We start from the raw sequence: 144,179 nt of genomic DNA on the forward strand, positions 1-144,179 counted from the left end.
TCAGCTCTAACTGCTGCAGCAGATGTTCTTGGATCTACACCCAAAATACATCTCAGGTGCTGGGACTGTGTTTGTTCTAAAACTGTGGTTGAGTAAAGACCCCAAATTTCTGCTCCATACAAGAGCATTGTCGTAACCTTAGCCTTATAAACCTTGAGTAATGGAGCTAGGGACCCTGGGTAACTATGGTTCTTTACTTTGAGCAATAAATTCAAATGGGCTTTTGCTCTAAATGTACTTCGTTGATGATGGCAGGCCCAAGATCCAGTCTTGGAAAAAGTTACTCCCAAATATACAAAGGTATTAACCTGCTCAATTGGTTCACCATCTAATTGCCACTTATGTCTCTGATGGTTTCTTCCAAACACCATTATTTTTTATTTAGATTTGCTAATGATTAGGGAGTTATCCTGGCAATAAGAGCTGAATCTTCTTAATAGCCTACGTAATCCTACTTGTGAGTATGATAATAAAATCATATCATCAGCATAAAGCAAGCTGTTACAGTAAGTATTTAGGATCATCGGCATGTGTACCATGGAATCCTTCATTAACCCTGGCAAATCATTGATGTATAAATTAAATAATAATGGGGCCAGGATACACCCTTGCCTTATCCCTTTATTTGTGTGAATCCTGTTAGTCAGGGCCCCATTAACCCCATACCGCACCCTCAAACAGGTACTTGTATAAAGGGCTTTAATCAAAGCCAGGAGTCTGGGTTCTATTTTAAGAGATGTCAATTTACTCCATAGTATGTCTCTATTTACTATATCAAATGCTGCTGTAAGGTCTATAAAAGCAGCAAACAGGGGTCTCCTCTTATAGGCATATTTGGCAATTAGATGGTTGAAGACAAAGCAGTTATCAATAGTAGATCTGTTCTGTCTAAAACCTGCTTGTTCTTCTGTGAGGATGTTGTTTTCCTCTACCCAGGTTTCAATTCTGTTCAAAAGGTACCTAGCATATATTTTTGCTACAATGTCAATCAGGCTGATGGGCCTATAATTACTAGGATCCTTTTTATTCCCTTTTTTATATATGGGGACAACTATTGCCATCTTCCACCCATCTGGTATATGGCAGGTGTTATTTATGTGTGTAAAAATACCTGCTAATACAGGGCCCCACCAGTTGGGAAATTTCTTAAATAATTCTGCTGGTAAAATATCCTCGCCTGGGGCTTTATTGCTCTTTAAGCTTTTAATGATGGACTGTATCTCCTTTTCTGAGACTGGTGGCCAAGGGGGGAGAGTTGTAGGATTTACCAAATCACTGTTTAAAAATAATTTCTGTACCGGTTCGGTGGGGGCAAACAAGCACTGATAATAATTCTCCCAGTCCACAGCAGATATTGGTATGTCAAATGCAAATCTCCGTTCCTTCAGGATACCTGCTACAGAGTGCCAAAATAATACTGAATTATGACTTCTAGCAGCCAACTCAAGTTCTGACCAGATTGAAATGGCAAAACGTTTTTTCTTTAATGTTATAGTTTTTTTATATTCCCTTCTTGTGTGCAGCATCTTAGCTTGTATATGGGCAGTAGGATTCCTCTGGGCAAGCCTCATGACTGCCTTCAATTTCTTTTTCTGTCACTGGCAATCAGGATCAAACCAGCGAGGTCTATCCACTTGGGCTCTTTTTGTAATAGGTTTAGCTGTTAGGTGTTTCTTCAGTATGTTACAAAGATTGGAGAATGCATTGAAGGCTGACATCCAGTCAGTAGTAGATGACTGTATTGTTCTAGCCCATTTAGTAGCATTCTCTGTTTTAAGGCATTCTAATATTGCCTTAGTATCAACTTTGGCCCAAATTAACCTTTTATTTTGGGTCACCTCTACCTTTTTGGTGAGCCATCTGTCAGCCATGTTATATGGTCTTATATCTGAGAGGCCTTGCAATGTCACACTTACAGGCTGATGGTCGCTATTGTCGCTAAGGTGTACTGTGACCTCTGAGAAGAGGTCAGCCTTATCTCTAGACACACAAAAGAGATCCAGTACAGTACTTGAATTGGCTGAGTGGTATGTATAAGGGTATGTATAATTCTTGTCCTTACCTCCCAAAATTTGGAGATTACCCTTAAAAATTAAGGAAACTAGGAGCAGGCCAGCGGCATTACTTTTACAGTCTCTCGAGAGCCACTGAGGATGATTATCAAAGAACTCCCCTGGGATTCCCTTCTTCTGGGCAAGCTCATACAGAGAGGGACCCAGTCTAGCGTTCAGATCTCCTAATAATACCACTATGGACTGAGGGCACAGTATAGATATATCTTCTAAGATAACTTCCAAGCCCATCCAATATTCAGAATAATAGTGCTGGGATGTGCTTGGAGGAATGTACACATTTACCAATATTAACTCAAACTTCCCTGCCATTGCAACTCTTCCTTTATAAGAATGCATAGCCCACCAGAGGGTCTCCCTTTGTTCTTTGTTTTTAGGGCTGGGGAGGCCCATCCCTGAAAGCCTGGCAATTGTACTGGTTCATCCACTTCGGTTAGCCAGGTTTCTTGAACGGCTATTACGTCAAATCTAGACAGAAAGCTCATTAGTCCACTATCAACCATCCCTTTCCAGCCAGCTATGTTCCAGGTCATCAACTGTATGGGGTTCTCAGAGGCAAGGTGGTCTGACTTGGTTGATTGGCTAGATGGTAAAAATGCCAGATGTCAACTTGACATTGGAGCTGGGTCAATATTTATATTTATTTTATATTTTAATTCCATTTATATCCCGCCCTTCTCCGAAGACTGAGGGCGGCTTACAAGCTTAGCAGTAGCCTTCATTCTATGTATATGCCTGCTTATTAGGGCTTTCACACACACCCCAAATGGCATTATTACAAAGTCAGCTTAATTGCCCCCAACAATCTGGGTCCTCATTTTACCTATCTCGGAAGGATGGAAGGCTGAGTCAACCTTGAGCCTGGTGGGACGCAATATCATCTAAGCTTCCCATATAAACACACTTGTTGTGAGGTTCAATATTTCTCCTCATGAGTTGCAGAACTTGTTGTTGCTCCTCTATATCTCGGTTGCCAGTGTGCCTCTGCTCTTGCTCCAAGAATGATTTTTTTCCCAATGGACAGGTACTCTGGGTTGACTCTATAAATGTAGATTTATGTCCATTTTTGGAGGGGCATGGCTGAGGGTTCATCTTGTGGAAAGATGTTGTGGGAACTTCTAAATCAAATGAGAATGTAGGCTGGATTATGTCCTTAGTGTTTGTCAGCTTAGGGGGCACAGTGTGATGAAGCCCTTTGTCTTTCAGTTGTTTTTCAGAGGCTGGGTCAGTCAGTGCAGTTACCCCACTCTCAGCCTGTGTGACAACACCTTTTTTTCTGTTGAGGTAAAGGCAGATTGTTGATTAAATATCTTGTCACAAGGTTGTGTGGTTAGTGGAGCCAAATTAGATAGAGGCTTTGCTGTAGATTGAGTTGTCGTCAGTGCCTCTTTTAGGTCATCCAATCTTTGAATGATGTTAACTTGCTCAGGTTCAGGTAATGCACTGAATAAGTCAATCAACATTTCCTCTGGCACATCCTCAGCAGTTCCTGCAGCTGTGGGTAACACAGTTCGTATATTGCTTCTTTGCTTTCTCAGGGTCAGTTCAGTTGCAGCAGCCTCAGGCTTAGGAGTGTGAGGGCTGTTGCAGCCTAGATTTAAAGCGACAGTTTCCTCTTGGTGACTCTGTTTCAGGAGTGGGCACACTTTTTCTGAGCAAAAGACCCTTATTGGAAATATTGAGCAGATGCTCAGAAAGGGCTTCATTCTGAAGAGCATGGAGGGAATTGTGGGCTGCTTGAACGATAGGAGAATTCTCATACATTGCGTTCTTGCTGGCAGCCACTCTGCATGTAGTAGATCTATCAGAGTGAATTCACAGTGGAGCAGCTGGCTCAGAGACAGCCTAATAGCTTTTCTATTGCTCCAACGCCCTCTATTTACTCTCTTGTCATAAATTTGCAAAGTAACCTGGTTAGTTTGCAGACTGTAGTTATATTGGTCATCTCTTAGACCTTTGCCTGATTGAGTGTTTTCTCTGTAGGTGTTCAAATTTTTGGGAGGAGAACAAGGTCCTTCTCTACTTTCACCTTCTGAGTTAGCCATCCCATGTCTGTCCATGGTTATCCTCCCAAGTCCTTCCACAGTATTTGGGTGGCTCCTAACAAACTCTGCAAAAGACTCTTTCAGGCAGTCGACCTTATTTATGACAATTGACAAGAGATCATATATTGAGTTTACAGTTTGAGCTGTAAGCAAACATTGTCTAGAGAAGAAGTCTGTCACATTTTCCCCCTTCAAATTTGCTACATCTCCCTCCTGTGTAAAAGAGGCTGTTGCCAGATTCCAAGGAGGGGAGCCATTCTCCGAGAGGGAGGAGGACAACTCCACACGCTTTCTGCTCTCCAGTTCGGTTTGTAAGTCCCATTCCAATGAGTCACATAAATTAAATTTATCTGATAAGGTGCCTGCGAATGAGTTACTTACTGGAGCAGACTGTCTGTTTGCAATATAATCCTCCATTTCCTGCTGCTTCAAAGGCTTGGATATACTTTCTGCTGCAGAGTGCTGCCTCTTCCTTCTTTTCCCCATTCGGTTTGTTAAAACAGGTTTAAAAATAAGTTTAAAACTATGGTTTAAAAGGTTAAAATGGGTTAAAAATGGGTTTAAAAAGTTAAAAAGGTGTAGGTTAAAATACAATATTAAAAGAGGTTAAAAAGTTAAAATAAAAATAAAGTAAAATAAAATAAAACTTTTACTTTTGGAGGAGCTCTTTACAGCCTTTGCTGCCTCTCCACCATCTTGGCTCCTACTCCTTCATCTAAAATTGACCTATTCCTCACTTCAAAATCTTCTGCTTTCCAAACTGAGTCCAGTCTATACCTTGTATTGTTGCAGTTTATTAAGATACCTTCCAGCATCAACCATCTAAAATTTATGCCATTGGCAATCAATTTCATGGTCAAAAAATGGTACTGTCTTCATGTATCTCTAACTCTCTTAGGTATCTGCTTTAAGACCACAATTTCTTTATTTTTATATTGTATTGATTCATCTCTAACTTACCGTAGTACTTCATCTCTTCTTTGTCTTCTTTGTAAACCGTACAGGTACTTCTCTTGGCAGCTTATTTCTTCTTGCATAGCTTGAATTGAAGCGAAATATATCATCTAACTCAAGTTGACTTTCTCCTTGATCTGCCTTCAAAGTCTCCTCCAGGATGTCAATAATCAGCTCTGCTATGTTTTCTTCTCTATCCTCAGGAATGTTTTGAAATCTTAAATAATGTTCCGCTTTTTCCATCTCTAAAGTCTTGATTGCGTTCTCTAATTTTTCATTTTCTTTTTTTTTTATTGAAAAGTTTTAAAAATACAATTTTCCTTTAAGAGTCCCCCCTTCCCCCTCCCTCCTCCCCCCTCCCTACCTCCCCCCCTCCCCCCTAACCCCTTCCCCCCCTCCCCCCCGACTTCCCAGAGCTAAATACAAGGTATATGTATAAAAAGCAATCATAAACAATCATATACTAACAATTATAAACTCTAAAATCCATCACTCTCTAGCTTATATAGGATAAAACAAATAATAATAATATTAAATATGTATAAAAAGAAACTAAGATAAGAAAAGAAAAAAAAACGAAAGAAGACTTATTCAAATGCTACATAAAACTTCTTAACCCTATACTTGTTCTGGATAAAATCAATCCATTTTCTCCATTCCATAATATAGCGTTCTTGCGAATGATCTTTCAAATAGGCCGAAATCTTCGCCATCTCTGCCAGGTCGGAAACCTTTAAAGTCCACTCCTCTATGGTCGGCAATTCCTCTTTCTTCCAATATTGGCCTATCAAAAGTCTTGCCGCCGTAATTAAATTCAACATCAACTTGATGTCCACAACTGTAGCATCTGTAATTATTCCCAACAAAAAGAATTGCGGACAAAACTTTAACCTCTGTTTAAAAATCTTCTGCATGTTCCACCAGACTTTTATCCAAAAAGCCTTAACCTTTTTACAAGTCCACCATATGTGAAAATATGTTGCGTCTTCATCACCGCACCTCCAACATTTAGGCTGGTAATTCGGATACATACTTGCAAGCTTTTTAGGATCTAAATGCCATCTATAAAACATTTTGTAAAAATTCTCTCTAATTTTTCATTTTCTTGTAGTAACATTTCTATCTTTTTATCATTCTCATCTGTTTTTTCTTCAATTTTGTGTATCTTCTGTTGATTTTTTATTATCATTTGATTCTGAGTTTCAAATTTTCCCTTTATATCCAAAATTTCTTCATTTAATTTCTCCAGTTTACTTTGTGTACTTCTGTGATTTTCTTGCATTTTTAAATGGTTCCTCTCCAAAGTCTCTCGATTCTTTAACATAAGATCTTGAAGAAACTTTAATGAAGTCTGTGTTTCACTTTGAGCGGTACTTATCTTTTCACGTTGCAACATTGCTTCAATAGATCTCTGTGTTGTAGGACTGGATTGTCCTACTGAGGGTGCAGAAGAAGTTTTCTTCTTAAGTCTAGTAATATTCGATGAAGTCATTTTACAGCTTACAATCTAAAGCCAAAACAATGTCTATTTAAATTTAGCCAAATTCAATAGAAGTAGCTTTGAATCTCAATCTCACAACAAGGCAGTCTTATCATTTGCAGATTTCTTTTGTCAAGGTTAACTTCAGTCAACAACAGTATATCAGAAATTTCATTCTTTTTTCACCACTAGATGTCCTCCTTGGCTTATTTATCAATGTCCGATATTTTTAACAAAGAGTCTTTCCCCCCTTTATAATTACTCGCCACTCTTAAATCTTCTGGGGGTCTTTACTTTCCATCCCTTTCCCATCAGGGGCTCAACATTTATAATCCTCAAGGAGAAGGAAAGAGAAAATCTTGCTCACCCAGCTTCAACACGCAGTTGAAATTCCGCTGATTTATAGTCCTTTTTCTTCCTGTTGGAGACGGCTATGGCTGATAGATCTTAACAGCCTTTTCCTTTGTTTTTCCAGAGGGTCCTACAGTTCACTCCGATTGGTTGCCCCCTGATCTGAGCTCCTGAAGTATCCCTCTTCCTTCATTGCCCCTCCAGGGCAACTTCCTGACTCTTTAAGGGTCACTAGACGGAGAAAAACCAAGCTGGAAAGCTGAGCACTGGCTTTTCCCAGTTGTCCGTACAGCTGCCAAACAGGAAGTCTCCTGAAAGCACTTAAGTTTTATGAACATCAGGAAATATGAGTAGCAATCCAATGCTAAAGTCATGTAATAAAATCTTCTGCCAGTTATTATATTTAAAGGCGTTTCAGAAAGATCTGAACTAAAATAGCAGGGCAAAGTTCTATCATTTAATTATATTTCATATTAAAATAGCTCAGACAGACATTTGATTATTATGAACTATCTGGTCTTAAAATACTTGGACTTTTTTCCTTAGTGATCATTGTTGAGTGATCAAAATTGTAAGGCTGTTGAACAAAAAGACTTATCCAAACATAGGGCTGTTGCAGCATCCTTACAGTCATGTGATTGCAATCAGGTGCTTGGTAACCCATTTGTACTTATGATAGTTAGCAAGCACCCTGCAATAATGTAATCACCATTTGCAATCTTTCCTGATGGCTTCCCAGAAAATCAACAGGGAAGCGGGCAGGGAAAGTCACAAGCCACTTCCACCAAGCTGGTTCCTGGGGGCTGGCTGTAAGAGGTCTCCTGAAATCTAAGTTTGAATTTTAGGGCAACTCTTTTTCAGCCACCATTCTTAAGATCAAAAGTGCTGCTTGCCGGAGAAAATCTTCCCCATGTTGGGATGCAGTCTTTTTGACTGGCAGTACTTTTATTCAGTGTTTCATTTTTTTATTAGTTTAAGCTTGGAACATGGCTCAAGATTCCAAAACAAACAAACTCACTTGGAATTCCAGCAACAAAGTTTTATTCAAAATAAAGTGTTTGCAAAGACTTGGTGGACTGAAACCCCTGAATTGGAGGACCCCCACCTTTTCCTCCTGGGGCTAAGGGAAAGATTTGAAGACCCATCCGTCACCCTGAGAGCGGAAGAGCAAATCCATAAGATAAAGCAAGCTGGCCAGCCTGCCCTGGAGTACGTGCGAGAGTTTCAAAAGCTGGTCGGTCGGATAGAGAGATGGCCTGAGCAATCCATAATTCATCTTTTTAGAAAAGGGTTAGATGACTACCTTTCTCTGGCATGTATCTACCGAACTGTGCCTGACCAACTGCATGAATGGTACCAGGCAATGGTGAAATTAGATGTTCAGCTCTCCCGCTATAAGAAACCTCTCCTACCTGAACCTGAACCAAGGTCAGAACAACATGAATGGCAATCACCCCCATGAAGATCTCCAACTACTGTAATGGCTGAAAGACCCAAGCCACCTGTAGACCGGCAATTAAGTGTTTCTGATGTGGATAGCAGGGACATCAAGCAGCGAAATGCACAGTCTCCTTCCCCCAACAGCAGAACAGATCAGGACTAGCAGTGAGAAAGAGACCTGCACAGTGGCTAAAGGAAGAGAAATCCAACCAAATGACACAGGAACCTGTTGTCCAGATCACATCCCCCAGATGGGAGGATGCCGGAACTCAAACTGGATCCACCCCCGTTCTACCCTCTTTTGACAGTGACAATGAAGGGGAGAATGACCCAATGGTGAGTCGATGCATCCTACCCTTTTTATTGCCTACTAAACTCATAATCCCTAAGTCAGGGGCACAAGTAGACCTCAAAGTGCTAGTCGATACTGGCTGCTCCTGATGTATCATTAGCCTGTCATGTGCCTTCAGACTGGGCATACGGGCTAAGCTGCTCTCCAAACCTATGAGGTTTAAGCAAGCCAATGGCTCCCTAATGGGAGGGACTTTAGTCATGCAATTAACAGAGCCCTTACGCCTGAAAATAGGAGAGCACTGGGAGTTTATTCGCTTCCTGGTAGCTCCAAAGATGTCTGAGACTGTGATCCTAGGACTAGCCTGGTTAACCAAATGGAAGCCATTTAACTGGTCGGAAAAAGGAATGAGAACTGTGAGACTACCCATAGGGCCCAATCACCCCATTGATTCAACAGATGTTACAGGGGATTTTAGCCCACCCAATGAGCAAACGCATATGGCTGCCTTATGGCCACCTGGCAAGCCGCTCATCCCCAGTGAGTACCAGGACCTAATGGAGGTGTTTAATGAGAAAGAATGCAATACCTTGCCTCCTCACCGTCCCGATGATTGTTCCATTGAACTGTTACCAGGGGCCAAACTCCCCCGACCAAGAATGTACGCTATGTCCCCACTTGAAATGGAGGAGATGCAGCAGTATGTGGATACAAACCTAGTGAGGGGATTCATTGAATGGGCCAAGTCTACTGTGGGAGCCCCTGTGTTGTTGAAAGAGAAAAAGGATGGGATGAGATTGTGCAGGATATGATGAATTAAGGGGAGGAGAGGTCAGATTCTGGCATCCCTCCATGAGTGCCGATGTTTTGTTTCATTACTAAGACTTTTTAGATAAATAATATGCCTGCAATTTGTTTGAATTGTCTCATTTATCGGAATGATGATACCTTGCAGATCGCCTGGGGGATCCAGGCAACTTCCGGTCTACCAGCTTGCCTGCCAGGCTGGGTAGACCAGGACTCATGAGTTCATGAGAGTCAGATTGACTCAAGTCTCTTTGGCTGGCCATTCCAGGTTGGCCCAGATCAAAGTCCAATGAAGAAGCAGAGTTAGCACAGTGGCTGTCTTGATCAGGTTGACTTTCCCAGTCAGGGGACCCATGTTGCACTCCCAGGTTTCACCCATCTATGACCACTCTAGGAGTGGACCTGTCATGAGGTCCTCGCTTTGTGAGCATTCTGCAAACCGCTTCTGCAGCTGATCAATATGGTGGCGAATGACTCACCCCCCCATCCAGAGCCATCTCATACGAGAGAGGGCCTGAGACTTTTACAATTTTACCCAGCACCCACAAGTTCCCATGCCCATAGTTCCAGGCCCACACCCCATCACCCACTTGCAACCCCCTTGGAGGCTTTGGGTGAGAGGTGTCTGCTGCCACCTGGTCTGGATGCAATCTATTCAGTTTTGTGATGAGCCTTCTTCCCCAGCGAAGTTCTTCTGGGCTCTTGCCTGTTGCTGTGCAAGGCATAGTGTGCTGGCAAAGCAAGAAATCAGCCAGCCTATGGTACCAATCCCCAGTCACTTTTACCTCAAGTATATAGTTTATTCTGCCAACCTTGCCCTCAAATGAAGTAACTAAAACTACCTAACTGTGGGCAATAAGTTCCCTCATCTATTTGTTTTTGTCCCCAAATAAAATAACACTATTGAATCAACAGGTCTTTATCTAAATCTTTTACCATGATTCCATCCAGCCAGGATCTTCCCCAGGGGACTGTGAGAAGGGATGAAAACATTCTCTCCCTTTCTCTCATCTTTATTTCCTTTTCCCTGACCTTGGGAGTCCCCTTTTTGATCCTTTTGTGGCCTCTTGGAAGGTCTATTCCCCAACAGTGGCTACCTTCTGGTTCTCTTATCCTTACCAACCTAGTAAGACCACCTTATACTTCACCAAGTCACTTCCTCCTTTTCCGGCCAATCTCCTTGCAGAAGTATGGGAACTCATATTCAGAAGTCTGCACTCACTTCACCTTGCCAGTCCTTATGACTCTCAGGGCATCTCAGTCACACTCTCACAGGGCTCATATTCACACCAGCCTACCCACCCAGCCACCCAGGTAACTATGAAAATGCCCTGATTTTCTTACCTGAGTCTTTTGCACAGAGTTTCCCAGCAATTAGTACTTGACCCACCTCCTTGCCTTTCCAGTCCTTCAGACCCTCGGGACATTCACACCTAATGTATGTATGTCTTGCCAGTCTTCCGGGACTCTTGGGACATTCACAGCTCTGTGTATGTCTTGCCAGTCCTCAGGACCCTCGGGGCATCCAAAAAAATTGACCTGACTTCCTTTTGTTCCTGGAATCCACTATTTAGCATCCGGTTCTTCTCAGGTACCGGGCCGGGGGTGGTCACCTTTCAGGAAACCATCAAAATCAATGTGGCGCCTGTCACCTTAGTGGTGGCCACTCCCAGTGATCCACGGACCATTTGGATATCCCAGACAAGCCCCCAAGTTGTTTGGAATGTGGCTCAAGATCCCAAACCAAACAAGCTCACTTGGAATTCCATCAACAAAGTTTTATTCAAAATAAAGCGTTTTCAAAGGCTTGGTGAACTGAAACATACACAGGAGTTCAGCAACACCTTAAAAAGCTGTTTGACACATTTTTATATCCTACCCCCAATGCAGATTTTCCCGCTCCCCTGTCGCACTCAATGCTCCTTATGTAATCATCCGATACCTTCTTCGGACCGCCTAAAACCACTATACCTTCCTATGTTCCAGGAAACCCCTTGGTTTATATCCTATCTTTCACCATCTAATTTTCTGTTAGCACAGCTATAGTTATTTTGATATTTCCTCTGCTTGCAATTTCAGTTAGCTAACAACTTCTGCTTTTCACATTTGTACCTGTCAACACTTAGATAAGATATATATTATTATATCTGATCTTCAGTTGGCTTCTGCTTCAACCTTTAGACATTAGAAATTTCAGAATAATACTTTATTCGTTTCAGTTTATCAGAAGACAAAATACAAAGGAAAATGAAAATAATGGGAAACTAGCAGAAAAAAGGAAAGAAAAACTGTAGGATAAAAGTGGGGAGGAATGAAAAAAGTGTTGACTTCTGATTCTTTTTAGCACAGTAGAATAACATTACAGCCTCAACTTTTTAGTTTTACACAGTAATATACACTAGCCATTTGTATAACAAGGAATCTATCTAATCAGCAAAATCAAAATTTCATTTTTTTTTCTACCTCAAGTACAAAATCCAGAAATGGAAACAAAATTAAAATGTTCTTTGCTTTGAATAGAGCAATCAATGTAACCATCTTTACTTTTTTCCTTGTAATAGGCAGTAATGTATATTTCTATTTGCACTTTTTAAACCTTTATAGACTATCATTTATATTCACCATCTTTATAACTCTCATCATTTATATTCATAAAATTTATTAATTTCTTTCAGATTCTTTTACTTAAGGGGAAAAATCATTTTAACCTCCATTTTAAATTTAAACTTTTTAAAAAATATTTCTAAAATCAATAAATTTCTAGTATATCTTGTTAAAAACTTCATCTTAATATGCATGCTTTCAAATTCACTTTCAATAATATTTTACAAGCTTTATGAATTACTCAAGCATTATATATAAAGTGAAAAAAAACCGTATTCAAACCCATTTTATAAACACAAAACTACATTAAAGCATTCTTTCAATTACATATATCAGACTAGAAAAATCCATCCTAGCACCAATAAGCACATTAAATTTAAGTCACTCCCTCCAGTTTATCCTCATAGACTAAAATCTTTTTCTTCTCTGGAATGTCGATCAAGTAATTATAAACTTCTCTTTTTCTTAAGGGATTCTCAACCATGTTTGTATCTGTAATGTAATGGGCTTTTGGAATATCACCACGTGTGTTGCTGGAGAACTAACAGTTCTCCAGCAACCCAGACAGGATGTCTCTGGTCCTGCAATTGGTCAACTTTGGGTGGTAAACATGGGTTCAATCCGATTGGTTGCTACCAGAGGGTCTGGCTATATATTGAGGCAGGGAGACTCCAAATCCTCAGTACAATTTCTGCTTAAATAAAGAATGAGTTTCTCTGTACTCAACTGCGTGTCTTCATTCTTGCTCATTAGAGCCCACGACATAATAGTGGCAATGAGGATGGGATCCTGCTTCACTGCCTAATGTTGCCTGATGTTTTGGTTTCTGATAATGGGGCTCAGTTCACTTCTGCTGAGTTTCAGGCTTTTCTCAGAGCTAACCTCATCAGACATGCTACGTCTGCACCATTTCACCCCTCTACGAATGGACAAGCTGAACGCATGGTGAGGACAACAAAGGAGGCACTCAAGCACATCATCACAGGTGACTGGCATCATAGACTGGCAGATTTCTTGCTCTGTCAACACACTACACCCTGCACAGCTACAGGTAAATGTCCTGCTGAGCTTCGTTGGGGAAGGCGCTTAATTACTAAACTGGACAGGTTGCATCCAGACAGAGTGGCATCCAAAGCCTCTAAACCAAAACCCCTGAGGGGGCTGCAAATAGATGATTGGGTTTGGGCCAGGAACTATGGGCATGGAAACTTGTGGGTTCCTGGTCAGGTAATCAAAGAATCCGGACCCCTATCTTATAAGTGGGGTTGGAGGGAGGGTGACTGGTCAGAAGACATATTGACCAACTTAGGAAAAGGTTTCCAGAATGGTCACCAAGTGAGGACTATGACACAAGTCCCTCCTGAGGTCCTCAAGCTGGTGCCCAAGCCAGCTCACACCAGAACCACCAGGGTTTTCCTTTCTCAGTGGAACTTGATTCAGAAGAGGAACATGGCAGCTCAGAAGTGCAACATAGGACCCCTGACCAGGCAAACCAGCTGAATCTCAGTGACCGCTGTGCCTACTCTGCTAAACAGTCAGACTCTGGGGTGGGCCAACCTGGAGAGGCCAGCCAGAGCAATTCAACTCCCCTGGACACAGGAGCACAAGGAGACATGGGTCTACCCAGCCCACCGGGTAAGCTGGTAGACCACAAAGTGACTGGAACTCCAACTCCACACAAACCCCCAGCATATCTTACAGACTGTTAAGGATTTTGTTGTGCAGAGGTCTCCTTGTGCTACCAAAGAGTTGCACAGACAAGGAAGGGTACTGAGAGCAGTAAGAGTCACACACAGGAGTACACTGAGTTGTAAAAGCAAAAAGTAGTTTACTTAAAGGTGCTGTAAAAACAAAAATGCACAGTCAAAAATAAACAGTCCAAGTAGTAATCCAAAATACAAAGTCTTCTTACCGGTCCAGTTCAGGTAACAGAGCAAAAACAGTAATAGTAGAGAGCAGTGAATTCAGAGAGAGAGAGAAGCTACGTTACTAGCTCCCTCTTATGGCCATGAGAACACTTACACACCCATTTGCCAATTAACCTCTTAAAGACATAACATCATGGTTAATATATTTTCAACCCAACATTGTAGGCTAGCACCATATGCCTAACATTCTCCCCTTTGGGTAGATTAATATATAACTCTTACAATCTTATGCACATTCTTTCACAATTAGCATTGTGTTTCACAGCACTTTGTACCTTCGTAAAATGGTCTGCGATATTTACATCAGATGAACAATACTCTAGCTGTATTAATTTATCTTTGACATTGTCTGACATTTAAATAACGAAGATCACTATGTTTGGATCTTGTTCTTACTGCAGCATTATTAGCCATCTTTATCGCAGCTTGATTGTCCTCATATACAATGAATGGATCATTTACATTTAAACCCATATCTAACAATAATTGTTTGTACACTAGCAATTCTGTACATAACACTGATAGACATGAAAATTCAGCCTCCATTGTAGATAGGCTTATGTGTTTTTGCCTAATGGATTTCCATCCAATCAAAGAATCACCCAACATTACAGCCAACCCTGAAGTAGATTTACGAGTGCTTGTTTCAGAGGCAAAACTCGCATCTGCATATGCAGTGAGGATTAACTCACAATTAGGCTCTAAATATAACGAGTAGTGAATAGTCTGCTTCAAATACCTTAATACTCGTTTAGCTGCCTGCCAGTGTCTAACAGTTGGTTCGTTGTTGTACCTAGCTAATTGGTTTACACAGTAAGAAATATCAGGTCTAGTCCAATTGCTCAGATACATAAGACTTCCTATCAAAGATTGGTACATAGTCTTATCAAATACAGGACTCTCAACACTAGTGTCCTTAAAATCCATAGCCATCGGAGTTTTTGCTGGTTTACACATTTCCATATTGTATCTCTTTAATAACTGAGATATTTTACTGGCTTGTGACACCTTAAAACCCCTATTCGTTTTCACAATATCTAACCCCAAATAGTGGCTTATTTCCCCAAGATTTCTAATTGTGAATTTATTTTGCAATCTTGAAATGATAGTTTGTGCTTCTAACTCAGTTTTTGTTATTATTGCAATATCATCTGTGAATAATAAAAGAAAATATAATGCTCTGTTGTGTTCTCTTCTAAACAAACAAGAATCAGCATTACTGGCTACAAAACCTATTGCACTCAACTCATTAATTATACATTTATTCCACTCATAGCCTGATTGTTTCAATCCATAGAGGCTTTTCTTTAATTCCCAACAACCATGGTCTCTATCATTGGTCAATCCTGGTGGTATTCTTAAATAAATAATATGTTGCAATGGAGCATGTAGGTATGCAGTTTCAACATCTACATGGTTAACTATATATTGGTTTTTAGCCGCCCATACTAAAGCTGCTCTTAAAGTAGTTGCCAGACTCGTCATAATCCTCAGTAGTTTGGGCAAAACCTTGTGCAACCAAACGTGCCTTATGGGTTACAGTCCCATCTACACCCTTCTTTTTTTTTTTTTTTTTTATTGAAAAGTTTTAAAATACAATTTTCCCTTGAAAAACCCCCCTTCCCCCTCCCTCCTCCCCCCCTACCTCCCCTCCTCCCCCCTCCCTCCTCCCCCCCTACCTCCCCCCCTCCCCCCCCCTACTTCCCAGAGCTGAATACAAGGTATATATATATAAAAAAAAGCAAACCTAAGCAACCATATACTAACAACTATAAATTCTAAAATCCATCACTCTCTAGCTTATATAGGATAAAACAAACCTTAACAATATTAAATATATATATAAAAAAAACTAGAATAAGAAAAGGACACTCTCTAGCTTATATAGAATGGAACAAACCTTAATAGTATTAAACATATATTAAAAACAAAAAAAAGGAAAAAGAAAAAAAAAACCCTTCTCAACCCTATACTTATCCTAAATAAACTCCATCCATTTTATCCATTCCATGATATAACATTCTTACAAATAATTTTCCAAATTAACCAAGGATCCCAAATCAAAAAACTTTAAAGTCAACTCTTCTGTAATCGACCGTTCCTCTTCCCGTACCACATCTATAATTATTCCAAACACAACAAAAAAGAAAAAAAAAATTGCAAACAAAACTTGAACTTTAATCCAAAAAAGCTCACCCTTTCCACAAAACCACCAAATATAGAAATATATTGCGTCTACACCCAAATCTTTTCCCCCCTCCCCTACTTGACTACATGACTATATCGTAAAAGTTCCAAAGACTTCTGCGATTCCTGCTACTTTCTCTTCTTAGATCGTTTTGCAGCAGTTATACAAGCTGCTTATGATACTAAAGTTATGATTGCTAATCAAGAAGTTTTGGTCTTAAAAGAAATTCCTCCAAAGATTCTAAGGAGAAGGAAGGATTTTACATTTCTTGTGCAAGAGCTCAAGCAACGAGATATAAGGTTCAGATGGGAGATCCCAGTGGGGTTGATGGTGACGCACGAAGGTAAAAAGTACCGTTTGGTTACTGTGATGCAAGCGCGTGATTTCTACAATAATGTTTTAAATGCAACGCCATTAACACTTTTGGAAGCTGGAAAGGGATCTGGAGAAGGAGTGCATCAAGAGGCCGAAGATGGTCAGATAGAAGACAACGGTGTTGGAGGAGATCAAGATACAACCTCGTTGGATGAATCTATAAAACAGAGGGTGACGCGTGCTGCTGCAAAACGATCTAAGAAGAGAAAGTAGCAGGAATCGCAGAAGTCTTTGGATCTTTTACCATCTACACCCTTCTTAATTTACAGACTATGTTGTAAAATAAAGTGATGTGTAATGGATGACATTGTACCACTACCTACAGAAATGGGGAGTGGGTAAATTGTAACTGCTGGCAAGCATGTTCATTGAGATGTTGTTTTATCTCTTTGTAGTTATACTCCATTGACAAGCTATTCTTTAATCTCTTTGTAGTCCACTCTACAAGGCACGTCTGTAAAGGTCACGTAATGTCTTTCTAACTACCTTGGCTTAACAAAACATCACATTTATTATTGTTTAGTATTATTTTAGTATTTGGGGTGTTGGGAGTGATTGATAAGCCTTGACTATTGTCAAGGGTATTATAGCCTGATCTTAGGAGGGAGGGGTGTTAAGTGCTGGGCTTTTGGAATATCACCACGTGCGTTGCTGGAGAATTAACGGTTCTCCAGCAACCCAGACAGGACGTCTCCGGTCCTGCAATTGGTCAACTTTGGGCAGCAATCATGGGTTCAATCCAATTGGTTGCTACCAGAGGGACTGGCTATAATATTGAGGCAGGGTGACTCCAAATCCTCAGTACAGTTTCTGCTTAAATAAAGAATGAGTTTCTCTGTACTCAACTGTGTGTCTTCGTTCCTGCTCATCAGAGCCCACGACATAATAGTATCCATGAATAAAAAGTCCCAAACATGTCATCTTGAGAGGACTGGGCTAGACAAAAGAAACTCAGATCTTTGATTATATTTAAGTGGAATGTATTGAGGGTAAACAAGGATATTTAATGTTTTAGTGTTAACGTCAACCCTGCTAACATCGGATGTTCTTGCTTTGACAATATATGGAGATGCAACCATAATACTGGGGGGAGGGAGGAAGAATGTGTATGGGAACTAGTTAGACATAACAATATCATAGTAGTCTGTGATTCAAGGTTGTTTGAAATAAGAGATGATAAGAAATGTTGGGTTGGAGAACTGTAGGGAAGGTCTGCATTTCAAACTAATTGGAGAATATGATTTATGACTGTTAATTAGAGGAGGTAATTGTGCTTTGATACTATGTGTTCAGGGGAGGGGAATTCAGATTTTGGCTTTGACTATGTACGTGCCAACGCTATGCTACTCGAATAAAGATTCTTTAACGTAAACAATGCCTCGAAGTTCTTTGAAGAGTTTCATCTGTCAGAACCATGGCAGTTAACTAAGACCACAGTAACTGGACAGAGGCATTGCCAATTTTAATTATTTGCTGTTATCTAGAGTGTGTACACGGATTTGCACTCCAGATGTAGTAGATGGATTTCATCTTCTCAGGCTAAGCATGGTATAAAAACTTCACCAAAAACTTCCCATTGCCAATGAGTACTTGTTGCTTTCCAGAAGGAATAGAATAGAATAGAATAGAATAGAATAGAATAGAATAGAATAGAATAGAATAGAATAGAATAGAATAGAATAGAATAGAATAGAATAGAATAGAATAGAATAGAATAGAATATGTAAATGGAATAAACAGAATTAGAAGGGACCTTGGAAGTATTCTAGACCAACTCCCTGCATTTCAACAGTTGTCCAATCTCTTCTTAAAAACTTCCAGTGTTGGAGCAGTCACAACCTCTGGAGTCAAGCTGTTCCACTGATTAATTGTTCTGTCAGGAAATTGAGAAGTCATGGTAGACCTTGATCTGGATGAACTGAACCTCTATGCTCATGGCACTAACTATGACATGGACTTCACCCTGCTTGTGCCAGCCCTGAAGCTCCACAACCAAAACTAGCCTGTCACCCTGGACATGCGCCACTCCGCCTTATGTCATTCCTGGCTAAGCTTGTGAGTCTTTGACAAACCATAAGCAAGTGAAAGGACTGTTGCACTAACATGGAGCATCTCAACTTGATGATGGTTTCTTTGTCAACAGTGGAGCAGAACGGCACCCTCATCTCCATCATCCTGGGGTTGAGCAATTGTACAACATCATGCCTGTGGTGACATTCAAGGGCTGTCTGGTTGTGGCTGATGGAGAACCACTTCTGGGATGGGAAGATTACTGAGGACATCATCAGTGACTTCTACCTGGTCTCTGTTTGCTTGTACAAATGCTAGAAAGAAAAATGGCACCTGTCCTTTGTCTGCAGAGGGGTGCAGCTGAAGAAGTGCGTCTCCAGTAGCCTCATGCAAGCCTACTAGACCTGCAAGGCCATCATCATCAAGTTGCCCTCATGCCCAGTCTCTGTCACCTGTGCAGTATCCCAACTATCTGCTGCAGGATTACACTGCCCACTTTCTGCTGGTCCTGATCTGTCAAGGTATAAATCAGTATGGCTGTGCTCTGCTAGGTAGAGGGACTTGCATAGAAGCAATATTAACAGAAGCAATAGTAACTGGAATCCTAGCACCATCAGGGGCTGGAGCCTCAGATAACGGCAGAAATCTTGTATCTCTGAGCAAAGATTCCTCCTGCATGGACAATTGCGAGAGTGAGAGCTCCAATTCATGTCTTAATGCAGTAGATGGTGCTATAACATTTGCTTCAGGCATCACTGTGGCTCTGTATGGCCTTTGGCACAGCCCATAATCATGTGACATAGGAGCCTCCGGTTCCCATTCATCTGGCATGACACTCAATGATGGGTGTGACTTTGGCTTTGGGAAAGGAGGCAATATGGCTTCTTCTTGTGGGTGTGGCAATATGGCCGGTTCTTCCTCATAACTCCTCTCATATTGCTGAACCATTAACACATATTCCTTTGCCTGCTGCAAACGCTTTTCAAAAACCCCAATTTGTTCACAGTAGCCTTGCATAGCCCTATCTCGCATAGTTTGCTTGGGGCTTGAAGGAGCAGAAGGAATTCTCTTCGGCTTAACTTTAGGTTTCGCTCCAAGCCCTTGAAATTCATCTTGAGCCCCTGGAGTGTGAACATTTTCAAAAACAGCTGCCAGGGAGCTTGGAAAAGTAGAAAAAGGAGTGACTGACCTTGCATCGTCGACAGGAGCAGGTGCGTCTTCTCCAAGGCATGTGGCTGAAGTGATTGGAGTTTGTAAAGTTGAAGGGAGATGCCCCACAGACAGGCTCCTAGCCTCCCTTTTCATCCGTGGCTTCCTTCCTGACATGTTTCAGCAGTTAATCACCACTGCCTCACTAGCACTAACTAACTGATAACAGCCGCAGAAACATGCATCTCTAAAAACATAAATCAAACCATCCTCGATACCAAATGTCAAGGTATAAATCACCTTAGTAGAGGGCGAAGGACCGTGCTTCAGAGGATGCATGATGTGCATGAAGGAAGGAAATAAAACACAACGCATAATCTTACTAAATACCTTTTAATTACAAAAATATAAAAACTAAATATATATTATAAAGAGAGCTAGCTGACTACATCCTAACGTAACAGACAGTAACAGCAAAGTGAAAGACAATAAACAATAACTGTGAGAAACGTTTTCTAGACATGCGCACTAAACAGTCTGAAACCATAACATAACTGGTCATATGGGATCCACTATGGTTACCAGATAAATTATCACCACAGGGTGAAAAAGCAGGGGAAATGTACAGTTAGAAATGAACTTTTCTGAAGAACAAAAAAAAATGTGCAGTGACATGATCAATGACCTGGAGCACTGCCTGGCGAACAAGATCTTCCCCAACTACTTCATTCCCCAATGCAACATGCTGGAGCACCTCTCTGAGGAGACAGTCATGCTCCATGCCTGCAAGTTGTCCTCAGTGCACTCTGATCCCTCTGAGCACCTTCAGATGGCCATTGAGCATATCAAGGCTCCAACAGAGGGGCAATACCACCAGCATCCTTTTCCTTCAGTTTTACAGTGGGGACCCCAACCAGCCCAATAACCAGCTGGTGACTGAGAATCCTGACAAGTCCATTTCGGTCTTCATCAACCCTGACAAAATCATGCGCCCCAATTTAGACTGTAGGATCCCTTCATTCACCTGGGTGTACCTGGGTCTATTTCCTTTGTCAACATACTAGCCTGAGAAGGGGGCTGCAGGAGGGGGGCTCCTGTGCTTGGATTTGCTGCTACCCTGACTTGCAGATAGGCCTGCCCAGCATTCTCCCAGACCACCTTGACTGTATGCACATCTGGCCATCTCCTTCAGCAAAAATCCCCCTCTACCTTCAGCACATCCCTTCTCTGGTGAGGTGGGCTAGATCCTCTTGGTATAATTGGCTTCCTATTTCCCCTTTCCCTGCTTTCAGAGGATGACCATGCCTGGTGGAACAGTTAGCCGGTTCCTGATGCTTGGCCAGTTTGTCCGTCTGTCCCTGGGCTCACCCAGAGAGACCTGAACAAGGCTAGGAGCGATGATCCAACCGGTGTCTCCAAGTCAAGGGCATTTTCCTCCTCTGGTCTCCTGTTCTTGAATGTAATTGTTCCACATCAGGGCTGGGCAGAACCAGAAGGCTCTTTCTGCCAATGGTCCTGCAAGTAAGATCCTGAAACAGTCAGTCTTAGCATGTGTCCTTAGTCAAAGCCTTAGTTCCAAGTGATTAAAGAACAGGTCTTGAGAATGGTTCACGCACAACTTGCATCTGACCTTGCTTGCTGTGACTTTTGATCTGTCTGTCTGTCTGTCTGTCTCTCTCTCTATCATTGCTCTCCCCCCCCCTTTGTATTCTGCCTTTATTAACTTTCTTATTAACTCAAGCGGTGAGCATACACCACTCCTTCCTTTTTTCGTATTTTTCCCACAATCCTTTGGGGTATGTTGGATTGAGAGAGTGACTGGCTCAAAGTCATTCAGCTGTTTTTCATGCCTAAGGTGACACTAGAACTCACCATCTCCTGGTGATTGGCCCAAAGTCACCCAGCCGGCTTTCATGCCTAAGATAGGACTAGAGCTCACCGTCTCCAGCTTTCTAGCCTGATGCCTTAAACAGCAGACCAAACAGGATTTTGGGGGTTGGGGCCTCATTAGACATGCCCTGAATCTGCCCAAGCAGCTCTGCTCTCCCTGGCCTTGTGTAGATGAGCATGGCAGAGCCAATCCAGGTGATGCCTCTTTCCAGGCAGGGTTGTGGAGCTGACAAGCATCCCTCAAAGCAGCCCTGATATTGCCAAGGAGATGAAAGGTCAGGCAGAGAGCAAGAAACTCCAAGATCATTATGCTCCAAATCTGGGAAGGGGGGCTTCAGTTTTAAGTGTTTTTCCGGGCACAGAGGGTAGGTGCTTTCTTTCCTAGTGGGTCCCTCTGGACCTTCTCTTCATTACCTCCTGACCTTCTCCTCTTTCATCAGCTTATCCTCTGACTGCTTCTGATCTGATGGAATTCCAGGTATTTGGGCTGGGCTTGCTCCATTTCTGAGAGAAACCTGTGGGGTTTAGTAAGGCTGGCCCTGCCCCCTTGCACTGAGGCCCTGGGGAATCTGCCTGTTCATTTCAGTGGGCTGGTCATGCTCTGGGCAGTTGGCAGGAGCCATGGGAGCCCGGCCATGGTCTGAAATGGTCAGGTGAACCAGCCACCAGATTTGTGCTGAAGGGATTCTAGATGGACTAGATCAGGGGTCTCCAAGCTTTGGGATTTGTGAACTTCAACTTCCAGAATTTCTCAGTCACCTGACTGAGGAGTTCTGGCAATTGAGGTCCACAGGTCTTGAGGTTGCCAAGTTTGGAAAGCCCTGGTCTAGATGGTCTCAAAGCTCCTTCCTTTCTGTGATAGCTGTGATATAGGTGTCCTCAACGTATGACCACAATTGAGTCCAAAATTTCCTTTGCTAAGCAAGGCAATTGTTAAGTGAGTTTTGCTCCATTTTATGACATTTTTGCCAGAGATGCTAAACAAATCACTGCAGTTAAGTAAATCACAAGGTTATTAAGTGAATCTGGTTTCCCTCATTGACTTTGCTTTTCAGAAGCTGGCTGGAAAGATTACAAGTTATGATCACATGACCCCAGGAGATTGCTACTGTCGTAAATATGAGACAGCATCTGAATTTTGATCACGTAACCACAGCTACATTGTTTTCTTAACTCGGCTAATGCAATCAACCTGGGCCTCCTTGTCTTCGGCTGTTCCTGCAGTTCCAGAGCCAAGCTCCCAGTGTTAGGACTCCGACCCACAGTCTGACCTTCCCGAGGCCAAGCAGAGGCTCACACTCTCAAATCCTCTAAAACCCATGGGCAATAGAAGAGCAATAGGTCTGCTTAAGGTACTCAACCAGGGAGTCCAGAGGTGATGTTAGGGGCACGGAGAGCCCAGTTGGCCATTGGCAGACCTTGGTGGCCATGTGAAGTATACAAGAAGTGTACATGTTGCAATTTTCCATTTCTACTAAAGGAATAGGCATATAGGGGCACAGCTAAGGTATTTTTAGGAAAGGAGATATAATAAGCTGGAGGAATAGAGAGAAACTACATACACTGACTTATACTTTTAGAATAATACACACTATTGTAGAATAGCATATATCTTATGAATAACATTATTCAATTTATATAAGGCTTATTCTTTATAAAAAAAACTGTCTAGAGTTAGTATTTTAAAGTATAACTATCAACCAAGGTGCAGCCATGTTTAACCAAAGGATGAACTCTGTGTCAGAATCCATTTATATCACATTTCATAATTGTATAGGTAGAACAACGTGCTATTTCTGGGGATTCTGCCATCTCTCCGAGGGGGGGAGAGAACCACAGACGGGGGACCAGGATGAGGAGCAATACCGGCCACGGCGCAGACAACACTCCAGCCAAAGACTCCCGCCCCTGGAAGTCAAATTCAAGGGGGAGCCATCACGACTGGGATTTTTCCTAACCCAAGTCCTCAGCTACATGGAAGAGTACGGACGGGACATCCCCAGTGACAAAACACGCATCCGAATTGTGCAATCTGCCCTGGACGGGACGGCTGCAGACTGGGTGGTGAACTTGCATGACTCCAACGCCCCAGAACTCAATGACTTCAACCGATTCATGTCATCTTTGAGGCGACGGTTCGAGGATCCTTTGGCTGACCGTAAGGCACGGGAGAGAATCAAAACGGTGAGGCAGGGCAGGCGAGCAGTGGCTGATTATACCCAAGAATTCCGAGCCATTGCCAGCAAGCTGAACTGGCCAGAAGACATCCTCCTTAGCCACTTCAAAGACGGTCTGAACTACGACCTGTATGATGCTTGCCTGCCTCGAGGAGACCCACCCCACCTCGACGACTGGTACATCCTGGCGGAGGAAGTGGAAATAGACCTACTGAAGAGACACCGCAGAGGAAAACCATGGGGCCGCCTGCCACCCGAGCAAACACGCGAGGGGGAAAAACCACCAGCCACAGCCAAAAAATCAACAAGTTGCTTCAACTGCGGGAGAGAGGGCCACCGTGCTGCAGAATGTCGTTCAAAAGCCCCCCCCCCCGAAAACCAGAGGCATCATCCTCCAAGAAGCCGGGGAAGCCCCAAGGCAACACAAAAGAATCTTCCATGAAGGGGACAGAGGCTGTAGAGTCCACAATTCCTGCCAGGAACTGGGACTGGACTCCGGCCTGCACCGCAGGGATGGTGGACAACTCGGAAGACAGCTCAGAGGGAGAACCATTGGTAAGTGGACCCCTTCCACCCATACTTAAGACAGTGACTATATTAGCTTCCCCTATGCCTGAAGCAGCCAAAATAAAAGCTCTGATAGACTCTGGGTGCATCCGCTGCCTTATCAGCCCAACGCTGGTGGAGAGATTGAGCATCCCAGTGAGGAGGCTAAAACAACCAATCTCTTTTAGTCAATTAGATGGGACAATAGCAGGGGGAGGACCAGCCACCCTAGCCACTTTACCAATCCACCTATCACTGGGGCCCCATGAGGAGGACATAACGTTTATAGTGGCCCCAGGCATGGAATGCCCAATGATCCTAGGACTGGAATGGCTGAAGAAATGGAACCCCGGGATAAACTGGAGGACAGCAGAACTCAATTTCCCAAAGGGGGGGCAGAAGAACTTAGACTCCAAAAGCACCCCCCCAACCCAGAGGGAGGAGACAGCAGCAGTGGGGAAAGAGAAGGGATTACCAGAGATACCGGAGGAATACAGGGACCTGACTGAGGTTTTCAGTGAGGAAAGAGCAGATGAGCTTCCCCCCCACCGCCCCACAGACTGCACCATAGAATTCAAACCTGGGGCAAAACTCCCAAAACCCAGGATGTATGCCATGAGCCCAAGGGAAATGGCAGAAATGGAAAGATTCATAAAGAAAAACTTAGAAAGAGGATTTATTGAGCCTGCCAAACCCAAAGTGGCCGCCCCGGTTCTGTTCAGGGAGAAGAAGGATGGGTCCTTTTGTTTGGTTGTGGACTATAGAAATTTGAACACAATTAGTGAATGTAATCTGTACCCCCTTCCCCTAATGAAGGATATGTTATCCCACCTATCGAAAGGAAAGATTTTTACCAAACTAGACCTGAGGGAAGCATACTACCGTATTAGGATTAAGGAAGGAGACGAATGGAAGACTGCATTCAACTGCCCAATGGGGTGCTATCAATTCAAAGTATTGCCATTCGGACTGCAAGGGGCCCCCGCAGTCTTTATGCAATTAATTAATGACGTGCTGAGAGAGCACCTATATAAGGGGGTCCTGGTTTACCTCGATGACATCCTTATCTTCACAGAAACCAAAGAGGAACATATCAAACTAGTCAGAGCAGTCCTGAAGAAGTTGCGAGCTGCCCACTTATATGCTAAATTATCGAAGTGTGAATTCCATCAGGAAAAAATCGACTACCTGGGATATCGCATATCTCCAGAGGGCATCGAAATGGACCCATCGAAATGGACCCTGTAAAAACCTTACACTTAACTAAAAGGCAATTTTGGTGGCCATCTATGAAAAAGGACATAGAAAGCTATGTGGGTAGCTGTCAAATTTGCGCGATGGCCAAAAGACTGCAAGGGAAACCGCCAGGTCTGTTACAACCGGTGGCAAACCCCTCAGCCCCATGGAAAGAAATAGCCATGGATTTTATCGTAGAACTGCCAGAAAGTAATGGAAACACCGTAGTCTGGACTGTCACAGATCTGTTCTCTAAGCAAGTACATTTCATACCTTGCCAAAAAATCCCGACTGCAAAAGCATTAGCAAAACTTTTTGTACAGCATATTTACAGATTGCACGGGGTACCACAACGCATCATATCTGACAGAGGGGTGCAATTTACGTCGGCATTTTGGAAAGAATTTTTATCCCTCTTAGGAACCACCCAAGGACTGTCATCTAGTCACCATCCTCAGACAGACGGAGCTTCTGAAAGACTTAATATACTTGAACAATATCTGAGATGCTATATTAATTTTCAGCAGTCCGACTGGACGGACCTACTGCCTTTTGCAGAAGTAGCATATAATAATGCAGTCCACTCAAGCACAGGTTACACTCCTTTTCAAGTAGCTACAGGCCAGAGTTTCAACCCAATACCAGAACTAACCCCAAAAGAACCGGTTATCCCTGATCTGAAGGAATGGATTGCTCAATTACAAAATACATGGCCAATCGTTAGGAAAGCGTTGGAAGATGCCAGAAAAGCATACAAGACACAGGCAGACAAAAAAAGAACCGATCCCACACCATTTAGGGTAGGAGAGATGGTATATTTATCCACAAAATACCTGAAATCACTCCAACCCTGTAAAAAACTAGGACCAAAATATATTGGACCTTTTCCAATTAAAAGAATCATAAACCCAGTAACAGTTGAATTAGAACTACCCAAAAATCTTAGACGAATACACCCAACCTTCCACTGCAGTCTATTAAAGAGAGAACAACAATCACCACTACAAGAAAAAATCCCACCACCACCACCACCCATCATGGTGGAAGGAGAACAACATTTTGAAGTGAAAGAAATCTTAGATTCCAGAAAACACCATGGAACGATACAATATTTAGTGGCATGGAAACACCTCCCCTCCTCAGAAAATGAGTGGGTTAACAAACTCCATGTTAAAGCACCTAAGTTGCTTAAGAGGTTTCATACAGAATATTCAAACAAACCAGGCTAACATTTATATGTTTTCTTTCCCCACAGATGGACTCATCTTTTTTCTGAAAGGAGAGCCGAATGTCAGAATCCATTTATATCACATTTCATAATTGTATAGGTAGAACAACGTGCTATTTCTGGGGATTCTGCCATCTCTCCGAGGGGGGGGGAGAGGATGGTTACTAAAGCGATTTTCAAACAACAGGGGATGTTTTACTGGGGAAGGGAGGGGGGACAGACAGGTCTGGATTGTATCTTCATTTACAACTGAAAAGGAAAGCAATAACCATAAAACCAAGGAGAGTTCCCTTTCCCATGGAAGGACCTGACACCTAGCAACTGACGACAGCCTGACCAAATGGATGAGGGGAGGGGCTGGAATGGGAATGGTTTATATAGGATTGAAATGTAACTTTTCTCAGATTCCGTCTTGTATTCCCACAATCGATTCCATCCTAGTAAACATTTTCCTTTTGGACTAAACTTGCATCCAAGAGTTCTTATTTCCTAAGATGTGGATTGAGTTGGGTCCTGACACTCTGTTGCACACATAGCTTCTAGATGCAAAGCAGGCATTCTTATAGATAAACAAGGGAAGACATAAATCTTTTATAATTGCAATTATCCAGTTTGGGTAACAGTTCACCTTGTAGATAAGGCTATACCCGAGTTAGCAGGATGTTACAAATCACAGAAAAGGGAGTGAAGATAGGAACAAAAGGGGCATTTGATCTAATAGTTGGAGGGTCTGGTAATTTTAATGGTTGCTAGGCAGTCGGAAAGCATGTGACCAGGTGGGCCTATCAACTGGGCTCACTTTGGAAGGATGTGGCATGATGCACGGGACAGGGTATAAAAAATCTATGCAAAAATTGATTCAAGTGTGGACTCTGGGATTTGCCATTACCAAGAATTCCACTGCTTTTGCAAAGCTTTAATAAAACTTGTTTCGTTTTCCAACACCCTTGGAGTTGAATTTTTATTCCTCACAGCCAGGAGCCTCTGGAGTTCAGCTGCCTCCTCCCTGTCCTTTTGGCAGCTCAGAGGCTGAATTCCCAGCTCGAATGGAGTGCGATTCTCTGGGAGAAAAACCACATGCACAGACCAGCTGTGTGGACACAACATGCTAGCTTTGATTAGTGTGAACCTGGGTTAGATGATTCTTTGCCTAGTGTAGGCAAAGTGGTGTTCCAATATCTAAGAGGCTGCCACAAGAGCAAGTCAAACTATTCTCCAAAGCACCTGAAGGCAAGACAAGAAGTGAAGGATGGAAACTAATCAAGGAGAAAAGCAACCTGGAACTAAGGAGAAATTTCCCAAGATTTATTTATTTATTTATTTATTTATTTATTTATTTATTTATTTATTTATTTATTTATTTATTTATTTATTTATTTGACTTATATACCGCCCTATTCCCGTCGGACTCAGGGCGGTTTACAGGGCAATTAAAATCATAATTAGAATAATTAACCAGTGGAATGTGTCATGGCCCCATCGGAACCCAGGCCCAAGGAGGAGAAGGAGATGGAGCCAGGGCTGATGGACGGGGATGGTGCAGCCCCTATGGAATGACCTGAGAATGAGGATGCAGCAGTCCCAGGTCCCTCAGGCTTTGGAAGAGTAGGCAGGGAAGAAGAGAGGGTGCAGGCAACTGAGGAAGTGGGGAGGAGATAGCGCAGGCAGCAGAGCAGAGGAGCACCAAAGATGAGCAAATGCATTACCCATCCAATCCCTGCGAAGAATGAAGAGAAGGCAGGGCAAGGTGCCCCATCTACTCAGGATGTTAGAAATGCATTTAAAACACTAACAAAATTGGATTGGTAAGAAAAGAGTTTATTCTGCAGAATATAGAAAAAGCAGTTTGCAAAATGCAGTGAATCTCAGAGATGCTTCAACAGGAAGCATCTAAAAACAGAGACCACACTCAAATGTTCAAATCCATAGCATTATATACATCCCTATCGTGACGCCTTCCCATTCCCCTCCCTTTCAGTCCATTTGAAAGACTTCAAAGGTTACATTCTTGTCCGGATCGCCTAATCTGAGTGTTGTTGTTGTTAGCTGCGAAGTCATGTCCGACCCATCGCGAACCTATGAACAATGTTCCTCCAGGCCTTCCTGTCCTCTACCATCTTCTGGAGTCCATTTAAGCTCACGCCTACTGCTTCAGTGACTCCATCCAGCCACCTCATTCTCTGTCGTCCCCTTCTTCTATTGCCCTCAATCTTTCCCAGCATTAGGCTCTTCTCCAGTGAGTCCTTCCTTCTCATTAGGTGGTCAAAGTATTTGAGTTTTAGCTTCAGGATCTGGCCTTCTAAAGAGCAGTCAGGGTTGATCTCCTCTAGGACTGACCAGTTTGATCGCCTTGCAGTCCAAGGGATTCGCAGGAGTCTTCTCCAGCACCATAATTCAAAGGCCTCAATTCTTTGGCGCTCAGCCTTTTTTAGGGTCCAACTTTCACTGCCATACATTGCAACTGGGAAGACCATAGCCTTGACTATACGCACTTTTGTTGACAGGGTGTCTCTGCTTTTTAGTGTGCTGTCTAGATTTGCCACGGCTTTCCTCCCGAGGAGCAAGCATCTTTTAATTTCTTGGCTACAGTCCCCATCTGCAGCGATCTTGGAGCCCAGGAAAATAAAATCTGTCACTACCTCCATTTCTTCCCCATCTATTTGCCAGGAATTGAGAGGGCCGGATGCCATGATCTTGGTTTTCTTAATGTTTAGTTTCAACCCAACTTTTGCACTCTCCTTCTTCACTCGCAACAAGAGACTCTTCAGTTCCTCTTCACTTTCTGCCATTTGAGTGGTATCATCTGCATATCTTAGGTTGTTGATATTTCTTCCGGCAATCTTAATTCCAACATTTGATTCATCTAGCCCTCCCTTTCTCATGATGTGCTCTGCATATAAGTTATATAGGCAGGGCGACAGTATACAGCCTTGCCGGACTCCTTTCCCAATTTTGAAGCAATCAGTGGTTCTGTGTCCAGTTCTCACTGTTGCTTCTTGGCCCACATATAGGTTTCTCAGGAGACAAATAAGATGTTCTGGTACTCCCATCTCTTTAAGGACTTGCCAGAGTTTGTTATGATCCACACAATCAAAGGCTTTAGCATAGTCAATGAAGCAGAAGTAGATGTTTTTCTGGAACTCTCTAGCTTTCTCCATGATCCAGCGTATGTTGGCAATTTGATCTCTAGTTCCTCTGCCTCTTCGAAATACTGCCTGTACTTCTGGTAGTTTTCGATCCACATACTGCTGGAGTCTAGCTTGTAGGATTTTAAGCATAAAATGTACTAGCATGAGAAATGAGTGCAATGGTGAGATAGTTTGAACATTCTTTGGCACTGTCTTTCTTTGGAATTGGAATGTAAACTGATCTTTTCTAATCCTGTGGCCACTGTTGAGTTTTCCAAATTTGCTGGCAAATTGCGTGTAGCACTTTTACTGCATTGTCTTTTAAGATTTTGAATAGCTCAGCTGGAATACTGTCACCTCCACTAGCTTTGTTGTTGCTCAGCTTTTCTAAGGCCCACTTCACTTCACATTCTACGATGTCTGGCTTGAGGTCAGTGACCACCTCATTGTGATTATCATGGACGTTATGACAAGCATGTATAGTATTTCTGTGTAATTTTGCCATCTCTTCTTAATCTCTTCTGCCTCTGTTAGGTCCCTGCCATTTTGGTCCTTTATCATGCCAATTTTTGCATTAAATGTTCCCTTCATCTCTCCAATTTTCTTGAAAAGATCTCTGGTTCTCCCTATTCTATTGTTTTCTTCTATTTCTTTGCACTGTTCATTTAAGAAGGCATTCTTATCTCTTCTAGCTATTCTCTGGAATTCTGCATTCAATTGGGCGTATCTTTCTTTTTCTCCCTTGCCTTTCACATCCCTCCTTTCCTCAACTATTTGCAAAGCCATTTTGCTTTCTTGCATTTCTTTTTCTTTGGGATGGTTTTGGTTGCTACCTCTTGTACAATGTTGCGAACCTCTGTCCATAGTTCTTCAGGCACCCTGTCTATGAGATCTAATTCTTCAATCTATTTGTCACCTCTACTGTATATTCAACAGGGATATGATTTAATTCATACCTGAGTGGCCTAGTACTTTTCCCTACTTTCTTCAGTTTAAGCCTAAACTTTGCAATGAGAAGCTCATGCTCTGAGCCACAGTCAGCTCCTAGTCTTGTTTTTACTGACTGTATAGAGCTTCTCCATCTTTGGCTGCAGAGCATATAGTCAATCTGATTTCTGTGTTGACCATCTGATGATGTCCATGTGTAGAGCCGTCTCTTGGGTTGTTAGAAAAGAGTGTTTGCTATGACCATCGTATTCTCTTGACAAAATTCTATCAGCCTGTGCCCTGCTTCATTTTGTACTACAAGGCCAAACTTGCCTGTTATTCTGGTTATCTTTTAGCTTCCTACTTTAGCATTCCAATCCCTCATGATGATAAGGACATCATTTTTTGGTGTTAGTTCTATAAAGTGCTGTAGGGCTTCATAGAACCGGTCAATTTTATCCTCTTCAGCACTGGTGGTTAGGGCAGACTTGGACTACTGTGATATTGAATGGTTTGTCTTCGATTCGAACCGAGATCATTCTGTCATTTTGAGGATTGTATCCCAGTATTGCTTTTCCTACTCTTTTATTGACTATGAAGGCTACTCCATTTCTTCTGAGGGATTCTTGTCCGCAGTAGTATACCTGATGGTCATCTGAATTAAATTCACCCATTCCTGTCCATTTTAGTTTGCTGATACCTAAGATGTCCATGTTCAGTCTTGTCATCTCGTTTGACCACGTCCAGCTTTCCTTGATTCATTCCAGGTTCCTATGAAGAAAAAATCTTTACAGCATCGGACTTTCCTTTCGCCACCAGACACATCCACAGCTAAGCGTCCTTTCAGCTTTGGCCCAGTCGCTTCATTCTTTCTGGCGCTACTTAGTACTAGCCCTCTGCTCTTCCCCAGTAGCATATTAGACACCTTCCGACCTGAGGGGCTCATCTTCCAGCGTCATATCGTTTTGCCTTTTGGTACTGTCCATGGGGTTTTCATGGCAAAGATACTGGAGTAGGTTGCCATTTCCTTCTCCAGTGGATCACGTTTTGTCAGAACTCTCTGCTATGACCTTTCCGTTTTGGGTGGCCCTGCAGGGCATAGCTCATAGCTTCATTGAATTACACAAGCCCCTTCACCACGACAAGGCAGTAATCCATGAAGGGGCTAATCAGAGTACATAAAAAAAATCTTTTGGTTTACATTTGTTTTGCTAAGTACTTCCTAAGAATTAACATAAGTCTCTATCTCTCAGCGGATACAATGGTGAAAAAAGGTTATACAGATCAAAGAGCAATAAACAATAGTAAAAAAGGTTATACATATCAAAGAGCAATAAACAATAGTTTGCATAGGATGCAATACATTCTTCCCCCTTCTCCTCCAGGAAACATAGGATAGGAATGGATTTAAAGAACTATTTTATTTTTAAACTAATGTATTTTTTATCAAATTCACCCTTTTCTATTTTTTCACTAATTTTAAAATTTTGTTTTTCAAATAATTTTAAACTTTCCCGGATCTCCTCAGCATTCTCAAAATCAATTTTTGCAGTATGTTCAGTTCCATTGTGTAACACCATCATTTGCTTGTCACTTTTGCTAATGGTATTCATCATTCCTTCCACAGTGTTTTGTACAATACTTTGTATTATAGGAATCAAGCAGGGTAAGCACATTAATCCTATTAATATTACTATTAACATAAACAGGGCTTTTTTTCTCATTGAACACTGAGAACGGCGTTCTGGCACCTTTTTTTGCAAAAAAAAAGAAGAAGAAGCTCCCTCTATTGGCTTTCCTAAGCCTATTTCAGGGCTAGGCAATCTTGGCTCCTTTTTATGACTTGTGGACTTCAACTCCCAGAAATCCTGAGCCAGCCATGCTGAGGGGAAAGGGAGAGGTTTCCAAGCTGAGCCATGCTGGCTCAGGAATTCTGGGAGTTGAAGTCCACAAGTCATAAAAGAGCCAAGGTTGCCTATCCCTGCACTAGAGGAGGACATTAAAATTATTTACAGGGTTACTTCTTTAGGAACTAAACTTTTAGAATCTAAAGCAGCTAATTCAAAAAAGCCAACAGGAAAGTACCTCAGATTTTTCATCTGCTTCTGTCTTTTGGAAGGTAAAATTAGATAACAAAATAATCTATTTCCTATGTTAACATCTTTGCAATGATGATTTCATAAAGGTAACAGGAAAGAAATGAGAAACATTTTTCTCAATGTAATATGTCTAATTTAGCTGATGCTAGAAAAAAAGTATCTTTTGTACTATTTTGTGCTATTGAAAACTATTTTGAATCTAACCATCTATTACAACTAAACCACTTTAAATTAAACAATTCTTAAGAATGAAATATTCTTAATTTGGATTTTACTTTTACTGTTTGGACTGTTGTGTGTTTTGGAAAATAGATTATTTAGAATCTAGTTACGTTGCACTTCAGTCTTTAAATAATTAACCTAGTATATACATAACAATAAGGGACGCAGTGGCTCAGTGGGTTAGGACGCTGAGCTTGTCGATCAGAAGATCAGCAGTTTGGCGGGTCGAATCCCGAGTGCTGCGTAGCAGAGTGAGCGCCTGTTACTCATCCCAGCTTCTGCCAACCTAGCAGTTCAAAAGCACATAAAAATGCAAGTAGAAAAATAGGGACCACTACGGTAGGAAAGTAACAGCGTTCCGTGTGCCTTTGGCGTCTAGTCATGCCGGCCACATGACCACGGAGACATCCTCGGACAAGTGCTGGCTCTTCGGCTTTGAAATGGAGATGAGCACCAGCCCCTAGAGTCGGAAACGACTAACACGCATGTACGGGGGAACCTTTACCTTTTACTTTTATACATAACAATATACGATGTTTTCCATGGCGAGCTTAACATCAATAACAACATTTATTAAAAAGGCTAAAATAATTTCTGGTGGTATTATCTGTACATTAAAATTTTGTTTAGTCACAATCTTTCACTTTTCACATTCTGGAAAAGCAGTGGTCATGTATTCTAGCAAAAGATGTTACATATGTGCATAAGCGTAGTCAGTAGCATATGCCTTTTTAAAAATATCAAACATGCAAAGAAACAAAAATAAGTCCAAAATATCTGTATTACATCCAGAAATGCCAACTTTGCAACTAATATTTCTCATCCATAACTATGGCACCCTAAGGATACCTGCATACATCCAAATGCTTCTCTGGGATCAGTAACGCAGCAGGGATTGCTTTTTCCTTCTAGTAACATATACCTAAAACCAGTTTATTGCATTTGGCAATTGTACTAAAAAAAATCTCATTGTCAACCAATATAATTCATTTAATTTGAAATCAAGTGAAAAATTGATTTAAATTATTTTATTAAAACAAATTAATGGCAATTCTTTTATAAGAGTTGCCTCAAACAAAATGAGTTTGACATACCTGCTCTAGATAGTTGAATGTTCCAAAATAAATTCTAGACCAGGCCTGTACATGCAGCCTGCCAAGCACCCTTGGACAGAGCACAGACTTTTTTTTTTAAAAAAAAGTAATAAAATCACCACCACTGCCCTAAAAGTCATGTTGCCTAGTGTTTCCATGGCTTACCATGACTACGAGCTCCAACACTGTAGATGCTCCTCTAGTCACCAAATCATTGATTAGCCCACCAGCATTCCTTTGCAGACCACAAAGATTTTTAATTTATCAGTGTGGGCCTTTCCCTTCTACAAGTTGAACAGACCCCTTCTAGATTTTCCTCTTACCTTTCCGAGTTAAATCCTTGGTCTGTCATTGAGCAAGAATTGACTTTGTAGGGAAGCATATTATCATTTGATGTATATTTAACATATGTTCTACCTTTATTTACCGATTATATAATATTTATATGCAATCCACATGGCGAGGTTTGGGGCAACTTACAATAGAAAAAATATATATTTTTAAAATCATACGATTAAAACATAAAAGCAGGGCTTTTTTCTCATTGGACACTCTGAATGGCATTCCGGCACCTTTTTTTTTTGCACAAACAAAAAAAAAGCTTTTGCACAAGCTATGCTACTCCCTCCCTCCCACAAGCTATGCTACTCGAAAGCCAATAGGAATTGCTGCTGAGAGCGCCCAAAGACCCGGCCTGCAAACGTTGCACCAGCAAGTTGTCTGCAGCGAGGGTGAGTTGGCAGGAAGTTTGCATCCCTCCCTGCTGCCCAACTACACCATCTCAACTAGGTAAGTAAGAGAGGACAAGGAGTGGGAGGTGGGTTCTGCCGAGTCCATGTGTACTCCTTCCTTGTGCTCACCTGTGTCAGCCAGGCTGGTGGCCTACCCAGTGCTGGACCTGTGCCACTGTCGCTTCGCCCTGTGCGCCTAAGTGGCCGCCCTGCATCGCCTGGCCCGCCATGCCTCCGCCACCCGCCCCGCACAGCCCCACCGTATAGAGCGGGCCCCGCTGCTCCCACTGCACCAGCCACGTCGGCTCTGGCCCTGGGCGACAGCCCACCACCAACACCCCTCACGCCCATGACCACAGCAGCGCTGCCCCCCCCCCCGCCTCCTGTGCCTGCCAAGATAAGAATTCTGGCACTTTTTTTTTTTTTAGAAAAAAAGCCCTGAACATAAATAAGGCTTGTTTCCAATTCTGAAAAAATCCTCCCATGAATCCCTCATCATCAAGTATTCCAGTCCAGGTTTGGACTGGTACATGGGCTATTTTTCTTATTTTATTTGTTATTTCCTCAATGGCTTTTCCTTCATCGTTTATTTTTAGACAACAATTGGTGAGATTAAATTTTCCACAAACTCCCCCTTCTTCTGCCACTAAATAATCCAATGCTAACCTATTTTATTTATTTATTTATTTGTTTGTTTGTTTTTATATACCGCCCTTCTCCCGAGGGACTCGGGGCGGTGTACAGAGCAAGCTAAGTATACAGTAAAACAATAGTAAAAACAAATGAAACCCCCAAATCTATCTATCGGGCCAGGCCGGCTTGCTGGAACAGGTAGGTTTTTAAGTCACGCCGGAAGGTGCGAAGGTCGGGGGCCATCCGGATTTCGGCAGGCAAGCAGTTCCAGAGGGTTGGCGCACCCACTGAGAATGCTCTCCCCCTGGGGGCCACCAGCCGGCATTCTCTGACCGGTGGCACCCTGAGGAGGCCTTCTCTGTGGGAGCGCACAGGACGGAGGGGTGTTGATGCTGGCAGTAGGTACTCCCGTAGGTAATCCGGACCCATGCCATGTAGGGCTTTGTATGTCATCACTAGCACCTTGAATTTCACTCGGAAGGCAACTGGAAGCCAGTGCAGCTCACGGAGGAGAGGTGTGATATGGGAGTATCGGGAAGCTCTCAATTTTGATAAATTGCAGTTATCATTTGGGTACTTTGTTTAGCCAACTTATTTAATGCTAGCGCTGTTTCATTAGTGATAATTTCCAAAACTGCTTGTAGCCTAATAATACGATTTAGCATATAAATTGGGAGTCCTATATCCCCATAATCCATCCTCAGCCCATGTGGCCGGCCCGTAGACTGCTATTATGTGTTCAGGAGGCCATTCATTATCCTTCCACTCTCCAATTTTCACTGATCACTTTTTCCTAGCTCCCTTATCCTCGTATACTGCTATTCCAAGTTTTTCTCCTTGAGGAACAGGATGTAGGAAAAAGCTGGGTTTTATATTTCCCAATACACATGAACCACACCAATTGTTAGGTAAGTTGGTATATGCAAACTTTCCACATATCCAATAAAATCCTTGCGGAGCAGGCCATTCTTGGGATGCATTGTTCAATAATCCCTGTAAAACTGTATTATTAAAGGGATTATAATCAATACTATGCATGGTTCCCCAATTCTGAATACTTGAGTCCCTGTAAGATCTCATACCATAATTCCTACTTCCTCCTGATTTTTGAAGCAGTTTCTTTGAAAGCAGAAGTAACCTATAATGGATGTAGTTAGGGCCCACTTTTGACTTCTCTTTGCTAATTTAGTAGTCCATGTAGACGTAATATTGCTATCTTGGATATCAACCTCTTTGGCTTCGCAGGGCCATTGTTTGCCCATATTCATCCCACCACATACATAACAATTCTTTACTCCCAGGGTCATAGCTATTCATTCAGCTAGATCTATAAACAGATTTCTGGTGAGAAAAGTGAGTCCCAGAGTATCAGGGTGATGGGCCTTTTGAAGTTCCTCATAAAAGGAATGAAATAACCTCCTTTCGATTGGGGTCAGGTTTTTCCTGGTTATGTTAATGGAGATGTGGGTGCTGGGGTCCTTTCCCACAATCTCAATTCCCAGCCCATATTCTTGTAGCACTTCATTGGGATCTACAAAATATAAACAGATGGGGGTGCAATGGTCTTCTAAACAATCAGATTGTCCGACCCCCTTGGTTAAATTAAACCAACTGCCCTTCTCTGTCCACACTCTAGATGGACCTTTATCATTGGAATACCAATATGTCTGGGAAACCCCACTGTAAACATATATCCTTTGTGTGAGGTAACTCCACTGCCAACTCAGGTCACCACAGGTGGTCCAAGGACTAAATTTCATGGCATAGCAGGCATCAAAGCAGATTCTACTTCTGTGATTTGCAGAGGTACTGGTACTTTGTCCTAATACTTTGGCTCCTTCCATTTTGAAGGGCAAATACCTGAATGGTTGTCTGATATTCCACACTAGAGGGGTCAACGCATGTAATCCTTCCTGTTTCATTACAAAGGGGAAATTGAGTAGTATTATGAACATACATTCCTACCACCAACTTGCAGCTCATCTGAGTATGATATGTCAGAGTTTTGGTTATTTTATTATCCATTTTAGTGATTTTGACACAAGCATTACAATTATCAGGGTTATCTGTACTTTGACTTTTGCATGTGTTTCCAAATCCTACTATTCCCACTATCATCTAAATCTTAATTACTCCTGTAACCAGAGCCATATAGAAGTCTATCATTATCCCAATTCTGTCCAGCCCTGGAAAAGTACTTAACAGGGGCTGAGATCTGTATTCAGGACATCGATGATCACTATATCACACTTCTCTCTGCAGTCTCTGTGTGTTGGTGCACAGTCTGGGCAATGGGTACAATCAACAGTACAGTCACAAAACCAACATATAAAAACCTCTTTTTCTAATGTCTCTATATTTTGCTTTTTCTTATTACCAACTTCAAAGGATCAGGTTGAGGCACACTTCTCCACTCAGTTGGAACATCTACCGGTCCTTTCACACGAGTGTAATGTGTCCAGCCTTTTTCTGCCATTCATACTGCTGTTTCGGATTTCAGCAGCACCTGGAAAGGGCCTTCCCACTCTGGAACCAGCTTTTCGTCCTTCCAACTCCGGATCAGCACCCAATTTCCGATCTGGAATCTGTGGACTGGAAACTCCAAGGGAGGTGTTTGTGCCAGCAATCCTTGTTTCCTGAGAAAATCAAAATATCTGGACAGTGTATGTACATATTGCTTCAGTACTCTGTCTTGAGTTTGGAGTGAGTCTATACAAATTTGTCCTGGGGTAAAAGCAACTCCAAATAATAATTCATAGGGAGACAGTCCTATGTCGTTTCGTGGCTGAGTCCTGATTCTTAACAGTGCCAGTGGCAGGCACTTAGTTCAGGGCATGTGGGTCTCTAAAATTAGTTTAGTTAATGATTCCTTTATCTTTGCATTAGCCCTTTCAACTTTTCCACCGCTGGCTGCAAGCCAAGCTGTATGAAATTTCCAACTTATTCCCAAGACTTCCATAATATTCTGCAATACCTTTGCTGTGAAATGGCTCCCCTGGTTGCTATTAATTTGAGTGACCATCCCATATCTAGGAATAATCTGATCTAGTATTACTCTTGATACAACCTTGGCAGTTGCATTACTACAAGGATATGCATCTGTCCATCCGGTTAGATGGTCTGTTATAACCAACAGAAACTTCAGTTTGCCTATTCTAGGCAGCTCGGTGAAATCCACCTGAATGCATTGAAAGAGTCTTAGGGCAGGTGGCCTCCCTCCTAGTTGCTGTTTTCTCATAGCTTGTCTGTCAGTTTTCTTGCATGTGAGACATTTTTCAGTGACTTGTTTGGCCAAGGTATAAATTCCAATACATCCAGAATGTTTCAGGAGCTCATCCACCAATGCCTGAACCCCCCAGTGGCTTCCTTCGTGTAACTTCTCCAATAATCCTCGTGCTATGGGTTTATTGATTACCTGCCTTCTATCCAGGAGAAACCATTCACCCTTCTCTCCTTGTTGCCCACCTATCTGCATTATTTCTTTTTCCTCTGTTTCTGAAAACACAGGGATCTCTTCTGGTGTTTCTACAATGGGTATTAAGACATTTATACTTTCTTAATTTGCTGCCCTCTTGGCTTCTTCATCCACAATCCTATTTCCCACACTTTCAAAAGAATTGCCCCTCTGATGTGCACTCACATGGGTTATGGCAATTCTTTTTGGTAACTGGAGGGGAGGGCTTCCATTATCTGTTGGATCAGCCCTTCATGAATCAATTCCTTTCCTTTGCTGTTAATCATTCCCCTTTCCACCCAAATTTTTCCAAAGGTATGGACCACCCCAAAGGCATATTTTGAATCCGTATAAACAGTTCCAACCTTGTTTTCTAACAATTTTAGGGCCTGATTTAATGCATAGAGTTCGCAAGTTTGGGTGATCAATTCTTTGGCAGGCTACCGGATTCTACCTGTCCATTTATAATTGCATACCCATTTCTCTTTAACCCATCCTCTACTCGAGAGGAGCCATCTATAAATAATGCCTCCCCACCTTCTAGTGGGTACTCTTCCAAATCCGGTCTGATTTTTGTTTGCAAATCAATCACCTCTGTTCCAAACCCTCTTGATCTGTTTGTCTAGTGTTGGCCAGAAACTGGGCAGGGTTTAAATTGTGATCAGTGGTTAGTACCAGGTCATTCCTTTGCATTAGTATGGTTTCATATTTTAGAATTCTAGAATCTGTAAGCCACCTTCCTGCTTTTTGTTGAAATATTGTTCTGACTTGATGGGGGGTACTTACAATAAAAGCTCCTCCAAAGGTTAGTTTTCTGCTTTCTTGAACCAAAAGCGCAGTGGCTGCTATTGCCTGTACGCATATGGGCCACCCCCTTATTACAGGGTCCATAATCTTTGAGAGGAAAGCGACTGGCTTTCTTTGCCCAGCCCAGTTTTGAGTCAACACTCCCTGTGCTATTCCATTTTCTGTATTCACAAACAAATGAAAGGGTCTTTCTAAATTTGGCAAAGTTAACACAGAAGCTTTTACTAAAGCTTGCTTCAGATTTTCGAAGTTACTTATTTCATGGCCCTCCCATCTTAAATCCCATGGTTCAGCTTCTATTAATATAAGGATTTGAATATAAGCATTTAGTTAAATCTGCATATCCCTCAATCCACAACCTGCAATATCCCACCAATCCTAGGAATTTTCTCAGTTGCTTTTTGTTTTTTGGTAGGGGCTGTGAGGCTACCCCTTCTATTCTATCAGGGGTGATTTGCCGACTCCCTTTACTAATTAAATGTCCTAAGTATTTCACCTCCCTTTCCACATATTGCAATTTGGTTTTGGAAACTCTTAGTCCCTGTTGTCCCAGAAAGTTTAGTAATGCATTGGTAGCATCAATAGTTTCTGCTTTCTTTTTTCCAGAGATTAGAAGATCATCCACATACTGTATTAAACAGGTCCCCTTGGGCAACTGCAAAGCCTCCAAAACTTGTTCTAAGACCTGTCCAAATAAGTTGGGAGATTTTGTAAACCCCTGAGGGAGTACAGGCCATTGGTACTGTTGTTTCCTTCCTGTGTAAGGATTCTCCCATTCAAATGCAAACATGGGTCTCAACTCTTGATCTAGAGGATGTGGCCAAAAGGCATCCTTCAGGTCCACTACTCTAAGCCATTGGTGGTCTGGGGGAATTCTCCCCATTAAAGTGTAGGGATTTGGCACAACGGGGTGCCAGGTCTGAACAATTCTGTTCAGGAGCCTAAGATCCTGGACCATTTTGAAAGTTCCATCTGGTTTCTTTACTGGTAATATTGGAGTATTATAAGGTTACATAGAGGATTCCAAAAGACCATCCTTTAAGAGGGCATCAATCACTGGGTGTAGACCTTTTCTTCCTTCCATTGAAATGGGATATTGTTTCTGCCTAATTATTTCATTGGGTTCTTTCAAGCTGATTTTCAAAGGGGGAATCTGTAACACACACACCCCCGGGTTCCTCTCTTTCACCCAACAGATGGGTTGATTTTATCCTCCTCCTCCTGAGTCAGTTTTCTCATGAATGTCTCAGGTTTGAATTCTAATTTAATTGTAATGCCATCAGAGCGTCTCACCCTAATAGGTTTACTCCAGTCTCAGGAATATATAAAATCTCAATCTTAATTTTCTGTCCCCCATCTTTTACTTTAATTTCCAGGGAATTAATTTTGGGGACTTCAAATCCTTCCCCTTTCACCCCAGAAACTCTGATCACCCGCCCACTCAATTTCATTTCTGGAGTTAATACAGAAGCAGAAGTCCGGGCTGCTCCTGTATCTATCAGAAATACTAATTCCTCTTCACTGGGTCCCACCAGTAATTTATCAAGGGCTCTCCATGGGACTGAAATATAAAGTGCCCCTTTGTTGCTCCTCATCCCCCTCCATTAACTTGTACACTTGCATTTCCCTCTGTTGCATGGGACAATCTTTCTTAAAATGTCTGGGCTGGCCACACCCAAAGCATCTCCTTATGCGTTCCTCCCGACCCGTGCCATTCCTACTTCCCTGTGTCCTTCCCCTGAATCCCTGATTCCAACCTACCCTGTCTCAATCTGCTCTCCCATGTCCTGGTCCTCCTTCCAGAGCTCAGGGAGGTGAGGGTTCTTGCTGTCTCACTACCTCTTTAACTGTGGCTACCATCACTCTCCCTTTCTGCTTCGCTTTATCTGCATCTCTCTCGACATACACTTTCTGAGCCGCTTTTAATAAATCATCTATAGATTCGGTAGTCCAATTCTCCATTTTTTGCAATTACCTTGAAATATCTGGCCAAGCCTTAGTCACAAACTGGATTCTGATAATCGGCACATTTGCATCATCATCAGGATCCAATCCTGAATACCTTCTCATCGTGTCCTTTAATCTTTGCAAGAAGGCGGCACGGGATTCCTCCTTTTCCTGCTCAAGGCTTAGAGCCTTTGTCATATTTTGTGTTTTTGGGACTGCCTCTTTTATTCCCCTTATGTTCCTCATGTCTTCCATATTTGTCCTATGTGCCTGATTGTTATTATCCCAATTAGGTCTCACAATGGGAATTTTATCCTCCCATTATAGTATAGTATAGTATAGTATAGTATAGTATAGTATAGTATAGTATAGTATAGTATAGTATAGTATAGTATAGTATAGTATAGTATTGTATTGTATTGTATTGTATTATATTATATTATATTATATTATATTATTATGAGATTTAAGGTGCTGGTTCTTACCTTTAAAGCCCTACATGGCTTAGGCCCGGGATACTTGCAGGACCATCTGCTGCCGGGAACGAATTCCCATTGCCCAGTACGCTCACACAGAGAAGGCCTCCTCAGGGTACCGTCGGCTAGACAACGTCGGCTTGCGACCCCCAGGGGAAGAGCCTTCTCTGTGGGAGTGCCAGCCCTGTGGAACCAGCTCCCCCCTGAGCTTCGGATGGCCCAAGATCTCCAGTCCTTTCGCCGCAGCCTCAAAACACACCTGGCTGTCCTAGACTGACAGGGATTTTAATTATATTTACAATTCTAACTCTATTCTTTAATTTATTTTAATTTATTTCAAATTTTTATTTTTAATTTACTGTACAGAGACCTTTAAGTTTTGTTGTTGTTAGCCGCCCTGAGTCCCTCGGGAGATAGGGCGAGATATAAATCCCATTAATAAATAAAATATTTTATTATTATTATTATTATTATTATTATTATTATTATTATTATTATTATTATTATTATTATTATTATTATTCGAAGGGGGATGGTCCCGCTCCCAAAATCGTATCGCAGCGGTCTGGATCAATTGCCTCTCTTCCGCCAAGAACAATGTGTTTTGTACAGCCATTAACTCATCCCACGTACTGTATACATGTTTGGTCCTAATAAACTGTCTAACTGTTCAGCTGCTCCTAAAGGATCCTCTATCATTTTTTTCACTTCTTTCCTAAAAGCTCTCAGCTCTGATGCCCGGAGCGGATCCTCTACAAAACTTATTATTGGTTGACCTTGGCCGTTTATTCCGTTAGGAACCTCTCTCAAGGGAAACATTGTATCCTTTTTCTCTATGGGTTTAAACAGAAAGTCCTCTATATAATTTTTATACATTGTTCCAATTCTTTCCATAAGGCTTTATACTGATTGACTTTTTGTCTTATTTGGGGGCTCCCTGGGGGTGATGGTGCACCTGGTGGAGCCTGGGCAATGTTAATTGGACCCGGACTATATGGTGGAGGTAAATATTTTCTCTTTTCATCTTCCTCCTCTTCTTCATCTACTAACAAGACATAAGGACTTTTTTCTGATATATTTGCTCCATTTGCCCAGATTCCAGACCAGGGAATAATGTATCTCATTATCCAGGGATTTACAAACCTTAGTTTTAACGTAATCATATAAGTTCTAGCAGATGAAATAATCATTAGTTCCTAATCGGGGCCAGTCAATTTTTTCATCCTCCCATATGAAGCAGCACAAATTTACCATATCTTCTTTTGTTAAATTTAACTTAATGATCAGTTTGATATATGGTGGTTTTCCCCCGTTTTCTAATAATCTCCCTAATGGACTGTGGGGATCTATTTTTAGTTTTGGGTTATTCCTAATCTTTTTCACACACTTCCTCTCCTGGGACCCTCCCGAATTACCCATGGTTGGTTTACCGCACAATTCTGTTGTCCTTACCAACCTAATGAGACCATGATTCGCTTCACCAAGCCACTTCCTCCTTTTCTGACCAATCTCCTCACGGAGGTATGGAAATGCGTACTCAGGAGTCCGCTCTCGCTTCGCCTTGCCAGCCTTTAGGGCCCTCAGGGCATCTCACACACACCTCTCACAGATCTCAGACTCAAACTGCCCTATCCAACCTTCTCCCAACTGCCTAGGTTTTACTCCTTGGTTTACCCCAAGTTTTACTCACCTAGGTTTGTGCATGAAGTTGCCCGGTTCTTATTCTGGTAATTCTCTGGTCCCCTCTCTCAGTTCTTTCCAATCACTATTTGGTTCGTGGGCCTGGTTCTGTTCCGCCTCCTCGACCTGCGACTGCAACCTTGGACCATTGAAATCAATGGGGCATGCCTTCCTCAGCTGATTTCGCCTCCCGAAGATGCACCAACAAACACCCTATGCCCCACGTTGGGCAGCCAATTTGTTAGAAGTGCGTTTAAAACACTAACAAAATTGGATTGTTAAGAAAAGAGTTTATTCTGCAGAATATAGAAAAAGCAGTTTGCAAAATGTGGTGAATCTCAGAGATACTTCAACAGGAAGCATCTAAAAACAGAAACCACACTCAAATGCATTATATACATCCCTATCATGCAGCCTTCCCATTCCCCTCCCTTTCAGTCCATTTGAAAGACTTCAAAGGTTACATTCTTGTCCAGATCGCCTAATCAGTACATCAAAAAAAAAACCTTTTGGTTTACATTTGTTTTGCTAAGTACTTCCTAAGAATTAACATGTCTCTATCTCTCAGCGGATACAATGGTGAGAAAAGGTTATACAGATCAAACAATAGTAAAAAGGTTATACATATCAAAGGAGGAGAGCTCCCTGCCCCTCCTTATGAGGTTCACTGGACAGTAGAATTTAAGGAGATGCTATGTGGAGGGGCTTTTGCCAGGAATGTTTGTTTTCAGATTACACTCCCTCAGGTTTGACTACTTTTGCCTTGCTTTGAAGACTGTTCTTGCCTTGCTTTGAGGACTATTCTTGCCTTGCCCTGAAAATTCTCCCTTCAGACCTGCCTTGCCTTGGCCCCTGTCTTGTTTTGAAAAGTGCTCTTTGCCTTTTCGTTTGAACTGTGCCCTTGTTTTATGAACTGCATTTGTCTTTTGTTTCACTGTGCCCTTTGGAAATTGCTCGTCTTGGACCTTTGCCTTGCTCTGAGGCCAGGACTTCTGCCTTGGAGGCTTTGTTAGGTAATCTATGGCCTGTTGTTTGGAGGACTGAGTGTGGAGTCTGATTGGTTGGTGAAGAGCCATTTGTTTAACCCTTCCCAAGAGAAATAAACTCTCTGGAGGCTTGCCTAGTCTTACCCACCTGGGTCATAACAGAACGACTTGTCTCCAGAAGTTCTGAACGTTCCATCATTGGAGGTTTTTAAGAAGAGATTGGACAACCATTTGTGTAAAATAATATAGGATTTCCTGCTCGAGAAGAGTTTGGACTAGAAGACCCCAAGGTCCCTTCCAACTTATTATTCTGCTAATAGGCATAATAAGAACTGATTAGGTTACGCTTCCTGCAAGCCCCCCCCCCCCCACTTTCTTTTAAAGTGTAACCTGTCTGGACCGCCAGTAACAAAATAAAGGGAAGTGAAACAAAAATGGGCGGAGGCATCGTTAGCAGCGACCCTTTGGTTTGGTTTCCGGGTTTCACCATAGATCGAAGAAATGATGAACAATGTTTGTAGGATCAGAATTTGGCTTTTTTCAGATCTGTGACATTTCTGATTCCCACTTAATTGGGCTGGCCATGAGAGATTACAAAACCGACTCCACTTGCCGACTTGGAGCGGGGAAAAAAGCTACTGTGAGACAACAACTCTGTGGTGTTTTTGTACAAACTCCTCACGATCTGCTCCTAAGACGCTTAAACGGGAACCGGAAGTGCATTTGCGTCCCTTTTTCTTTATGGGGGAAGAAGAGGTGGTGGTTGATACTGGTGCCGTTTTTGTCATGCGGTTTCGAGCTAAGATTATAGACGTTGGATGTCTCAATCATTTCAGTCGTGAGTAGAGCGTGTGAAAAAGCCTGCAGCTCAGCTGGAAAGAAAAAATCATTGGAAAGAGCATACTCAGCTTTGTCCTCCCCTCCGTGGTTTCTTTTACCAACTGTCCGCCAGATTTGCAAATTTTAAGGAGCGGCGCTTCTTTTTCCATTAAAAGAGCGTGCTTCCTGTGAGGATAAAGGGGTCTTCAAGGAAAATACCAAGCCTTCTGCCGGGAATGGAAATAGAAACGTGGCTACTGATTATATGAAATAAAGTGCTTCATTTATTTGGCAGTCCATCTGTTTGTTCCACGCTACCGAGTAGGCTAAATGGGATGATAGATTCATAGATGCCAATTGAATTGGATTAATTCAAGCAGATACATATTCTTTCCAGTGATTTGCTTCCCAGAGTGTGCTAAGCTCAAATAACCCATATGAATACTCGGACAATGTATGTAGTACAGGAAGAATGTCATGTTTTCATTTTGCTGTTGGAGAGGTAAAAATATACAGGTGGAAAAAGGTGTTGTTCATTTACAGGGATACTTCAAAAGTTGCAGCCTATTTGTAATGAATCTATTAGTACTATGTTACTCAAAGACCCTTCTTTTATTTCTCAATGACTTGGAGTGAGAGATAAGAATTGCTTGTTAATTATGTCAATAAAATCAGTTATAAAAATTCAGTCACAATTGCACATGAGTAAGCAGATAGTTGAAAAACTATTACAGTGATTAGAACTTTGGCGCCAAAGCTTCTTTGTTAATCTTACAGAAGTGATGTTAATATTTTAGTGATGGGATATTACTGGACTCCGGTAATTTTTAATGCAACTTCCAAACTAATCCTTAATATGCCTATTTGGTAATGAAATTTCACCCTCTATTTTTGTTCCTGTGACTCAAGGTATTCTATTATACAGAGAGATAAGGAAACTATTGTAAAATCTGTCTTGACAGGTGTGATAAGCACAATTGCCAAATTAACTAAAACCTGTACCCTGCGGCTTACTTTGGATAAACTTTACTTCATCCTCAGTGACAAAGTAGCAAATGGCGGTGTTAGCATGTGGTGTGAGCTTAACCAGGTAAGAGTCCAATGGCAAAAATATTAAAAACAGCAAACTATGAAGTGCTGTACAGTATTGTACATAATAAGCAGTTTCTCCTAAGTTCCTACAAAATATCAAAATTAGAGATAGAAATAAATGAACAAGAAAGAAGACAAGCAAAAATTCAACTTGAATTTGAGGTAATTAAAGACTCATAAGAGCTGAAAGATATTCAAGAAGAGTTAGAAAATTGTTATAATTTAAGAAGGGATATAGAAGAATAGAGTTAAATAGCTTAGCATCTGTCTTAGTGCAATATCATCCAAATAAGTAGAGGTGAATTGACCCATATTTGATATAGCTGTTTTCTGTTTGCAAGCTTCTCGGTATGAATGTAGGTAAAGCAGAGAGGGGGAGATTGCTGGAATCCTAGTCTCAGCAGTCAAAAGTAATTTCTGATGTGCTTCCTGCTGTAAAAGAAATCCAGGTGCTGGGAGGGGCAATATAGTTTCTTTCAACATATAAAAAACAAGAAAAATGTCAAGGAGACAATTGCTCCACTAATGAGAAAAGATGGCAAGGATGTAATGGGAAGCAGAGAGAAAGCAGAGCTTCTTAATTCATTCTTTGCATTTGTTTTCTTGCATAAAGATAATATGGCTCTACCTATCAAAAACATAACTGTAAAAAACAAACTTAAGAATACAAATTAAAATAAGGAAGAAAATGATCTGATCTAGATGAGTTCAGATCAATGGGCCTGAAGGCTTACATCCCAGAGTTCTGAAGGAGTAGCAGATGTGATTTCAGAATTATTGAATCATATTTTACAAATATTGTGGAGAACCGGGGAACTACCAGAGGACTGGAAAAGAGCTGAGGTAGTTCCCACCTTCAAAAAAGGAAAAAAATAGATCCAGGAAACCAGAGACCAATCAGCTTAACATCGTTACCTGGGAAGATATGCAACAGATCTGTGAATACCTAGAAGCAAGCAAAGTTTTAACCAGACGTCAACAGGGGTTTGTAACAAATAGATCATGCCAAACAAAGGTTATTTCATTCTTTGACAAAGTGACTAAATTAATGGACCAGCAAAATGCAATGGACATAGTATATTTGGATTTCAGTAAGGCATTTGACAAAATAGAGCACAACCTACTGCTTGGTAAGCTTAAAAAATGTGGGACAGGCAGCAGCATCACCAGATGAATTTATAACTGATTGACAACAGTGCTCAATATGTAGTCCTTAATGGAACAACGTCTACATCATGGGTATCAAACTGCCGGCCCATGGGCCGGATTGTCACGTCCATCCCAGCTCTGGCAAGGGGGAAAAAGTCAATACGTTGTGACACGTCACGTGATGCGGAGAGTTTGACACCCCTGATCTACATGGAGAGAAATAAGCATTGAGGTACTCTCAGGTTCCATTTTAGCCCCAGTACTTTTTCAACATCTTCATAAATGATTTAGATGAGGGAATCCAAGGGGAACTCATCAAATTTGCAGATGATGCTTTAATTCATAGTCATTTTGCTCTGTTATCCTCTTTAATATCTCTATTTAACAGTTCCAATACTAGAATAAATAATAAAGGGGATAATACCCTTTTGGATTTCAACTGGTTTTGTAAATCAGTTTTGTAAATTTCAACTGGTTTTGTGAACATGATTTAAGCTTTCTGGACTGTTTAGAACCTGTATAAAGCCCAATCCAAAAACCATCTTTTCCACTATAAACACAAAGGCCCAGTTCAAACCGTCAAAAGCTTTTTCTGCATCCAGAAAGATTAATGCAACCTGTTTTTCACTACATTGTTGTAAATGTTCAATTATATTCAAAATTACTCTTACATTATCTTTTAATTGTCTTTTAGATAAGAAGCCACACTGGTCTTCATGTATATAGTCCTGTAAAACTTGTTAAATGTTAAATTTAATTGATCACTTTTTCCTCCTTTGTTGTACACTATTTTTTGTTGTTGTTAGGGTTGAATGTATGTTTTTGTTTTGTTTCATTTTGTTTTACTGTTTTGTATTTTATTTTCTATCATAAAAACAAATTTAAATTTAAAAAATGCAGATGACACTAAACTGGCAGGAAAACCCTACACCCCAGAGGATCGCTCAAGATCCAGATGAATTTTAACAGACTTGAACACTGGGCCCTAACTAAAAAAATGAAATTCAACATAGAAAAAAGTAAGGTTTTACACTTAGGCAAAAAAACCCCAAATGTGCAGGTACAGATTAGGTGAAACTTGGCTCAATAGCACTAACTGAGAGAGATCCCGGAGTTCTAATGGATAATCAAATAGCAATGTGTGGCAGCAGCCAAAAAAGCCAACACAATCCTAAGGCATTAATGGAGGGATAGAATTGAGATCACATGAAGTATTAGTACCCCTTTATAAAGTCCCAGTAAGACCACACTTAGAATAGTGCACCCAGTTTTGATCACCATATTATAAAAAAGATGTAGAGACTCTGGGAAGAGTGCAGAAAAGAGCAACAAAGATGATTAGGGGGCTGGAAGCTAAAACATGAAGGATTACAGGAATTGGGTATGTCTAGTCTAGTGAAAAGATGGACTAGGGGTGACATGATAACAGTGTTACAATATTTGTGGGGCTGCCAAAAAGAAGAGGTAAACCTATTTTCCAAAGCACCAAAAAGGAGATTCAGAACGTCCCACTGCTTAACTTTGGGGACAAGTTACTTCCCCCTGTTGATAGGGCCCGCAACCTGGGTGTCCTCCTAGACTCGCAGCTCTCCCTGGAAGACCACATTGGAGCTGTGACCAAGGGGGCCTTCTCCCGGGTTCGACTAATTCGCCAACTACGGCCTTATCTGGACCTGGATTCCTTACGTACAGTCACCCATGCCCTTGTGACATCTCGCCTAGACTATTGTAACGCTCTCTACATGGGGCTGCCCTTGAGATCCACTCGGAAGCTTCAACTGGTGCAAAGTGCGGCGGCACGGACACTCTTGGGAGCCTCCCGATACTCCCATATCACACCTCTCCTCCGTGCGCTGCACTGGCTTCCGGCTGCCTTCCGTGTGAAGTTCAAGGTGCTAACGATGACTTACAAAGCCCTACATGGCATGGGTCCGGACTACCTTCGGGAGCACCTTCTGCCGATGTCAGCACCCCACCGTCCTGTGCGCTCCCACAGAGAGGGCCTCCTCAGGGTGCCACCGCTCAAGGAATGTCGGCTGGTGGCCCCCAGGGGGAGGGCATTCTCAGTGGGTGCGCCAGCCCTCTGGAACACCTTACCAACAGAAATCCGGATGGCCCCTGACCTCCGTACCTTCCGTCGCGACTTAAAAACTTTCCTGTTTCAGCAGGCTGGCCTGGCATGATAGCGTTAATTGGGGTCCCAGTTTGTGTTCATTAGTGTTTCTTATTATTTTTATTGTTCGATCTGTATACCTTCCTTCCTCTGTACACCGCCCCGAGTCCCTCGGGAGAAGGGCGGTTTATAAAAACTAATAAATAAATAAATAAATAAATAAAAAACAATGGAAACTAATCAAGGAGAAAACCAACCTACAACTAAAGAGAAATTTTGTAACAGTGAAACAATTAACCAGTGGAATGGCTTGCCTTTAAAGTTATAGGTGGTCAATCGCTGAAGACTTTTAAGAAGAGACTGGACTGTCACTTGTCTGGAATGGTATAGGGCAGGGGTAGGCAACCTCGGCTCTTTTATGACTCATGGACTTCAAGTCCATGAGTCATAAAAGAGCCGAGGTTGCCTACCCCTGGTATAGGGCCTTCTCCTTTAGCAGGAGTTTTGACTAAAAGAGTTTTGACTAAAAGGCCTTTTCCAACTCTGTTATTCTTTTATTTGGAGAGACAGGACAACTGCTATGTGATAGTAACAAATTCTGAGTCCATAGCAGTAAATCATGCAAGCAATGATAACATAATGTTGAACTTAAAGCAGCTTTCTTCTCCCATTCTTAATTCTCTCCAGATGGTAGCATTTATTTTGTTACTGCAGGTTAGCAGCACATCTGCAGAAAATTCAAAGGGGAGCTGATGGTCAGTGGCTTGCATTATATACATTTCTAATCTAGAGACTTATTTAACTTATGCATCTTCCAGCAAAGTAGAGGTGAACATTTTATATATTTAGGGTTGAATAAAATATATAAATTATACTTCCCTTTTATTCAAACTGGAGGCTTTATTTGAAAAAAAAATAGCTTCTATTCAACTATAGAAATAATTACAGCCATGATATATAATATTTTGTTGTGAGACTTTATTGTGAGTTGGAAGATTTTAACAAATGAAAATGTTAATGATTTTTTTCATGTGTATTGTTTGTTTAATTAGCTATTATATGCTGTGGGTTGTTACTATCTGGTCTGTAGATGTATGTAAGTTAATGCTTTTGACCATACTGAACTTGTTTTATAGTTCATACCATGTAAAGTCGCAGGATTACATTGATGACTATAGCAGCAACTTTACTTATATGTACTTACCTATGAGAGCAAAAGAAAAACCAATACCATACAAAATACATTTAAATAAAGCCCAGTATTAATAGCACTAGCCTTATCAGCACCTCTGCTTTCTAAAATTGTTCTAGATGAACTTCTTTGATGAATTCCAGATGGAGGGTGTTTCTGCAGAAAATAATGAAATTTATTTAGAACTGGCACCTGAAAACCTTTCCAGGGCTTTTAAAACTGCCCAAAATGCCAAGACAGTGAAAATTAAATTGACTAATAAGCAGTGTCCTTGTCTTACAGTAGCCATGGAGCTGGTGAGTAGAGAAGTATTCTAAGTCTAATGTCAGTCTTATCAAAGGAGAATAGTGATGTATTCAAGTGTTTGGCCATTAATAAGATGTACAGTTGTGTAAATGCTCATGACACAGTAACTTCTTTCAGCATAACTTACACAGGGGAGTCTTCATATTGTTGAACATTCTGATATATATATTCTTGTTATTGTGGCATTTTAGCTCTTTTGAAGTCCCCATGTTCACTATATAGTATCAAAATAAAAGGAAAATAATAACTTTTAGTTCAGCTAAATTATGGTACTATGTTACCTCTGAATTAGGAATAGTTCAGGCTTTTTACAGTTCACAGAAACCAGATAAAAATGACAACATACTCAAGGGAAATCTGTTGCTACTTATTTGTGCATGATTTAATTTATTAAACAACAGAGATATGCATGTGAATATTCGGGCTATGAAGAAGTGAATAGTGGGTTCAAAGCACATTTGTGTGTCCTCTTAAGTTTCCTGGATTCCTGGACCATGGTCTTTACTACCATGATGGACTTTTAGCAAGGACGGGCTTTACCTCACAAAAACTGAGAAGAATGTTTTTGGAAAACACCTAGCTCAACTTTTCAGGAGGGCTTTAAACTAAAACTGAGGGGGAAGAGTGACCAATCTTTAGGATCTCCAGGACCTAATTACAAGCAAAAACCCCTAGAAAAAAAATCAAATAATGAGGTAAGGAGGGGTGGGAAGGAAGACAAACTCAAACACCAAATAGGAGACATAGGAAGCATGCACAAATGCATAAAGTTTGGGGAACAAACAGGGTGAACTAGAATTATTAATACATGAAGGTAGATATGAAATAATTGGAATTACCAAAACTTGGTGGAATGAAACCCATGAGTGGGACATACTGATAGAAGGATACAAAAAAACCAGATCCCATAAAAGAGGAGGTGGAGTTGCACTATATGTGAAAGACCGCTATATTTGTACAGAAATGCACAAGACGAAAACCTAGAATGCATATGGGTCAATATAAAAGAAAAAAAAGAATGACATTGCCATAGGTGTATACTACAGGCTACCCAAACAAGCAGAAAAAATAGATGTACTTTTTGCTAACCAATTAACAATATATGTAGGAAACACACTACAATAGTAATCAGAGACTTCAATTACGCTGACATCAACTGAAAGACTAATTCTGCACCAAGTGAGAAATCAAATAGATTCCTGACCAACTTAGCTGACAAGTTTGTTGTCCAAAAGGTAGTGGAGGGAATTAGAGGGACAGCCATATGAGACCTGATTCTCATGAACAAAGGATAGAGGCAGTTGAAACTGCAGGAACCTTGGGTGAGAGTGACCATGTCATACTAGTATTCAATATAATTCAATATAACACAAACAATAGAACATAATGATATCAGAGTCTTAGGTTTTAAAAGCGCTGATTTTAACATGATTAGGGGTATGGAGGCTAAAACATGAAGAATGGTTACAGGAACTGGGCATGGCTAATCTAGTGAAGAGAAGGTCCAGGGGAGACATGATAGCATTGTTCCAATATTTGAGGGGCTGTCACAGAGCAGAGGGGATCAACCTATTTTTCAAAGCACCTGAGGGCCAGACAAGGAATAAAGGATGGAAGCTGGTCAAGGAGAGATTCAACCTACAAATAAGGAGAAATTTTCTGACAGAACAATCAACCAGTGGAACAGTTTGCCTTCAGATGTTATGGAGGTTTCATCACTGGAAGCTTTTAAGAAGAGACTGGACTGCCATCTGTCTGAAATGATATAGAATATCTGCTTGGGTGGGGGTTGGACTAGATGACCTACAAGGTCCCTTCCAATTCTGTGATTCTGATTCTGATTCCAGATAGCAATCATTCCAAATTTGATTTCCAGGACTTTGAAAGTTGATTTCTTGGAAATTTGGCTGAAAGATTTGTCTAGACCTCTGGCCCAAGCAAACTTTGAGAAGGAAATGATTGATTAACGGTGACCATGTTTCATTGTAACTATCCACATATAATTGGAGAGAAGAGATAACTATGGACCAATTTTGACAGGCTTGAAGTCATGGTGTTACTTGCAGTTATGAAGGAGTTGCTTACTGATGTAAAATAGATATAGATGATTGCAGTGAAATATGAAAATTCTTTCAGTAGCCAAAATTACTCTTGGTCATGTGAAGTTTCTTTCTTCTAGTCTTCCTTGTCAACCAGTAGCCGCTTTGTGACTCATGACATTCCTGTAGGGGTTATCCCCAGAAAGTTGTGGAATGACTTCAGAGAACCTAGTGTGCCCAACTTTGATGTAAGTAACTTGATTTTCAGAGAATTGAAGGTAGTTTAATTTAAACTACAAATAAAAATTCTGTTTTATTTGGTTTCTTCTCAAATTTAAGCTTTACTGCAGCAAATTTCTTATGTTTCTGACATAGCTGTTAAAACAAGCATCCTTTTTTTGTTCTTAGCATTTATATTGTACAATTTGATACCAGTGAACATTTTTATCTGGACTCTTTCCAGTATTTTGTGTCATTTTCATATTGATTTTTATGCGTTGGTTCCATGCATCAGATTATAGAGGTACTTTCAAATGTAAAACTGTAATGCAGACCAAGGTTTAATTAAACATTACAGGTGACACTGAAGAGTAGCTTGAAATCATAAAATTAATCATAGTCAAGATTATGACAAAAGAACAAAACAAAAATATCTCAGATAGTGAAGAAACTACATTTAAGTTCAAGATTCCCTACCACAAGCCAGTTCTCAAACATGGGCTATAGAAACCCTTGCATTACTCAGTTGATGTTCATTAAGCCTCATCTCACTAAGTTATTAGTCTTAATACAGTTAATACTTATTAAGCGAGAACTGGAACATTTTCGAATGGACTTTATTGCCAAGGTGCTCAGCCTGATTCTTTTCTTCATGTGTTCTAGATAGTTTCTTGGAGTATTGAGACAAGTCTTGATTCTGGCTCAAGTCTTAAGCCAGAATCAGCTTAATTGATGCAGATAGCTAAGTAGAATCCTTCTCTGAGGAGCTGGCCCAAACTCAGGCCATGTAAATACTTACATGTAAATACTTACTTACTTTGACCCAGAACAAATTCATCCAAAATTTCTGTTTTATAAAGCAAAGTTAAAACAGTCACTTTTCTTTAAAGCCACAAGAGAAGGCTTTTAAACACTGCTAGCTGTCCTTCCTTACACCTAGAATCCCCATTTGAAGAATGATGTAGGAAGGAAAGAGATATATTTTATCAGCATGACCTGGTTCACAGTTTAGCTGTATATATATTTTTTACTGAGCTACATTTGGGTAAATTCACCCCAAACCATATACAATTCAATCCTGTGCTAAACTGAGGAATGTCACTTGATTCTAAATTAGCTTCATTCTCCATGGGATAATGTATCATCCTGGAAAGTGTGTTACTACTAAGATATTCGTAGGTCATCTAGTGCTACTGATCTTATTTTGCAGGTCAGTATTTATTTACCTGTGCTGAAAACCATGAAAAGTGTTGTGGAGAGAATGAAAAATCTCAGCAGTTCTGTTGTAAGTTACAGTATATTTGTGAAGGCATATTTGCAGGAGACATAAATATAATTGAGTTGCATTTCTACTTAATTATAGCAGAATTTTGGACATACTATTTTAAAATGGTGTTTATATAATCAGTAATTGTATAAATCACTTTCTCAAAATGAATTACAGATAAAGCAAATCCATTCCAAGTTAGACCACGGTGGGAATAGTGAATTATTAATCTTTTTGTTTTCTCTTCTTTAAGTTATGACACAGGCTGATTCGGCCCCCGCCAAGCGGCATTATTACAAAGTCAGCTTATTGCCCCCAACAGTCTGGGTCCTCATTTTACCTACCTCGGAAGGATGGAAGGCTGAGTCAACCTTGAGCCTGGTGGGATGTGAACCTGCACTAATTGCACATGCTAGCAACGTCTTTAAACTAATTGTATCTTTATTATGCTGCAGAGGGCAGCCCTGCAATTCTGGGAAAGATGTTGTTTCATGGTATATTAGTGCCTTTTGCATACTGTGAAGTACCTTTGAATTTTAAGTGCTGCGTAGCATCAACATACAAATATATAGAGAGACCCACCAGTCCTAAACAATTGTGAAGAAAGGACAGTGAGTTTTGCTATTTTTCACAATTTTTTGAACTCATATCACACCTCTATGATAATTGTCATATTGGCTAAGGTTATAGTGTTCCAAATGATTTGTGGAGAGTCAGATTTCACATTATACTTTTGGACTAGCAACCAAATTGTGAAATGCTAAGAATTTTGGGTGTTCTCCATCTAAGATCTGCTGACATAATCAGTATGGTACATCTTAAGAACATTTATTGGAAGGCTTATTAGACAGTTTAACTCAACTTTATTCTCAGTTCTTTTTTACATACATTTGTATTAAGATTTTTTTGTAATCACGGTGCTTAAAATATTTATCAGCAACATATTGTCTGGGCTTCAATGTCTAATTTACTAATATATATTAAGTTCCTTTCTCTCTACCTCGTTTATCTAGCCAATTATAAAAAAGTATTCTGTGTTCTAAAATAAATTGAATCTTCTTTCTCTTTCATTATCAATGTCAATCTATCCATTTCTGCACACTCTTAAGATTTTTTTAATTAACATTTCCTCTGCTGGTAATTCTTCATTTTTCCAATATTGAGCAAATACAATTCTTGCTGCAGTTAATATATGTAAAATTAAATAAATACACTCTTTCTCATAATCACCTACAATTATACCTAACAAAAATAATTCTGGCTTCTACTATGTAGTGCCTATATTTTGTTTCTCGAATAAAAGATTCTTTAAGGTAAACAATGCCTCGAAGTTTTTTTGAAGAGTTTCATCTGTCTTAACCATGACATGAAGCCAAAAACTGAATTCCCCTCCCCTGGGCACAAAGTAGCAAAGCATAATTCCCTTCTCCAATTAACAGTCATAAATCACATTCCCCAATTAGCTTGAAGCGCCTGGGCTTTCTCCCCTGCTCTCCAGCCCACCAAATCTTTATCAACTCTGGGCACAATAACCTTGGATTCCCACGGCTGAGTTATTATTGTTATGACTAGCTGGACTCTCATCCACATCCCCACTCCCAGCATCAACTAACTCTAAGAGTGAAAGATTTCCATCTGTTGTCAAAGCAAGAACATCTGATGTTAGCAGCGTTGATGTCAATGCTACAAACATTGACATGTTTTTGCACTGACAATATAAGAAGCAGCCTTTTTCTTTAACTGCTTCGCTTTGAATCACTGAAGGGGGGACGAATGTCAACCGGATGTTTTAATAAAATAAGAAATAACGTGCGCAGAGAAAGGAAGTGAAACTTCATATGTAAAACTAATTGGATAATGTGATTTATGATGTGTAAATAAGGGTGGGAATTGTGTATGATACGATGGGCTTAGGGGAGGAGATTTCAGATTCTGGCATCCATCCATGAGTGCCAATGCTTTGTTTTATTGTTAAGACTTTTTAGATAAAATAATGCCTGAATTTTGTTTGAACTGTCTCATTAATCGGAACCATGACATTTGACACTATATGTTTTTTTGTCATTTTCTCTAACCATGTATGTATTCTTAACCAAAATCTTTTAGCTTTAGAGCATGTCCACCAAAGATGGCAATAAGTACCTGTTTTTTGTTTACATTTCCAACAATTGTTCGATACATCTTTAAACATTTTTGCTAGTCTCGCAGGTGTTAAATGCCATCTATAAAAAATTTTATATAAATTTTCTTTGTATGCTACCGCTTTTGTTATTTTCAAGTTTCTTTCCCAAAGATTTTGCCATTTTTCTAGTTCTATATTATATCCAAAGTTCTTTGCCCACATTATCATTGTTTCTTTGACTTGTTCCTCTTCTATCTTTAAGCTTAGGGTATATTTATAAAGTTTCTTAATTAATTTTTCATCTGATGTCAGTAATATCTTATCAAAGTCTCTCTGTTCTTTATAGAACCCAGGTATTTTAACATCTTTTTCATATCTTGTTTGGATTTGCAAATATGGCCACCATGATAAGTCTATACCCTGTTCTTCTAATTCTTCTCTATGTTTTAATTTTCCTTCTTTGTAAAAAAAGTCTTTATAAGTCACAATTTTGCCATAGTTTATTAAGTTTGGGTGAACAAACGGTTCCTTTGTTGAAAGCTATACAGGTATTTTTATATAGTTTTTCACTTTTATTTTTTCGCATTCTAGCAGAAGTGCGTTTTTAATGTAATGATGTTGAAAGTATCTGTGAATTTTATTTTTCCCGTATTATAAAAAGGCATGCCATCCAAGTTGCAGGTTGTGTCCCTCTAAGTTTAATAATCTTCTATCTTTAAGGGTTATCCATTCTTTTAGCCATGTTAGAACAGCTGCTTGGTAATATAAACTCCAGTCTGGCAAACCAAATCCTCCATTTTCTTTTGCTTCTTGAAGCATTTTCAATTTTATTCTAGCTTTTTTTCCTTGCCAAATAAATTTTAATATTGATTTGTTTAGTTCATCAAAGAAGTTGATGTATGGTTTGAAACAAAAAAAGTATTTTTTGTAAAATATTCATCTTCACTGTTGCTATTCTCCCCAGCATTGAAAGTTGTATATTTTTTCCATTTTCCCAAATCTAGTTTTATTTGTTTTAATAGTTTTACGTAGTTATCTTCTTTTATTGTTGCACATCTTGCTGTCAGGTAGATTCCCAGGTATTTAACTTTTTTGACTATTTGAAGACCTGTTTTTCCTGATAACTACTTTTTTTTGTTTTTCTGTAAGATTTTTAGTTAACGTTTTGGTCTTTTCTCTGTTTATTTTCATACCTGCCACTTCTCCAAATTCTTCTATCTTTTTCATAAGCTTAAGGCTTGTCTCAAGGGGTTCTTCTAGTATAAAAACTAAATCGTCTGCAAATGCTTGTAATTTGTATTTTTCAGTTTTATTTTCAGTTTTTTAATTTCCATATCTTGTCTAATATTTCTATTTAATACCTCCAATGTTAATATGAATAGCAGTGGAGATAGTGGACATCTTTGTGTTGTGCCTTTTTTAATATTGAAATTTTCTGTAAAATCTCCATTTACAATTACTTTGGATGTTTGTATAATAAATTGTTTTAATTATATTTATTAAAAAATTTGCAAAATCCATTTCATCTAGTTGTTGAAACATAAATTGGCAATTTATATTGTCAAAGGCCTTCTGTGCGTCTAGAAATATTAATGCCATCTGTTTTCCTGAGTGGAGTTCATAATATTCCAAAATGTCTAAAATCATTCTTAAGTTATTTTTTATTTCCCTTTTGGGTAGAAATCCATTTTGATCTGTATGTATAAATTCAATCAAAAATTTCTTTAGTCTTTCTGCTATTATTGAAGCAAAAATTGTATAGTCCACATTTAATAAAGATAATGGTCTATAATTCTTTATTTGCATTAAGCCTGAGTCTTCTTTAGGTATTAATATTACTGTCTGTCCATGTATTTGGTGTTTTAGCCTCTAAAGGTACCCATTACATACTTCTTCCATTATAGGATTTAAAATATCTTGTAGAGATTTGTAAAACTCTGCAGATAATCCATCTGGGCCTGGAGTCTTATCATTTTTTTTACAAAATTTTATTAATTTTTTCTTACATACAATAATAATTTTTCAACCAATGTGTTGTCTGGGTTTAAAACGCTAATACATATTTAATTCCTAATCCTTCATTCTTTCTTCTAGGCATCGATAAAATAAGTCCAAAGTTTGATAATATTCTGTTTCTTCTTTTTCTTTAAATCTCATGGTCAATCTGTCCATCTCTGCGCATTCCAGTATTTTTTTAATTATTTCTTCATTTGGTGGTATTCCTTTGTCTTTCCAATATTGTGCAAATATTAATCTTGCTGCTGTTGTGATGTGTAGAATCAAATATAGGCGTTGTTTGTTAATCTTTTCTGGTATTATACCTAGTAAGAAAAGTTCAGGTTTAAAGTCTACATGTTCTCCCATCATCTTTTCTAACCAAGTATGTATCTTTTTCCAATAATTCTTTGCTTTGTCACATGTCCACCAAACATAATAATACGTGCCTGAATTATGTTTACATTTCCGTCTATCTCACATATTTTTAAACATTTTTGCTAATCTTGCTGGTGGCAAGTGCCATTTATAAAACATTTTATATAAAATTTTCTTTATAAGAAGTTGACATTTTCAATTTATAATTTCTCTCCCATAACTTGTGCCATTTTTCTAGTTCTATATTATATCCAAAAAATTGCCCATTTTATCATTGTTTCTTTAACTTGTTCACTTTCCATTTCCAAAATTAACAAAAAATTATACATTTTCTTAATTAATTTCTCTTCTGAAATTAACAAAATCTTATTAAATATTGTTCGTTCTTTATAAAATCCATACAGTTTAACATATTTTATATCTATTTTGCATTTGTAAATGTGCCCACCATGACAAGTTTTCCAGTTCTTTTTTTTATTATTGAAAAGTTTTAGAATACATTTTATCTTTAACAATCCCCCCTCCCCCCACCCCTACCTATCCCTCCCTACCCCTCCCCACCATTTCCCCCTCCCCCCCGACTTCCCAGAGCTAAGTACAAGGTATAAAAAACAAAGAACAATCATAAACCTCCATATGCTAACAACAATAAACTCTTAAATCTATCACTCTCTAGCTCATATAAGATAACTACAAACAATATTAATATTACATATATAAAAAAAAGAAAAAAGAAAAAAGAAAGGAAGACTTATTCAAATGCTAAATGAAACTTTTTAGTCCCATATTTGTTCTGGATATAATCAATCCATTTTTTCCACTCCATAATATAACGTTCTTGCGAATGATCTTTCAAGTAGGCCGAGATCTTTGCCATTTCCGCCAGGTCAGAAACCTTTAGAGTCCATTCTTCTATAGTCGGCAGTTCCTCCTTCTTCCAATATTGACCTATTAAAAGTCTTGCTGCTGTAACTAAATTCAACATCAACTTAGTGTCCACAACAGTAGCATCTGTAATTATGCCCAACAAAAACAATTGCGGACAAAACTTTATCCTTTGCTTGAAGATCTTCTGCATATTCCACCAAATTTTTATCCAAAAAGCCTTAACCTTTTTGCAAGTCCACCATATGTGAAAATATGTTGCATCTTCGCCACCACACCTCCAACATTTGGGCTGATAGTTCGGATACACACTTGCAAGCTTTTTAGGATCTAAATGCCATCTATAAAACATTTTATAAAAGTTCTCTCTTAAGTTTTGAGCTTGTGTAAATTTTACGTTCCTCACCCAGATCTTTTCCCACATGTCCATTGTAATAACTTCTTGGATATTCTGGGCCCATTTTATCATACAATCTTTAACAAGTTCTGTTTCTGAGTCAATTTCTATCAATGCAAGATATATCCGTTTGATATGTGCTGGACCCTGATTTCTAATTTGCTTTATCAAATTTTCGTCAGTCATTGCAAAACCAATTTTCTGATCTTCTTTCCACCTGGCCCGTAACTGAGTATATTGAAACCAAGTTTGAACAATCTTCTCATCTCGCAAGAAGTTATACGGCTTTAAACACCAGACATTTCTTTCCAAGCTTAAAATCTCCTTATACGTAGTCACATCATGTTTGAAGCCTACATTTATGTTTTCTATTGCGTGTTTTGGGATTGCCCACAACGGCATCTTGTAGTCTAACTTATGTCTATATTTCTTCCAAACTCTCAACAATGCCTGTCTTAAAATATGCACTTTAAACACATTATCTACCTTCTTATCATACAACAAATATGCATGCCAGCCAAATAACAAGTCATGGCCCTCAAGATTTAATAATCTCTCTTGTGTCAAATTAATCCAATCACTTATTCCTGATAACGCAGCAGCTTCATAATATAATTTAAGATTAGGCATTTTAAGACCACCTCTTTCACGAGTATCCTGCATAATCTTAAGTTTAACTCATGGCCTTTTCCCTGCCCAAACAAATTTATTGATACCCCGTTGCCATTCTTCCAGATTAGAATCTTTTTTTAAGGACCAATATCATTTCAAATAAAAATAGAAATTTAGGCAGGACATTCATTTTCACTGCTGCAATTCTTCCCAAAAAAGACAATTGCAATTTTTCCCAGCTCTCCATTTCTTTTTGAATTTTCCCCCATAGCTTTTCATAGTTATTTTTATATAACTTTGTATTAGAGGGTGACAAAATCACCCCCAAATATTTGACCCTTTTAACAATCTCAAATCCAGTTAATCCTTCTAAAAGGGCCTTTTGCGATACTGTCATGTTTTTGGCCAGAATTTTAGTTTTTTGTGCATTAACTTTAAATCCAGAAACCTTCCCATATTGCATTATTATCTCCATCAGGTCCACAACAGAGTTTTCTGGCTGGGTCACTGTAACAACCAGATCATCTGCGAACGCTCTCAGTCTATAATCCTGATCTCTAATTTGTATACCCTTAATTCTTTCCGAATTCCGTATTTTTACCAATAATATCTCCAATGTTAAAACAAATAATAAAGGTGATAACGGACACCCTTGTCTTGTGCCCTTCTCAATGTTACATATTTCAGTCAAACTATTGTTAACTATTATTCGGGCAGTTTGTTTTTGATATAATGCCCTGATTGGTTGCAAAAATTTATCCCCAAAATTCATTTTATCTAAAACTTTCATCAAGAATTGCCAATTCAATTGATCAAAAGCTTTTTCAGCATCTAGAAAGATTAGCGCCGCAGGGATCTGGTTGTTCCTTTCCAAAAACTCCATCACATCAACTATATGCCTCACATTATTTTTCATTTGCCTACCACTAATAAACCCAGTTTGATCCCCATGAATCACCTGTTGCAGAACCCTCATCAATCTGTTAGCTAACACCTTGGCAAATATCTTGTAATCTGTATTTAAAAGTGATATCGGTCTATAGTTTTTTACTTGAGTAGCATCTTGATCTTCCTTCGGAATCAAAGAGATAAAAGCAGTTCTCCAAGACGGAGGCACCTTTCCCCCTCTCTGAATTGTCTGGAACAGTTCCTTTAACGGCATTATCAACTCCAATTGTAAGTTTTTGTAGTAAGCCGCAGTCAAACCATCCGTACCTGGCGCTTTATCCCCCTTCAGTTCCTTAATTGCTATAAGAATTTCTTCTTCTGTTATCAATTGATTAATCTCCTCCTTTTGTGCTTGCGTAAGAACCGGGATGCTAGCATTCTCCAAATATACATCAATGTCTTTTTCATTAATCTTCTCCTTAGCATATAATTTAGAATAAAAATCCACAAAAGCTTCCTTAATAAGATCCTGTTGAAACACAACCTTTCCCTTATATTCAATTTTATCTATATTAGAAGCCCTTTGCTTTTTCCTTAATCTGTAAGCTAGCCATCTACCTGGCTTATTAGCATTGCAAAAAGTATTATGCCTAGCAAACCGTAAATTGGTTGCCACTTGATCAGCCATCAACTTGTCAAATTGTCCTCTTAATAGATTAATAACCTCCTTAGTCTTCACATCCAATGGGTTCAAAATAAGGGCCTTTTCTTTTTCCCTAATTTCATTCTCCAGTTCTTTCCTTCTAACTTCCAAAGTACGTCTGCATTTATTATTCATATATATCAACACCCCTCTCATGTAGGCCTTGCTAGCATCCCAGACCATGTCCATAGAGGTATCCTTATTCATATTAATTTCAAAGAAATCCTTCATCTGCTGTTTACATTCTTCCACATTTCTCTGATTTCTAAACAAGTTCTCATTTACGCGCCACGAGCGCCTATCCCTATTGTCCTTATTGATCTCTAACCAAACTGGGCTATGGTCAGAAATAGTTCTTGCACAGATCTTTACCTTCTTAATCCTAGAAAAAAAGTCATTAGTCAGCAAGATAAAATCAATCCTGGAAAAAGATTGATGTCTGTCAGAGAAAAAAGTATAATCCTTTTCATGTAGATGTGTGTCATGCCAAATATCTCGCAGTTCCAAATCGTCCGGAGTTTTCCAGTTCTTGTTTAGATTTTAAATTCCCTTCAGCATTTAGAATATATATGTCCAGGTTTTTTCAAAGTCCACCAGGTTTGGGTGTACAAATGTTTCCATAGTTGACAACCACCCTGGAATTTTCAGGTATATTTTACTTTTAATTTTTTCCCATACTATTAACAATGCACTTTTATATATTTTGAAATACTTATGAACTCTGTTTTTGTCATGCCATAAAAAAGCATGCCACCCCAACTGTAATTTTTTTCCATCTTTCCAAGTCCAGTTTTATTTGATTCAATAATTTTGTGTAATTATTTTCTTTTATTGTTGAACGTCTTGCCAATAAATGTATACCCAAATATTTAATCTTTTTTCACTATCTGTAACTATTTTTTCTGAAATTTGGTTTTTTTGTGTTTATCTGTGAGATTCGTGACTATTACTTTAGTTTTTTCTCTATTTATTTTTGGTCCTGCCATTTCTCCATACTATTCTATCTTTCCCAGTAATTTAGAAATCATCTCCAAAGGTTCTTCTAAGATAAATACTAAATCTTCAGCAAATGCTTGTAGTTTGTATGTTTCGCCTTTTATATCTTGTCTAATATTTCTGTTTAAAACTTCCAGAGTGAAAATGAATAACAATGGGGATAGTGGACATCCTTGATGTAATGTATTGCTTAATGTCTGATCATTTGCTTAATGGCTGACCTAGATTTCTCTGTTATGTAACAGTTGCTGTTACTGAAAGCCAGACTTGCTGTCTCCAGGCTGATAATGAGGTTTGGGGCAGGAAACTGTTACTTTAACCTATTGGTCACTGCCTAGAGGCTAACCGTATAAATAGCTGTGCAGCAGCCATTATGGTTTGCTTCTGTTCTGAATTAATAAACTTGTTTGCTGTTTCAACACTTTGTATCGCTTAATGCCTAAAGAACCAGAGATATAACAGTGGCGACGATAGTGGGATGTGCTGCTTCAACACAAGAGTCTGAAGTCACTAGGGGGTGAGGCCAGCATAAAGCCTGGCAGAGACTGCGTTCCCCCCCCTCTCGGTCTGCCAGCAAGACATGCTGGAGACCACCGCGCCCTAAGGATCCATCCTAGAGCCTATGTAGAAGCAGCACAAGGCAACATGAGCACAAGAATCGCAAGCAACTCACCATGGCAAAAGTGGGGAAACTCGAAGAGTTTGACGTCACACACCCACAGAGATGGGTGTCCTACATTTCCCGCGTCAAGAATTACCTCCGCACCAACCAGGTCAGCGAAGACGGGCTGAAGGCCGCAACCCTCCTCTGGGTGTGCAGCCCAGCCACCTTCGACATTGCCAAGAACCTGGTCTCACCAATGCCGCTTGAGTCCATCACCTACGCGGACTTGAACAAAAAGCTCTGAGACCACTTCGAGACCAAATTATCCGTCATAGTGTGGAGGCATGCTTTTGAGCAGCAGGAGCAACAGCCCAGTGAGACGGCCACAGAATTCATTGCCACTCTTCGTCAAGCGTCCCGATTCTGCAATTTCATGGATTTGGAGGAGAGACTAAGAGACCACTTAGTCTGTGGACTCTGGAACCAAGAGCTCCAACAAAAACTGTTCGCCAAGGAGACTGTCTCGCTACAAGAGGCCTTGAAGGAGGTCATGGCAGACAAAGCCACTGGAGGGGCTGTTAAAGTGCTACAGCCCTCCAAAAGCACTTCAAGAACTGAAGTCGTCCACCACGAGGATGCCAAATGGATGGAAGACACCGACTCTGACTACAAGGTTAACAAGCTACAGAAGCACCAGGAGAAGGGACCGCGGCCAGCTGAGAAGGCAGTTCCATTCCTTAGATGCATGGGCTGCGGAGGCCGCCAACAACGCGTGGAATGCCAATTCTGAACAGCAATGTGCTGGGCATGTGGCAAACCAGGTCACATTGCCACCATCTGCCGAGGTCGTCAGACGGACCGTCCGCAGGACGACTCAGTCATAAGAGGTACCGGGGGCCCAGGGCAACACTGAGTAAGGTTCTGCTCCAGCCAGAGGAGCGTGTTCCGCACTGGTGCTCACCGCTCACTTAAACAGAAGCTTCGACTTCAGGTCAAGCTTTAGGGAGTTCCATGCAAAATGGAACTGGACACAGGCTCACCCATGTCCATCATCTCCACAGGAACCTTCTGGCACATATGCAACCGCAGCAACAGATGGGTCAAACTTCAGCCATCTAACCTTTTGCTCACAGACTTCCAAAACTCCCGAGTGGCGGTCAAGGGCGAAGCCACACTTTTGGTGAATTTCAAGGGGTTTGCAGGCCTACTAGATATTGTGGTGGAAGGCCAATGCACAAGCCTCATAGGGCTCAATTAGATTGATACATTGGGCATCCAAGTAACCGGCATTCACTGAATACAGGTGGCAGACTTGTCTTCAGTCTGTCAAGAGTTCGCGGATGTTTTCAGTTCAAGCCTAGGAGAGTACAACGGCCCTCCGATAGCCTTCAAGCTTGATCCCCTGGTAACACCAATATGGGTCAAGCCTCATCAAGTGCCTTTCCCTTTAAAACCCAAAATTGATGCAGAGCTAGACAAGCTGGTCAGTCAGAGGATATTGCAGCCCATAGACAGTGGGGTGTGGGAGACCCCCATAGTAATGCCACTTAAGGCCAATGGAGAAGTACGCATATGTGCTGACTATAAGTGCACCATTAACCGGGCACTTCAACAGCACACGTACCCCAGTGCCAGTTATCAGCCATACTTTGGCATCATTGCAAGGTGGCCGCATGTTCGCCAAATTAGATTTGCCGCAGGCCTACCAACAGCTATCGGTGGACAAGGCCACGACAGTCACCCAAACCATTGTCACCCATCAGGGGGCCTTCAAGGTCAAGTGCCTACAGTTTGGGGTGAGTGTAGCACCAGTATTTTCCAGGGAATAATGGAGTGCACACTCAAGGGCAGGGCTTTTCAACCACTGGTACGGGTACCACCTGTGGTACATTGGCACCTGGCAGGTGGTATGTGACCATCCTAGAAAAGTGGTAGTGGGGGAGGGGAATGAGCTGAACCAGTGGAGCTGGAGCTCGGCGCTGATCCTGGTGCTTCTGCTGAGCCCAGAAGAAGCACTGATCAGCTGGAATGTTGCAGCATCTCCAGGGTCTTGTGATTTACATTCAGATGCTTGGGAACTGATTCATATTTATGACGGTCACAGTGTCCCAGGGCCATGTGAAGTGACCAAAACCTACTGCAACCACCCAGCAGACGGGGGGGGGGGAATAAAAACCAAACACCTCCCACCCCTACTGCCAATCCTCAACAGAAATGCTCACAACAATGAAAACCTTAGACAGGAGGAAGAGCACTGCTGGGCGGGCAGGTAGGTGTCTTGCTCAGCTGTGCCTTGGGGGGGGACTTTTTTCAGTGCCATTGTAACTTCAAGCAGTCACTAAGCGAACAGTTGTAAGTTCGAATCCAAGACAAACCATTCAATATCACAGTAGTCCAAGTCTAAGCCCCAACCCCCAGTGCTGAAGAGGATGAAATTGACCGGTTCTATGAAGCCCTACAGCACCTTATAGAGCTAACACCCAAAAATGATGTCCTTATCATCATGGGGGATTGGAATGCTAAAGTAGGAAGCCAAAAGATAACCGGAATAACAGGCAAGTTTGGCCTTGGAGTACAAAATGAAGCAGGGCACAGGCTGATAGAATTTTGTCAAGAGAATACGATGGTCATAGCAAACACTCTTTTCCAACAACCCAAGAGACGGCTCTACACATGGACATCACCAGACGGTCAACACAGAAATCAGATTGACTATATGCTCTGCAGCCAAAGATGGAGAAGCTCTATACAGTCAGTAAAAACAAGACCAGGAGCTGACTGTGGCTCAGACTATGAGCTTCTTGTTGCAAAGTTTAGGCTTAAACTGAAGAAAGTAGGGAAAAGCACCAGGCCAGTCAGGTATGAATTAAATCATATCCCTGTTGAATATACAGTAGAGGTGACAAATAGATTTAAGGAATTAGATCTGATAGACAGGGTGCCTGAAGAACTATGGACAGAGGTTCGCAACATTGTACAAGAGGTATATAATATAATATATAATATAATATAATAATTTTATTTATATACCACCCTTCTCCCGAGGGACTCAGGGCGGTGAACAGGGCAAATATAAAAAATACAAAAATACAAAAGTTAAAAGAAAATTAAACATATGCCCGACTAAAAACAGTAAATACAAATATTAAAAATGACAGTAAAACCCAACCCATCCCCCATCAGGCCAGGCCGGCTTGTTCAAATAAGAATGTCTTCAGATCGCGACGGAAGGAGCGAAGGTCGGGCGCCATCCAGAGCTCAACCGGCAGCCGATTCCATAGCTCCGGGGCGCCCACAGAGAAGGACCTCCCCCTGGGGGCCACCAATCGACATTCTCTGATCGGTGGCACCCTGAGGAGGCCCTCTCTGTGGGAACGCACAGGGCGGAGGGAAGTTGATGCCGGCAGCAGGTGCTCCCTAAGGTACTCCAGACCCATGCCATGTAGGGCCTTAAACACCATTACCAGTACCTTGAATCACACCCGGAAGACAACTGGTAACCAATGCAGCTCATGGAGCAGAGGTGTAACATGAGAGTATCGGGAGACTCCCAACACAACTCTGGCGGCTGCATTCTGTACCAGTTGGAGCCTCCGAGTGGTCCTCAAGGGTAGCCCCATGTAGAGAGCGTTGCAGTAGTCCAGACGAGAGGTCACGAGCGCGTGAGTGACCATACATAAAGCATCCCGGTCTAGATAGGGCCGCAACTGGCGCACCAGGCGAACCTGGGCGAAGGCCCCCCTAGTCACAGCTACTATATGGTCTTCCAAAGTGAGCCGTGAATCTAGAAGGACTCCCAAGTTGCGAGCCCTATCTACGGGGGGTAATAGTTCACCCCCCATGGAAAGAGATGGAATGTTCTGAATATCCCGGAATGCCGGTATGCACAGCCACTCAGTCTTGTCGGGGTTGAGTTGAAGTCTGTTCCTCCCCATCCAGACCCAAACCGCCTCCAGGCAACGGGACATCACGTCAAGGGCATCACTGGGGTGGTTTGGGGTCGAAATGAAAAGCTGGGTATCATCGGCGTACTGATGATACCCAACTCCAAAACCACGAATGATCTCACCCAGCAGTTTCATGTAGATGTTGAACAGGAGAGGCGAGAGGACCGACCCCTGAGGAACTCCACAAATGAGAGACCTCGAGGTCGACCTCTGCCCCCCTGCCAACACCGACTGCGAGCGTCCCAGGAGATAGGAGGAGAACCACTGCAAAACCGTGCCTCCCACTCCTAATCCTCTGAGACGCCGCAGCAGGATACCATGGTCGATGGTATCGAACGCTGCTGAGAGGTCTAATAGGACTAGGACAGAGGAATGTCCCCTGTCCCGAGGCCTCCAGAGATCATTCACCAGAGCGACCAATGCCGTCTCCATGCTGTACCCGGGCCTGAAACCCGATTGGTACGGGTCTAGATAATCCGCTTCATCCAGGACCAGAGGGAGCTGATGCGCCACCACACTCTCAACAACCTTCGCAAGAAAGCGAAGGTTGGAGACCGGACGAAAGTTATTCAACACAGCTGGGTCCAAGTTAGGCTTCTTGAGGAGAGGTCTCACCACCGCCTCTTTCAAGACGGCAGGAAAACTACCCTCACTCAAAGAAGCAGATATAACCGCCTGGAACCAGCCTCGTGTTCCCTCCCGGGCCGCATAAACCAGCCAGGAAGGGCACGGGTCCAATAAACATGTGGTTAAACTCCTCGGCACGACCCTGCAAGGGTTCCTCCCTCACCTCCTGATTAAGGAGGGAGCGGGTCACCCTAAACAGGGCGGCCAGGCGATTATCTGCGGACGCAATAAGGGTAGCAAAGTGATTAGACCTCGCTGCCCTTATCGCAGCGAGATAAGACCTAATGTAGTTTCTTAGTCGCAATCGGTTGGATTCGGATCGGCTGGATCTCCAACAGCTCTCTAGGCCCCGTTTCCGACGCTTCATCTCTCGAAGCTCTGCGGAAAACCATGGAGCTCGATGGGATCTGCACCGGGTCAGGGGCCGCAAGGGTACAACTCTGTCGAGAGCCTCCGTGGCTGCTCTTTCCCAGGTTTCCACTAAGGCATCCGCCGAGTTGTGAGCGAAGGAGGCAGGTGGGGATCCCAGCGCTGCCTGGAACCTCTCAGGGTCCATTAAGCACCTGGGGCGGTACCATCTAGTTGGTTCCACCCACCCACCCATCCCAAAGAAAAAGAAATGCAAGAAAGCAAAATGGCGGTCTGAGGAAGCTTTGCAAGTAGCTGAGGAAAGGAGGGAAGCGAAAGGCAAGGGAGAAAAAGAAAGATTTATTTATTTATTTATTTATTTGTTTTTATAAACCGCCCTTCTCCCGAGGGACTTGGGGCGGTGTACAGAGTAAGATAGGCAACATAATGAAACAGTATTGAAAACAATAATCAAAACAAAACAAACTGGGACCCCAATTAGAGCTATCAGAGCTATCAGGCCAGGCCGGACTGCTGGAATAGGTAAGTCTTTAACTCGCGCCGGAAGGTGCGGAGGTCGGGGGCCATCCGGATTTCAGTTGGTAAGCAGTTCCAGAGGGCTGGCGCACCCACTGAGAATGCCCTCCCCCTGGGGGCCACCAGCCGACATTCCTTGAGCGGTGGCACCCTGAGGAGGCCCTCTCTGTGGGAGCGCACAGGGCGGTGGGGTGTTGACATTGGCAGAAGGTGCTCCCGTAGGTAGTCCGGACCCATGCCATGTAGGGCTTTGTATGTCATTGTTAGCACCTTGAACTTCACTCGGAAGGCAACCGGAAGCCAGTGCAGCGTACGGAGGAGAGGTGTGATATGGGAGTATCGGGAGGCTCCCAAAAGTGTCCGTGCCGCTGCACTTTGCACCAGTTGAAGCTTCCGAGTGGATCTCAAGGGCAGCCCCATGTAGAGAGCGTTACAGTAGTCTAGGCGAGAGGTCACAAGGGCATGGGTGACTGTACGTAAGGCATCCAGGTCCAGATAAGGCCGTAGTTGGCGCACCAGTCGAACCCGGGAGAAGGCCCCCTTGGTCACAGCTCCTATGTGATCTTCCAGGGAGAGCTGTGAGTCTAGGAGGACACCCAGGTTGCGGGCCCTATCAACAGGGGGTAGTAACTCATCCCCGATGTTAAGGGATGGGATGCTCTGAGTATCCTGGCTTGCCGGTACATATAGCCATTCAGTCTTGTCCGGGTTCAGTTGAAGCCTGTTCCTCCCCATCCATTCCCGGACCGCTTTCAGGCAGCGGGACATCACGTCGATGGCATCACTGATGCTGTTTGGAGTTGAGATGAAAAGCTGGGTGTCATCAGCATACTGATGGTACCCTACTCCAAAGCTACGAATGATCTCACCCAGCGGTTTCATGTAGATGTTGAACAGGAGAAGCGAGAGGACTGACCCCTGAGGGACTCCGCAAACGAGAGGCCTCGGGGTCGACCTCTGTCCCCCTGCCAGCACCGACTGCGAGCGACCCTGGAGAAAGGAGGAGAACCAACGCAGAACCGTGCCTCCCACTGCCAGTCCCCTGAGGCGTCGCAGCAAGATACCATGGTCGATGGTATCGAAAGCCGCCGAAAGGTCTAATAAGACTAGGACTGAGGAATGGCCCCTGTCCCGGGCTCTCCAGAGATCATTCCTCAGAGCGACCAATGCCGTCTCCGTGCTGTAGCCCGGCCTGAAGCCCGATTGGCACGGGTCTAGATAAACCGCTTCCTCCAGGACCTGAGGAAGTTGGTGCGCCACCACGCTCTCAACAACCTTCGCAAGGAAGCGAAGATTGGAGACTGGACGAAAGTTATTCAATGAGGATGGGTCCAAGGTGGGCTTCTTGAGGAGAGGTCTCACCACCGCCTCCTTCAAGGCGGTGGGGAAGTGACCCTCACTCAGAGAAGCAGAGATGACCGCCAGGAACCAGCCTCGTGTCCCCTCTCGAGCCGCATAAGCCAGCCAGGAAGGGCACGGGTCCAGTAAGCATGTGGAGGAGCTCAACCTCCTCATAATCCTGTCCACTTCCTTAGGAGTCACAGGATCAAATTCCTCCCAGATGACGTCGACAAGACTGTCCATGTCTTGTTCTTCCAACTCAGCCCAGTTGGAGTCCAGGCCGGTTCGAATCCGAGCAATTTTATCCAGCAGATATTGACCGAATTCCTCGGCTCGACCCTGCAAGGGTTCCTCCCTCACCTCTTGGTTCAGTAGGGAGCGAGTCACCCTGAACAAGGCAGCCGGGCGATTATCTGCAGACGCGATGAGGGTGGAAAAGTAGTTGGATTTTGCCACCCTTATCGCAGCGAGATAAGACCTGGTGAGGATTCTTAATCGCAATCGGTCGGATTCGGATCGACTGGATCTCCAACGGCTCTCTAGGCCCCGTCTCCGACGCTTCATCTCCCGGAGCTCCGCGGTGAACCATGGGGCTCGCTGGGATCTGCGCCGGGTCAGAGGCCGCAGGGGTACAACTCGGTCCAGAGCCTCCGTGGCTGCCTTTTCCCAGGCTTCCACTAAGGCATCCGCCGAGCTGTGAGCAGGGAGTGCATATGCGTCCCCAAGCGCTGCCTGGAACCTATCAGGGTCCATTAGGCGCCTAGAGCGGTACCATCTGGTTGGCACCGTGCACCCACGGCGGGGGGTGGCAAAGGGGAAGTCTAGCCGTAGGAGGTGATGATCGGTCCATGACAGGGGCGTAACAGTCGTGGCACCCCCACCAATATCATCACGCCACCGTCCAGACAAGAACACCAAGTCTGGGGTGTGGCCTCTCTCATGAGTCGGTCCAGAAATTATTTGCGACAGGTCCATGGCCGCCATGGAAGCCATGAACTCCCGAGCCAGTTCGGACGATCCTCCCAGGGACGGTAGGTTAAAGTCGCCCAAGACCATGAGTTTTGGGAATTCAACCACCAACCCTGAGAGGACATCGAGTAGCTCGGGCAGGGCTGCTGCTGCACGATTAGGTGGTAGGTACGCCAGCAGCAGGCCCAACTGCGCCCCCGGGCCATATCTCAGTAGGAGAGACTCACACCCGACCATCTGAGGGACGGTGGTCTCTCGCGGGGAAAGGGATTCCCTGATGATAACTGCCACTCCCCCGCCCCTCCCATGGGTCCGAGGCTGGTGCAGCACCTGGAAACCTGGCGGGCAGAGGTCAACCAGAGGGACACCACCCTCTGGGTCCAGCCAGGTTTCCGTGATGCAAGCCAGGTCCGCGTGCTCGCTCTCCACTAGGTCACGAACGAGGTGAGCCTTGTTAGCTACGGACCTGGCATTCAGGTAGACCAGCCTTAGCATAGGAGGCTGCACACCTTCGCTCCCGGGTCCTCCGGGGAAGTACAGAGGGTCAGAGCGTCTCACCGCTTGTACAGAGCGGAGATGACACTCCTGGTGACGATACGGCCCTCTGTTTGTGCACCTTCTGCCGTTCCCCACCATCCTGGGAATAGGCTGTTCGTCAGTTCGCCACTGGGTTTTGTCGGCGACTGGTCCTCGTTTTTCACCATCGCGAATGGTCGTAGGCCTGGCCTGCGTTATGGTAGCTGGAAGGCCTGCCTTTCCCGAGCAACCATATTCTTTTCCCGCCCCCCTCCCTAACCCGACAAAAAACTTGACTAGAAACTTAACCAGGGGCCTCTTGTTGGTCTTGTGATGAAGGCCCCTGACCCTGCCTGGCCATCTCTCAGAGGCCCAATGGTCGGGCCCGTCATCGAGGTTCGGTGTATTGAAGGCAGGACGAACCCAGGAGAGGGGGGAACTCCTGAGGGCGAGTATATCTATGCTTGAATATTGGAGAAGCATAGGGAGCATTGGGAAGCATTGGGAAGGCGGTCCCCTGGGTGGAGCATTGGAAGGAGGGTCTAGTCGGGTAGGTGGGTATCTGGACCGTCATCCAGCCACTGCCACTTGGCTGGGTGAACCCCAGAAGCAGGCCACTCCCCATCCTCTCACGATGGGTTGTGACTCTGCTTCTGGGGGTGGTCCAGGCCCCACTCTGGGTGAAGCATACCCCATAGAGCTCTCACCTCTATGGGGCTGCAGGTGTAGGACAGGCCACTCTGCCACCGTGGCTTACACCCAGGCCCATCATGTCCTGTGGGGCAAGGGAGGGCAGGGGGTTCGGAGCTGGTGGAGGCAAGATCCTGATGGCCTCGGTGGTCTAGTCGTCGTCATCTCCACTGGTCAGCTGCATCCTGGCGTCTTTAGGTTGTTGATCGGCACGGAGACACCGTCGGAACCCAGGGTGCGGGCCGGAGACGCCACGCCGCGTCTAGTGCTGCCGTCGAGGGTTTTTTGGTGAGTTGGTTGACCGGGGCCTGGAGAAGCTTAGCGCCGCTGTCAAAGGCCCCTCGGTGGTGGTCGATCGGGTCCGCATAGCCGGTCTGCGGCGTCTCCTTGATCCCATGGAGACGCCGCTGTTGTTCAGGAGCAGGCCAGGAGGTCGAAGCAGAGTAACGACTCCGGTCCTGCTCAGGGCGGTTGCTGTGGCTGCCTTTTCCGCCGCCTAGCTGAACCATTTGATCCGAGGGGTCTTTCCTGATCTTCCCAGGTGCCGCCGTTGCCCAGGGAGGCATAACAGGGGGCCGAGGGTGGAAGCGCCGGCCCCACTCCGGATGGCTGCAGCAGCTGCAGCGGCTCAGGGGCGGGTCAGAGGCGCCCCACCGCCACTGCCCCCGCCGGTGTTCAGGCCCGTGGGGAGACGACAGACTAGGGCCCCGCGGGGTTCTCGTCGTCGCCGTTGCCGACGATGCCGCTGCCTCCGCCACCCAGATGGTCCGCGGCGCCTCCGTTGATCGCTTGGAGACGCCGCCGCAGCCCGGGAGTCGAACAGGGGGGGGTCGGGGCAGGGCAGAGATGTTGGCCCCTCTTGGATGGCTGCAATGGTTGTGGTGGCTTAGGGGCGGGCTGGTGATGCCCCGCCGCCACTGCCACCGTCGCTGCCAGGCTCCCTGAATAGACGACCAGACTGGGGCTGGAGAGTCGTCGCCGCCGCCGCTGCCGTCCTCGCCGTCGGCGTCTCCGCCGCCCTTGCCCGGTGATCGGGATCGTGGGAGACCGCAGACCAGGGCCCGCGGAGCTCTCACCGCCGACGCCGATGAAGATGCCGCCGCCTCCGCCACCCAGCTGGTCCGCGGCGTCTCCACCGATCGCCCGGAGACGCCGACGCCGCCCGGGAGCCGATCAGGGGGCTGGGGCAGAGCAGAGCCTCCGGCCCCTCCTGGATGGCTGCGATGGCTGTCGTGGTCCAGGGGCGGGCCTGGAGACGCCCCGCCGCCACTGCCACCGTCGCTGCCGGCTCCCTGAATAGACGACCAGACTGGGGCTGGAGAGTCGTTGCCGCCGCCGCTGTCGTCCTCGCCGCCGGCGCCTCCGCCGCACAGCTGATCCGCAGAGGTGCCGCCGCCACCCGGGAGCTGATCAGGGGGCCGGGGCAGAGCAGAGCCTCCGGCCCCTCCTGGATGGCTTCGATGGCTGTCGTGGTCCAAGGGGCGGGCCTGGAGACGCCCCGCCGCCACTGCCACCGTCGCTGACGGCTCCCTGAGTAGACGACCAGACTGGGGCTGGAGATGGAGAGTTGCCGCTGCCGCCGCTGTCGTCCTCGCCGCCGGCGCCTCCGCCACACAGCTGATCCGCGGAGACGCCGCCCTTGCCCGGCAGTTTGAACAAGCGGTAGAGGCAGGGCAGAGGCGCTGGCCCCCGTTTATAACGGTTGCCAACGGCCCAGCCGGCGAGGCGGAGATGTCCCGGCACCCCTGCAGCTGATTCGGGAGGCAGTGGGCGGCACAATTGCCCAGCTCATCTGCCCGAGTTTCTGGCCCCACCCCAGGGGTCCGCTGACATCCCTGGGGGGCTCCTGGGGGGACGCCTTACCGTTGGGGGCTACGGAGCTCTCCCCAGCGCGTCTGCCATCTTTGGAGCCGGCAAAAAAAAAATACGCCCAATTGAATGCAGAATTCCAGAGAATAGCTAGAAGAGATAAGAATGCCTTCTTAAATGAACAGTGCAAAGAAACAGAAGAAAACAATAGAATAGGGAGGACCAGAGATCTTTTCAAGAAAATTGGACAGATGAACAAATGCAAAAATGGGCATGATAAGGGACCAAAATGGCAGGGACCTAACAGAGGCAGAAGAGATTAAGAAGAGGTGGCAAAATTACACAGAAGATCTATACAAGAATGAACTTAACGTCCCTGATAATCACAATGAGGTGGTGGTCACTGACCTCGAGCCAGACATCCTAGAAGGTGAAGTAAAGTGGGCCTTAGAAAAGCTGAGCAACAACAAAGCTAGTGGAGGTGACAGTATTCCAGCTGAGCTATTCAAAATCTTAAAAGACGATGCAGTAAAAGTGCTACACTCAATTTGCCAGCAAATTTGGAAAACTCAACAGTGGCCACAGGATTGGAAAAGATCAGTTTACATTCCAATTCCAAAGAAAGGCAGTGCCAAAGAATGTTCAAACTATCGCACCATTGCACTCATTTCTCATGCTAGTAAAGTTATGCTTAAAATCCTACAAGCTAGACTCCAGCAGTATGTGGATCGAGAACTACCAGAAGTACAGGCAGGATTTCAAAGAGGCAGAGGAACTAGAGATCAAATTGCCAACATACGCTGGATCATGGAGAAAGCTAGAGAGTTCCAGAAAAACATCTACTTCTGCTTCATTGACTATGCTAAAGCCTTTGATTGTGTGGATCATAACAAATTGTGGCAAGTTCTTAAAGAGATGGGAGTACCAGAACATCTTATTTGTCTCTTGAGAAACCTATATGTGGGCCAAGAAGCAACAGTGAGAACTGGACACAGAACCACTGATTGGTTCCAAATTGGGAAAGGAGTCCGGCAAGGCTGTATACTGTCACCTTGCCTATTTAACTTATATGCAGAGCACATCATGAGAAAGGCAGGGCTAGATGAATCAAAAGTTGGAATTAAGATTGCTGGAAGAAATATCAACAACCTAAGATATGCAGATGATACCACTCTAATGGCAGAAAGTGAAGAGGAACTGAAGAGTCTCTTGTTGCAAGTGAAGAAGGAGAGTGCAAAAGTTGGGTTGAAACTAAACATTAAGAAAACCAAGATCATGACATCCGGCCCTCTCAATTCCTGGCAAATAGATGGGGAAGAAATGGAGGTAGTGACAGATTTTATTTTCCTGGGCTCCAAGATCACTGCAGATGGGGACTGTAGTCAAGAAATTAAAAGACGCTTGCTCCTAGGGAGGAAAGCCATGGCAAATCTAGACAGCACACTAAAAAACAGAGACATCACCCTGTCAACAAAAGTGCGTATAGTCAAGGCTATGGTCTTCCCAGTTGCAATGTATGGCAGTGAAAGTTGGACCATAAGAAAGGCTGAGCGCAAAAGAATTGAGGCCTTTGAACTCTGGTGCTGGAGAAGACTCCTGCGAGTCCCTTGGACTGCAAGGCGATCAAACCGGTCAGTCCTAGAGGAGATCAACCCTGACTGCTCTTTAGAAGGCCAGATCCTGAAGCTAAAACTCAAATACTTTGGCCACCTAATGAGGAGGAAGGACTCACTGGAGAAGAGCCTAATGCTGGGAAAGATTGAGGGCAATAGAAGAAGGGGACGACAGAGAATGAGGTGGCTGGATGGAGTCACTGAAGCAGTAGGCGTGAGCTTAAATGGACTCCAGAAGATGGTAGAGGACAGGAAAGCCTGGAGGAACATTGTCCATAGGGTCGCGATGGGTCGGACACGACTTCGCAACTAACAACAACAACAACAACACTAAGTTAGATTTTTCACATTGACCATTCGATTCCGGATGATGACTAGATGTAAGTCCTTGGGTGGTTCCTAAAAGGGATAAAAATTCTTTCCAAAATGCGGACTTCCGGTGGCTCCGCGGCGACGGAGGGAGCCTTCCCGGGCTGCCCGCGGCTCAGCTGTTGTTTTTTTCGCCCGAAACAGCGCCGATCAGCTGTTCGGGCGAATCCGAAGCCCCCTCCTTGGGAGAAGAGGAGGGGGCGAGCTCCCAGGTAGGGGTAGAGTTCTCCAGGGCCGCCTGAGCTTATGGCTTGGGCGGCTGAAGGATTGAACTCCCCCGTAGCCTGGGCTGCTCCCAGCTGGCCGTCGCCTCTGCTCCTGATTCTTGGAGCAGAGCCAGCCGTCTGCGACCACCCCTGCCTGAAGGAATGACTATGATTTAAAGGAGCAGGCAGAGCGATACAAGAGGAAATGGTAAAGAGGATTACTATGTTTTACTCTCCAGCTTGATGGACTTTTTTGGATTACAAATCTGAAGTGAAAGTGCGTCATATTTGGTAAAAGATGGCGGCTAAACCACCCCCTAAAACTCTTCGGAGTGCTGGAACTTCTCCCGTGCAACAATCATTATTGCAGGCGCTGCATCCTCCTGATGTATTGACATCAAAGGACTTACAAGATGCTCTTGAAAAACATACCCAGGTAATTTTGGAATCAATTAATATTAGATTTGCACAGATGGAGGAGAAATTGGAGAAATTGGAGGAGAGAATGGAGGAGAGGATGGAACAGAAGCTCAAAGCGATGAGGGTAGACATCTTGACTTCAGTGTGTAAAGTGGCTCGGTGTGTGGAAGAATTGGAGGAAAAGCTAGAAGACTTGACTCAAAAGAATGCTATATTAGAAGCAAAAGTATTGGAGAATGAAAATAAAATGGAAAAGGAACTGTGTCTTGCTGAATATTTCCAGATGCAGTTTGCCATTAGAATTAGAGGCTTAAAGGAGAATACTAAGGAAGATCTAAAGCAGCTGGTTTCTGAGGCTTTTGAAATAGTGTTGAAACAGCCAGCATCTGAAATAAAAGGAGGCATGGACAAAGTGTTTCGTGTGAATTCATGGATTGCCAGACAGAGGAAGTTGCCTAGAGATGTGGTGGTATATTTTGCAAAAAGGGAAACTAGAGATGAAGTTATACAAGCTGCTTATGATACTAAAGTTATGATTGCTAATCAAGAAGTTTTGGTCTTAAAAGAAATTCCTCCAAAGATTCTAAGGAGAAGGAAGGATTTTACATTTCTTGTGCAAGAGCTCAAGCAACGAGATATAAGGTTCAGATGGGAGATCCCAGTGGGGTTGATGGTGACGCACGAAGGTAAAAAGTACCGTTTGGTTACTGTGATGCAAGCGCGTGATTTCTACAATAATGTTTTAAATGCAACGCCATTAACACTTTTGGAAGCTGGAAAGGGATCTGGAGAAGGAGTGCATCAAGAGGCCGAAGATGGTCAGATAGAAGACAACGGTGTTGGAGGAGATCAAGATACAACCTCGTTGGATGAATCTATAAAACAGAGGGTGACGCGTGCTGCTGCAAAACGATCTAAGAAGAGAAAGTAGCAGGAATCGCAGAAGTCTTTGGAACTTTTACGATATAGTCAAGTAGTCAAGTAGGGGAGGGGGGAAAAGATTTGGGTGTAGACGCAATATATTTCTATATTTGGTGGTTTTGTGGAAAGGGTGAGCTTTTTTGGATTAAAGTTCAAGTTTTGTTTGCAATTTTTTTTTTTCTTTTTTGTTGTGTTTGGAATAATTATAGATGTGGTACGGGAAGAGGAACGGTCGATTACAGAAGAGTTGACTTTAAAGTTTTTTGATTTGGGATCCTTGGTTAATTTGGAAAATTATTTGTAAGAATGTTATCTCATGGAATGGATAAAATGGATGGAGTTTATTTAGGATAAGTATAGGGTTGAGAAGGGTTTTTTTTTTCTTTTTCCTTTTTTTTGTTTTTAATATATGTTTAATACTATTAAGGTTTGTTCCATTCTATATAAGCTAGAGAGTGTCCTTTTCTTATTCTAGTTTTTTTTTTATATATATATTTAATATTGTTAAGGTTTGTTTTATCCTATATAAGCTAGAGAGTGATGGATTTTAGAATTTATAGTTGTTAGTATATGGTTGCTTAGGTTTGCTTTTTTTATATATATATACCTTGTATTCAGCTCTGGGAAGTAGGGGGGGAGGGGGGGAGGTAGGGGGGGGAGGAGGGAGGGGGGAGGAGGGGAGGTAGGGGGGGAGGAGGGAGGGGGAAGGGGGGTTTTTCAAGGGAAAATTGTATTTTAAAACTTTTCAATAAAAAAAAAAAAATTCTTTCCAAAATGCCGACATAAATTGCACCCACCTATCAGATACGATACTTTGTGGTGCCCCATGCAATCTGTAAATATGCTGCACGAAAAGTTTTGCTAAGGCTTTTTTGGTGGGGATCTTTTGGCAAGGGATGAAGTGCACCTGTTTGGAAAACAGGTCTGTGACCATCCAGACTACAGTGTTCCTGTTCCTTTCTGGTAGTTCCATTATAAAATCCATGGCTATTTCTTTCCATGGGGCTGAGGGGTTTGCCACTGGCTGTAACAGTCCTAGAGATTTCCCTTGCAGCCTCTTAGCCATCGCACAAATTTGGCAGCTGCCCACATAGCTTTCTATGTCTTTTTTCATGGATGGCCACCAAAATTGCCTTTTAGTTAAGTGTAAGGTTTTTACAAACCCGAAATGTCCTGCTGATTTTGTATCATGGCACAGTTGCATGAAATTGATCCTCTGGGTAGCAGGTATGTATAACTTCTCACCCACCCAGGGTAGTCCATCTTTAATTGTGCACACATGTCTATTTTTCTGGAACCATTCATCACTTTCCAAAGACTTTCGGGATTCTATTCCAATTTGGCTATCCACCTTCGGCTTCATTTTAGCTTGGGACCTGGTGGTGATTGGTGCTGCCAGTTGTTGTTCAGGCATAAGTGGTTTAGAGTCAGTGGCCCATGTGCTGTTATACTGGGGCATGCGAGATAATGCATCTGCCAGGAAATTCTCCCCCCCCCCCCAGTAAGTGTTTGAGAGTGAAATTGAATTGGTGAAAATGTTGGGACCAGCGGACGTGCTTAGGAGTGAGTTTCCTGGGTGTTTTTAGTGCTTCCAAATTTTTGTGGTCTGTCCAGACCTGGAAGAGGATTTTATTTCCTTCCAGGAACTGGCACCATGTAAGTAATGACCATCTCACAGAATAAGCCTCCTTTTCCCACATGGGCCAATGTTGTTCTGTCTCCGTGAGTTTCCTGGATGTATATGCACATGGTTGCAATGCTCCCTCGTCATTTTCCTGTAATAATACGGCTCCCATTGTTAACATTGCCTGTATTACAAAAGGTTTATTGGGATCTGGGTGTCTCAGGACAGGTTCAGCAGAAAAAAGTCTCTTTAGCCTCTCAAATTCCATTGTCCACTTCAGAGGCTGGCTGGGTTTCACTGGGGACACACACCCCCTCGTTTTCAACAAGTTCGTGAGTGGCAGGGCTATTTGGGCAAACAAAGGGATGAATTGACAGTAGAAGTTTGCAAATCCCAGGAAACTTTGCAATTGCTTCCGTATGCAGAGGGGTGTCCATTCTAATACTGCCCTGATTTTCCCAGGTCCATTTCGATGCCCTCTGGGGATATGCAATATCCCAGGTAGTCTATTCTTTCCTGGTGGAATTCACATTTTAATAGTTTAGCATATAGGTGGGTGGCCCACAACTTTTTCAGGACTGCTCTGACTAGGTTAATATGTTCCCCTTTGGTCTCAGTGAAGATAAGGATGTCATCCAGGTAAACCAGGTAAACCTTATAAGGTACTCACTTAGCACTTCATTAATTAACTGCATAAAAACTGAGGGGGCCCCTTGCAGTCCAAATGGCAGTACTTTGAACTGGTAGCAACCCATTGGGCAATTGAACGCAGTCTTTCTTTTGTCTCCTTCCTTAATCCTAATGCGGTAGTATGCTTCTCTCAGGACTAGTTTGGTAAAAATCCTTCATTTCGTTATGTGGGATAGCATATCCTTCATTAGGAGTAGGGGGTACAGATTACATTCACTAATTGTGTTTAAATTCCTGCAATCCACGCACAAACGAAAAGAGCCATCCTTCTTCTCCCTGAACAGGACCAGAGCGGTCACTTTGAGATTGGCAGGCTCAATAAATCCTCTTTCTAAGTTTTTCTTTATAAATCTTTCCATCTCTGCCATTTCCTTTGGACTCATGGCATACATCCTGGGCTTTGGGAGTTTTGCCCTGGGTTTGAATTCTATAGCACAGTCTGTGGGGCGGTGGAGGGGAAGCTCCTCTGCCCGTTCCTCACTGAAAACTTCAGCAAGGTCCCTGTATTCCTCCAGTATCTATGGTAACCCCTTCTCTTCCCCCACTGATGCTGACTCCTCTCTTCGGGTTGGGGGATGCTTTGGGGTTTTAAGCTCCTATGCTCCCTCTCTGGGAAGTTGAGTTCTGTTGTCCTCCAATTTATCCCGGGGTTCCATTTCTTCAGCCATTCCAGTCCTGTCTTCCTCATGAGTTATGTCTTCCTCATGAGTCCCCAGGGACAGGTGAATTGGTAAAGTGGCTAGGGTAGCTGGGACCCCCCCGCTATTGACCCATCTAACTGGCCAAAGGAGATTGGTTGTTTTAGTCTCCTCACTGGGATGCCCAAATTCCCCACCAGCGTCGGGCTGATGAGGCAGCAGGTGCAGCCAGAGTCTATTAGGGCTTTTACTTTTATTTTATTTATTTATTTATTTATTTTTATTACATTTATATCCCGCCCTTCTCCGAAGACTCAGGGCGGTTTACAAGCTTAGCAGTAGCCTTCATTCTACGTATATGCCTGCTTTGACTGCTTCAGGTATAGAGGAAGCTAATATAGTCACTGTCTTAAGTCTGGGTGGAATGGATCCACTTACCAATGGTTCTCCCTCCGAGCTGTCTTATGAGGTGTCCACTGCCCCTGCAGTGTAGGCCGGAATCCAATCCCAGTCCTTGGCAGTAGTTGGGGACTCTACAGCCTCTGTCCCCTTCATGGAGGGTTCTTTTGGGTTACCTTGGGATCTCCCTGGTCTCCTGGAGGGAGATGCCTCTGATTTATGCTGAGGGGCTTTTGAGCAGCATTCTGTGGCGCGGTGGCCCTCTCTCCCGCATTTGAAACAGCCTGTTGATTTCTTAGCTGTGGATGGTGGTTTTTCCCCCTCATGTGTTTGCTCATGTGGCGGGCGGGCCCATGGTTTTCCCCAGCGGTGCCTCTTTAGTAGGTCTATCTCCGCCTCCTCTGCCAGGACATACCAGTCGTTGAGATGGTGTGGGTCTCCTCGAGGCACGCAAGCATCATACAGGTCGTAGTTTAGCCCGTCTTTGAAATGGCTAAGGAGGATGTCTTCCGGCCAGTTCAGCTTGCTGGCAATGGCTCGGAATTCTTGGTATATTCAGCCACTGGCCATTTATTTTTATTTTTATTTTAATTCCATTTATATCCCGCCCTTTTCCGAAGACTCAGGGTGGCTTACAAGCTTAGCAGTAGCCTTCATTCTATGTATATGCCTGCTTATTAGGGCTTTCACACACACCCCAAACGGCATTATTACAAGGTCAGCTTAATTGCCCCCAACAATCTGAGTCCTCATTTTACCTACCTCGGAAGGATGGATCTGCCATCTGCCCTGCCTCACCGTTTTGATTCTCTCCTGGACCTTATGATCATCCAAAGGATCCTCAAACCTCCTCCTCAAGGATGACATAAATAGGTTGAAGTCGTTGAGTTCTGGGACGTTGGAGTCATGCAGGTTCACCACCCAGTCTGCAGATTGCACAATACAGATGCAGGCTTTGTCACTGGGGATGTCCTGTCCGTATTCTTCCATAGAGTTGAGGACTTGAGTTAGGAAAAATACCAAGTGTGGTGGCCCTCCCCTGAATTTTGGTTCCAGGGCGGTAGTCTTTGAATGGATCATTGTCTGTGCAGCAGGCGGTATTGCCCCTCATCCTGACCCCCGTTTGTGGTTCTGGGGGGGTGCTACTGAGGCAGCAGCTCCTGGTCCAGCAGACGGCCCCGGTATTGCAGGTTCTGGATCCCCCCCACTGACTCTCCAGTTGCAGCTCCAGGCGCTGCTGCGGCTGCGGTATTCAACTTTCTCCCCTCTTAGTGAGCTAAGGGTTTTCTTCATCAGGTCAATAGACCTCTCTAGGTTCCACTCCTCTTCACTGACGTTCAGGGAGCTCTCCATCTCTTGCCTCTATTCAGGTTGGTGGCCGCCCCACCTCAAGGTCACTTTCCTTGATGCCTTTTCCCACTCGCTTTTCCTTCCAATGCCTATGGACCACCGTGGTTTGCGGTTGTGCGTCTCCACCACCTCTTCCCCAGAGGAATATGATGCTTCAGCTTCCGACCTTTGGTGGGGTTTCGTTTGGGGGGAAAACTCCCTTTCCTTTGGGCTTTCCTCTTCCCTTGCCTCATTGTTAAACATTGTATTTTTTGCAAAGTCCCCCGGTAAGTTTTTTCCTTCCAGGTTGACTCTTAATGAAGATCCTGTCTAATGTCAGGACCCACCCCAATCCACATCTTAGGAAGGAAGAACTCTTGGAGACAGGATTGTGCAAGCAGGAATTTTTACTAAAACATGATTGTCAGTGGATAATCTAGACAGGATCTGGAAACTGTGTCGCAGATTGATATTTTTAAAGTGTCCCCAAGTAAAACCCCCTCCCCTCACTCCATTTGGTCAGTCCCAGATCAATTAAGTTTCAGGTGTCAAAAAGGGATCTTCCATGCATTTACAACATTTGCTTCTTCCCCTTCAAATTCCAATTGGAGATACAAACCAGAATCTCTCCCACCCCCCTCTTTCTTTGTTCTTCTCAGTTCAAAGGTTCTTTCCCTGGTCTTTGATGATGGCCTCCAGGTAGGCTGAATAAACAACCTTTCATCTAATGGATAAAGGTAAAGGTAAAGGTTCCCCCGCACTGCGTGCTAGTCGTTTCTGACTCTAGGGGCACCTCCTATCTGGACCGAGATGTCCTACGCACAGTCACCCATGCGCTCGTGACCTCCCGGTTAGACTACTGCAACGGTTAGACTACTGCTCCCGGTTAGACTACTGCTACTATATGGGGCTGCCCTCGAGGACCACTCGGAGGCTTCAGCTGGTGCAGAATGCTGCTGCGTGAGTTGTGATGGGGGTTTCCCAATACTCCCATGTAACACCTCTACTCCGCGAGCTGCATTGGCTTCCGGGTGAGATTCAAGGTCCTGGTGATGACCTATAAAGCCCTAAATGGCTTGGGTCTGGGATATTTAAGGGAACACCTGCTGCCGGCATCATGTTCCCTTCGTCCTGTGCGCTCCCACATGGAGGGCCTTCTCAGGGTACCGCCAGTAAAAGACTGCCGGCGGATAACACCCAGGGGGAGGGCCTTCTCAGTGGGTGTGCCTGCCCTTTGGAACCAGCTGCCCGTGGAGCTTAGGACTGCCCCTGACCTTCGGTCATTCCGCCGAGACCTGAAGACCTGGCTCTTTGAGCTTTCCGGCCCAGGCTGAGAGTTTTTAAATGGGGTTTTATATTTTTTATATTTTTTCAGGGATTAAATTTAATTATTTTAACTGTTTTTAACTTTTGTATTGTATTGACGTTTTTAAATACTTTGTAAACCGCCCTGAGTCCTATGGGAAAAGGGCGGTATATAAATTCAATAAACTTAAAATTAACTTAAACTTAAATAGTAGTGGGGATAAAGGACATCTCTGTCTTGTGCCCTTTTTAATATTAAAGTTTTCTGTATAGTCTCCATTTACAATTATTCTAGCAGTCTGTTTATCGTAAATTGCATGGATTGCATTTATAAAGTTTTCCCCAAAGTCCATTTTGGCAAGTTGCTAGAACATGAATTGCCAGTTTAGATTATCAAATGCTTTGCTTCTGTTCTGAGTAATAAACTTGTTAGCTGTTTCAACACTTTGTCTCACTTAATGCCTAAGGAACCAGAGATATAACACTTTGGCTGTCTGTTTGTTATATATTGTTTTTATCATATTTATAAAATTCTGTCCATAGTCCATTATTTGTAATCGCTGAATTATAAATTGCCTGGAAATGTTGTCAAATGCTTTTTGGGCATCTAGAAATACTAGTGCCAATTGTTTCCCTGGGTATAATTCATAGTATTCTAATGCGTCCATTATCACTCTTAAGTTATTTTTAATTTATCTCTTTGGTAAAAAGCCAGTTTGGTCTGGATGTATGAATTAAACTACGTATTTTTTTTAGTCTCTGCCATTATTGAAGTGAAAATTTTATAATCCACACTAAGCAGCAAAATCAGTCTGTAGTTTTTAATCTGTGCCAAGTCTGAATCTTCTTTTGGTATTAAAGTGATGTTTGCTTCCATCCATGTGGCTGGAAAAGAAAAAGACTGAAAGAGAAATAGAAATAATAAAATAATAAAACATAAACTAAACTAAATTTATTAGACTCAGAAAAAGTGGCACAGCAGATAAAGAGAGCAAAACAGAATTTCTTTGAAAATGCAAATAAACCAGGATATACAGCTTAGTAGATAGAAATGGCTGTCTACAATTTAAAAATGAAGAAATAAAAAAGATAATTAAGGAATATTACTAGGAACTGTATGATATAGAGGAAACCCCAAGAGAGAGAACTGTTCAATATTTAGAAGAAAATAACCTTCCAAAAATCCCAGAGACATTTAAAACTATGTTAGAGGAAAGAATTACAATGATGGAAATATCAGAGGCCATAAAAAGGCAAAAAATGGAAAAACACTGGGTTCAAATGGGCTACCGGCGGAATTATACAAAAACCTACAAGATATACTAAGTGAACCGTTGGAGTCTTATCAATTTTTTTGTCTTTCGATAGCCTCCGTCAGCTCCATCATTGATTTTTTTTAATTTAAAATATTTTGCATATTCTCTGGAATTTTTGGTAAATCTACTTTTTTTTAATATAGTGCTTTATTTTCTCTTGTGAAGTTTCCTCTGTATTATAAAGTATCTTGTAAAGTCTTTGATTATTTTTAATTGCATCATTTTGAAACTGTAAGTCTCCTTTTGAGTCTTGTAGTTGAGGGCTTTTCAACCAGTGGTATGGGTACCACCTGTGGTACATTGGCACCTGGCAGGTGGTACATGACCATCCTAGAAAAATGGTAGCAGGGGAGGGGAATGAGCTGAACTGGTGGCAGCACCACACAAGCCTGAGTGAGAGATGGCTGGAGCTGCAGGGTTGTCAGGGCTCAGCGGAAGCACCAGGTGGAGCTTGGTGCTGATCCTGGCACTTCTGCTGAGCCCAGAAGAAGCACCAATCAGCTGGAATGTTGCAGGATCTTCAAGATCTTATGATTTACATTCAGATGCTTGGCAACTGATTCATATTTATGATGGTCACAGTGTCCCGGGGTCATATGAAGTGACCAAAGCCTGCTGCCACCACCCAGCAGCCGGGGGGGGGGGGAATAAAAACCAAACACCTCCCACCCCACCCCTGCTGCCCATCCTCAACAGAAATGCTCACTACAATGAAAACCTCGGACAGGAGGAAGAGCGCCCCTGGGCAGGCAGGCAGGTGTCTTGCTCGGCTGTGGCTTGGGGGGCACTTTTTCCAGTGCCCTTGTAACTTTGAACAGTCACTAAGCGAACTGTTGTAAGTCAAGGACTTCCTGTACTTCATCAATTTTTCCCCCTTTTTTTTGGTCATCAAGTTTTTGACACCTTGCTAGGCTACTAGTAGTACTCGGATGTTGCCATATCCTAAAAGTGGTACAATGAGTGAAATGGTTGAAAAGCTCTGTTGTAGTTTATTTATCACTTTTTTCTCACTTTTTTCAATTTATATGCTAGCCACGTCCCTGGTTTATTAGCATTTTCAAAAAAATGCTGTTTGGCTCTTTTAATTTGTTGCACCATTTTTCGGCCTCTGCTAAGTTTATTTTATGTTTTATTAGTTCCATTTGTTTTTTAAGTATTTTCTTTTGTGGGTCTGCTTGTAGTTCTGATTCTAATTTCTTAAGTTCTTCCTGTAGTTTTAAATGTTGTGGTTTTTTTCTTTATTCTTTTTTGCCATGTATGTTTTAGCCAAACCTCTAAAGTATGCTTTGGCTGTATCCCACACATTTTGAAGGGAGATTTCTTCTTTTTTTTTAAAGAATTCCATTTTCTTTGTTGGTATTTGTATAAATTCTTTCTCGTTTAGTAAAGATTTATTCATAGACCTTCTTAGTATTTTCTGAGTTCCTTTCCAAATCATCATTGAAAACTCCTTTTTCAAACTCTAAGGCTTTTCCCCCACATCCACCTTCACCCAAGCCATTAACATTATATTCAACACAGTATATCTTTGAAAATTATCTTAAACAGTTCTTATAACCCTTATCTATAGTCTCAAGATCTGTAAGTCCTCTCAGAAAAAAGGTGAGCAAAAACAAACAAGTGGAAAAAAAATATAGTTCACTTCTGAAGATAGAGTCCATTTCCAAAAACCATTAGGGCAGATTAAATTGATAGTCCATAAAACTTCTACAAAATGCTTCTCCACTATTTCAACTTCCACTGTCCATAGGTAGTTCTACAAACCAATGTTTATAATTTATAATCCACTGGACTCTCCCAAACCAATGAGATGGAGAATGAAGAGAGAAAAGAAAAAAAAGAAAAAAAAATTGTCCCAAGGTCCAACTTTACTCCTGTGCCAAAAATTAGTCCAAAGTAACATGCTTATAGAAAGTTCCTTCACTCACTCTATCCTTAAGTAGCTGTAATAATCACAGTTCAAAACAATATTTATAATCTAAATGGAGAGGATTCACTTCCAAAGACAAATATTCTGTATCCAAAGTTGCCCTCAGTCAAAATTTATAATCCACCAAGACCTACTATTTGAATTAGTGGTCTATTAGGCCTTCTTCAAGACGTTTTTCACTATTTCCATTGTCCATAAATAGTTCTCCAATCCGATGTTAAAAATTTATAATCCACACTATAATCCACACTATTGAGCTTATAAAGATACAGTTCCAACAGTACTTATAATCCAAAGAAAAGACTAAATGGTTTCAATGTAGTTTATATCTTTTAGTTATAATCCATCCTGCAGAACAAAAAGAAAAAAGAAAACAGCCCAGAGAAAGCCTTCTCTTTTCAGCTGTAATCCACAGGACTACGAAGATCAGGAACATCAAACATCAAAGGGTTTAAATTTCAAATGATGTCCGGGCATCTAGCCAACTTTTACTATTCTAGACAAAATATAGATAAGTTCAGTAAATATTTTAATGTAGGTCTTTGCTCTTGCCACTAGATGTCCTCAGATGTCATTTTGTAATTTTCCAGTTAGTTTAAACCAAGTTTAGTCCAATAATCTCCAAAAGTAATATAAAATAATATATAAAAAAGAGGAAAAACGTTAAAAATCCCCAAACTTTGACTTTTTCTGTTTCTGTTTGTTGTATTTACAATGACGTTGTAGACTCCTCTGTTTCCTCCAAATGCTTAAACCGCCGCCTTTTAAAAGGGAGGATAGACCACCCCACCCCTCAATTCTGGGAAATTGCTTTGGATGTTTTTTTTCTTCCTGAAGACAGGTTTTCAAATTGTAGAGGGAAAAAAGGCAAATAGCCTCACCCCAGTCGAAAATGTTGCTTGTGCTTATAATAAATTGCTTTTCCTCCCTGCAGTCAGTGGCTTCTGACTGGCTACGTGGATGGAGCCAGTCTTTCTCCTGCTGCTGTGGAGGGCTCCTTGGATCAAGTGGGTTGGCTATTGCCTTCCTGCAATCTACAAGGGTCCCTCTTGGTCAGTCACCTCTATGGGGTGACTTTTGGTCCTTTTTGGACCCACAGCAGGCCGAAATCGAGTGTGGGAACTGGAACTTTGGTTGCATCTGCCAGCACAACAAAACCGGAAGTCCCACTTTTATTCTCAGTTCTTTTATCTATTTTTCCAGGCAACTGGGCATCCTCTCAAAAAAACCAGTTTATGTTTTAAAAATGCTATGAAGGCTATATTGTGTAAATAAAATGAACCTAGTGACTGGTGCTTTTTTCACCCAGTTCCTCTCTCCATTTTTTGGTAAATGATTCTTAATTACAGAAAATTGAAATAATAAAAAATTTAATTAAAAGAATTTAAGTTAACATTAAATGATCCAAAAACTTGGGAGGCACATAGAAAGGAACCAATAGGCATATTGATGTTTGTAGACTTGCCTGGAAATGGGGTAGAGAATAAAATAGAATAAAGAATAAACATACTCTTAAGAGTATAAAGGTAAAGGTTCCCCCGCACATGCGTGCTAGTCGTTTCTGACTCTAGGGGCCGGTGCTCATTCTGTTTCAAAGCCGAAGAGCCAGCGCTTGTCCGAGGACGTCTCCATGGTCATGTGGCCGGCATTTTTTTTATTTTATTTTAATCCCATTTATATCCCGCCTTTCTCCGAAGACTCAGGGCGGCTTACAATTTAAGCACAAACCAATGTGCTTAGCAATAGCCTTCATTCTATGTATATGCCTGCTTATTAGGGCTTTCGCCCCCCCAAGCGGCATTATTACAAACTCAGCTTATTGCCCCCAACAATCTGGGTCCTCATTTTACCTACCTCAGAAGGATGGAAGGCATGACTAGACGCCAAGGGCGCACGGAACGCTGTTACCTTCCCACCGTAATGGTCCCTATTTTTCTACTTGCATTTTTACGTGCTTTCGAACTGCTAGGTTGGCAGAAGCTGGGACGAGTAACAGGCACTCACTCTGTTACACGGCACTAGGGATTCGATCCTCCAAACTGCCGACCTTCTGATCGACAAGCTCAGCGTCTTAACCCACTGAGCCTGTTACCTTCCCACTACGGTTCTGTAGGCGTTCTGTGCGCCTTTGGCGTCTAGTCATGCCGGCCACATGACCACAGAGACGTCCTCGGACAAGCGCTGGCTCTTCGGCTTTAAAACGGAGATGAGCACCAGCCCCTAGAGTCGGAAACGACTAGCACGCATGTGCGGGGGAACCTTTACCTTTACCTTAAGAGTATACAGCTTTACAATTCTTACAAATATTCCATATATACCTTTTTCTTTTGCATATTTACCAGACTGCTCGGACTAATATAATCTTTTAGTTAGTAGGGGGTGAGTGTATTGATGGTGAAAAAGACTTATTTTAAAAGTAAACAGCTCTTACCAGGATGACAATAATCTATGTTAAGAGGAGATCTATTTAATTAGCAACCCTGCTTTTTATGGTTATTCAAAGTACCAAGACTTATTCTTTGAAATTCTGTCTTCAAAACTGCAGTATATGCCTGTGGTGGCAAACTTATGGTATGCTATTATGTCCTAGTAGGCCTTCAGCTGGGTTTTATAAAATCTTTTTGCTTTACGCCACCATGTGCAAAAAAAAAGTTCAATCAATTTCAACTTCTCGCAGGAAAAAAAAGATTTCGCAAAGTTAGAATTCATTGATTGAACTTTTTAGTCCCACCCAGTCTGCCATTACCGCTGCAGCCACACCCACCCAATGGGCCATGCCCACCCAATGGGCCACGCCCAACAGGCACCCGACGATACATAAGTGGGTTTTGGGTTGCAGTTTGGGCACTTGCTCTCTAAAAGATTCGCCATCACTGGTATACGCTGAAAGTAGCTCCACAAATGCTAAATGATCAGTTCAAGTTTCAGTGCAGTTTTTATGCTGTATAGTTGTATGCATAAGCATATGGTCAGAATGAACTAGAAAATGTTATTAATGATTCCCAAAACTGATTTCTTTCCATGTAGGTAATAGAAGCAAATCTAAATGGAGAGATGGATTTGAAAATAGAAACTGATCTAGTGTGTATTACAACTCGCTTTAAAGACCTTGGAAATCCTCCCTGGGGTAAGCATTTTACTTTTTTTTTCCAGACCAGGAGAGATTTCACAGGTGTTTAGAAATGAAATAGTACAATGAGACTAGAGGTATTTTACTGGGAATATAGTCCCATTGAAAAGAGAGTGCTTCAGATCTGCATATAGCACTATACTACATATCACAGAATTGCAGAAACTACGAAGATTATCTTGTTCAATACTCTTGAATGTTATCCATGATCTTACTGTGAATACAGTAGCCACCTTGGCATTACAATACCGATTTGGATTGGCTTAGAGAAAGGTGTTTTAAATGATGTGGAATTGGCTTGATTCAACTCACTACAACAGATTGTTAAAGTTTCTGGAATTTTGTGATTTGGTTGAGATCAGAACTGAACCACTACCCCGTGTTTCCCTAAAAATCAGACACAAGCTTATATTTCGGGGGGCACCAAAAATGCACTAGGGCTTATTTTTAGGGAATGTCTAATTTTTTTTGGGGGGGGGGCTGGAGCTGTCCCATGTGCCCCGCACTCATTTACCTCAGGCACACAGTATCCAGGCTACTCTTGAATACAATAGAGCTGGAAGGGACCTTTGAGGTCTTCAGCTCCCTACTCAAGCAGGAGAACCTGTACCATTTCAGACAAGTGACTGTCCAGTCTCTTCTTAAAAACCTCCAGTGATGGAGCACCCACAATTTCTGAGGGCAAGCTGTTCCGCTGGTTAATTGTCCTCACTGTTAGGAAGTTCCTCCTTAATTCCAGGTTGCTTCTCTCTTTGATAATTTTCCAACCATTGTTTCTTGTCCTGCCCTCTGCACTTTGGATAATAATCTGACCTCTTCTTCTTGGTAGGAGCCTCTCGAATACTGGAATACTTCTACCATGTCACCCCTATTTGTTTTTTTCTTTAGACTACCCAAACCCGAGTCCTGCAACCGTTCTTCATAAGTTTTAATCTCCTGGTATTTGATCATTTTAGTTGCTCTTCTCTGAATTTTTTCCAATGTCTCAACATCTTTTTTGTAGTATGGTAACCAAAACTGGTTGTAGTATTACAAGTGTGGTCTTACTAGGGTTTTATAAAGCAGTACTACTACTTCACGTGATCTTGATTCTATGCCTCTGTTTATAACTTTATACTATCCAGGATTGTATTAACTTTTTTGGCTACTGCTGCACACTGCTGGCTCATAGTCAAGTGATCACCCACTAGGACTCCAAGGTCCCTCTCACAGTTACTTTTTTGAACCAGGTGTCACCTAATCTTTACTTACAACTTTGATTTTTCCTGCCTAGATGTAAAACTTTGCTTTTCTGCATATTAAAATTCATTTTGTTGGATAGGGCCCATTGTTCAAGTTTGTCAATATCTTTCTGGATTCTGAGCTTGTCTTCTGGGGTGTTAACTATTCCTGCCAGTTTAGTATCATCTGCAAATTTGATGAGTTCCCTTTCTATTCCCTCATCTAAGTCATTTATGAAGAGTACTTGGCCTGAGACGGAGCCTTGTGGTACCCCACTGCTTACTTCTCTCCATGTGGATGTGGTACCATTGAGGACTACTCGTTGAGTACGGTTTGTCAGCCAGCTACAAATCCATCTGGTGTTGTTGTTGTCTATTCCATCTTTTTATAGCTTACTAAGCAGTATGTTGTGGTCTACTTTGTCAGATGCCTGACTGAAATCTAAGTATAGTATGTTCATGGCATTTTGCTGGTCTACTAATTTACGGTAGTCACTTTATCAAAGAATGAAATAAGATTGGTTTGGCATGATCTATTTTTAACAAACCTGTATTGGCTACCAGTTATAACTTTTGTTTGTTTCTAGATGTTCACAGATCTGTTTTTTAATTATCTTTATCTGTTTTTTTCCCTTTCTTTTTTTTTGAAAATTTTTTATTAAATGTATATTTAAAAACAAAAGTAGACATGATTCAACTTCCCTGGCTACAACATTGCCATTAGTATTACCTTATATGACAGAAAGAAAAACAGAAAATTAAAATACATTCTATAATGGGACACAGTATAACAAAATGTACATGTAACATCTGTAAATTTTCTGGTAAACCATCTTTCGATCGTCAGTGTTGTACTTAAAATATCTTTCAATTGTGTCCTGATATAGGTGCTAGTAAGAAGTCTTTAAGGGACCCGGTGGCTCAGTGGGTTAGGATGCTGAGCTTGTCGATCAGATGGTCAGCAATTTGGCGGGTCAAATCCCGAGTGCCGCGTAACAGAGTGAGCCGCCTGTTACATGTCCCAGCTTCTGCCAGCCTAGCAGTTTGAAAGCACGTAAAAATGCAAGTAGAAAAATAGGGACCACTACGGTGGGAAGGTAACAACGTTCCATGTGCCTTTGGTGTCTAGTCATGCCGGCCACATGACCACGGAGACGTCCTCGGACAAGCGCTGGCTCTTCGGCTTTAAAATGGAGATGAACACCGGCCCCTAGAGTTGGAAACGACTAGCACGCATGTGCGGGGGAACCTTTACCTTTACCTTTAAGAAGTCTTTTATGTTATCAACTAATCAATCGATAGTCATCTCAACGTTCCTCCTTATCTCTAACCAATCGTACAATTTTTTCCAAATTTCATAGTATTCTCTTTCAATTTTATTTTTAATCTCTAGAGTTAACCTGTCCATTTCAGTGCAGGATAAATTTTTATTTATTATTTCTTCTTCAGTAGGGGTTTCCTTTCTTTTCCATTTTTGGGCATAGGCCAATCTTGCTGCGGTTAAAATGTGCAATAGTAAGTAAAAAGATGCTTTGCTGAGTTTATCATTAATAATAAATAATAAATAATCCCTAATAAGAAGGTTTCTAGTTTTAAATCAATTTTTTGTAATAATATTTCTTCCAACCTATTTTTTATCCAGTGCCAAAAAAAGTTTTTCCCCCTTTCTTGAAGATGGAAACCACATCAGCCCTTTTCCAATCCTCAGGTACTTTCCCAGTGATTTTTGAAAGATATGGTGCAATGGTTCTGAGATAACATCTGCCAGCTCCTTCAGAACTGTGGGATGTAATCTGTCAGGTCCCAGTGATATATTTTTGTCAAGGTCGGATAGGTCTTACCATTTTCTTGCTTATTTTATTTTAATTTTTGTTTCTAGTTTATCTTTTGCGGGAGGTTTTTTTGGTATGTTGTACTATAATTTCTTTTTGTGTGAAGACTGATGCAAAGAATGAATTAAGCAGCTCTGCTTTCTCCCTACTGCTTGCTACTTCCTTGCCATTTTCTCTCTTTAGTGAACCTACAGTTTCCTTGGCTTTTTTTGTTATTAATATATTGAAAGAAATTTTTTTATTATCCTTGATTTCTGTTGCAAGTCTTTGTTCATTCTGAGTCTTTGCTTTCCTGAGTTCATCTTTGCATGTTCTGGTTGTCCGCTAATAATCAGCCTTAATTATGTGCACCTTTTTCCATTTTTTGTATTTGTCCTTTTTATCTTTCAGTTTATCAGAGAGAACTTTGTGCAGCCATGCTGGTTTCTTCTTGACTTTCTTGTTTTTCTTTTTCAGTGGTATTGTGCTGAACTGGGCTTTTATGACTGCATTTTTCAGAGTTTCCCATGCTTCTTGGGTTGTTTTCCCCTTTAGGATTTTCATCCATGGAATCTTTCCTAGGTTCTCTCTGAGTTTGTTAAAATCAGCTCTTTTGAAGTTGGATTATTTTGTATTTCTTGTGTTTGCATTATGCTCCCTGCTCAGTGACCTCTTCCCACCAGTTCAATGACCCAGCTGCCTGCCCGCCTCTTCCTTTTCATTTCCCTTCCAAGCTTATGGTAGCTCCTTCACCTCCCCAGGTGTCTTTAAGCCTTCCTTCCTTCCTTCCTTCCTTCCTTTCTTCCTTCCCTCTGTAATAATTGCTGGTCCGCACTTTCTTGCTGCCTTGCATCGGCCCACTCTTCCTTCTCCATTCTGGAAATGGCCCTGTTTTCTTCCAGAGAAGGGAAAAGAAAGGCGCTTCTTATGGAAAGATGCTAAGCTCCAGGAAAACTATACCAGCTGGAGCTGGGCAAGGAGATGAAGGCCAGGGTTCTTTTTCCTGATGGTTCAGATCCCTTGAGAAGTGGATCTGCTTCCCGCAGGGCTGGCCCGTGCCAAGGGGGCTGGACTCACACATACCAGTACAGTCAGCTTCTTACAAAAATCATACTGGTAGCTACGATATCCTCAGCTGATCAAGAGGAAAACGTGTCTGCTCCGGATTTTAAGACAGAAAAGCGAAGGGGGGGGGGACAATTTCAAAGGGTCTCCTGGAGAAAAAGAGCAAAGCTCATCTGTTTGCTGTCCAAAGTGGGTGCTGAGGCCAATCCTGTGTGAAGCAGACCCACTTTTCAAAGGCTTTGCAGAACCATCATGGAAAGGGAGCCTGGCCTTCCCCACCCAGCTCCAGCTGCTGTAGTTTTCCTGGAGCTTAGCATCCTTCCATACAAAGCATCCTTCCTTTCTTCCCTTCTGCTGGGAGGAAAGTGGCAGAAAATGGGGCTGCCATTTCTAAAACAGAGAAGGGAGACATAGGCCGATGCAGGCAGTAAGAAAGTTCAGACCAGCAATCGCTGCAGGAAGAGAGGGAGGGAGGGAGGGAGGGAAGGAAGGAAGGAAGGAAGGAAGGAAGGAAGGAAGGAAGGAAGGAAGGAAGGAAGGAAGGAAGACTTAAGCACCTGGTGAAGCAAAGGATGTTACCATAAGCCTCCTTTCTCCCTTTCCTGGCTTGGACGGAAGCAGCCCACATGGGCTGCTGCTTTGTGCAAGTGGGTACGACCTTGGTAACCAAGGCTCCTCTGGGCCACCTGCGAAGTTTTGTTTCCGGATGCTAGTGTGTGAAACCAATCACCCTGCAACAGTTTTCCACCTCTGCTTCTTCCTCAGGTGGCTTACTCTGTCCCCTTTTAGCATTCAGGGAAGCCCATGGCTTTACGTTTCCTTAAGTCGCTCTTTGGGCTCTATCCTAACCTCTGGAAACCAGCGTTTGTCCTGGTCAGATTTTGTTACATTCAAAACTTAGAACCATTTAAACATTCTGGATTTTATGTCTGCTGAAATAATGCCTGACCCAAAAACAAGAGAAAACAGAGACAGGACAAAGCATCTGTCAGGGCCCACCTCAAAACCTCATCCTAAGAAAGCAGAACTCGTGGAAACAGTTTCCCACTCAGACCAATAGTTTAAAAGCATCCCAAGCAAACCCCACCCCAAAGTTCATCTGGTCAGTTCACATCAGCCAATCCCCAGGTTTTAAGTCCATTGTGGGAAAGAACTGATAACGCCAGGCTGTCTCAGGGTTGCAGCGATGTTATGTTGGCTTTCACACCTTCCCACCCGAACACGAAGATAAACCAGTGCCGGAGGTGTATTCCTTTCTTCTTCCACCCCCCTTAAAAGCTGACATCAAGGGAAGAGATAGTTCACAGGGGAAATATGCAGAAACATCAAAGTGTTACAGTGTAGAAGGAAAACAGAGCAATAAACCCCAGCGCTTTCCCCCCTCCCTTCCAGGAGCATGGCAGAACCCAGAATTATAGAGAGAGTAGAGTTTGAGTTAAAGATAGAAAAGAGTCCCCTTAGAATATGGGTTCTGACATCCTGCCTCCCTTAAAAAAGAGAGAGATCCACCTGCAGAGACAATATGCATAGGCTTGTTCAGGTATTCAGTGTGAAATCTTAAGCAGATTAGGAGCTTTAATGTGGTGTTTATGAACCCACTTGTTTTGGGAGGATGGGAGGTGTTTCCATGCCACTAGGTATTATGTGGAACCACGGTATTTCCTTGAGTCTTAAGATTTCATTAATTTTGAAATGTTGTTCCCCTTCTACCATAATGAGGGGAGCAGCAGCTGGTCTTAATAGTGACTGTTGCTCGTGCTTTAAAAGGCTGGAGTGGAAGATTGGGTGGATTTGCCTGAGGGATTTTGGGAGTTCTAATTCCACTGTTACTGGGTTTATAATTCTAATGATGGGAAAAGGTCCTACATATTTGGATCCAGGTTTCTTAGATGGTTATAGGGTTATATAGATGGTTAGGTACTTAGTGGATAGGTAAACCATTTCCTCTATTGTAAAAGGTTTTGGCTCGACTCTCTTTTTGTCTGCTTGGGTCTTATGCTTGTCTAGCCTCATCCAAGGCTTTCCTAACTACCAGCCAGCTGTTCTTTAGTTGTGCGATCCACTCTTTCAACAAGAGGATGGCAGGTTCTGCAGGGGAAAATTCTGGCATTGGGTTAAAACTTTGCCCTGTGGCTACTTGGAACGGAGTGTAGCCCATGCTGGAGTGAACGACATTGTTGTAGGCAACCTTGGCAATGGGAGGAGGTCAGTCCAGTTGGTCTGCTGGTAATTAATAAAGATATTGTTCTAGTACTGAGTTCGACCGTTCAGTCCCACCATTCATTTGCAGATGATGACTAGATGACAGTCCCTGAATGGTCCCTAAAAGAGGCAGAAACTCCTTCCAAAATCCCAACGTGAATTGCACTCCTCTGTCTGATATGATGCACTTTGGGGCTCCATATAAGCGATAGATATGTTGAACAATTAGTTTCACTAGTAGGAATTTTGCTGTAGGGATTTTTGAGCAGTTGCTTGGAGAACAGGTACATTACGACCCAGATGACAGTGTTTCCATTGCTCTCTGCTAACTCCACTATAAAGTCCACAGAAATTTCCTTCTAAGGCTGTAGCAGCCTAGGTGATTTCCCTTGTAATCTTTTTGCTAATGCGCAAATTGGGTAGCTGGCTACATAGCTTTCAATGTCATTTTTTATTGATAGCCACCGAAATTGCATTTTAACTAGATGTAATGTTTTGACAAACCCAAAATGCCCTGCTGATTTTGAGTCGTGGCAAAGTTGGATGAATACTAGTCTCTGACTTTTGGGTATATATAGTTTTTCTCCCACCTAGGGTAGGCCATTTGTGATAGTGCACAAGCTCTTATATCCTAGGAACCATTCATCGGTTTCCAGTGCTTTTCTGAATTCAATTCCCACTTGGCTCCCTAGCAGTTTTTGTAGTTTAGCTAGTGCTCGGGTAGTTACTTCTGCTGCCAGTTGCATTTATAGCATGAGCAGTTTTGTTACACAAGCCCGAGTGCTATTATACTGTGGCATTCTGGATAATGCATCTGCCAGGAAATCTTTTTCCCCTGGCAGATGTTTCAATGTGAAAATTGAACCAGTGGAAATGCTGTGACCACTGTGCTTGTTTAGGGGTAAGTTTTCTGGGTGTCGTTACTGCCTCCAGGTTCTTGTGGTTGGTCCACACTTGGAAAGGAATTTTGTTCCCTTTCAAAAAGTGCCGCCGTGTGAAAAGAGCCCAGCGCACTGCATATGCCTCCTTTTTCCAGACCGCCCACCTTTGCTCAGTTTCGGTGAGTTTACTTGATATGTTCGCGCATGGCTGTAATGCCCCTTGGTTGTTTTCTTGTAACAGTATCGCTCCCACTGCTACATCGCTGGCATCTGCCTGAATCAGGAAAGGCTTGTTGATGTCAAGGTGGTGCCTTAGGACCGGCTCCACTGAAAACAGCTTTTTAAGTCTATTTGGGCAAAAGAGGGAATAAACTGCCAATAGAAGTTAGCAAAACCCAGGAAGTTCTGCAACTGCTTTCTCGTGCGGGGTGGTGCCCATTCTAACACTGTCTGGAATTTCTCAGGGTCCATTTCTATGCCCTCTGGAGATATGTGGTATCCCAGGTAGTCTATTTTGTCCTTATGAAATTCACACTTTAAAAGTTTGGCATAGAGGTGGGATGCTCACAGTTTGTGTAGGACTGCCCTGACCAGTTTGACATTTATTAGGTGCATGAATACAGCAGGGGCTCCCTGTAACCCAAAGGGTAGAACTCGGAATTGGTAGCACCCTAAGGGACAATTAAAAGTAGTTTTTCACTCGTCTCCTTCCTTAATTCTAATTTGGTAGTATGCTTCCCTGAGGTCTAGTTTGGTGAAAATCTTCCCCTTTGAAAGGTGAGATAGCATGTCCTTCATGAGGGGGAGAGGGTATAGATTGCTTTCGCTTATGGTGTTCAAAGCCCTATAATCTATGTAGAAGCGAAGAGTTCCATCTTTTTTCTCTCAAAATAATACAGGGGTGGCCATCTTTGGCTTTGCTGGCTGAATGAACCCCCTTTCTAAGTTTTTGTCTATGAATTTCTGCATTTTTTTTGCCCAAGATGGTGACGGTTGTTTTCTGAGCTCCGTGCTTTCCACGATGGGCCCCAAATGGGATATTTGGGAAGCCCAACCACGGCGTAGTGACCCAATAGAGGGTTGGAGATGCTAGCAACAGCTGGGCACCGCTTTCAGCGGCGCAGAGGCTCTCCTCTCCCCCTCGAAAATCTCTCCGGCCTGAAGATCAGCCGAGGCCTGGCCGTGCTGTTTGAACTGCCGCCGACGTTCCGGGTGCTTTGCATTACGGAGACAGCAATAGTGGGCGGTTTCCTGGAGTGGCGTGGAGACCTGGCCGTCTGAACTGCTGCCAGATGCTTTCCTAGACCACGAACATGTAATCAGCAGACGGGTGCCGTTTTTAACAGCTTAGAGGCTGCCATTTCCTTCCAGAAAGCCTGCCGGCCTGAAGATCGTTAGAGGCATGGCCTTGCCGTTTGAATTGCTGCTGGGCACTTTTCTGCATCACGGAGATATGAAAAGCAGGTGGGCGCCATTTTCAACGGCGCAGAGATTCCCTTCTAGATGGCTTGTGAACTCTCCGCGGCATGGCCTTCATACTTTGCTTGGTTGGGAGGGGCCTGGTTTGAGCCCCCTAGATTGGCTGACTTACACTGTCTTGATATGCAAGACTGTCTCCTTAATGCCCGGTTGGTTGGAGAAGGGCAGAATATGAACATTTGTCCCTGCCCCTATGGCTTCCCATTGCCAGTCCGGCATGGTCCCAGGATCAGTCCGCGGTGAGAGGGCGGTCTGGATTGGTCATCAACCACCCACTGATGTGAGAGATCAGTGGGATAGGTTTTTCCCGGTACTTTGGGCTCAGTCCACCATAGGTAGGTTCCCTCAGTGGCGGTGAGAGAGCCGCTGCGGTTGCTCTGCCTGGCTGACTCGGGTGAGAACCGAGTTGAACTGAATTGGTGGACTGATATATATTCTGGACTTAATTTAACATCATTATTGTCATCTAACTATCCATTTGGTTTTATTGCCCTATGCGGTTTTTTATTATACTATGACCCGTATTCAGTACTCTAGCATGGACTTATTTGCTTTCAGGGGGGCTCCTCCCTCCTGGATACGACCTATTGCTATGTCCCTTACTTCCCTTAAGGACGGCCCCAATTGTTGGGACCCCAAGAGGTGGTTGGGCTTAGATAGGGGCCTCTGGTGTAAATGTATTAAGAGGCCCCTGGTATGTTTTTTAGCCAATTATTTTAAAGGGTTAGGGAGGGGGAGAATGGTAGGGAGGGGAGGGAATTGGGCTGTGTTTCTCCAGCCGGCTGTCAGTCTGGGCCTATAACGGTTCCCGGTGAGATGGGGTTGGGGGCACGGACTTTTGGTTCCATTAGTACTGGGGTGGGGTTGCAAATCCCCACGATGATGGGGAATGGCAGCAGGCAGTTACACGGAGGGCCGTATCGACATCTGGGATCGTGCCCCTGCTGTCTTCGAGCGGTGGCGTGCTCCGACCCTCCGGTTGGCCCCCTTTTATCCGGGATTGATGGGGATCAGGACCCTGGGCTCAGGCTTGTGTATTTTAATGCCAGATCCGTTGCGAACAAGGCTCCCCTCGTCCGTGATCTGATCGAGGAGGAACACGCGGATCTGGCATGCATTACAGAGACCTGGTTGGGCCCAGAGGGCGGTGTCCCTCTGATTGAGTTGTGCCCTCTGGGTTTCTGTGTACTACACTGGCCGCGGGCTCAGGGCAGGGGTGGTGGAGTGGTGGTGGTTATTCGGGAGACCTTATGTCCGAGGGAGACCACCGTTGTACAGATAGGCGGGAGTGAGTCCCTCCTCTTGAGATGTGGCCCTCTGGCTCAGTTTGGCCTGTTGCTAACATACCTGGTGCCCAGCTGTGTGGCAACAGCCCTGCCCGAGCTGCTTGACACCCTCTCAGGGTTGACGGTGGAGTTCCCCAGACTCATTGTTCTCAGTGACTTCAACCTGCCTTCTCTGGGAGTATCGTCAGAGTTAGCTTGGGAGTTCATGGCCTCCATGACGGCCATGGACCTGACTCAAGTAATTCAGGGTCCGACTCATGGGGGGGTCACACTCTCGACCTGGTTTTCTTATCTAGACAATGGTTAGATGATCTGGGAGGGGGCTTACCAACTATTGTCCCCCTGTCATGGTCCGATCATTATCTCCTGCGGCTGGTCTTCCGCTATGTCACCCCCCACCGCTGGGCTGCGGAACCGACCAGGTGGTTCTGCCCCAGGCGCCTAATGGACCCTGATCGGTTCCAGATGGCGCTTCGGTCTGTTCCTATCTCCCTCACTCACAGCTTGGCCAACGCTTTAGTGGATGCCTGGGAAAGGACTGCCACTGAGGCGCTCGATCGTGTTGTCCCCTTGCAACCCCTAACCCGACGCAGATCCCGGTGGGCTCCATGGTTTTCTTCGGAGCTCCGGGAGATGAAACATCGGAGACGGGGTCTAAAGTGCTGTTGGAGATCCAGCTGATCTGAACCTGACCGATTGCGGCTAAGAGCCTTTACAAGGTCTTATCTCGCTGCAATGAGGATGGCGAAGTCTAATTACTTCGCTGCCCTCATTGCGTCCGCAGATAATCGCCCGGCCGCCCTGTTTCGGGTTACTCGCTCCCTCCTTCATCTGGAGGAGAGGGAGGATCCCTTGCAGGGGCAGGCCAAGGAGTTCAGTTGTCATCTTGCGGATAAATTTGCTCAGATTCGGGCCGGCTTGGACTCTGACTGGACAGTCTGACAGGGAGGAATCGAGCGGTCTTGAGAGTGTTATCTGGACTGAGTTCGATCCTATGACTCCTGATGAGGTGGACAGGATCATGAGGAGGCTGAGCTCTACCACCTGTTTATTGGACCCGTGCCCCTCCTGGCTGGTTTATGCAGCCCGGGAGAAGACACGAGGCTGGTTCCAGGCAGTAATAACTGCTTCTTCGAGCAAGGGTGTTTTCCCTGCCGCCTTGAAAGAGGTGGTGGTGATGCCCCTCCTCAAGAAGCCCACCCTGGACTTGGCAATTTTGAATAACTATCGTCCTGTCTCCAACCTTCGCTTTTTGGCGAAGGTTGTTGAGAGTGTGGTAGCGCATCAGCTTCCTCTGTTCCTGGAGGAAACTGATTATCTCGACCCGTACCAATCGGGTTTCAGACCCGGGCATAGCACGGAGACAGCATTGGTCGCACTGGTGAATGATCTCTGGCGGGCTCGGGACAGGGGTTGTTCCTCTATCCTAGTCCTATTAGACCTCTCAGCAGCTTTTGATACCATCGACCATGGTATCCTACTGCGGCATCTCAGGGGGCTGGGAGTGGGAGGCACCGTTTTACAGTGGTTCTCCTCCTACCTCCTGGGCCGCTCGCAGTCAGTGTTGACGGGAGGACAGAGGTCCACCCCGAGATCTCTCGTTTGTGGAGTCCCTCAGGGGTCGGTCCTCTCTCCCCTCCTGTTCAACATCTACATGAAGCCGCTGGGTGAGCTCATTTGTGGTTTTGGGGTGGGATATCACCAGTATGCTGATGATACCCAACTTTTTCTTTCCACCCCGAATCAACCCAGTAATGCCCTTGCCGTGATGTCCCATTGCCTGGAGGCGGTCCGGGTTTGGATGGGGAGAAACAGGCTTCGTCTCAATCCTGACAAGACTGAGTGGCTGTTCATACCGGCATCTTGGGCTGACCAGCCTTCTCCATCATTAACAATAGGGGATGAGGTATTACCCCCCATTGATAGGGCTCGCAACTTGGGCATCCTCCTGGATTCACAGCTCAGTTTGGAAGATCATATAGGAGCCATGACCAGGGGGGGCTTTTGCCCAGATTCTCCTGGTGTGCCAGTTGCGTCCCTATCTGCACCGAGATGCTCTACGTACAATCACTCATGCGCTCGTGACCTCCCGGTTAGACTACTGCAATGCCTTCTACATGGGGCTGCCCTTGAGAACCCCCCGAAGGCTTCAACTGGTACAGAATTCAGCTGCGCGGGTTTTGATGGGAGCTTCCTGATACTCCCGTGTAACACCTCTTCTCCGTGAGCTACATTGGATTCCGGTTGCCCTCCGGGTGAGATTCAAGGTGCTGGTAATGACCTATAAAGCCCTAAATGGCTTGGGTCCAGACTATCTAAGGGAACACCTGCTGCCGGCATCATCTTCCCATCGTCCTGTGCATCCCCACAGGGATGGCCTTCTCAGGGTACCACCGGTTAATGAATGCCAGCGGGTTATTCCCAGGGGAAGGGAGTTCTCTGTGGGTGCGCCTGCCCTATGGAACCAACTACCCACGGATCTTAGGACTGCCCCCAACCTTCGCTCATTTTGCCAGGACCTGAAAACTTGGCTCTTTGATCTGTTTGGTCCAGACTGTGGGGTTGTTAATTTAACTGGGTTTTAGATTTACTCTTAGGGCTTTAATTTAATTTAATTGTTTTAATTGATTTTAATTTTTGTATTTCATGGTTTTAAATGCCCTGTAAACCACCCTGAGTCCTACGGGAATACGGCGGTATACAAATTCAATAAATAAATAAATAATAAATTTCCTCCAATTACTGTGGGCTCATATAATCTAGGTTTTGGAAGTTTTGCACTGGGTCTGATTTCTGTTGCACAATACGTGCGCCGATGCGGCGGCAATTCATCAGATTTCTCTTTGCTAAAAACTTCTCTGTACTCCTCCAGTATCTTGAGTAATTCCTTCTCCCTCCCCCATTTGCAGCTTTCTCGGTCAGGGTCCCCCCTGATTGATGCTGAACTGTTTCTTTGATCGATTCCCCTTTTGGGAATCTACATTCTGCCATTCTCCAGTCCACCCATAGGTTCCATTTGGCTAGCCATGCCATGCCTAGGATTATGGGACATTCCATGTCAGGGATTACCAGGAACGTTATAGTCTGTATGTGGTCCCCCAGGGTGAGTTGAAGCTGCTATGGACCCATCCAATTGACTGAAGGAAATTGGTTTCTTCAGCCTCCTCACCAATATTTCTAAATTCCCCACTAGTGTTGGGCTGATAAGGCAGCGGGTGCACCCTGAGTCTATTAATGCCCTAACCTCTACAGCTTCGGGCATGGTGTGGGCTAGCAGAGTTACTGTTCTGGTGAGGGGCGCTATGGGTCCATTTATCAGGGGTTCACCCTCGGAGTTGTCATCGGATGAGTTGGATGCTCCTGCTGTGTAGGTCGGAGTTCCTTTCCTCGCTGAGTGGAGGCGGGGAACTCAGTGGTCTCTGTGCTTTTCATGGCTGTCTCCTTTGGCTTCACTGGTTGTTTTCTGGACTTCCTGGCCGGGGTCCGGTCTGGGGCATTTGGCAGCACAATGCCATGGCACATTTGAAGCACCTGGTGGTTCTTTTGGAGGTCGATGGCTGCTTTGCTGTCTCGCGGGTTGGCTCTGGCAGTGACTTTCCCCATGGTCTCCCTCCTCTGTTTTGCCTTTTGGCTAAGTCAATCACGGCTTCCTTGGTTAAGACGTACCAATCTTGCAGCTGGTGAGGGTTCCCCGAGGAAGGCAGAGGTTGTAGTTTATGCCATCTTTCAAATGGCTAAGCAAGATGTCCTCTGGCTAGTTCAGTTTGCTGGCCAGGATTTGGAATTCTTGGGTGTATTTGGCCACCGGCCGTCTGCCTTGCTTCACCGTCTTTATTTACTCTTGAGCTTTCCAGTCAGACAGTGGGTCTTCAAACCTGCACCTGAGGGAGAACACGAATTGGTTGAAATTCAGTAAGTCTGGGGCGTCGTGGAGATCTACGACCCAATCTATTGCAATGCTATCAAGGGCGGCTTGCACGATGTGAATTCTGACTCGGTCGGTGGGGATGTCTCAACCGTATTCCTCCATGTAGTTTACTACCTGGGTTAGGAAGAATCCCAGGCATTGTGGCTCTCCACAGAACTTCACGTCTAGTGGCAGGAACTTCTGGATGGAGCATTTGTGTCATCTCCCATCTTTGTCTGTGGCTTCCATGCCACGAGGGGTGGCTGCAGCAGCAGCGACTGCAGCAGGTTCGATGTTTCCGTTGGATGGGTCTGGAACCTTGGGTTCAGGCTCCCCCTCCCCATTTCCTTTTTTGCTGCATCCCAGGTGGATGGTGCCTCAGTAGTGTTCGGCTTTCTCCTCCTTCATGGAGTCAAAGTCTATGTTCATCATGCCGATTGCCTGTTCCAGCATCCAGATGGAATGCCCTGAGCGATCCTCCTCGTCCTCGCTAAGATGGAGGGAACTTTCCATTTCCTCCCTCCAGCCTGGTTGGTGACTGCCCCATCTGAGTGTCACCTTTCTAGCTTTCTTCTCCCAGTCGTCCTTCTTCCCAATGCCCATCAACCACCTAGCCTTGGCAGCATTCTGTCACCACCTCCTCTTCCGAAGAGCTTGAGGATCCGATATAGGATTGTTTACAGAGGTCTTCCCAGCAGGAGGGTTCCCCCACTGCAGCAGGTTCCTCTCTCTCTATTTCAGTGTCTGACATGGTTTACTAAGTCCCCAGGTAAGGGCTAACCCTAACCCACTCCAAAGTTCATCCAGTCAGTTCACATGGGCCAATCCCCAGGTGTTAAGTCCGTTGTGGGAGAGAGCTGATAACACCAGGCTGTCTCAGGCTTGCAGCAATGTTATGTCGGCTTTCACACCTCCCTTTCCGAACGCAGAGATAAACCAGTGCCGGAGGCGCATTACTTTCTTCTCCCCCCCCCCCTTTTTAGCTGACAACAAGGGGAGAGATAGTTCTCAGGGAAAATATGCAGAAACAGCAAAATGTTACACTATAGCGATAGAAAGAAAACAGCAATAAACCCCAGCGCTTTCCCCGCTCCCCTTCAGGAGCATGGCAGAATCCAGAATTATAGAGAGAGTAGAGTTTGAGTTAAAGATAGAAAAGAGTCCTCTTAGAATATGTGTTGTGACAACTTGATTTTAGCTATTTTCTTCTCTCATCTTGCAAAAATGTTTAAGTTGCCTGAGCTAGATAATTGACTTGTATCCATCATTTCCATTTATCATACAATATGTTGTAATAATAATAATAATAATAATAATAATAATAATAATAATAATAATAATAATAATAATAATAAAAGTTGGAAGGGACCTTGAAGGTCATCTAGTCCAATCCCCTGCTCAGGCAGGAAACCCTATATCATTTCAGGCAAATGGCTGTCCAGTCTCTTCTTAAAAACTTCCAGTGCTGGAGTATTCACAACTTCTAGAGGCAGGTTGTTCCACTAATTGTCCTGTCAGGAAATTTCTCATTAGTTCTAGGTTGCTTCTCTGTTTGATTAGTTTCCATCCGTTGCTTCTTGTCCTACCTTCAGGTGCTTTGGAGAATGGCAACCCCTGAGATATTGGAACACTGCTATCATGTCACCCCTAGTCCTTCTCTTCATTAAACTAGACATATTCCAGCAACCATTCCTTATATATTTTAGCCTCCAGTCCCCAATCATCTTTGTTGCTTTTCTCTGTATTCTTTTTAGAGTATCAACATATTTTTTACATCGTGGTAACCAAAACTGGATGCAGTGTGGCCTTACCAAGGCATTGTAAAGTGGTATTAACACTTCACGTGACCTTGATTTTATCCCTCTGTTAATGCAGCCTAGCACTGTGTTGGCTCTTTTGGCAGCTGCAGCACACTGTTGGCTCATTTTTAATGATTGACCACTAGGACTACAAGATCCCTCTCACAGTTACTACTATTGAACAATAGAATTAATTGTTGTGAGAAGTACAGGTAGTCCTCGACTTACAACTGTTCATTTATTTTTTATTTATTTTTATTTTAATTCCATTTATATCCCGCCCTTCTCCGAAGACTCAGGGCGGCTTACAAGCTCAGCAGTAGCCTTCATTCTATGTATATGCCTGCTTATTAGGGCTTTCACACACACCCCAAACGGCATTATTACAAGGTCAGCTTAATTGCCCCCAACAATCTGAGTCCTCATTTTACCTACCTCGGAAGGATGGAAGGCTGAGTCAACCTTGAGCCTGGTGGGATGCGAACCTGCACTAATTGCAGGCAGCTGGTGTTACTTAAGGAGGCATTAGCCCACTGCTCTACCAAGGCTTTTCTTTAGTGACCATTCAAAGTTACAGCAGCACTGAGAAAAGTGACATTACTATTTTTCTCACAACTGTTGCAGCAACCCCATGGTTCAGATGCTTGGCAACTGATTCATATTTATGACAGTTGCAGTGACCCTCGGTCACGTGAACAGCTTTTGTGACCTACTGAAAAGCAAAATCAATGGGAAAGCCAGATTCACCTAACAATCATGTTACTAACTTAACAACTGGAATGATTCACTTAATAACTGTGGCAAGAAAGGTCATAAAGTGAGGCAAAATACATTCAATAAATGTCTCACTTAGCAACATAAATTTTGGGCTGAATTGTGGTCATAAGTCAAGGACTACCTTTATTAGCTACTTGGTTATTTCCAGGTTGCTCTTATCTCAGGAGGTGCTAATTATAATGTTTTAAACTTTGTGGAATTTCTTTAGAGCTAACCTTACAAGTCTGGGTATAGATAACAAAAAATACTCTCTGTTTTGAATTTTAGTATCTTGGGATGATTCTCAAAATTCTACTCCAGAAAGAGACCCTATGAATATGGCTGAGGCACGCATTGACATTAAGAGACTTCTCCAGCTCCTTGCAGGACAACAAGTCAACCCTACAAAAGCACTATGTAGTAAGTGTACCTTTCTGGCTAGTCTTTTAATCAGTTTAATTATCTAGGTAGATATAATTATATATAATATTAGAGCCTTTCATTAATATTGAAGAAATAGTGAAATAAAATAATTAATTAGACCACAACCTACGTCTTGGAAATCTAGAAAAAAGTGGGATAGATCACCAACAGATGGATTTGTAACAGGCTGACAAACTGTACTCAACAAGTAGTCCTTAATGGTACTATATCTACATGGAGGGAAGTAAGCAGTGGGGAACCACAAGGTTCTGAGCCTTGGTGGAGCAGTGGGCTAATGCCTCTTTAAGTAACACCAGCTGCCTGCAATTAGTGCAGGTTCGAGTCCCACCAGGCTCAAGGTTGACTCAGCCTTCCATCCTTCCGAGGTAGGTAAAATGAGGACCCAGATTGTTGGGGGCAATAAGCTGACTTTGTAATAATGCTGCTTGGGGGGGGCGAAAGCCCTAATAAGCAGGCATATACATAGAATGAAGGCTATTGCTAAGCACATTGATTTGTGCTTTAGATTGTAAGCCGCCCTGAGTCTTCGGAGAAGGGCGGGATATAAATGGGATTTTTTTAAAAAAAGGTTCTGTCCTAGGCCCAGTACTCTTCAACACCTTCATAAAGGACTTAGTTGAGGGAATAGAAGGGGAACTTATCAAATTTGGAGATTATACTAAGCTGGAAGGAATACTAGATGATAGGCTCAAGATGCAGATGGATCTTGATAAACACTGAGCCCGATCTAACAAAATTAAATTCAATGTAGAGTAAAGTAAAGGCTTACACTTAGGTAAGAAAAACCAAAAATACACATATAGATTGGGTGAAACAAGGTTTAATAGCAGTAACTGAGTGGGTCTTGGAGTCTTAGTGGACAATTAATTAAATACAGTATGAGTCAACTATGCGGTGGCAGCCAAAAAAAGCCAATGCAGTCCTAAGTTGCATTAACAGAGGGGTTCAATCAAGATCATGTGAGGTACTAATGCCACTCTATAAAGTCTTAGTAAGACTACAACTGCAACCAGTTTTGGTCTCCACACTATAAAAAAGATGTTAAGACACTAGAAAAAGTGCAGAGAAGAGCAACAAAGATGATTAGGGGACTAGAGGCTAAAACGTATGAACAATGGTTACAGGAACTGGGCATGGCTAGTCTAGTGAAGAGAAGGACCAGGGGAGACATGATAGCAATGTTCCAATATTTGAGGGGCTATCACAGAGCAGAGGGGATCAACCTGCTTTCCAGAGCACCTGAAGACGGGACAAGGAATAATGAATAGAAACTGAATAAGGAGAGATTTAACCTAGAAATAAGGAGAAGTTTTCTGACAGAACAATCAACCAATAGAACAGTTTGCCCTCAGATGTTATGCGGGTTTCATCACTGGAAGCTTTCAAGAAGAGACTGGACTGCCATATGTCAGAATTGGGTGGGAGGTTGGACTAGATAACCTACAAGATCCCTTCCAAGTATGTTATTCTGTTATTATTAAAGAAAGGATGCAAAATGAGGGACAATATGAAATGTGAATAACAAAAATTAAATTATTTTTCAAAGTATGTTAAATAATTGAATTGTGCTGCGGCAAGTTGGCCCGTGGTGAATTGGCCACGGCGAGTTGTCCCACTCCTGTAGAAATGTCAGGAAATTACTTCCAATTACATGCTTGCTTTGACTTATGACTATTATGACTTATGACCAGATTTCTGGTTCCAGTTACAGTCATAAGTCATACGCACTCTTTATTGAATAGGAAGCACTTGACACATTTTATGCTTCACATTGGGTTTTGTTATTTTTTAAAATATGGATTTGTGTCTTGCAGATATTGTAAGTAAGAGAATTGTTCATTTCATCTTGCTTCATGAGGACGTCTCTCTTCAATATTTCATTCCAGCCCTTGCATGAATTGAAAAGTAATTCTGGCTCATATCTTCAAGTTGTTGAAATAAATTAAAAAGAATGAAGGGAAAGATGCTATCTTTCTATTAAAAATCCATTCTGAAACCAATTTCCTCTCTGTGTCTTTCTAAGTGTATACAATATTTTTTAAAAAATTATGCAGAGAATGTGGGAAGGGAATATTTTTTTTTAATCCCATTTATATCCCGCCCTTCTCCGAAGATTCAGGGCGGCTTACAATCTAAGCACAAATCAAATGTGCTTAGCAATAGCCTTCATTCTTTGTATATGCCTGCTTATTAGGGCTCCCCCCCCCCCAGCGGCACAGAATTAAAGAATTAAAGAAATAAGACTTAAATAATTTGTTTTTACCCATTTAGGAATAAGATCTTTTCAAAACATTTTAAGTTATGAAAATACAGATGATTCATGAAATTACTGTCAAATAGCTACCACAAGGAATATGTGACTTTTAGCAGGAAGAGTACTTCCCACTCTTAAGAGAAAATATTTTGAAAAACTAATGAACTCTTGTGTAATACACTCAATAAATCATTGACCTAGATAGTTGGGTATTTAAATTTTGCTGATGATATCATACAAATGAAGCAAATCACATATTATTTGCATGCAACAAATGTATTATGTGGAATAAATATCTGTTCCAATGTATGCAAAAGATGTAAACTGCAGCAAAAATTTTATAGACTGCATCAAGTCCATTATAACTAACTATAACTAACTTTGACAAAGCTAATAAACTAAATATATATAAATTTATAAATACATATCAAATATATATAGGTAAATAATCATTTAGGATAAATCCATATAGATAGTCATACATACATTTCTTCCTCCCCCTCTTTCTAGCTGACAGTTTAGGGAGAAGAAAGTTCAGAGAGAAATAATGCAGGAAAGCAAGTGTTACATTGTAGCGATAGCGGAGGTCAAGGCAATAAACCCACAAGCATTCCCCCCTCCCCTTCAGGAGTATGGCAGAACCCAAAGAGAGAAGAGAATGGAATCTGGGTCAGGGAAAAATAGGACCTGTAGGAAATATAGGAGATATAGGCAAGCAAGAAATGTATGGGTTCTGACACCATCAAAGGGGGCTCTAAGAGGTGGCACCATCAGTGGTTGCTGGCCTCCCTAATGTGGATGTTGCATCCCCAATTTTTGCTGCCTCCCAGTGGTTGCTGCATGCCCACGGGCTGTTGCCACCCCCACAGCTGTTGGCCTGTGGGGGGGTTGTGGTGCCCCCAGTTGCTGCAGTCCCCCCTGTGGCCCCAGAGATGGTTGTTGCTGGATCCCCATCGGTTGCAGGCCCTTCAGTGGTTGCTGCATATTCGGAGGCAGCGGCCAGCCCCACTGCTGCAGCAGTGCTTGCAGCAGTTGCTGACCCCCTGCTGGCTGCATCACTTCCATGGTGGCAAGGCTGTCTCGAGGTGTCTGGAGTCTCTGCTGGATAGAGTCCATTCTGACAATCAGATCAGCTATCCTTGCAGCTTGGGCTTTGCCCCCAGCTGGGAGGCCTGGAAAAGTTCCTTCTCCACCGGCACGGTGGCTGTCACTCCCCCCTCTGGGGTAGCAGCCACCACCAGGGTGCTGGTTTCAGGTCCTCTTTCTTTCTCCATGCTGAGATCTTTCCCAAATCTTTGTTGGCTTATCCCTTGTTCTAGGGACAGTGACTGGAGCTCGGGACCCCAAGATAGGGGGAAAATGGAGTTTTTGGCTTAATGTCATGGTTCTGACAGATATTTAAAAGAACTTCGAGGCATTGTTTACCTTAAAGAATCTTTTATTTGAAAAACAAAGTATCAGCGCTACATAGTTAAAGCCAAAAACTGAATTCCCTCCCCCCAGGCACAAAGTATCAAAGCACAATTCCCTCTTCCAATTAACAGTCATAAATCACATTTCCCAATTAGCTTGGAGCACCGGCTTTCTCCTCAGCTCTCCAGCCCACCAAATCTTTATCAGCTCTGGGTGCAATAAACTTGATTCTCACGGCTGAGTTATTGTTGTTATGACTAACTGGACTCTCATCCACACACCCCTCCCAGCATCATCTAACTCTAAAAGCAAAAAAGAAAAGATGGCTACATTTCCATCTGTTGTCAAAGCAAGAACATTTGATGTTAGGAGCACTGACAGTATCTCTATAATATATGAAATATGAAAATACTGGGATGTTATATTTAAATGGAAAAATTGAATATTTAGATGTTTAATACTGGGAAAAATATGATTGACAAGAATATTGGAATATTATGGAGAAATTGATCTTAAACAAGATTAATGAAAATAAGCTACATGGTGAATCAATAAGATGTTTCTTATGAAAATAAGGTAAGCTGATAAGAAAAAAATGCTATATATGGACGCTACTATTGTTAATATAGAAGATGTTTTTATCTAATCATTTAAATATAGAAAATATCAAATATTACAAATTATATTTGTTTAATGTAGGAGAATATTACTATTGAGTGAAGAGAAGATCAAAGAAATATATTATTAATTGATATACTAATTATGAAAATATAAAAATTAATTACTATTGATTGTTTATTAACTATTATTAATTGTATATTCTTTTTTTAAAAAATTATGAACCAAGACAACACACTGTACAACAGGCACTAAGGTTATTATTGTAAAAAACCAATAACTTTTTAAAAAAATCATTTTCAACTGAGGCTAGATTCTAGTATTCGAATCAGGCATGCTTGGTTCCAGTGAAGTTAGTGAGGTTTTGTGTTCTGTCCTTCTTATACTCAAATTTTGCACTTCTCCCAGTCCTTCTTGAGTATTACAAATCCAGTCATATGAATAAATGCAGTTGATTTTAATGGATATAAAGTTACTGCAAAATGTGATTTAAAGTTAGTTCCTAAATAGAGAATAGAAAAGAAAATCATGGGCAAGAAAATAGCCCTTAAATTGTGAGATATACTGTGCAGTTTTTTTAAAAAAAATGTTACCCAACATAAGTGCCAATAATAGTCTATCTTCCATAACTGTAACATATTAAAGCAATTATTCCTAAAAAATGCTAGATATAACCTGGGCTAACTCCACAAGTAGACATCAGATCTGCAAAACTCATGGTATTTTGGTCTTCCCTAAGCCTGGGGAACATGAATATGTGTTTGTTTTTCGAATTTAACCACTATCTGCGATTGGCACTTTTCACGCTATAAGCAATTTTTCCTAACAAATGCAACATATAACCTGGGCTATCTCCACATGGAGACATCAGATCTGCAAAACTCATGGTTTTTTGCTCTTTGTTGAGCCGGGGGAACATGAATATGTGTTTGTTTTTCGAATTTGAGCTCTATCTGCAATTGGCACTTTTCATGCTATAAGCAATTTTTCCTAACAAATGAAACATATAAGCTGGGCTATCTGGGCAAGGAGACATCAGATCTCCAAACTCATGGTTTTCTTTTCTTTGCTGAGCCGGGGGAACACGAATATGTGTTTGTTTTTCGAATTTCAGCTCTATTTGCAATTGGCACTTTTCATGCTACAAGCAATTTCTCCTAACAAATGCAACATATAACCTGGGCTATCTCTGCAAGGAAACATCAGATCTGCAAAACCCATGGTTTTTTTATCTTTCCTGAGCCACGGGAACATGAATATGTGTTTCTTTTTCGAATTTGAGCTCTATCTGCAATTGGCATTTTCATGCTGTAAGCAATTTTTCCTAACAGATGCAACGTATCACCTGGGCTATTTCGACAAGGAGACATCAGATCTGCAGAAACCATAGTTTTTGGGTCTTTGCTTAGCCAGGGGAACATGAATATGTGTTTTTCGAATTTCAGCTCTCTGCAATTAGCACTTTTCATGCTATAAGCATTTTTTCTTAACAAATGAAACATATAACCTGGGTTATCTAAGCAAGGAGACATCAGGTCTCCAAACTCATCGGTTTTTTTTTTTTTGTCTTTGCTGAGCCGGGTGAACATGAATATGTATTTGTTTTTAAAATTTCAGCTGTATCTGCAATTGGCACTTTTCATGATATAAGAAATTTTTCCTAACAAATGAAACGTATAACCTGGTTTATCTGGGCAACAAGACATCAGATATGCAAAATTCATGGGTTTTTTTGTCTTTGCTGAACCGGGGGAACATGAATATGTGGGTTTTTTTTCAAATTTGAGCTCTATCTGCAATTGACAATTTTCATGCTATAAGCAATTTTTCCTAATAAATGCAACATAGAACCTAGGCAATCTCCGCAAGCAGACATCAGATCTGCAAAACTCATGGTTTTTTGGTCTTCGCTGAGCCGTGGGAACATGAGTATGTGTTTGTTTTTTGAATTTGACCTCTATCTGCAATGGGCACTTTTCATGCTATCAGCAAATTTTCCTACATAATACAACATATAACCTGGGCTATCACCGCAATGAGACATCAGACCTGCAAAACTCATGGTTTTTTGGTGAGCTGGAGGAACATGAATGTTTGTTTTTCGAATTTGAGCTCTATCTGCAATGGACACTTTTCATGCTATAAGCTTTTTTTCCTAACAAATGCAAGATATAACCTGGGGTATTTCTGCAAGCAAACATCAGTTCTGCAAAAATGTTGTTTTTTTCGTTTTTGCCGAGCCAGTGGAACATGAATATGTGTTTATTTTTAGAATTTGAGCTAGTTGCGGAGATAGCCCAGGTTGTATGTAGCATTTGGGAGGAAAAATTGCTTATAGCATGAAAAGTGCCCATTGCAGATAGAGCTCAAATTCGCAAAAAAAAAAATGACATTTTCATGTTCCCCCGCCTCAGTGAAGAAAAAAACATGAGTTTTGCAGATCTGATGTCTCCTTGCGGAGATAGCCAAGGTTATATGTTGCATTTTTTAGGGAAATTTGCTTATAGCATGAAAAATGCCCATTGAAGATAGAACTCAAATTTGAAAAACAAACACATATTCATGTTCCGCCGGCTCACCGAAGAACAGAAAGCCATGAGTTTTGCAGATCTGATGTCTCCTTGCGGAGATAGCCCATATCTTGCATTTGTTAGAGAAAACTGCTTATAGCATGAAAAGTGCCCATTGCAGATAGAGCTCAAATTCGCAAAAAAAACACATATTCATATTCCCCCGCCTCCCCGTAGACCAAAAAACCATGCGTTTTGCAGATCTGATGTCTCCTTGCGGAGATAGCCCTTGTTATATCTTGCATTTGTTAGGAAAAACTGCTTATAGCATGAAAACTGCCCATTGCAGATAGAGCTCAAATTCGAAAAACAAACACATATTCATGTTGCCCCGGCTCAGCGAAGACCAAAAAACCATGAGTTTTGCAGATGAGATGTCTCCTTGCGGAGATAGCCCATCTTATATCTTGCATTTGTTAGGAAAAACTGCTTATAGCATGAAAAGTGCCCATTGCAGATAGAGCTCAAATTCAAAAAACAAACACATATTCATGTTCCCCCGGCTCAGCGAAGAACAAAATACCATGAGTTTTGCAGATCTGATGTCTCCTTGAGGAGATAGCCCAGGTAATATGTTGCATTTGTTTGGAAAAATTGCTTATAGCATGAAAAGTGCCCATTGCAAATAGAGCTCAAATTCGAAAAGCAAACACATATTCATGTTCCCCGGGCTCAGCAAAGAACAAAAAGCCATGAGTTTTGCAGATCTGAGGTCTCCTTCCGAAGATAGCACAGGTTATATGTGGCATATGTTAGGAGAAATTGCTTATTGCATGAAAGGTGCCCATTGCAGATAGAGGTCAAATTCAAAAACCAAACACATATTCATGTTCCCCCGCCTCCCCGAAGACCAAAAAACCATGAGTTTTGCAGATCTGATGTCTCCTTGCGGATATAGCCCATGCTATATCTTGCATTTGTTAGGAAAAACTGCTTATAGCATGAAAAGTGCCCATTGCAGATAGAGCTCAAATTCGCAAAAAAAAAAAAACCACATATTCATGTTCCCCCGCCTCAGTGAAGAAAAAAACATGAGTTTTGCAGATCTGATGTCTCCTTGCGGAGATAGCCAAGGTTATATGTTGCATTTTTTAGGGAAATTTGCTTATAGCATGAAAAATGCCCATTGAAGATAGAACTCAAATTTGAAAAACAAACACATATTCATGTTCCCCCGGCTCAGCGAACAACAAAAAACCATGAGTTTTGCAGTTCTGATGACTCCTTGCCCAGATAGCCCCGGTTATATGTTGCATTTGTTAGGAAAAATTGCTTATATCATAAAAAGTGCCCATTGCAGATAGAGATCAAATTCGAAAAACAAACACATATTCATGTTCCCCCGGCTCACCGAAGAACAGAAAGCCATGAGTTTTGCAGATCTGATGTCTCCTTGCGGAGATAGCCCATATCTTGCATTTGTTAGAGAAAACTGCTTATAGCATGAAAAGTGCCCATTGCAGATAGAGCTCAAATTCGCAAAACAAACACATATTCATATTCCCCCGCCTCCCCAATGACCAAAAAACCATGAGTTTTGCAGATCTGATGTCTCCTTGCAGAGATAGCCCTTGTTATATCTTGCATTTGTTAGGAAAAACTGCTTATAGCATGAAAACTGCCCATTGCAGATAGAGCTCAAATTCGAAAAACAAACCCATATTCATGTTCCCCCGCCTCCCCGAAGACCAAACAACCATGAGTTTTGCAGATCTGATGTCTCCTTGCGGAGATAGCCCATTTTATATCTTGCATTTGTTAGGAAAAACTGCTTATAGCATGAAAAGTGCCCATTGCAGATAGAGCTCAAATTCGCAAAACAAACACATATTCATGTTCCCCCGCCTCCCCAATGACCAAAAAACCATGAGTTTTGCAGATCTGATGTCTCCTTGCGGAGATAGCCCTTGTTATATCTTGCATTTGTTAGGAAAAACTGCTTATAGCATGAAAACTGCCCATTGCAGATAGAGCTCAAATTCGAAAAACAAACACATATTCATGTTGCCCCGCCTCCCCGAAGACTAAACAACCATGACTTTTGCAGATCTGATGTCTCCTTGCGGAGATAGCCCATGCTATATCTTGCATTTGATAGGAAAAACTGCTTATGGTATGAAAAGTGCCCATTGCAGATAGAGCTCAAATTCGAAAAACAAACACATATTTATATTCCCCCGCCTCCCCGAAGACCAAACAACCATGACTTTTGCAGGTCTGATATCTCCTTGCGGAGATAGCCCATGCTATATCTTGCATTTGTTAGGAAAAACTGCTTATAGCATGAAAAGTGCCAATTGCAGATAGAGCTCAATTGGAAAATAAATGCAGATTCGTGTTCCGGGGGCAAAGGGAAGATGAAAAAACCATGATTTTGCAGATCTCATGTCTCCTTGCGGAGACAGTCCATGGTATATCTTGCATTTGTTAGGAAAAACTGCTTATAGCATGAAAAGTGCCCATTGCATAGAGCTCAATTTGGAAAACAAAGGTAGATTTATGTTCCCCCGGCTCTCAGAAGACCAGAAAACTATGGGTTTTGCCGATCTGATGTCTCCTTGCGGAGAGAGCCCAGGTTATATGTTGCTCTTGTTAGGAAAAAATGCTTATAGCATGAAAAGTGCCTATTGCAGATAGAGCTCAAATTCGTAAAACAAACACATTTTCATGTTCCCCCGGCTCACCGAAAACCAAAAAACCATGAGTTTTGCAGATCTCATGTCTCCTTGCGGAGATAGCCCATATCTTGCATTTCTTAGGGAAAATTGCTTATAGCATGAAAACAAAGGTAGATTTATGTTCCCCCGGCTGTCGGAAGACCAAAAAACCATGGGTTTTGCCGATCTGATGTCTCCTTGCGGAGAGAGCCCAGGTTATATGTTGCTCTTGTTAGGAAAAATTGCTTATAGCATGAAAAGTGCCTATTGCAGATAGAGCTCAAATTCGAAAAACAAACACATATTCATGTTCCCCCGGCTCACCGAAGACCAAAATATCATGAGTTTTGCTGATCTGATATCTCCTTGCGGAGATAGCCCATATCTTGCATTTCTTAGGGAAAATTGCTTATAGCATGAAAAGTGCCCATTGCAGATAGAGATCAAATTCGAAAAACAAACACATATTCATGTTCCCCCGGCTCTCCAAAGACCAAAATACAATGAGTTTTGCAGATCTGATGTCTCCTTGCAGAGACAGCCCATGGTATATCTTGCATTTGTTAGGAAAAACTGCTTATAGCATGAAAAGTGCCCATTGCATAGAGCTCAATTTGGAAAACAAAGGTAGATTTATGTTCCCCCGGCTCTCGGAAAACCAAAAAACCATGGGTTTTGCCGATCTGATGTCTCCTTGCGGAGAGAGCCCAGGTTATATGTTGCTCTTGTTAGGAAAAATTGCTTATAGCATGAAAAGTGCCTATTGCAGATAGAGCTCAAATTCGAAAAACAAACACATATTCATGTTCCCCCGGCTCACCGAAGACCAAAATATCATGAGTTTTGCAGATCATGAGTTTTGCAGATCTGTCTCCTAGCGGAGATAGCCCATATCTTGCATTTGTTAGGGAAAATTGCTTATAGCATGAAAAGTCCCCATTGCAGATAGAGCTCAAATTCGAAAAACAAACACATATTCATGTTCCCCCGGTTCTCCGAAGACAAAAAAACCATGAGTTTTGCAGATCTGATGTCTCCTTGCGGAGATAGCCCATGTTATATCTTGCATTTGTTAGGAAAAACTGCTTATAGCATGAAAAGTGCCCATTGCAGATAGAGCTCAATTGGAAAATAAATGCAGATTCGTGTTCCGGGGGCAAAGGGAAGATGAAAAAACCATGATTTTGCAGATCTGATGTCTCCTAGCGGAGATAGCCTATATCTTGCATTTGTTAGGGAAAATTGCTTATAGCATGAAAAGTGCCCATTGCATAGAGCTCAATTTGGAAAACAAAGGTAGATTTATGTTCCCCCGGCTCTCGGAAGACCAAAAAAGCATGGGTTTTGCCGATCTGATGTCTCCTTGCGGAGAGAGCCCAGGTTATATGTTGCTCTTGTTAGGAAAAATTGCTTATAGCATGAAAAGTGCCTATTGCAGATAGAGCTCAAATTCGAAAAACAAACACATATTCATGTTCCCCCGGCTCACCGAAGACCAAAATACAATGAGTTTTGGAGATCTGATGTCTCCTTGAGGAGATAGCCCAGGTAATATGTTGCATTTGTTTGGAAAAATTGCTTATAGCATGAAAAGTGCCCATTGCAAATAGAGCTCAAATTCGAAAAGCAAACACATATTCATGTTCCCCGGGCTCAGCAAAGAACAAAAAGCCATGAGTTTTGCAGATCTGAGGTCTCCTTCCGAAGATAGCACAGGTTATATGTGGCATATGTTAGGAGAAATTGCTTATTGCATGAAAGGTGCCCATTGCAGATAGAGGTCAAATTCAAAAACCAAACACATATTCATGTTCCCCCGCCTCCCCGAAGACCAAAAAACCATGAGTTTTGCAGATCTGATGTCTCCTTGCGGATATAGCCCATGCTATATCTTGCATTTGTTAGGAAAAACTGCTTATAGCATGAAAAGTGCCCATTGCAGATAGAGCTCAAATTCGCAAAAAAAAAAACCACATATTCATGTTCCCCCGCCTCAGTGAAGAAAAAAACATGAGTTTTGCAGATCTGATGTCTCCTTGCGGAGATAGCCAAGGTTATATGTTGCATTTTTTAGGGAAATTTGCTTATAGCATGAAAAATGCCCATTGAAGATAGAACTCAAATTTGAAAAACAAACACATATTCATGTTCCCCCGGCTCAGCGAACAACAAAAAACCATGAGTTTTGCAGTTCTGATGACTCCTTGCCCAGATAGCCCCGGTTATATGTTGCATTTGTTAGGAAAAATTGCTTATATCATAAAAAGTGCCCATTGCAGATAGAGATCAAATTCGAAAAACAAACACATATTCATGTTCCCCCGGCTCACCGAAGAACAGAAAGCCATGAGTTTTGCAGATCTGATGTCTCCTTGCGGAGATAGCCCATATCTTGCATTTGTTAGAGAAAACTGCTTATAGCATGAAAAGTGCCCATTGCAGATAGAGCTCAAATTCGCAAAACAAACACATATTCATATTCCCCCGCCTCCCCAATGACCAAAAAACCATGAGTTTTGCAGATCTGATGTCTCCTTGCAGAGATAGCCCTTGTTATATCTTGCATTTGTTAGGAAAAACTGCTTATAGCATGAAAACTGCCCATTGCAGATAGAGCTCAAATTCGAAAAACAAACCCATATTCATGTTCCCCCGCCTCCCCGAAGACCAAACAACCATGAGTTTTGCAGATCTGATGTCTCCTTGCGGAGATAGCCCATTTTATATCTTGCATTTGTTAGGAAAAACTGCTTATAGCATGAAAAGTGCCCATTGCAGATAGAGCTCAAATTCGCAAAACAAACACATATTCATGTTCCCCCGCCTCCCCAATGACCAAAAAACCATGGGTTTTGCAGATCTGATGTCTCCTTGCGGAGATAGCCCTTGTTATATCTTGCATTTGTTAGGAAAAACTGCTTATAGCATGAAAACTGCCCATTGCAGATAGAGCTCAAATTCGAAAAACAAACACATATTCATGTTGCCCCGCCTCCCCGAAGACTAAACAACCATGACTTTTGCAGATCTGATGTCTCCTTGCGGAGATAGCCCATGCTATATCTTGCATTTGATAGGAAAAACTGCTTATGGTATGAAAAGTGCCCATTGCAGATAGAGCTCAAATTCGAAAAACAAACACATATTTATATTCCCCCGCCTCCCCGAAGACCAAACAACCATGACTTTTGCAGGTCTGATATCTCCTTGCGGAGATAGCCCATGCTATATCTTGCATTTGTTAGGAAAAACTGCTTATAGCATGAAAAGTGCCAATTGCAGATAGAGCTCAATTGGAAAATAAATGCAGATTCGTGTTCCGGGGGCAAAGGGAAGATGAAAAAACCATGATTTTGCAGATCTCATGTCTCCTTGCGGAGACAGTCCATGGTATATCTTGCATTTGTTAGGAAAAACTGCTTATAGCATGAAAAGTGCCCATTGCATAGAGCTCAATTTGGAAAACAAAGGTAGATTTATGTTCCCCCGGCTCTCAGAAGACCAGAAAACTATGGGTTTTGCCGATCTGATGTCTCCTTGCGGAGAGAGCCCAGGTTATATGTTGCTCTTGTTAGGAAAAAATGCTTATAGCATGAAAAGTGCCTATTGCAGATAGAGCTCAAATTCGAAAAACAAACACATATTCATGTTCCCCCGGCTCACCGAAGACCAAAATACAATGAGTTTTGGAGATCTGATGTCTCCTTGAGGAGATAGCCCAGGTAATATGTTGCATTTGTTTGGAAAAATTGCTTATAGCATGAAAAGTGCCCATTGCAAATAGAGCTCAAATTCGAAAAGCAAACACATATTCATGTTCCCCGGGCTCAGCAAAGAACAAAAAGCCATGAGTTTTGCAGATCTGAGGTCTCCTTCCGAAGATAGCACAGGTTATATGTGGCATATGTTAGGAGAAATTGCTTATTGCATGAAAGGTGCCCATTGCAGATAGAGGTCAAATTCAAAAACCAAACACATATTCATGTTCCCCCGCCTCCCCGAAGACCAAAAAACCATGAGTTTTGCAGATCTGATGTCTCCTTGCGGATATAGCCCATGCTATATCTTGCATTTGTTAGGAAAAACTGCTTATAGCATGAAAAGTGCCCATTGCAGATAGAGCTCAAATTCGCAAAAAAAAAAACCACATATTCATGTTCCCCCGCCTCAGTGAAGAAAAAAACATGAGTTTTGCAGATCTGATGTCTCCTTGCGGAGATAGCCAAGGTTATATGTTGCATTTTTTAGGGAAATTTGCTTATAGCATGAAAAATGCCCATTGAAGATAGAACTCAAATTTGAAAAACAAACACATATTCATGTTCCCCCGGCTCAGCGAACAACAAAAAACCATGAGTTTTGCAGTTCTGATGACTCCTTGCCCAGATAGCCCCGGTTATATGTTGCATTTGTTAGGAAAAATTGCTTATATCATAAAAAGTGCCCATTGCAGATAGAGATCAAATTCGAAAAACAAACACATATTCATGTTCCCCCGGCTCACCGAAGAACAGAAAGCCATGAGTTTTGCAGATCTGATGTCTCCTTGCGGAGATAGCCCATATCTTGCATTTGTTAGAGAAAACTGCTTATAGCATGAAAAGTGCCCATTGCAGATAGAGCTCAAATTCGCAAAACAAACACATATTCATATTCCCCCGCCTCCCCAATGACCAAAAAACCATGAGTTTTGCAGATCTGATGTCTCCTTGCAGAGATAGCCCTTGTTATATCTTGCATTTGTTAGGAAAAACTGCTTATAGCATGAAAACTGCCCATTGCAGATAGAGCTCAAATTCGAAAAACAAACCCATATTCATGTTCCCCCGCCTCCCCGAAGACCAAACAACCATGAGTTTTGCAGATCTGATGTCTCCTTGCGGAGATAGCCCATTTTATATCTTGCATTTGTTAGGAAAAACTGCTTATAGCATGAAAAGTGCCCATTGCAGATAGAGCTCAAATTCGCAAAACAAACACATATTCATGTTCCCCCGCCTCCCCAATGACCAAAAAACCATGAGTTTTGCAGATCTGATGTCTCCTTGCGGAGATAGCCCTTGTTATATCTTGCATTTGTTAGGAAAAACTGCTTATAGCATGAAAACTGCCCATTGCAGATAGAGCTCAAATTCGAAAAACAAACACATATTCATGTTGCCCCGCCTCCCCGAAGACTAAACAACCATGACTTTTGCAGATCTGATGTCTCCTTGCGGAGATAGCCCATGCTATATCTTGCATTTGATAGGAAAAACTGCTTATGGTATGAAAAGTGCCCATTGCAGATAGAGCTCAAATTCGAAAAACAAACACATATTTATATTCCCCCGCCTCCCCGAAGACCAAACAACCATGACTTTTGCAGGTCTGATATCTCCTTGCGGAGATAGCCCATGCTATATCTTGCATTTGTTAGGAAAAACTGCTTATAGCATGAAAAGTGCCAATTGCAGATAGAGCTCAATTGGAAAATAAATGCAGATTCGTGTTCCGGGGGCAAAGGGAAGATGAAAAAACCATGATTTTGCAGATCTCATGTCTCCTTGCGGAGACAGTCCATGGTATATCTTGCATTTGTTAGGAAAAACTGCTTATAGCATGAAAAGTGCCCATTGCATAGAGCTCAATTTGGAAAACAAAGGTAGATTTATGTTCCCCCGGCTCTCAGAAGACCAGAAAACTATGGGTTTTGCCGATCTGATGTCTCCTTGCGGAGAGAGCCCAGGTTATATGTTGCTCTTGTTAGGAAAAAATGCTTATAGCATGAAAAGTGCCTATTGCAGATAGAGCTCAAATTCGTAAAACAAACACATTTTCATGTTCCCCCGGCTCACCGAAAACCAAAAAACCATGAGTTTTGCAGATCTCATGTCTCCTTGCGGAGATAGCCCATATCTTGCATTTCTTAGGGAAAATTGCTTATAGCATGAAAACAAAGGTAGATTTATGTTCCCCCGGCTCTCGGAAGACCAAAAAACCATGGGTTTTGCCGATCTGATGTCTCCTTGCGGAGAGAGCCCAGGTTATATGTTGCTCTTGTTAGGAAAAATTGCTTATAGCATGAAAAGTGCCTATTGCAGATAGAGCTCAAATTCGAAAAACAAACACATATTCATGTTCCCCCGGCTCACCGAAGACCAAAATATCATGAGTTTTGCTGATCTGATATCTCCTTGCGGAGATAGCCCATATCTTGCATTTCTTAGGGAAAATTGCTTATAGCATGAAAAGTGCCCATTGCAGATAGAGATCAAATTCGAAAAACAAACACATATTCATGTTCCCCCGGCTCTCCAAAGACCAAAATACAATGAGTTTTGCAGATCTGATGTCTCCTTGCAGAGACAGCCCATGGTATATCTTGCATTTGTTAGGAAAAACTGCTTATAGCATGAAAAGTGCCCATTGCATAGAGCTCAATTTGGAAAACAAAGGTAGATTTATGTTCCCCCGGCTCTCGGAAAACCAAAAAACCATGGGTTTTGCCGATCTGATGTCTCCTTGCGGAGAGAGCCCAGGTTATATGTTGCTCTTGTTAGGAAAAATTGCTTATAGCATGAAAAGTGCCTATTGCAGATAGAGCTCAAATTCGAAAAACAAACACATATTCATGTTCCCCCGGTTCTCCGAAGACAAAAAAACCATGAGTTTTGCAGATCTGATGTCTCCTTGCGGAGATAGCCCATGTTATATCTTGCATTTGTTAGGAAAAACTGCTTATAGCATGAAAAGTGCCCATTGCAGATAGAGCTCAATTGGAAAATAAATGCAGATTCGTGTTCCGGGGGCAAAGGGAAGATGAAAAAACCATGATTTTGCAGATCTGATGTCTCCTAGCGGAGATAGCCTATATCTTGCATTTGTTAGGGAAAATTGCTTATAGCATGAAAAGTGCCCATTGCATAGAGCTCAATTTGGAAAACAAAGGTAGATTTATGTTCCCCCGGCTCTCGGAAGACCAAAAAAGCATGGGTTTTGCCGATCTGATGTCTCCTTGCGGAGAGAGCCCAGGTTATATGTTGCTCTTGTTAGGAAAAATTGCTTATAGCATGAAAAGTGCCTATTGCAGATAGAGCTCAAATTCGAAAAACAAACACATATTCATGTTCCCCCGGCTCACCGAAGACCAAAATACAATGAGTTTTGGAGATCTGATGTCTCCTTGCGGAGATAGCCCATATCTTGCATTTCTTAGGGAAAATTTCTTATAGCATGAAAAGTGCCCATTGCAGATAGAGATCAAATTCGAAAAACAAACACATATTCATGTTCCCCCGGCTCACCGAAGACCAAAAAACCATGAGTTATGCAGATCTGATGTCTCCTTGCAGAGATAGCCCATGTTATATGTTGCATTTGTTAGGAAAAACTGCTTTTAGCAAGAAAAGTGCCCTTTGCAGATAGAGCTCAAATTCGAAAAACAAACACGTATTCATGTTCCCCCGGCTCACCGAAGACCAAAAAACCACGAGTTATGCAGATCTGATGTCTCCTTGCGGAGATAGCCCATATCTTGCATTTCTTAGGGAAAATTGCTAATAGCATGAAAACAAAGGTAGATTTATGTTCCCCCGGCTCTCGGAAGACCAAAAAACCATGGGTTTTGCCGATCTGATGTCTCCTTGCGGAGAGAGCCCAGGTTATATGTTGCTCTTGTTAGGAAAAATTGCTTATAGCATGAAAAGTGCCCATTGCATAGAGCTCAATTTGGAAAACAAAGGTAGATTTATGTTCCCCCGGCTCTCGGAAAACCAAAAAACCATGGGTTTTGCCGATCTGATGTCTCCTTGCGGAGAGAGCCCAGGTTATATCTTGCATTTGTTAGGAAAAACTGCTTATAGCATGAAAAGTGCCCATTGCAGATAGAGATCAAATTCGAAAAACAAACACATATTCATGTTCCCCCGGCTCTCCAAAGACCAAAATACAATGAGTTTTGCAGATCTGATGTCTCCTTGCAGAGACAGCCCATGGTATATCTTGCATTTGTTAGGAAAAACTGCTTATAGCATGAAAAGTGCCCTTTGCAGATAGAGCTTAAATTCGAAAAACAAACACATATTCATGTTCCCCCGGCTCACCGAAGACCAAAAAACCATGAGTTATGCAGATCTGATGTCTCCTTGCGGAGATAGCCCATGTTATATCTTACATTTGTTAGGAAAAACTGCTTTTAGCAAGAAAAGTGCCCTTTGCAGATAGAGCTCAAATTCGAAAAACAAACACGTATTCATGTTCCCCCGGCTCACCGAAGACCAAAAAACCACGAGTTATGCAGATCTGATGTCTCCTTGCGGAGATAGCCCATATCTTGCATTTCTTAGGGAAAATTGCTTATAGCATGAAAACAAAGGTAGATTTATGTTCCCCCGGCTCTCGGAAGACCAAAAAACCATGGGTTTTGCCGATCTGTAGTCTCCTTGCGGAGAGAGCCCATATCTTGCATTTGTTAGGGAAAATTGCTTATAGCATGAAAAGTCCCCATTGCAGATAGAGCTCAAATTCGAAAAACAAACACATATTCATGTTCCCCCGCCTCCCCAAACAAAAAAAAACATGAGTTTTGCAGATCTGATGTCTCCTTGCGGAGATAGCCCATGGTATATCTTGCATTTGTTAGGAAAAACTGCTTATAGCATGAAAAGTGCCCATTGCATAGAGCTCAATTTGGAAAACAAAGGTAGAGTTATGTTCCCCCGGCTCTCGGAAGACCAAAAAAGCATGGGTTTTGCCGATCTGATGTCTCCTTGCGGAAAGAGCCCAGGTTATATGTTGCTCTTGTTAGGAAAAATTGCTTATAGCATGAAAAGTGCCTACTGCAGATAGAGCTCAAATTCGCAAAACAAACACATATTCATATTCCCCCGCCTCCCCAATGACCAAAAAACCATGAGTTTTGCAGATCTGATGTCTCCTTGCAGAGATAGCCCTTGTTATATCTTGCATTTGTTAGGAAAAACTGCTTATAGCATGAAAACTGCCCATTGCAGATAGAGCTCAAATTCGAAAAACAAACCCATATTCATGTTCCCCCGCCTCCCCGAAGACCAAACAACCATGAGTTTTGCAGATCTGATGTCTCCTTGCGGAGATAGCCCATTTTATATCTTGCATTTGTTAGGAAAAACTGCTTATAGCATGAAAAGTGCCCATTGCAGATAGAGCTCAAATTCGAAAAACAAACACATATTCATGTTGCCCCGCCTCCCCGAAGACTAAACAACCATGACTTTTGCAGATCTGATGTCTCCTTGCGGAGATAGCCCATGCTATATCTTGCATTTGATAGGAAAAACTGCTTATGGTATGAAAAGTGCCCATTGCAGATAGAGCTCAAATTCGAAAAACAAACACATATTTATATTCCCCCGCCTCCCCGAAGACCAAACAACCATGACTTTTGCAGGTCTGATATCTCCTTGCGGAGATAGCCCATGCTATATCTTGCATTTGTTAGGAAAAACTGCTTATAGCATGAAAAGTGCCAATTGCAGATAGAGCTCAATTGGAAAATAAATGCAGATTCGTGTTCCGGGGGCAAAGGGAAGATGAAAAAACCATGATTTTGCAGATCTCATGTCTCCTTGCGGAGACAGTCCATGGTATATCTTGCATTTGTTAGGAAAAACTGCTTATAGCATGAAAAGTGCCCATTGCATAGAGCTCAATTTGGAAAACAAAGGTAGATTTATGTTCCCCCGGCTCTCAGAAGACCAGAAAACTATGGGTTTTGCCGATCTGATGTCTCCTTGCGGAGAGAGCCCAGGTTATATGTTGCTCTTGTTAGGAAAAAATGCTTATAGCATGAAAAGTGCCTATTGCAGATAGAGCTCAAATTCGTAAAACAAACACATTTTCATGTTCCCCCGGCTCACCGAAAACCAAAAAACCATGAGTTTTGCAGATCTCATGTCTCCTTGCGGAGATAGCCCATATCTTGCATTTCTTAGGGAAAATTGCTTATAGCATGAAAACAAAGGTAGATTTATGTTCCCCCGGCTCTCGGAAGACCAAAAAACCATGGGTTTTGCCGATCTGATGTCTCCTTGCGGAGAGAGCCCAGGTTATATGTTGCTCTTGTTAGGAAAAATTGCTTATAGCATGAAAAGTGCCTATTGCAGATAGAGCTCAAATTCGAAAAACAAACACATATTCATGTTCCCCCGGCTCACCGAAGACCAAAATATCATGAGTTTTGCTGATCTGATATCTCCTTGCGGAGATAGCCCATATCTTGCATTTCTTAGGGAAAATTGCTTATAGCATGAAAAGTGCCCATTGCAGATAGAGATCAAATTCGAAAAACAAACACATATTCATGTTCCCCCGGCTCTCCAAAGACCAAAATACAATGAGTTTTGCAGATCTGATGTCTCCTTGCAGAGACAGCCCATGGTATATCTTGCATTTGTTAGGAAAAACTGCTTATAGCATGAAAAGTGCCCATTGCATAGAGCTCAATTTGGAAAACAAAGGTAGATTTATGTTCCCCCGGCTCTCGGAAAACCAAAAAACCATGGGTTTTGCCGATCTGATGTCTCCTTGCGGAGAGAGCCCAGGTTATATGTTGCTCTTGTTAGGAAAAATTGCTTATAGCATGAAAAGTGCCTATTGCAGATAGAGCTCAAATTCGAAAAACAAACACATATTCATGTTCCCCCGGCTCACCGAAGACCAAAATATCATGAGTTTTGCAGATCATGAGTTTTGCAGATCTGTCTCCTAGCGGAGATAGCCCATATCTTGCATTTGTTAGGGAAAATTGCTTATAGCATGAAAAGTCCCCATTGCAGATAGAGCTCAAATTCGAAAAACAAACACATATTCATGTTCCCCCGGTTCTCCGAAGACAAAAAAACCATGAGTTTTGCAGATCTGATGTCTCCTTGCGGAGATAGCCCATGTTATATCTTGCATTTGTTAGGAAAAACTGCTTATAGCATGAAAAGTGCCCATTGCAGATAGAGCTCAATTGGAAAATAAATGCAGATTCGTGTTCCGGGGGCAAAGGGAAGATGAAAAAACCATGATTTTGCAGATCTGATGTCTCCTAGCGGAGATAGCCTATATCTTGCATTTGTTAGGGAAAATTGCTTATAGCATGAAAAGTGCCCATTGCATAGAGCTCAATTTGGAAAACAAAGGTAGATTTATGTTCCCCCGGCTCTCGGAAGACCAAAAAAGCATGGGTTTTGCCGATCTGATGTCTCCTTGCGGAGAGAGCCCAGGTTATATGTTGCTCTTGTTAGGAAAAATTGCTTATAGCATGAAAAGTGCCTATTGCAGATAGAGCTCAAATTCGAAAAACAAACACATATTCATGTTCCCCCGGCTCACCGAAGACCAAAATACAATGAGTTTTGGAGATCTGATGTCTCCTTGCGGAGATAGCCCATATCTTGCATTTCTTAGGGAAAATTTCTTATAGCATGAAAAGTGCCCATTGCAGATAGAGATCAAATTCGAAAAACAAACACATATTCATGTTCCCCCGGCTCACCGAAGACCAAAAAACCATGAGTTATGCAGATCTGATGTCTCCTTGCAGAGATAGCCCATGTTATATGTTGCATTTGTTAGGAAAAACTGCTTTTAGCAAGAAAAGTGCCCTTTGCAGATAGAGCTCAAATTCGAAAAACAAACACGTATTCATGTTCCCCCGGCTCACCGAAGACCAAAAAACCACGAGTTATGCAGATCTGATGTCTCCTTGCGGAGATAGCCCATATCTTGCATTTCTTAGGGAAAATTGCTAATAGCATGAAAACAAAGGTAGATTTATGTTCCCCCGGCTCTCGGAAGACCAAAAAACCATGGGTTTTGCCGATCTGATGTCTCCTTGCGGAGAGAGCCCAGGTTATATGTTGCTCTTGTTAGGAAAAATTGCTTATAGCATGAAAAGTGCCCATTGCATAGAGCTCAATTTGGAAAACAAAGGTAGATTTATGTTCCCCCGGCTCTCGGAAAACCAAAAAACCATGGGTTTTGCCGATCTGATGTCTCCTTGCGGAGAGAGCCCAGGTTATATCTTGCATTTGTTAGGAAAAACTGCTTATAGCATGAAAAGTGCCCATTGCAGATAGAGATCAAATTCGAAAAACAAACACATATTCATGTTCCCCCGGCTCTCCAAAGACCAAAATACAATGAGTTTTGCAGATCTGATGTCTCCTTGCAGAGACAGCCCATGGTATATCTTGCATTTGTTAGGAAAAACTGCTTATAGCATGAAAAGTGCCCTTTGCAGATAGAGCTTAAATTCGAAAAACAAACACATATTCATGTTCCCCCGGCTCACCGAAGACCAAAAAACCATGAGTTATGCAGATCTGATGTCTCCTTGCGGAGATAGCCCATGTTATATCTTACATTTGTTAGGAAAAACTGCTTTTAGCAAGAAAAGTGCCCTTTGCAGATAGAGCTCAAATTCGAAAAACAAACACGTATTCATGTTCCCCCGGCTCACCGAAGACCAAAAAACCACGAGTTATGCAGATCTGATGTCTCCTTGCGGAGATAGCCCATATCTTGCATTTCTTAGGGAAAATTGCTTATAGCATGAAAACAAAGGTAGATTTATGTTCCCCCGGCTCTCGGAAGACCAAAAAACCATGGGTTTTGCCGATCTGTAGTCTCCTTGCGGAGAGAGCCCATATCTTGCATTTGTTAGGGAAAATTGCTTATAGCATGAAAAGTCCCCATTGCAGATAGAGCTCAAATTCGAAAAACAAACACATATTCATGTTCCCCCGCCTCCCCAAACAAAAAAAAACATGAGTTTTGCAGATCTGATGTCTCCTTGCGGAGATAGCCCATGGTATATCTTGCATTTGTTAGGAAAAACTGCTTATAGCATGAAAAGTGCCCATTGCATAGAGCTCAATTTGGAAAACAAAGGTAGAGTTATGTTCCCCCGGCTCTCGGAAGACCAAAAAAGCATGGGTTTTGCCGATCTGATGTCTCCTTGCGGAAAGAGCCCAGGTTATATGTTGCTCTTGTTAGGAAAAATTGCTTATAGCATGAAAAGTGCCTACTGCAGATAGAGGTCAAATTCGAAAAACAAACACATATTCATGTTCCCCAGGCTCACTGAAGACCAAAATATCATGGGTTTGCAGATCTGATGTCTCCTTGCGGAGATAGCCCATGGTATATCTTGCATTTGTTACTAGAAACTGCTTATAGCATGAAAAGTCCCCATTGCAGATAGAGCTCAAATTCGAAAAACAAACACATATTCATGTTCCCCCGGTTCTCCGAAGACAAAAAAACCATGAGTTTTGCAGATCTGATGTCTCCTTGCGGAGATAGCCCATGTTATATCTTGCATTTGTTAGTTAAAACTGCTTATAGCATGAAAAGTGCCCATTGCAGATAGAGCTCAATTGGAAAATAAATGCAGATTCGTGTTCCGGGGGCAAAGGGAAGATGAAAAAACCATGATTTTGCAGATCTGATGTCTCCTAGCGGAGATAGCCCATATCTTGCATTTGTTAGGGAAAACTGCTTATAGCATGAAAAGTGTCCATTGCAGAAAGAGCTAAAATTCGAAAAACAAACACGTATTCCTGTTTCCCCGGCTCTCCGAAGACCAAAATACAATGAGTGTTGCAGATCTGATGTCTCCTTGCAGAGACAGCCCATGGTATATCTTGCATTTGTTAGGAAAAACTGCTTATAGCATGAAAAGTGCCCATTGCATAGAGCTCAATTTGGAAAACAAAGGTAGATTTATGTTCCCCCGGCTCTCGGAAGACCAAAAAACCATGGGTTTTGCCGATCTGTAGTCTCCTTGCGGAGAGAGCCCATATCTTGCATTTGTTAGGGAAAATTGCTTATAGCATGAAAAGTCCCCATTGCAGATAGAGCTCAAATTCGAAAAACAAACACATATTCATGTTCCCCCGCCTCCCCAAACAAAAAAAAACATGAGTTTTGCAGATCTGATGTCTCCTTGCGGAGATAGCCCATGGTATATCTTGCATTTGTTAGGAAAAACTGCTTATAGCATGAAAAGTGCCCATTGCATAGAGCTCAATTTGGAAAACAAAGGTAGAGTTATGTTCCCCCGGCTCTCGGAAGACCAAAAAAGCATGGGTTTTGCCGATCTGATGTCTCCTTGCGGAAAGAGCCCAGGTTATATGTTGCTCTTGTTAGGAAAAATTGCTTATAGCATGAAAAGTGCCTACTGCAGATAGAGGTCAAATTCGAAAAACAAACACATATTCATGTTCCCCAGGCTCACTGAAGACCAAAATATCATGGGTTTGCAGATCTGATGTCTCCTTGCGGAGATAGCCCATGGTATATCTTGCATTTGTTACTAGAAACTGCTTATAGCATGAAAAGTCCCCATTGCAGATAGAGCTCAAATTCGAAAAACAAACACATATTCATGTTCCCCCGGTTCTCCGAAGACAAAAAAACCATGAGTTTTGCAGATCTGATGTCTCCTTGCGGAGATAGCCCATGTTATATCTTGCATTTGTTAGGAAAAACTGCTTATAGCATGAAAAGTGCCCATTGCAGATAGAGCTCAATTGGAAAATAAATGCAGATTCGTGTTCCGGGGGCAAAGGGAAGATGAAAAAACCATGATTTTGCAGATCTGATGTCTCCTAGCGGAGATAGCCCATATCTTGCATTTGTTAGGGAAAACTGCTTATAGCATGAAAAGTGTCCATTGCAGAAAGAGCTAAAATTCGAAAAACAAACACGTATTCCTGTTTCCCCGGCTCTCCGAAGACCAAAATACAATGAGTGTTGCAGATCTGATGTCTCCTTGCAGAGACAGCCCATGGTATATCTTGCATTTGTTAGGAAAAACTGCTTATAGCATGAAAAGTGCCCATTGCATAGAGCTCAATTTGGAAAACAAAGGTAGATTTATGTTCCCCCGGCTCTCGGAAAACCAAAAAACCATGGGTTTTGCCGATCTGATGTCTCCTTGCGGAGATAGCCCAGGTTATATCTTGCATTTGTTAGGAAAAACTGCTTTTAGCAAGAAAAGTGCCCTTTGCAGATAGAGCTCAAATTCGAAAAACAAACACCTATTCATGTTCCCCCGGCTCACCGAAGACCAAAAAAACATGGGTTTTGCAGATCTGATGTCTCCTTGCGGAGATAGCCCATGTTATATCTTGCATTTGTTAGGAAAAACTGCTTTTAGCAAGAAAAGTGCCCTTTGCAGATAGAGCTCAAATTCGAAAAAAAAAAACATATTCAAGTTCCCCAGGCTCACCGAAGACCAAAAAACCATGAGTTTTGCACATATGATGTCTCCTTGGGGAGATAGCCCATGTTATATCTTGCATTTGTTAGGAAAAACTGCTTTTAGCAAGAAAAGTGCCCATTGCAGATAGAGCTCAAATTCGAAAAACAAACTCATATTCATGTTCCCCCGGCTCACCGAAGACCAAAAAACCACGAGTTATGCAGATCTGATGTCTCCTTGCGGAGATAGCCCATGTTATATCTTGCATTTGTTAGGAAAAACTGCTTATAGCATGAAAAGTGCCCTTTGCAGATAGAGCTCAAATTCGAAAAACAAACACATATTCATGTTCCCACGGTTCTCCGAAGACAAAAAAACCATGAGTTTTGCAGATCTGATGTCTCCTTGCGGAGATAGCCCATGGTATATCTTGCATTTGTTAGGAAAAACTGCTTATAGCATGAAAAGTGCCCATTGCAGATAGAGCTCAATTGGAAAATAAATGCAGATTCGTGTTCCGGGGGCAAAGGGAAGATGAAAAAACCATGATTTTGCAGATCTGATGTCTCCTAGCGGAGATAGCCCATATCTTGCATTTGTTAGGGAAAACTGCTTATAGCATGAAAAGTGTCCATTGCAGAAAGAGCTAAAATTCGAAAAACAAACACCTATTCCTGTTTCCCCGGCTCTCCGAAGACCAAAATACAATGAGTTTTGCAGATCTGATGTCTCCTTGCAGAGACAGCCCATGGTATATCTTGCATTTGTTAGGAAAAACTGCTTATAGCATGAAAAGTGCCCATTGCATAGAGCTCAATTTGGAAAACAAAGGTACATTTATGTTCCCCCGGCTCTCGGAAAACCAAAAAACCATGGGTTTTGCCGATCTGATGTCTCCTTGCGGAGATAGCCCAGGTTATATCTTGCATTTGTTAGGAAAAACTGCTTTTAGCAAGAAAAGTGCCCATTGCAGATAGAGCTCAAATTCGAAAAACAAACTCATATTCATGTTCCCCCGGCTCACCGAAGACCAAAAAACCACGAGTTATGCAGATCTGATGTCTCCTTGCGGAGATAGCCCATGTTATATCTTGCATTTGTTAGGAAAAACTGCTTATAGCATGAAAAGTGCCCTTTGCAGATAGAGCTCAAATTCGAAAAACAAACACATATTCATGTTCCCACGGTTCTCCGAAGACAAAAAAACCATGAGTTTTGCAGATCTGATGTCTCCTTGCGGAGATAGCCCATGGTATATCTTGCATTTGTTAGGAAAAACTGCTTATAGCATGAAAAGTGCCCATTGCAGATAGAGCTCAATTGGAAAATAAATGCAGATTCGTGTTCCGGGGGCAAAGGGAAGATGAAAAAACCATGATTTTGCAGATCTGATGTCTCCTAGCGGAGATAGCCCATATCTTGCATTTGTTAGGGAAAACTGCTTATAGCATGAAAAGTGTCCATTGCAGAAAGAGCTAAAATTCGAAAAACAAACACCTATTCCTGTTTCCCCGGCTCTCCGAAGACCAAAATACAATGAGTTTTGCAGATCTGATGTCTCCTTGCAGAGACAGCCCATGGTATATCTTGCATTTGTTAGGAAAAACTGCTTATAGCATGAAAAGTGCCCATTGCATAGAGCTCAATTTGGAAAACAAAGGTACATTTATGTTCCCCCGGCTCTCGGAAAACCAAAAAACCATGGGTTTTGCCGATCTGATGTCTCCTTGCGGAGATAGCCCAGGTTATATCTTGCATTTGTTAGGAAAAACTGCTTTTAGCAAGAAAAGTGCCCTTTGCAGATAGAGCTCAAATTCGAAAAACAAACACCTATTCATGTTCCCCCGGCTCACCGAAGACCAAAAAACCATGGGTTTTGCAGATCTGATGTCTCCTTGCGGAGATAGCCCATGTTATATCTTGCATTTGTTAGGAAAAACTGCTTTTAGCAAGAAAAGTGCCCTTTGCAGATAGAGCTCAAATTCGAAAAACAAACACATATTCAAGTTCCCCAGGCTCACCGAAGACCAAAAAACCATGAGTTTTGTACATATGATGTCTCCTTGGGGAGATAGCCCATGTTATATCTTGCATTTGTTAGGAAAAACTGCTTATAGCATGAAAAGTGCCCTTTGCAGATAGAGCTCAAATTCGAAAAACAAACACATATTCAAGTTCCCCCGGCTCACCGAAGACCACAAAACCATGAGTTATGCAGATCTGATGTCTCCTTGCGGAGATAGCCCATGTTATATCTTGCATTTGTTAGGAAAAACTGCTTTTAGCAAGAAAAGTGCCCTTTGCAGATAGAGCTCAAATTCGAAAAACAAACACATATTCATGTTTCCCCGGCTCACCGAAGACCAAAAAACCACGAGTTATGCATATCTGATGTCTCCTTGCGGAGATAGCCCATGTTATATCTTGCATTTGTTAGGAAAAACTGCTTATAGCATGAAAAGTGCCCTTTGCAGATAGAGCTCAAATTCGAAAAACAAACACATATTCATGTTCCCCCGGTTCTCCGAAGACAAAAAAACCATGAGTTTTGCAGATCTGATGTCTCCTTGCGGAGATAGCCCATGGTATATCTTGCATTTGTTAGGAAAAACTGCTTATAGCATGAAAAGTGCCCATTGCAGATAGAGCTCAATTGGAAAATAAATGCAGATTCGTGTTCCGGGGGCAAAGGGAAGATGAAAAAACCATGATTTTGCAGATCTGATGTCTCCTTGCGTTGATAGCCCATATCTTGCATTTGTTAGGGAAAACTGCTTATAGCATGAAAAGTGTCCATTGCAGAAAGAGCTAAAATTCGAAAAACAAACACCTATTCCTGTTTCCCCGGCTCTCCGAAGACCAAAATACAATGAGTTTTGCAGATCTGATGTCTCCTTGCAGAGACAGCCCATGGTATATCTTGCATTTGTTAGGAAAAACTGCTTATAGCATGAAAAGTGCCCATTGCATAGAGCTCAATTTGGAAAACAAAGGTACATTTATGTTCCCCCGGCTCTCGGAAAACCAAAAAACCATGGGTTTTGCCGATCTGATGTCTCCTTGCGGAGATAGCCCAGGTTATATCTTGCATTTGTTAGGAAAAACTGCTTTTAGCAAGAAAAGTGCCCTTTGCAGATAGAGCTCAAATTCGAAAAACAAACACCTATTCATGTTCCCCCGGCTCACCGAAGACCAAAAAACCATGGGTTTTGCAGATCTGATGTCTCCTTGCAGAGACAGCCCATGGTATATCTTGCATTTGTTAGGAAAAACTGCTTATAGCATTAAAAGTGCCCATTGCATAGAGCTCAATTTGGAAAACAAAGGTAGATTTATGTTCCCCCGGCTCTCGGAAAACCAAAAAACCATGGGTTTTGCCGATCTGATGTCTCCTTGCGGAGAGAGCCCATGTTATATCTTGCATTTGTTAGGAAAAACTGCTTTTAGCAAGAAAAGTGCCCTTTGCAGATAGAGCTCAAATTCGAAAAACAAACACCTATTCATGTTCCCCCGGCTCACCGAAGACCAAAAAACCATGGGTTTTGCAGATCTGATGTCTCCTTGCGGAGATAGCCCATGTTATATCTTGCATTTGTTAGGAAAAACTGCTTTTAGCAAGAAAAGTGCCCTTTGCAGATAGAGCTCAAATTCGAAAAGCAAACACATATTCAAGTTCCCCAGGCTCACCGAAGACCAAAAAACCATGAGTTTTGTACATATGATGTCTCCTTGGGGAGATAGCCCATGTTATATCTTGCATTTGTTAGGAAAAACTGCTTATAGCATGAAAAGTGCCCTTTGCAGATAGAGCTCAAATTCGAAAAACAAACACATATTCAAGTTCCCCCGGCTCACCGAAGACCAAAAAACCATGAGTTATGCAGATCTGATGTCTCCTTGCGGAGATAGCCCATGTTATATCTTGCATTTGTTAGGAAAAACTGCTTATAGCATGAAAAGTGCCCTTTGCAGATAGAGCTCAAATTCGAAAAACAAACACATATTCATGTTCCCCCGGTTCTCCGAAGACAAAAAAACCATGAGTTTTGCAGATCTGATGTCTCCTTGCGGAGATAGCCCATGGTATATCTTGCATTTGTTAGGAAAAACTGCTTATAGCATGAAAAGTGCCCATTGCAGATAGAGCTCAATTGGAAAATAAATGCAGATTCGTGTTCCGGGGGCAAAGGGAAGATGAAAAAACCATGATTTTGCAGATCTGATGTCTCCTTGCGTTGATAGCCCATATCTTGCATTTGTTAGGGAAAACTGCTTATAGCATGAAAAGTGTCCATTGCAGAAAGAGCTAAAATTCGAAAAACAAACACCTATTCCTGTTTCCCCGGCTCTCCGAAGACCAAAATACAATGAGTTTTGCAGATCTGATGTCTCCTTGCAGAGACAGCCCATGGTATATCTTGCATTTGTTAGGAAAAACTGCTTATAGCATGAAAAGTGCCCATTGCATAGAGCTCAATTTGGAAAACAAAGGTACATTTATGTTCCCCCGGCTCTCGGAAAACCAAAAAACCATGGGTTTTGCCGATCTGATGTCTCCTTGCGGAGATAGCCCAGGTTATATCTTGCATTTGTTAGGAAAAACTGCTTTTAGCAAGAAAAGTGCCCTTTGCAGATAGAGCTCAAATTCGAAAAACAAACACCTATTCATGTTCCCCCGGCTCACCGAAGACCAAAAAACCATGGGTTTTGCAGATCTGATGTCTCCTTGCAGAGACAGCCCATGGTATATCTTGCATTTGTTAGGAAAAACTGCTTATAGCATTAAAAGTACCCATTGCATAGAGCTCAATTTGGAAAACAAAGGTAGATTTATGTTCCCCCGGCTCTCGGAAAACCAAAAAACCATGGGTTTTGCCGATCTGATGTCTCCTTGCGGAGAGAGCCCAGGTTATATCTTGCATTTGTTAGGAAAAACTGCTTATAGCATGAAAAGTGCCCTAGCAGATAGAGCTCAAATTCGAAAAACAAACACATATTCATGTTCCCCCGGCTCACCGAAGACCAAAAAACCATGAGTTATGCAGATCTGATGTCTCCTTGCGGAGATAGCCCATGTTATATCTTGCATTTGTTAGGAAAAACTGCTTTTAGCAAGAAAAGTGCCCATTGCAGATAGAGCTCAAATTCGAAAAACAAACTCATATTCATGTTCCCCCGGCTCACCGAAGACCAAAAAACCACGAGTTATGCAGATCTGATGTCTCCTTGCGGAGATAGCCCATGTTATATCTTGCATTTGTTAGGAAAAACTGCTTATAGCATGAAAAGTGCCCTTTGCAGATAGAGCTCAAATTCGAAAAACAAACACATATTCATGTTCCCACGGTTCTCCGAAGACAAAAAAACCATGAGTTTTGCAGATCTGATGTCTCCTTGCGGAGATAGCCCATGGTATATCTTGCATTTGTTAGGAAAAACTGCTTATAGCATGAAAAGTGCCCATTGCAGATAGAGCTCAATTGGAAAATAAATGCAGATTCGTGTTCCGGGGGCAAAGGGAAGATGAAAAAACCATGATTTTGCAGATCTGATGTCTCCTAGCGGAGATAGCCCATATCTTGCATTTGTTAGGGAAAACTGCTTATAGCATGAAAAGTGTCCATTGCAGAAAGAGCTAAAATTCGAAAAACAAACACCTATTCCTGTTTCCCCGGCTCTCCGAAGACCAAAATACAATGAGTTTTGCAGATCTGATGTCTCCTTGCAGAGACAGCCCATGGTATATCTTGCATTTGTTAGGAAAAACTGCTTATAGCATGAAAAGTGCCCATTGCATAGAGCTCAATTTGGAAAACAAAGGTACATTTATGTTCCCCCGGCTCTCGGAAAACCAAAAAACCATGGGTTTTGCCGATCTGATGTCTCCTTGCGGAGATAGCCCAGGTTATATCTTGCATTTGTTAGGAAAAACTGCTTTTAGCAAGAAAAGTGCCCTTTGCAGATAGAGCTCAAATTCGAAAAACAAACACCTATTCATGTTCCCCCGGCTCACCGAAGACCAAAAAACCATGGGTTTTGCAGATCTGATGTCTCCTTGCAGAGACAGCCCATGGTATATCTTGCATTTGTTAGGAAAAACTGCTTATAGCATTAAAAGTGCCCATTGCATAGAGCTCAATTTGGAAAACAAAGGTAGATTTATGTTCCCCCGGCTCTCGGAAAACCAAAAAACCATGGGTTTTGCCGATCTGATGTCTCCTTGCGGAGAGAGCCCAGGTTATATCTTGCATTTGTTAGGAAAAACTGCTTATAGCATGAAAAGTGCCCTAGCAGATAGAGCTCAAATTCGAAAAACAAACACATATTCATGTTCCCCCGGCTCACCGAAGACCAAAAAACCATGAGTTATGCAGATCTGATGTCTCCTTGCGGAGATAGCCCATGTTATATCTTGCATTTGTTAGGAAAAACTGCTTTTAGCAAGAAAAGTGCCCATTGCAGATAGAGCTCAAATTCGAAAAACAAACTCATATTCATGTTCCCCCGGCTCACCGAAGACCAAAAAACCACGAGTTATGCAGATCTGATGTCTCCTTGCGGAGATAGCCCATGTTATATCTTGCATTTGTTAGGAAAAACTTCTTATAGCATGAAAAGTGCCCTTTGCAGATAGAGCTCAAATTCGAAAAACAAACACATATTCATGTTCCCACGGTTCTCCGAAGACAAAAAAACCATGAGTTTTGCAGATCTGATGTCTCCTTGCGGAGATAGCCCATGGTATATCTTGCATTTGTTAGGAAAAACTGCTTATAGCATGAAAAGTGCCCATTGCAGATAGAGCTCAATTGGAAAATAAATGCAGATTCGTGTTCCGGGGGCAAAGGGAAGATGAAAAAACCATGATTTTGCAGATCTGATGTCTCCTAGCGGAGATAGCCCATATCTTGCATTTGTTAGGGAAAACTGCTTATAGCATGAAAAGTGTCCATTGCAGAAAGAGCTAAAATTCGAAAAACAAACACCTATTCCTGTTTCCCCGGCTCTCCGAAGACCAAAATACAATGAGTTTTGCAGATCTGATGTCTCCTTGCAGAGACAGCCCATGGTATATCTTGCATTTGTTAGGAAAAACTGCTTATAGCATGAAAAGTGCCCATTGCATAGAGCTCAATTTGGAAAACAAAGGTACATTTATGTTCCCCCGGCTCTCGGAAAACCAAAAAACCATGGGTTTTGCCGATCTGATGTCTCCTTGCGGAGATAGCCCAGGTTATATCTTGCATTTGTTAGGAAAAACTGCTTTTAGCAAGAAAAGTGCCCTTTGCAGATAGAGCTCAAATTCGAAAAACAAACACCTATTCATGTTCCCCCGGCTCACCGAAGACCAAAAAACCATGGGTTTTGCAGATCTGATGTCTCCTTGCGGAGATAGCCCATGTTATATCTTGCATTTGTTAGGAAAAACTGCTTTTAGCAAGAAAAGTGCCCTTTGCAGATAGAGCTCAAATTCGAAAAACAAACACATATTCAAGTTCCCCAGGCTCACCGAAGACCAAAAAACCATGAGTTTTGTACATATGATGTCTCCTTGGGGAGATAGCCCATGTTATATCTTGCATTTGTTAGGAAAAACTGCTTATAGCATGAAAAGTGCCCTTTGCAGATAGAGCTCAAATTCGAAAAACAAACACATATTCAAGTTCCCCCGGCTCACCGAAGACCAAAAAACCATGAGTTATGCAGATCTGATGTCTCCTTGCGGAGATAGCCCATGTTATATCTTGCATTTGTTAGGAAAAACTGCTTTTAGCAAGAAAAGTGCCCTTTGCAGATAGAGCTCAAATTCGAAAAACAAACACATATTCATGTTTCCCCGGCTCACCGAAGACCAAAAAACCACGAGTTATGCATATCTGATGTCTCCTTGCGGAGATAGCCCATGTTATATCTTGCATTTGTTAGGAAAAACTGCTTATAGCATGAAAAGTGCCCTTTGCAGATAGAGCTCAAATTCGAAAAACAAACACATATTCATGTTCCCCCGGTTCTCCGAAGACAAAAAAACCATGAGTTTTGCAGATCTGATGTCTCCTTGCGGAGATAGCCCATGGTATATCTTGCATTTGTTAGGAAAAACTGCTTATAGCATGAAAAGTGCCCATTGCAGATAGAGCTCAATTGGAAAATAAATGCAGATTCGTGTTCCGGGGGCAAAGGGAAGATGAAAAAACCATGATTTTGCAGATCTGATGTCTCCTTGCGTTGATAGCCCATATCTTGCATTTGTTAGGGAAAACTGCTTATAGCATGAAAAGTGTCCATTGCAGAAAGAGCTAAAATTCGAAAAACAAACACCTATTCCTGTTTCCCCGGCTCTCCGAAGACCAAAATACAATGAGATTTGCAGATCTGATGTCTCCTTGCAGAGACAGCCCATGGTATATCTTGCATTTGTTAGGAAAAACTGCTTATAGCATGAAAAGTGCCCATTGCATAGAGCTCAATTTGGAAAACAAAGGTACATTTATGTTCCCCCGGCTCTCGGAAAACCAAAAAACCATGGGTTTTGCCGATCTGATGTCTCCTTGCGGAGATAGCCCAGGTTATATCTTGCATTTGTTAGGAAAAACTGCTTTTAGCAAGAAAAGTGCCCTTTGCAGATAGAGCTCAAATTCGAAAAACAAACACCTATTCATGTTCCCCCGGCTCACCGAAGACCAAAAAACCATGGGTTTTGCAGATCTGATGTCTCCTTGCAGAGACAGCCCATGGTATATCTTGCATTTGTTAGGAAAAACTGCTTATAGCATTAAAAGTGCCCATTGCATAGAGCTCAATTTGGAAAACAAAGGTAGATTTATGTTCCCCCGGCTCTCGGAAAACCAAAAAACCATGGGTTTTGCCGATCTGATGTCTCCTTGCGGAGAGAGCCCAGGTTATATCTTGCATTTGTTAGGAAAAACTGCTTATAGCATGAAAAGTGCCCTAGCAGATAGAGCTCAAATTCGAAAAACAAACACATATTCATGTTCCCCCGGCTCACCGAAGACCAAAAAACCATGAGTTATGCAGATCTGATGTCTCCTTGCGGAGATAGCCCATGTTATATCTTGCATTTGTTAGGAAAAACTGCTTATAGCATGAAAAGTGCCCTTTGCAGATAGAGCTCAAATTCGAAAAACAAACACATATTCATGTTCCCCCGGCTCACCGAAGACCAAAAAACCATGGGTTTTGCAGATCTGATGTCTCCTTGCGGAGATAGCCCATGTTATATCCTGCATTTGTTAGGAAAAACTGCTTTTAGCAAGAAAAGTGCCCTTTGCAGATAGAGCTCAAATTCGAAAAACAAACACATATTCAAGTTCCCCAGGCTCACCGAAGACCAAAAAACCATGAGTTTTGCACATATGATGTCTCCTTGGGGAGATAGCCCATGTTATATCTTGCATTTGTTAGGAAAAACTGCTTTTAGCATGAAAAGTGCCCTTTTCAGATAGAGCTCAAATTCGAAAAACAAACACATATTCATGTTCCCCCGGTTCTCCGAAGACAAAAAAACCATGAGTTTTGCAGATCTGATGTCTCCTTGCGGAGATAGCCCATGGTATATCTTGCATTTGTTAGGAAAAACTGCTTATAGCATGAAAAGTGCCCATTGCATAGAGCTCAATTTGGAAAACAAAGATTTATGTTCCCCCGGCTCTCGGAAAACCAAAAAACCATGGGTTTTGCCGATCTGATGTCCCCTTGCGGAGAGAGCCCAGGTTATATCTTGCATTTGTTAGGAAAAACTGCTTATAGCATGAAAAGTGCCCTAGCAGATAGAGCTCAAATTCGAAAAACAAACACATATTCATGTTCCCCCGGCTCACCGAAGACCAAAAAACCATGAGTTATGCAGATCTGATGTCTCCTTGCGGAGATAGCCCATGTTATATCTTGCATTTGTTAGGAAAAACTGCTTATAGCATGAAAAGTGCCCTTTGCAGATAGAGCTCAAATTCGAAAAACAAACACATATTCATGTTCCCCCGGCTCACCGAAGACCAAAAAACCATGGGTTTTGCAGATCTGATGTCTCCTTGCGGAGATAGCCCATGTTATATCCTGCATTTGTTAGGAAAAACTGCTTTTAGCAAGAAAAGTGCCCTTTGCAGATAGAGCTCAAATTCGAAAAACAAGCACATATTCAAGTTCCCCAGGCTCACCGAAGACCAAAAAACCATGAGTTTTGCACATATGATGTCTCCTTGGGGAGATAGCCCATGTTATATCTTGCATTTGTTAGGAAAAACTGCTTATAGCATGAAAAGTGCCCTTTGCAGATAGAGCTCAAATTCGAAAAACAAACACATATTCATGTTCCCCCGGCTCACCGAAGACCAAAAAACCATGAGTTATGCAGATCTGATGTCTCCTTGCGGAGATAGCCCATGTTATATCTTGCATTTGTTAGGAAAAACTGCTTTTAGCAAGAAAAGTGCGCTTTGCAGATAGAGCTCAAATTCGAAAAACAAACACATATTCATGTTCCCCCGGCTCACCGAAGACCAAAAAACCACGAGTTATGTAGATCTGATGTCTCCTTGCGGAGATAGCCCATGTTATATCTTGCATTTGTTAGGAAAAACTGCTTTTAGCAAGAAAAGTGCGCTTTGCAGATAGAGCTCAAACTCGAAAAACAAACACATATTCATGTTCCCCCGGTTCTCCGAAGACAAAAAAACCATGAGTTATGCAGATCTGATGTCTCCTTGCGGAGATAGCCCATGTTATATCTTACATTTGTTAGGAAAAATTGCTTTTAGCAAGAAAAGTGCCCTTTGCAGATAGAGCTCAAATTCGAAAAACAAACACGTATTCATGTTCCCCCGGCTCACCGAAGACCAAAAAACCACGAGTTATGCAGATCTGATGTCTCCTTGCGGAGATAGCCCATATCTTGCATTTCTTAGGGAAAATGAAAACAAAGGTAGATTTATGTTCCCCCGGCTCTCGGAAGACCAAAAAACCATGGGTTTTGCCGATCTGTAGTCTCCTTGCGGAGAGAGCCCATATCTTGCATTTGTTAGGGAAAATTGCTTATAGCATGAAAAGTCCCCATTGCAGATAGAGCTCAAATTCGAAAAACAAACACATATTCATGTTCCCCCGCCTCCCCAAAGACAAAAAAAAACATGAGTTTTGCAGATCTGATGTCTCCTTGCGGAGATAGCCCATGGTATAT

The 144,179-nt window shown here is 42.5% G+C and overlaps 1 protein-coding gene and 1 long non-coding RNA gene across 5 annotated transcripts; one reads left to right on the forward strand and one right to left on the reverse strand.

Moving 5' to 3' along the window:
* Positions 1–37,603: 37,603 nt before the first annotated feature.
* LOC308678460 lies at positions 37,604–44,034 on the reverse strand. Its single transcript, XR_014028665.1, has 2 exons — positions 43,981–44,034; positions 37,604–38,242 (listed from the first exon to the last, which is right to left on the reverse strand). It is a non-coding gene; the product is annotated as an uncharacterized lncRNA (long non-coding RNA).
* Positions 44,035–45,454: 1,420 nt separating this feature from the next.
* HUS1 (HUS1 checkpoint clamp component) lies at positions 45,455–110,250 on the forward strand. 4 transcript variants are annotated; one of them, XM_081342921.1, is made up of 8 exons: positions 45,455–45,794; positions 46,738–46,865; positions 51,441–51,617; positions 53,807–53,914; positions 55,096–55,170; positions 91,304–91,403; positions 108,101–108,232; positions 110,071–110,250. In XM_081342921.1, exons 1-8 carry the CDS (start codon positions 45,698–45,700, stop codon positions 110,151–110,153), a joined length of 900 nt encoding a protein of 299 aa, XP_081199047.1. In that variant the 5' UTR covers positions 45,455–45,697; the 3' UTR covers positions 110,154–110,250. The 4 variants fall into 4 exon arrangements, with proteins under 4 accessions (XP_081199047.1, XP_081199046.1, XP_081199048.1 ...); XM_081342920.1 differs by lacking the exon at positions 110,071–110,250 and adding an exon at positions 109,577–110,037; XM_081342922.1 differs by lacking the exons at positions 55,096–55,170; positions 110,071–110,250 and adding an exon at positions 109,577–110,037.
* Positions 110,251–144,179: the final 33,929 nt, after the last annotated feature.

This window comes from Vipera berus (genome assembly GCF_964194415.1).
Source record: "Vipera berus genome assembly, chromosome: Z".
Lineage (NCBI taxonomy): Eukaryota > Metazoa > Chordata > Lepidosauria > Squamata > Viperidae > Vipera > Vipera berus.

Bases quoted from the DNA above. Each gene is read 5' to 3' on its own strand.
- HUS1 (XM_081342920.1), top strand. From the start codon at position 45,698: ATGGGGGAAGAAGAGGTGGTGGTTGATACTGGTGCCGTTTTTGTCATG. The intron at 55,171-91,303 runs GTAAGTTACAGT...CTTTCCATGTAG, and splicing joins AAAATCTCAGCAGTTCTGTT to GTAATAGAAGCAAATCTAAA. The intron at 108,233-109,576 runs GTAAGTGTACCT...GTTTTCTGACAG, and splicing joins CCCTACAAAAGCACTATGTA to AACAATCAACCAATAGAACA.